The sequence below is a fragment of the Canis aureus genome, chromosome 17 (genome assembly GCF_053574225.1).
Source record: "Canis aureus isolate CA01 chromosome 17, VMU_Caureus_v.1.0, whole genome shotgun sequence".
Taxonomy (NCBI): Eukaryota; Metazoa; Chordata; class Mammalia; order Carnivora; family Canidae; genus Canis; species Canis aureus.
This window is the reverse complement of record NC_135627.1, coordinates 37,864,653-38,008,831: the sequence shown is the minus strand read 5'-3', so window position 1 is coordinate 38,008,831 and position 144,179 is coordinate 37,864,653. Positions and strand designations below refer to the sequence as shown.

Sequence of the window (144,179 nt, the reverse complement as noted above, 5' to 3'; positions counted from 1 at the left end):
TTCAGTTCCTTGGAACCATTGTTGTATTTCTGTTTATATGAGTTTGATTATTTTAGATACTTCATATAACTGAAATCATGAAGTATTTATACTGTGACTGGTTTATTTCACTTAGCAGAATATCCTCCAGGTTCATCCATGTCATCAGAAGTGGCAGAGTTTCTTTCTTCTTTTTTCTTAAGGTTGAATAATACTTTCTTTTATGTATATATACCACATTTTCTTTATCCATTCATCTGTTGATGGACCCTTGAGTGGTTTCCATATTTTGGCTATTATGAATAGTGGTGCAATGATCAGGATTTTGAAAAAACATATATTTTTTATTTATATCTCCAAGATTATCTATAGTACTGCTTAAGAAGTTCTCTACAAATGCTTGACTAGTAAGTGAAAGAGAGAGGGAGAGAGAGGTTAAGATAGGCATTTTCGTAAGACAAATCTGTTTTCTCTAACTTTTGATTCTTTTACCAAAAGAACCAGTTTTCTTTTCTAAAGAAAGAAATAAGAGTATTATGTGATCAAGTTGTGATGATAAATGATTTTAAAAATGCACATTATTTCTCATTCCTTAAAACCATACTGGATTTATATTGGATAGGAAAATATTTTTGATGCCACCATTCAATCTGTCTTCCTTGAAAGTGCAGGATTTACCACTGAGAATCATTTCTTGTCATATTGTGAGGTCAGTGTGGGATAGTAAAATTCCATTTAACACACAGGGGAACATATTATCCTCCTTTTACAGGGTAAAACTGGAATATCTGAGGGGAACCCTCTTATACTGTTGGTAGTAATGCAAACTGGTGCAGCCACTCTGGAAAACAAGATGGTGGATCCTCAAACACTTAAAAATAGGACTACCCTATGACCCAGCAATTGCACTACTAGGTATTTATCCAAAGGATACAAAAATACTGATTCAAAGGGATACATGCACCTTGATGTTTATAGCAGCATTATCAACAATAGCCAAATTTTAGAAAGACCCAAAATATCCATCTACTGATGATTGGATAAAGAAGATGTGTGTGTGTGTGTGTGTGTGTGTGTGTGTGTGTGTGTGTGTGTGAGAGAGAGAGAGAGAGAAAGAGAGAGAGAGAGAGATAAATGCAATATTTCTCTGCCATCAAAAGAATGAAATCTTGCCATTTGTAATGACACGGATAGAGCTAGAGTGTATTATGCTAAGTGAAATAAATCAGTCAGAGAAAAATACCATATGACTTCACTCATATGTAGAATTTAAGAGGCAAAGCAGATGACCATGGATATGGGGGAAGAGAGGGAGGCAAGCATAAGAGGTTCTCAACTATGAAGAACAAACTGAGGGTTGCTGGAGGGGAAGAGGGTGATGATGGGCTAAATGGGTGATGACAGTTAAAGAGGGGACTTGTGTTGAGCACTGAGTGTTATATGTAAGTGATGAATCACTAAATTCTACTCCTGAAACCAATATTACACTATGTGTTAACTACCTAGAATTTAATTTTAGCTACCTAGAATTTAATTTAATAAAACTTAAATTTAAAAAGTAGGTAGTTCTGTATTTGCAGTTTATCTCCATTATTGTCTTTCTATCTCTATATTAAATTTTTAAATCACTCCTTGACACTGTTCAATTTTATGATTAAGAAGCAGGATGTATTTTAAATTATTCACTTTAGATCTCAAAGAATTTAAAGTATTATTTATAAATGTGGCATTCATAAAGAATCAATAGGAAGAATTAATGTGGTTTTGGAGAAGTTGATAATTTGGACAGAGGAATATTTATTTATTCTGGTCTCTTATATGGCAACACAGTATGTTTTTCCCATTCTGTACTATACCATTTTTCACACATGAAATGTATGAATTAACATGCAAAGTAAAGTGTATTTGAATAAATTATTTTCTTTTGATAGAAGAATTCAGGTTAGTGTATAAATATTTGTTGCTTAAGTATGTTCTTGATGTTAAGTTCAAAATAGTACAGCATATGGTTCTCTACATGAACAAGAATTAAAGTGAAGATTATTTTGAATTATATCTCCACCTTACTTTTATAATTAAATCTTATGGTTACATGTTGAAGTATTATCTGAAGATAAATACTAAATATTAATGAAACAAACAAACAAACAAACAAAAACAGTGCCTCTTCTTACAAGGTCTATTTTAAAATCACCCAGGGCCTTAATGGCTTTTCTAATATCCCTATTTTGATTCGCTAATTATTAGACTGTGAAGGAAGTGCTGTCGACTTTTCCACTAGACCTAAACATACTAGTTTTGCTTGACCAACATGCGGATATTTGAGGAGTGACACTGGTGAATTCACAAGACATTTGCAATAAGACTATTCTTAGAGTGACAACCATGTTTTCTAGGGATGTCTCATGGTGAAGTGCATACCTATTATAATTTCAGCTGAATACTTTGAAGCAGTAATAAAGTCACTTATTCAGGCTCCTTGAGGGAAGCAATGAGGATTAACAGGGCTATTCAGGATTACTTTTCACACTTTAGTCTCTTCTAACACCCAAATACTAGGGCTTCTTATGAGAAATGTGTATTATGTAGACTTTGAGGGAATCTAGCATTGTTTAATAAAAACAGAAAATACATTTTCTTAACAAAGTAATTTTAAATAAGAAAAATAAGAAGAGCCTTGAAGTTCTCATTGGCAATCTCTCCTAAAGAGGTAGACATGTTACAGATTCTGTTTTGTGTTAGATGGGTCAATCTAGAGAAATTCTTAGAAATTGATGCAAAGTTGTCTCCATTCATTTAAGTACATTGTTTTGGTTGCATAACAAAACTTGAACTGGAATAGGGATGAAGCTAACTGGATCTTCAGTTACCCTAATAACTAGCAGCATTTCTTGGTTTTATGGAACCTAGCACTCACACAATTTAGTAGGCTTTCATAATCAAATAATACAAAATTATAACTGAGAAATTCCTAGGAATTCTCCCAAGGTCATAGTAGGAGTCTGCAAGTGATCAATTTTGAAAATTAGATTTCATTACTTATAGCCTTAGAGTTGCTTCTATTGCACAGACATGAAAGAAGACAAAGACATGCCTTCCATTCAAACAAACAAACAAACAAACAAACAAAAAGTCCAACAGGTCACAGGGAACTGTCTGCTATCCAGGTCAGGTCTGCATACATAGAAGAAATGTTACAAGCCCTTATTGGCAGTTCTTCACCATTTACTTTATATGTGGTTTAATTACTCCTTTAAAGACCATTTAATTCAATGTTCATCAGAAGCAGTACCACTATTGCCATCGTCTATGCATGCACCCACCCCAGATTCATAACTTCAGTAATGCTGGAAAGCTGATGTTTTAGATTGAACACATCAAATTATGCCGGGAATGATGACAGCTGCTGCCAGGTTGATATTAGTTCATAAGTCAGTTCTGGCAGTGGGATGATAATGAAGTTTTTCAACACTATATTCACTTAATGAAGACAAATCTTGCAGAGTGATGGTATTGTCTGCCACCACTGGGACAATCACAGGAGGTTATTGCAGTGGCCTGCTTGAATCTGTATGTCAAGGTCACAAGTGTCCTCCATCTTACTAGTTAAGATCTGTCATCTGCTTCCCAGAGGAGCCAGATGATCATTTTCCTAGAAGAATGAGCTTTAACCTAGAAAATTGAAAAGGAATTTACCATTTTCTTACTAAAGGTGACCCCTAAGAAAAGAAAAGATATCTACTACACAGGCTTAAAAACCATTGTGAGTGGGGTATAAGGAAGAATTGTAGAATCACTAGTAATAATAACAAAGTTAAGGTTATCCTTTCAGTATACATGGATATCAGATATTGTGAAATTAAAAAGGAAAAATCCAAAGTTGTGTCCATCCAATCAAACTTGCTAGTATCACATTTTAGCCAGGATCAGGGTGGAAAAGAAAGAAAAGGGAGAATATTGTTGGTGTTTAGATACTCTAAGTTTTTATTTTTATTTTTTATTTTCCATTCTCAAATTCTTGCATACCTATGAGCTTCACCAACTAGTAAGGCTCCTGCGGAGTATGTCTGCATTCATTTTGTAAGGGTTTTGTTGGAAAGTCTGGCTCCTTGGATTAGCCACCAATGTATTTAATGATACTTGTCATATGTGGATGTAATCATCATGGTGTATCTAGAAAATCCTATGTTGGGATTGACAGTACCTGGGAAGAGTCCAATTCTAGATTACATCAAATCTGTGTATACCACATGCAGCTCATGTAATAGAAGTTGTCATTTAGTGCCTCAATATCTGTGCAATTCACCCAGCTAAGATAACAGCACTTTCATATTCTGAAACCATTCTATAGAACCCATAATACCAGTGGTAGAGAGTTGAAAATATATCTATAAATTGTAAGATTTATATTATAGATTTATATGGTACTATGTCTAACTCACCTTGAGCTATATAATCATATATATGGCAAAAGGCAAAGTTCTACAATTGTCATTAGATCCTGCTCATATGTCCAGTAATTTTTTTCTGGATATCCAAGAATTTTGTTACTTTTGTAACCATACTGGTTTTATGCATTGACATTTGCATCATCATGACATGATGAGTGTGCAATCTTGAATGTATTCCAGATGCTATTTTCTATGCTGTAGTCCAGTATATATATACATATATACACTCTCTATATATGTGATATCAGTTCTAGTTTGTAATTTGATTACTGTACTTTCTTTCCTAAGGCATGAGCCATATGATAGTCCTTTTAACAATCCTATTTTGGATCACTTCAAGACTGATCACACTAGGCTATGGGCAATAGCTCATAAATAATATATAAATGAATTAATCTGGATGGCATGCTATAGCCAGAACTCAGCCTATTACATAGAAATAATCAATACAAAACACAAACAGTGCTGTACTATTATTTTGATGGAGTGTTAAAGCACTGTGTTTAATTTCTATTGAACAAGAAAAAAGGTACATTATTTTTCTTTTTTCAGATAGCAACTCTTGTAAGTAAGAACCTCTTTCCATTAGAATGCCTTTAAGTTTAAATGAAGAATTTAGCAGGGCCATAATATGGGTGAATCTATACATAGTATGGAGGCTAAAGTATCAGGAGGCAGACTTGTCTCATTGGTTGCAATGTTGTTTTTTTAATTTTTTAATAGGCTTTTCCAGGGTTTATCCAACCTAAGTGATTTTGCTTTGAAGAAGCATGCACTCTACATTCTTTTGTTAGATCCACGTTTTCATTTGTATTATTGTCCTGCTAAAAGAACATTTTTATAGTGCTGTTCTGCTGCAGATGAATTAGCTCTGTTATGTATACAATACATTTATTTCACCTTTGTTTTTTAAATTTTGGTTTATTTTAAAATCAAGAGTTTTATATGTATATTCATAGGTTATGCTGTTTATAGTGTATTCTATTTCTTAGAAACGTATGTTTATATTTTTCATTGAATTTGGAGAATTTTTAGTCATTATAACTTCACATATTTTTTTTCTGACTTCTTCCTGATTCCACTCCTGTTCTCATCTCCTGGGAATCCAGCTGCACGAATATAAAAGCACTTTACATTTTTCCACAGGAAAGTTTCCTCACATAAAGGGAAAAGATATTTGAGGGATGTAGGGTAATAGAGATATGAAGAGAAAGTTAATTGAAAACTAACTCAATGACTGATAGTATTAAGGTTTTTTCTGATTATGATATTTTTAAAGAGGTTTTATTTCTTTAAAGATAAATGTAAAATATGTATAGATGTAATAAGTAGATCTTGATTTTACTTCAAAATATTCTTCAGTGCAGGCATTGGTTGGGAATATAAAGGAAGTAAGATTCACTATGGTTTTGGCTATGGTTTGACAGCCATTAAAGCTGTTGTGTGAATTTATTATTCTACTCTGTATATTTGTGCATGTTTGATGTTTTCCTTAATGAAATAAAAAAGAATAAAGCCATGAAAAATTAACATGCTATTGTATTAGCCATGAATGTATTAATGCTTGAATAATAACTACAAAAATAAAGTCAAAAATAAAATCAGAATTTAAGAGTTGGAGATATGTGACATAATGGGAGGGGGAGACAAAACTTGAGGGAGGGAGTTTGCAAAAATTCTGTTACTTAACTGGCTGAAAACACCTGATTTTTATATTTTCTGTCTTTATGACACTTTTTTATTTTATTTTATTTTATTTATGATAGTCACAGAGAGAGAGAGAGAGAGACGCAGAGACAGAGGCAGAGGGAGAAGCAGGCTCCATGCACCGGGAGCCCGACGTGGGATTCGATCCCGGGTCTCCAGGATCACGCCCTGGGCCAAAGGCAGGCGCCAAACCGCTTCGCCACCCAGGGATCCCTATGACACTTTTTTTAAACTACTTTTTTTCAACTCTTCCATTGAAACTTTTGTCATAATTTTACTTTATTAACCCTAAACACACTAATTCTCATTAATCTTCTGCATACCAGTTATTCTGGATGTGTGGATAATTATTCTAAAAATTGTAGATTTTAGACAGTCAAATAAGCCTAAAGTTTTATACATTGCTTCTTCCATATCTTCTTTTCCACACCTATATTCCAATTAACTATATTATCTGTATACACCTGTATTATCTAATTTATTATATTAACTCCTAGTAATGACAAGCTTTGTGGCATTAGCACTATTTTAGTTTTCTTAACATTTGCATTTTAATATGGGTAAAATTTAGTTAATTTGTGATATAGCAGGAAACTATTAGCTTACTGTCTTCTGTGTGGTTTGCTCAACATTTAGTATAATTTATTGCACACATTCTTGATTTTCATTTGAATTGAAATAACTATTCTAAATTAAAATCTGATATACACTAAGACCTAGAACTGGGAATTTTTATTCTGTCTACTGGTTTGTCTATAGTATATAAAGCAATATTACTTTTTTAAAACAATGAGGCTTATATGATTTCTGCAATACTGTAAAATAACCTACTTCTCACTATTCTTTTGAGTATTTTCAAAATACTTTTGGGTGTTTATCCTCCTGCATAAACCATCAGAAAATTTTATACAATTACAATTCTCTTTATAAATAAATGGAATAGACAGGAGAAAAATACAAGATTCTAGAGAAATGTGAAGGTACCTCTAATATAATTCAGACTGCAATCTGTTTTTTTAGTTTGTTTTTGCAAAACCAATACCTAGAAGACAGTAAAGGAAATCATAAGACTTTTTGTGGGAAATAGACTGCTTCTCAAGTCTAAAATCCTACAAACAAATTTGGAGGATGGGAATGGTAGAAACATTCTTTTCCCCTAAATTGCCTGTCCTATATAAAGTCAGATTTGAGAGGGTGTTTAAGGTGTGGGATATAGTGTCTTGGTGAGAGCACCAATGCAACAGAGTGGGGGAAAATGGTGGATATCTTGTTTGTGAAGATGATAGAGAAATCTGTGTCTAACTGTGAATAACCAGAAAAGAAATGTAATCATAAATTACATAAGAAATTATATTAGAGCTTTCTAAAGTAACAAAGGGAAAAAACTGAATAGCTATTTCAACAAGTGAAAATGATGAAGAATGGAAACAATGACTAAAATGGTTTAAAAATATAACATTAGGAAAAAAAAGTGTAATTTTTAAATTACCAATCCTCATATCAGTCATGTGTTGAAATAGTTCTTAAAATATAGGGGCTGCAAAATTGTCCAAAAATAAAAAAAAATTATATGTATTTAACAAAATATACACATAAAATAGTCACTTAAAAAGTGTTTTAGGAGCACCTGGGTGGCTCAGTTGGTTAAGGATTTGCCTTCAACTCAAGCGTGATCCTTGGGTCCTAGGACAGATCCTCCAGAGCCCCTTGTCAGGCTCCCTGATCAGTGAGGAATCTGTTTGTCCCTCTTCCTCTGGCCCTCCCTCCTGCTCATGCTCTTGCTTTCTTTCTCTTTCTCTCAAACGAATACATAATATATTTTTTAAAAAGTGTTTTAAATAATAATTTGCGAAAATTGATGCCAGATAAATGAAAAAAGGGATAGTGACAGTGATAATATTAGAATATGGATTATGACTTAACCCTGACATTGAATTGAAAAGTATGTTGTTTAAGGCAGTTTCAATTTATAATAATGTTTTTATTTTTTTAATAATCTGTTTTTATGACAAAAATTTGATGTCAACTTTTTTCAAAAGCAGAAAAGATGAAACATTTATGATTGCAAGTTAATTGAATTTCTAAAAATATGAAATGTTTAATATAAAACTTTTAAAATTAAAGAGATGAATAATAGTCATTAATCTCCTAAGAATTACATGTTCAAATATATGTATGCATGTGTATTTATATATATGTGTTCATATTAGTATATGAAGTTAAAAATGGACTAAGTACTCAGTCACAAATACTATAATCTTTATCATATTAATTCATGATTTCCTAGGGGAAAAAATGAGTTACATAACTTGAGTGCTATCAAATGGAAACTAGAAGATCCTAATTAAAACAGACTGAGAGCTGATTATAAATGTACATGTAAAAATTTACCAGGACCAGATGGCTCACAGGTGACAGCCATGTAACTTTGAAAGTACTTATAAAACCAAAGCCATTTAAATTATTCCAAGCCTAATAGATGAAATTAGTGAGACTTCTTAAAAACAGTACAACATACTAAAACCTTATGTGTAATAAAAATCAAACTAAGAATCAAATTCTGCTATGAATACTGATGCAAAGTTCTAAATAAAATAAAATCTTTGTTAAAAATTCAGTGATAAAAATGTAGTCTAAGCAAGAATTTTTAGTATTGATGTTTTACCATTAAAAATTATCAAAACAACCTATCATATTAAAATTTAAGAGAATGGATCATATGCATCTATTGATAGATGCAAAAAAAGGCATGTAATAAGACCTACCATTTAAGGATAAATAAAACTAAGTAAAGTTAGGGTATTATAGAGGATAATAGCATCTAAGACAATCTACTAATGGGGAAAATAAAAGCAATTATCTAATTTATCAAATTATAAAAGTGATATCATCTGGAAACAAAAATGATATGGATAGGAGTTATGGCAAGAAATCTAGAAATCTGAAGATAAAAAAATGAAAATAACCAAAATACCTTAGCATGTAGTATATGATCCCCTTAGGCATCTGTCTGGCATGTGTATGTGTCTATACATATGCTATAAATATGTAACTAAAATCTTTCTGGATTTTTAAGAGTCTGTTTTAAGAGGGACAGCATTTGGTCTTCATGTTATAAGTAACCTGAAAGACAACCAGGTAAGGCCATTTATTCAACGTACTTTCAGAGTGATCTTGTGAATGACTTACTGTTCTGGATATAGGGATTACAATGATGATATCATGGAGCTCTTGTGTAGGAAAGAATTCAAGCATGTGAGAATAGATTAAGTGCTACCACACAAGAATACCAGTGACACCAAGTGTAGGGCCCTTTCACACCCAAATTTACTCATTGAAGGAAAAAGAATATTGAGCAAATAGGGTCAGATTTACGGAATGTAATTAGTAGGTGCATTTCCAAACCTGGAAGTTACTGTTTTTAGACCTCCCTGTTTTGCACAAGTGGTAGGTTTGGCTTTTCAGGAAGTGCTGAAGGGGTATGTGTCATTTCGTCTGACTTTACCCCAATTTTGTTGAGTGTTTTTTCTGTCAGACACAATGCTGAAAGTTACTGGTTAAAATGGAAGATTAATTACTCTCAATTTTTTTCCCTCTTAGTAATATAGTTTTCTACCAGAAAACAAACAAATAAGTAAGCAAAACATTGATGACACAAGCATTACTAATGATAAGAATAAAGACAATGGATATAGTATGGTGATAGATTTTTCTACCATGGGGAAATTTAAGCTGAGAAATAAAAGGTATTATGTAGCCAAGGTAGTTGAGCATGCTTAAAGGGATACATCAAGGAAGAGAGAGCACATGCTCTTGGGCAGGAAAGTGTTGTTCTTGATAAACTGAGAGACCAAGACATATTGACTATAGTAATTAAGAGAAAGAGGAAAAGATGAGGTAGGGGAGATAGGAAGGATCTTAACTTATGCATGGCCTAACAGGCCTTTCACAAAAGGGCTTAAGGATTCAAGTTTTCAAATTTAACACAATAAAAAATTAGATAGATTTATTAATTATATTTATAGGTATTTATTTTATTTCTGGTGAACTTTGACCATGTTAGACTTTCCAATTGTATGAGATTTCTTCATTTAAGTTAATAGAACAAACTGACCTAAAATTAAAATGTGTGGGTTTTATTTATTTATTTATTTTTTGAGATGCCTTTGAGTTATTCAGTAAGAAATTGATTATACTAGGTCAAGGTCATGAATATAACCTTATATAAAAGTGTAAAAATTAATTATACTATAAAATTTGATTTTTTTCCACCACTGGCTTTTAGCAATCCAGATACAGTAGAGCTAAGATAGAGAGTTGAGATGTGATTTATTCACATGGTTGATATAGAAAAATATTGTGGGGAATATGCTAAAACTGGCAAAATATTAGATGAGGTAATGGACCACATAAACATATAAACTAGAGTGAGAAGTCAGTGAGGAAAAAAATACAAGTTGCTGTGAGATGATATATAGATATAGTGAATACAAATAAGGGGAAAGGGATTCCTGGGTGACTCAGTGGTTGAGCATCTTCCTTTGGCTCAGGTGGTGATTCTGGGGTCCTGGGATCAAGTCCTGCATTGGGTTCACCATGGAAAGTCTGCTTCTCTCTCTGCCTGTGCCTCTGCCTCTCAATGTGTGTCTCTCATGAATAAATAAATAAAAATCTTTAAAAATAAGGGGAAAGATGGAACATGGGAGTATGTGCTGCAAACATGGGATATTCAATTTATAGTCAGCTTTTGAGCAGTCCAAATGGTGAGAAAATCTATCATAGGCCATGAGAGTGCATTGATAAAAAAAATAAAGATGGATTTTACCCAAGACGGGAGTACAGAGAATATTAAGATTGCAGTGTCTCCAACAATATCCTGAGGATTTGTGATAAGAAGAAAAACACTCATCCTAGTTATAGATAGCATAGAATAATAGTCTAAACCAGAGAATCTACATCCAGACAGCCTGGACTGTAAATCTTGACTTCAGAACATACTAGATTGGTACCCTTGGGAAAGTTACTTAACCCATTATGTGCCTTAATTTTTCTATTTGTAAAATAGAGATAACAATAGTATGTACTGCATACAGTTGCTCTGAGAATTATGGGCTAATGTAAGGCACCTACAAGAGTTCCCAGAGTACAAGAAACAATGTAAAGTGTTAGATAGATATATATTTTAAAAAAAAAAAAAAGCTTCAGTAAAAGAGTTTGGGAAGAGTGATTGGTCTGGCTGCACCACAGTGAATATGAGACCAGGTGTGCAATCTCTGAGTAGACTAGGAAATATAGAGACATATAGCACTGCAAGAAGCACCTGGATTTCTATTAAGAAGAATGGGAGAGAGCTAAAGAGAAAGAGCATGAAGAGGACAGAAAAGAAAATACAGTGTTATAAAGCCAAGGGAGAAGAGCTTTTCAAGGGGGTGGGCTTTGCTTTTCATTTCAGCTTTGCTGTGAGAAATCATAGAAGCAGCTGTTCCAAAACTTACTTGTCCCCTTTGTGGTTAGAAGCTGCTCTAAGATTTGATGCTGAGTGCTAAGGTTTTCAAGCTGAGGTGCTTCAGTGAGGTATTTACTCCATTAGCTGCATTGTTAAATCTAAAACAAAGTTGTGTTTGAGAATATGCTACTCTGAAATACAAGCTGTTATAATGTAAGTGAGCGTGTGTGTGTTTTATCAGCTACACTAGCTTCTCTGCTGACCCTCATCAAATAATACTGGACTTTCTTTTGTTACCTAGGCAATAGATGAAACTAGAAGTAACATCCAGATGGAATTCTAGTATTTTTAAAAATGTAGTGACTTTGTTCGAAGGCAAAAAATAAAACAGAAAACCAATTTTTGGCAATAGACTAGTGTGAGAATGAGGGAGACATGGAATTTAAAAAATAGATTTAGAGCTGTATCTTATGATATGAAATGATATCTAGGGGGTCTGTGCACTAGCAAGGTATAACAGAAGAGAAAACCATGGATAATTGAGGTATAGGTTTGGGAAATTTTTAGAAATTAACGCATTGGCAATACTAAGCTGAGTCACAAGAACCATTCCTATTTATTAGGAGAGGCCTATTAGTCTGTTAATGGCACTGTGCAGTAATGAGATCATTACTGTTGCACACAGAAGGCAATTTCAAGATGAATGGAACATTCTACTTTATCTAGTTCTACTTAAAATGTTGACTAAGATGAGATGGAAGAGTATCTATTGAAGTTTATAATACAGTAGAAACATCCTTGATATTAAATATTGATCTTCCTCAGTTTTTCAAAATGTGTTCATCTATAATTTTGAGACCATTGCTCATTTTAAGTCCTAGTATTTTCAAATGTGAAGGAACCACCTAAGGGTGAGGATCACTGAATATTGGGGATGAGTCCAGAGCTATCATTTATTCCTACCTGCTTAGATTCATTCAAGAATGAATATTAGTTCAGTCTAACTGACTAAACATATAGTTATTAGGGTTTTAGAGGCAGAAAGCATATAGGGAGAAGCTGAATTATTTTTTCTTCTAACTTGATTTAGTCATATCTTTCAAGTTTTACAGCAACTATTTCCTTTTCTCTCGGATGATAAACTTTGATTTTTTCTGTTCCATTTAAAATACAAATTAAACAAACAGTTTGTGCCATTCCACCATAGGAATAGACTGAGAATGACGTGTCTGAAATATGCAGGAGTATTTAATAGAGATCAATCAACTCAAACCCTTAAAAAATCTTCTATAGTACCTTTCAGCAATAAGATTTGTAAGAACTGATAAGTGTTACATAGATGAGCCTTGAAAATACTATGCTAAGTGCAGGAAGCCAGTCACAAAAATACCATGTACAGTAAGATTACATTTATATGAAATGTCTAGGATAGACTAATCCACAGATTCATGAAGGCCAGTGACTGGGATGAGGGGGAATTAGGAGAAACTGTTGATGGGTATGGTGTTTCCTTTTGCAATGAATGAAAATATCTTCAAATGGAAATGTTTGCACAAGTCTATGAAGATACTTAAAAAACTGATTTGTGTACTTTAAAAGGATGAATTTTATAGAAAGTGAACTATATATCAAGCTGTCATTAAAAATTAAAACCCCTAACCAAGATTGACCTTATTAATATCATATTTATATATTCATAACAAGTGTCCAAAATAACTTTGTGTTTGATTTTCTCTATTTTAAAAATATGTGCTGTCAGAGAAAAACTGCTCTGGATGGAGTAAATAGGCAAGGAGGCCTTTATTGAAGACATTTCAATAAGGAAGAGAATTTGAACTCAACTCTACTAGAACAAAAAGCAGGAGAGATTTTAAGGACTAGTGTGAGCTAGTCAAACTGTTAGAGGACGTTAGGGAGAAAAAGGCAGTGTGATGAGATCATGTGTGTTTGTACCAGTCATACTTAACTTTGTTGTTCTGTAAGTAAAGTTTATTTATTCTCTTGCTGCTTTTTTTTATTGTAAGTTTCAAAGTGTTATCACTTTTTTTTTTTTCAAATTTTTATGCTTGATCTTAGCCAAAAGGCCGAGAAGTGATTTCTTTTCAAATTTTTGTTTGAATTCTGGTTAGTTAACATAGAGTTTAATATTCCTTTCAGGAATAGAATTTAGTGATTCATCCCTTAAATATAACACCCAGTGCTCAACACAGCAAATGCCCTCTTTAGTACCCATCACCCATTTAGCCCACTCCCCACCCGCCTCCCCTGCAGAAACCCTCAGTTTGTTCTCTATCATTAACAGCCTCTTATGGGTTGCTTCCCTCTCTTTTTTCCCCTAGCCCCAATAGTCTTCTGTTTCAATCCTTAGATTCCACATATGAGTGAAGTCATATGGTACTTTTCTCTGACTGACTTGTTTTACTTAGTATATTACACTCAAACTCCATCCATGTCATGGCAAATAGCAAGATTCCATTCTTTTTGAGAGCTGAGTTATATTCCATTGTGCATATGCACTACCTCTTCTGTATCCATTCATCAGTTTATGGACATTTGGGCTCTTTCCATAATTGGGCTATTGTTGACAATGCTTCTATAAACATGGAATCAGTATTTTTGTATCCTTTGGGTAAAAACCTAGTAATGCAATTGCTAGGTCATAAAATAGTTCTGTTTTTTAACATTTTGAGGGATCTCCACACTGTTTTCCAGAGTAGCTGCACCAGTTTGCAGTCTCACCAACAGTGCAAGAAGATTCCTCTTTCTCTGCATTCTCACAAACACCTGTTGTTTCCTGTGGTGTTAATTTTAGTCATTTTGACAGGTGTGTAGTGGTATCTTATCATGGTTTTTATTTATATTTCCCTGATGATGAGTGATGTTGAGCATTTTTTCATGTGTCTGTTAGCTGTCTGGATGTCTTCTCTGGAAAAATGTTTGTTCATGTCTTCTGCCCATTTCTTAACTGGATTATTTGTTTTTTGGGGGTGTTGAGTTTGATATGTTCTTTATGGATTTTGGATACTAACCCTTATCAGATATGTTATTTGCAAATATCTTCTCCCATTTTTGTAGGTTGCCTTTGAGTTTTGTTGATTGTTCCCTTTGTTGTGCAGAAGGCTTTTTTCTTGAGGAAGTCTCAATAGATTATTTTTGCTTGTTTCCCTTGTCTCCAGAGTTCTGTGTAGTAAGAAGTTGGTACAGCTGAGGTCAAGAATTTGCTGTCTATGTTCTCCTCTAGGATTTTGATGGTTTCCTGTCTCAAATTTAGGCCTTTCATCCATTTTGAATTTATTTTAAGGTATGGTTTAAAAAAGTAGTCTAATTCCGTTCTTTTGTGTGTTGCTGTCCAGTTTTCCCAACACAATTTGTTGAAGATACTCTTTTCCAAAGGATATTCTTTCTTGATTTGTTGAAGATTAGTTGACCATATAGTTGTGGGTCCATGTCTTGGTTTTCTATTCTGTTCTATTGATCTATGTCTTTGTTTTTGCGCCAGTACCATATTGTCTTGGTCATTACAGCTTTGTAATATAACCTGAAGTCTGGAATTGTGATGCTTCCAGCTTTGCTTTTCCTTTTCAAGATTGCTTTGGCTGTCAGAGTCTTTTGTAGTTCCATACAAATTATAAGATTGTTTTTTCTAGCCTGTAAAAAATGCTGGTGATATTTTGATAAGGATTTCATTAAATGTGTAGATCGCTTTCGGTGGTATAGACATACTAACAATATTTGTTCTTCTAATCCACGAGTATGGAATGTTTTTCCATTTCTCTGTGTCATCTTCAATTTCTTTCATAAGTTTTCTATGGTTTTCAGAGTACAGATCTTTTAAACTCATTGGTTAGGTTTATTCCTTGGTATCTTACAGTTCTTTGGTGCAATTGTAAATGGGACGGATTCCTTGATTTCTCTTTCAGCTGCTTCATTATCTTGCTGTATGGAAATGTAATAGATTTTTGTATGTTGATTTGTATCCTACAACCTTACTGAATTCATGTATCAGTTTAGCAATTTTTTTGTGGAATCTTTGGGTTTTGTACATACTGTATATTGTGGTTTGTGAAAAGTGAAAGTTTGACTTCTTCCTTGCTTACTGGATGCCTTTTATTTCTTTTTGTTGTCTGATTGCTAGGGTGAGGACTTCCAGTACTATGTTAAATAACAATGATGAGAATGGATATCCCTGTCCTCTTCTTGACCATAGAGAAAGCTCTCAGCTGTGAGATTTCCATATGTGGCTTTTATGATGTTGAAGTATGTTCCCTCTATCCATACCTTGTTGAGGGTTTTCACCTAGAATGGGTGCTGTATTTTGTCAAATGCTTTTTCTGCATCTGTTGAGACGATCATATGGTTCTTATCATTTCTTTTATTAATGCGATATAACACATTGATTGATTTGCAAATGCTAAACCACTCTTTCAACCAAGGATAAATTCTACTTGATTGTGGTGAATAATTATTTTAATGTACTTTTGGGTTTGATCTGCTAGGATTTTGTTGAGAATTTTTGCATTCATGTTCATCAAGGATATTGGCCTGTAATTCTCCTTTTCAGTGGGGTTTTTGTCTGGGCTTTAATCAAGGTAATGCTGGCCTCATAGATTGAATTTGGAAGTTTTCTTTTCATTTGTATTTTTTGGAACAGTTTTAAAAGAATAAGTATTAACTCTTCTTTAAATTTTTGGTAGAATTCCCTTGGGAAGCTATCTGGCCCTGGACCTTTGTTTGTTTGGAGATTTTGGATTACTGGTTCAAATGTCTTTGCTGGTTCTGAGTCTGTTCAAATTTTCTATTTCTTTCTGTTTCCATTTTGGTAATTTATATGTTTCTAGGAATTCCATTTCTTTCAGATTGCTCAATGTGTTGGCATACAATTTTTCATAATATTCTCTTATAATTGTTTATATTTCTGTCTTGTTGGTTGTGAACTCTCCCCTTTCCTTCATTATTTTATTTTCTTGGGTCTTTTTTCTTTTTGATAGGTATAGCTAGGTGTTTATTAATTTTATTAATTCTTTCAAAGCACCAGCTCTTAATTTTGTTTACCTGCTCCACTGATTTTTGTTTGTTTGTTTCTATATAATTTGTTTCTACTCTAATCTTTATTATTTCCCTCTGGTGGCTTTATTTGCTGTTTATTTGCTTATTTGCTGTTCCTTTTCTAGCTCCTTTAGGTGTAAGGTTAGATTGTGTATTGAGACTTTTGTTGCTTCTTGAGGTAGGTCTGTATTGCTGTGTACTTCTCTCTTATGACCAATTTTGCTGCATCCCAAAGGTTCTGGACTGACATGTTTTCATTTTCATTTGCTTCTATGTATTTTTTTTCTTTCTTTAATTTCCTGGTTGACCCATTTATTCTTTAGTAAGATGTTCTTTAACCTCCATGTGTTTGTAGTCTTACCTAATTTTTTCTTGCGGTTTGACCTCAAGTTTCGTAGCCTTGTGGTATGAAAATATGGATGGTATGATCTTAATCTTTTTGTACTGATCAAGGCCTGATTTGTGACCCAATATGTGATCTATTCTGGAGAATGTTCCACATGTATTTGAAAAGAGTGTGTATTCTGCTGCTTTACGATGATATGTTCTGAATGTATCTGTTAAGTACATCTGGTCCAGTGTGTCATTCAAAGCCATTGTTTCTTTATTGATTTTCTGCTTAGATGATCTGTCCATAGCTTTAAGTGGGGTGTTGAAATCCCCTCCTATTATCATATTATTACCAATAAATTCTATAATGCTTGTTATTAGTTGTTTTATATCAGGTGTTCCCAAGTTGGGGGCATAAATATTCACAATTGTTAGATCTTCTTGTTGGCAGACTCCTTTATTATGATGTAGTGTCCTTCTTCATCTCTTATTACAGTATTTGGTTTAAAAATCTAGTTTTTTGATATAAGTATGGGTACTCTGGATTTCTTTTGATATTTATTAGCAGGGCAAATATTGTTCTGCTCCCTCACTTTCAATCTATAGGTGTATTTGGAGCTAAAATGAGTTTCTTGAAGGCAGCATATAATGCGTCTTGTTTTTTTTTTATCCACTCTGATACCAATATGTCTTTTGATTGGAGCATTCAGTCCATTTACAGTCAGAGTGATTATAGATAAAATTTAGTGCCATTTATTACCTGTAAAGTTGCTGTTTCTGGAGATTTTTTTCTGTTCCTTTCTAGTCTTTTTTTTTAAGATTTATTTATTTATTGATGAGAAATACAGAGGAGAGGCAGAGACATAGACAGGGGGAGAAGCAGGATCCCTCTGGGAAGTCTGATGCAGGACTCAATCCCAGGACCCCCAGGATCATTACCTGAGTCAAAGGCAGATGCTGAACCACTGAGCCACCCTGATGCCCCCTTTCTAGTCTTTGTTGCTTTTGGTCTTTCTTTCCCACTGAAAGGGTCCTTTTGAATATTTCTTTCAGGGCTGGTTTAGTGTTCACAAACTCTCTAAGTTTTTGTTTGTCTGGGAAACTCTTTATCTCTCCTTCCATAGTGAATGGAAGTCTTGCTGGATAAATTGAATTTAAATTGAATTCTTGGCTGCATATTTTTTCCTTTCATCATGTTGAACATATTATCCAACTTTCTTCTGGCTTGCCATGTATCTGTGGAGAGATCTGCTGCCTATCTCATATGTCTTCCCTTGTAGGTTAGAGATTTCTTTTTCTTTGCTATTTTCAGGGTTCTATCCTTATCTCTCTATTTTACAGTTACTAAGATATATCTTGGTGTTGGCCAGCTTTTGTTGATTTTGATGGGAGTTCTCTGTGTCTTTTGGATTTGAATGTCTGTTTCTTTCCCCAGATTAGGGAATTTTTCAGCTCTAATTTCCTCAAACAAACCTCTGCCCCCTTTTCATTCTCTTCTTTTTCATCATCTTATGGGTATCCTATGATATGAATGTGATGCTTTATGGGGTTACTGAGTTCCCTAAGTCTACATTCTTGATCCAATATTTGTCTTTCCCTCTTCTTTTCAGCTTTATTATTTTCTATAATTTTACCTTCTATATCACATATTCGTTCTTGTGCTTCTTCGTCTTTGTGGTCATTACCTGCATGTGTTTTGCGTCTCATCTATAGCCCAACTAATTTTTAGGTCTTTTACCTTTGTGGTCAGAGTCTCTCTGGTTTCTTCTAAACTTTTCTCAAGCCCAGCTAGTATATTTATGATTGTTGCTTTAAATTCTGGTTCAGTCATATTACTTACATCTATTTTGATTAGCTCCCTGGTTGTGACCTCTTCTTGTTCTTTCTTTTTGGGATTAATTCCTCCACCTTTGCATTTTGTCTAGGTATCTGAATTTGAGTGTTAGGAAAGTGTGTGTCTTGTCCTGTTCCTACTAGAGCTAAAGCTTTGCAGCACTATGATCAGAATACCTGGTCCATGCAGGGGGTTCATCCTTATCTGGGGACAGGGCCCTGCTGCTCTTCTAGCTATCAAACACACTTGACCTATTAAAAAAAGGCACCAGAAGAGCCCAAGTGGGTGAGACTTGGTGGAAGTGTCTAACCTCCATTGTGGGTACTGTGCCATTCACTAAAATTCAGCTGATGGGAGGGATGAAAAATTATGTTGGCCTGCTCTCATCCCCAAAAAGGGGAGTACATACCCACCATAATTCAGGGAGCCCTCACATAAGAGCAAACAATCTTCCCTCTTGTGTCCCAGGATGCTTGACAGATTCCTGCCTTTACCATGTCTGTGCCAGAATGATGTATGCACCCAGGAGCAGCATAGTGTCCCTGTGTTTTACCTCAGGCAAGTGGCTGGGTTTCAAAACTTCACATTTTATGGAGCTGGCATGGCATGGCCCCCTTCTAATCCTCTGGGGAGGGTCTTGCCATGCTGTGGCTGGTATCAGTTTGTCCCAGAAAAACAGTTGCACAACTGTACATGGGCTTGGATTTTATGGTAAAATGTAGCAAAAAGCTCTGGCTGCTTTTAAGATTACCTATTTAGAGCTGTGATGCCATGTTATTCCATGCTTCTTATGCTTGGGCATTAGTGCATTTTGGGAGGTCTATAGAGATAGAGATTCTATTTAGAAAAAAAGGCATTTAGCTTAGCATTGTCTTATAGCTCACTGGTACTCTGTTCTTTTTTGATATTGTTATTCTTACATATTTTGTATTATTTCTTTCTGTATTTTATTTTGTATAATCTTATTGTGATTTCTTTATGTTCACTAAACTGTTATGCATGTGTTGAGACCTTTCCTTCTGCCTTACTATTATTAATTTCCAGTTTGATTACATTACAAGCAGATAAACATACTGTATATGATTCCATTTCTTAAAAATGTCAAGGTTTGTTTTATGAATCAGGATAGGGTCTATTTTCATATATGTTCCATGGTAACTTGAAAAGTGTATTCTGCTATTGTTGGGTGGAGTGTTCTATAAATATCAGTACCTATTGATTGATGGTTTTGATGAGTTATAATATACTTTGCTGATTTCTATCTAGTTGTTCTGGCAGTTTCTGACAGATGGGTGCTGAAGTCTGCACATAATTGTGGATTTCTCCCATGAAAGCTATCAGTTTTGGGAAGCCTGGGTGACTCAGCAGTTAAGCGTCTGCCTTCAGCTCAGGGCATGATCCTGGAGTTCCAGGATTGAGTCCCACATCAGCCTCCCTGCATGGAGCCTACTTCTCCCTCTGCCTATGTCTCTGCCTCTCTCTCTGTGTTTCTCATGAATAAATATATAAAATCTTTTTTAAATAAGGTATCAGTTTTGATTCACGTATTTTGTTCGGTGCATAAAGTTTCGAGTTTGTTTTCTCTTTTTTGGCTATTGATCTATTTATTGTGATTCATTTTCCATTCTTTCTCTGGGATTTTTTTTTTTTTTTGGTCTGCAATTGGCTTTATCTGATATTAATATATCCACACCCTTGTTTATTTTGATCATATTTTACACAAAATTTTATGATTTGATAATATTTATACATTTTTCAATCTTTTAATTTCAATCTATTTACATATGAAATTGATTTATTATGGATATTATATTGTTGGGTCATTTTTAAAATCAATTCTATGTATCTCTGTCTTTATCTTTTGTTTAAATCTTCAGTTCAAATTCTAGTCAGTAAAGATACAGTGTGTAATATTAGTTTCAGGTGTAGAAGTCAGTGATTCATCACTTACCTACAATACCCAGTGCTCATCTCAACAAGTTCCCTCCTTAATACCCATGACCCGTCCCCCCAATTACCTGCCTTCCAGCAACTCTGTCTTTAAACTGGTGCTCATATTTCAGTTGATGGTTGTGAATGAGATATTTTGAAGTCTAATTTTTTTTAATTGGAAGTTTTGTTGTGTTGTGTTGTTTCCTAGGCTAATGTCTTTGAAATTCAGTACCAATTTACTAGTATAGACTTTAATTCTTTATGTTTGGTTCTTATCTATAAAAATTTTTAACTTAAATAAATATATTTGTTAAGTACCTTAAAAATGGTATTTTATCTATCTTTCAGTGTTTTATGCAGGACTAGAGTATTACCAATCTTTGTGTCATTTTAACTACATTACAACAACAGTGGTAAAGACAATTTAATTTGGAAAAAGAACAAGTATCTTTCCATTAGAATCAAATCAAATATATTTTTTATAAACATGGAATGCTAGTTTCCTTTTCTTTTTTGTTTTTTTTTAATATTTTATTTATTTATTTATTTATTTATTTATTTATTTATTTATTTATGAGAGAGGCAGAGAGGCAGAGACAGGCAGAAGGAGAAACAGGCTCCATGCAGGAACTCGATCCAGGGTTCACAGGATCATGCTCTGGGCTGAAGGCGGCGCCAAACCGCTGAGCCACCCAGGCTGCCCTCCTTTTCTTTTATATCAATTTATCATCATCATCATCATCATCATCATCTTTGGGTATAATTTCTCTTAATGTTAAAAATAAGCAAATTAAAACAAAACTTGTTTTGAATCCACGTTGCCTTCCAGAACATCTCTTTCTTCTGTTATCTTCAGAGCCAAAAATTGTGTGTGTGTGTATGTATAGCATTTACATATATTCTATATTGTGTCTTACCTTGTACTAGGTATTACTTTGTCTTTGTTAAAGTAGTCTCTTATTAACTTCTGAATAACTAATAATTTTAATTACTAATAATTCTGAGTCACCAATAATCCCAGCTTGGTAGACATCTCTTCTCAATATCCTTCTGAAGTACCTCTTATTCTAATTGACCTGCATTTTTTTCAAAGTGTAACATGCATTTTGTTCTATTATTATACCTCTCCCTAAATTAGGAAAGTTGAAATTTCATTTTCAAATATTTAGATTTTCTTTATCAACTCCTAAATATAAATCCTCATTTTCAAATTATATCTAAATTGACATATCCAAATAGGAACTCTGTTTCTTCCCTCAATTTGCATCCCCCAAGTTACTAACCAATCTCCATCACATTACATAGCCAGGTCACACACAGATTTTAAATTCTTTTTAATTCAGAAATATAAAAATTATTCTTGATTACTGATTTCATTCACTCTCCTCTTACATTCAATACAGCAGTATTACATATTGATTATTCATCGAAAAAATATTGATAATCCAACATCTTTTCATATGTTTATCTCCATCCCCTTAGGTCTGGTAATTATATATGTATTACTGGAATTTTAGGTTCATCTTTCCTTATATCTCTGCTTTTCTGTTGTCCCATCTCCAAAAGTATTCTTCCTATAGCATCAAAAATGCCCTTAATGGCATTGACTTCTGAAAATACTTATTAATTTTCTTGCACTTAGGAAAATAAATCTATACTCATTCTTAATTATCAATATATGCATCAGGTTTTGGGGGTAAGCAAAATAAGTGAAGATGGTCAAAAGGTACAAACTTCAGTTATATATAAGTCTGAGAATGTAATATACATACAGCATGGTGACTACAGTTAATAATACTGTATTGTATATTTGAAAGTTTCCAAAAGAATAGATCACTCCAGGAAAAAGAAATATAATTATGAATGTTGGCTAGACATTACGGTGATCATTTCACCATGTGTATATATATGAAATAATTATGTTCTACATCTGAAACCAGTATATTATATTTCAATTATATCTCAGTAAAACCCCCAAAGCCACTGCTCTCCAATTTTATAATACTACTGAGTTCATACTTAGAAAAATCTGTAATGATCAGGGCAAAAGTTCAAGGTGTACTTATCATACAGAATTTACTATAAAACTACATTTTCTATGATCCTAAATAGATAAGACTATGTATGTAAATATCAAGTGCTGGGGGATGATTGTGCTTTCTCTATGACTAAATGGACTAAGAATAATTTACATAGATGTCAGATTGTGTATTGACAAACCAAGAAAGCACAGGTTGGAGTGTCTGCTTAAATTGGAATTTCTAATACATTTTGAGGCTGTGCCAAAGAGGTCTGGGGAGCAGTTTTATAGCATTTGTAGAGTGCATTACACTGGTTGTTGTTTGTTTCTGATGCTAGTGCAAAAACTACAGTAAAATGTATATACATATCAGACACTTGTACAGATGTTAATTTTAATAATCAAATAGATATACTCCCTATCTAATGTAATTTTCAATAAAGAATGAAATACATGTACCAAAAATACTGTTTTCTCTTATTTAGCAATATTTATTGTAAAATTCACAATTGATTTAATGACAGAGAAAATAAAATACTATCTTAATTGCATTTCGCTTATTTTGTTGTTTTTAATCAAAATTATCAAAAAAAAAACAAAATTATCATATCCTCAAAATTGTCCTCAAAATTATGTATCATTCTTTTTTAAGTATCACAATTATATTTGATTTGAAGAGTTCTTAGCTTTCTTTATTACTTCATTTCCAAAGTCAAATAGGATCCATATGGAAATAATTTTATGCCTTTTATAATTCAATTCATAATTTTAATCACCTTAGAGTCTTTAGATTGACAATATTGAAGTCTGTCATTCTTCTTAAATTATTATGCATTTAAAATATTGTTATTGCTCTTCCCTAAATAATGAATTTATATTTAAACAAAGGCATTTAACAAACAGAATTTCTGACATATTGAAGATCTCTTGGTACCCAAAATATATTATTTCCCAATGTGTAAAGGATGCACACACAATGTTTAAGTATTTTTCACTTTATGCTATTCTCAATTAAATTTTCTTACATGACAATCCCCCTCCTATTGTAGTGCCAATTATTCTAAGAGAACATTGAGAAGATAATTTTTAAACTACTGAGCAGGGGCAGCCCTGGTGGTGCAGCGGTTTAGCGCCACCTGCAGCCTGGGATGTGATCCTGGAGACCTGGGATCAAGTCCCATGTCGGGCTCCCTGCATGGAGCCTGCTTCTCCCTCAGCCTGTGTCTCTGCCTCTCTCTCTCTGAATAAACAAATATTAAAAAAATAATAATAATAAACTGCTGAGCCGAATTTAGGACCCAAAATTAAATTGAAATTCCATTTTATGCTATATCAGAAAACCAAAATATAAGAAGATGAGATTTCCATGTATCAGTCGACTGAGTGTTCTTTGGTAGTCAACTCTGTCTTAACATACTCCTCCTCTGGGAAATAGTTGTTTTTCACAATTATCATTAAGTGCATTACACTTCAAAACTTTGAATTATGAAACAAGTCTAAATTATTATCAAGGACCTATTATAATTAAAATGTGACCAGTGTTGCTAAAGATGGATACAAGCAGCTATAGAAATGCATATTCAATACATTCAAATAAAATGATCTAAAGTCCATGTTGTCTACTCAATAGCATTAGAACTCAGAACCTTACAAAATTAAAGTTACAATTAAATAGAATTTTACTCTAGTTCCTTAACATGAAGTGAAACAATTATAAAACTAGTTAGAGGTTAGTATTATATTTCTTAACAAATGATACAAGTTAACACAAATAGCACATTCAAACATGTATACTCATAATGTACTCAAATAAATTATGTGTTGTAATTATGAGCCTATATCTAAAGTGTTTCTTATAAAAATAGAGATGTTTCTTTTGTTCTTTCTCACTATTATTATACTTGCTATGAATTATTTTGCATTTAGTAAGTTCCAAGTTCTATATGCATGTTCTTCATTCTAAAAAGAAAGGGTTGGTCAGCCCCGGTGGCTCAGCGGCTCAGCGGTTTAACTCCTGCCTTCGGCCCAGGGCGTTATCCTGGAGTCCCAGGATCTAGTACTGCTTCAGGCTCCCTGCATAGATCCAGCTTCTCCCTCTGCCTGTGTCTCTGCCCCTCTCTCTGTCTCATGAATAAATAAATAAAGTCTTTAAAAAAATAAAAATAAAGGGTGATCACAGGCTCATTTAACAGAAGGTGAATTAAGGATTAAAGTGGTTAAGTTCCTTCCTCAAAGGCACACTGCTAGAAATTGATCTGCTTAAGTTCAAGCACATCTCTGTTATCTATTTTCAAGTCAATATAGTTTTAATGATATGTCTGCAAGTTTGGCCCTGCACAACCCTTCTATGTGTATGATTAATATAGCAAAATATAAAAAATTTGGATTATTGATATATTTGTCAGTATTGTTAACTTATATAATATATTCCTGGACAATATGTTTTTTTTATAAAGATGAAACAAAATATTATTTACCAAATGTTTGAAATTTACCCCCCAAAATGTGAATGGATTTAATGTAACTTAATACATTAATATTATGTAGAAAGACATGCTAAATTTATTTGGACCTCAACTCTACCACACAAAGCTAAAGGATAATTTTTTTTAACCTTATATTGAGCCATTATGAACTATCTAGCTACAAAAATATAAATTGAAATATTATCTGAGATAATTTACATATTTAAGAAACATATTAAATGCGTGACTGTTATCGTTCCTCAGTCAGATCTGTATGATAAATCTAGTAGATACAGATTATCTAATTTAATTTCTGATACATCAAAACTTCTCAAAGCATGCTACAGTAATATCCCCTTCCTCTGAAGCGTTATATTTCATACCAAATACTTCTCACAAAACATAATAACCTATATGAAAATTATTTATCTTGTATCTTAACATCATTTACAAAAACTGTTACTATTGTTTTTATAAAGTGTTTATGAAGTGAGGTTCATACATAATACACGTAATTCCACTATAGATAGATAGATAATGATAGATGATAGATGATAGATAGATAGATAGTTAGATAGATAGATAGATATAGATATAGATATGATTGGATGGCATGGAAAGATTTTATCAATAATTTAACTTAAATTGTGTCAGTATAAATGCACAATAAAGTGTAGATATAGATTCAAATCACAAGAATGGACCATCCTGATTAATATGCTCATGGTAATTAATAAGACATTAGTAGTTATTGAAAATCTCTTATGACAAATAGTTTCAATGTTTTTTCCAATATTTTAACATATATTATTATAAACATAATATCTTTCCATTTTATATATTGCACAGTTTACTTATTAAACAATTTTGAAACGTTCTTTAAAGAAAATAGAAAATGAATTAAGCCTTACATAAAATTAAACTGGACTACTTTCTTACACCATACACAAAAATAAATTCAAGTGGATGAAAGACCTAAATATGAGACCTGAAACCCTAAAAATTGTAGAGAAGAACACAGGCCATAATCTCTTTGACATGGGCCATAGCAGCTTCTTTCTAGACATGTCTCCTGAGGCAAGAGAAACAAAAGCAAAAATAAATTATTGGGACTCCATCAAAATAAAAAGCTTTTGCACAACTATGGAGACAATCAACAAAACTAAACAGCAGCCTATAGAATGAGAGAAGACATTTGCAAATAAATATCTGATAACTGGTTAGTGTTCGAAATCTATTAAGAATTTGTCAAACTCAACACCCAAATTACAAATAATCCAGTTAAGAAATGGGCAGAAGGAATGAATAGACATTTTTCCAAAGAAAACATCCAGATGTCTAAAAGACACATGAAAGGAAGTTCATCATTCATCATAAGGGAAATACAAATCAAAACTACAGGGAAATATCACCTAACACCTGTCAGAATGGCTAAAATTAACAACACAGGAAACAACAACTGTTGGCAAGAATTCAGAGAGAGGGGAACCCTTTTGCACTCCTGATGGGAATACAAACTGGTATAGCCACTTTGGAAAACGTATGGAGGTTCCTCAAAAAGTTAAAAGCAGGGGCACTTGGATGGCTCAATTGGTTAAGCATCTGCCTTCAGCTCAGGTCATGATCTCAAGACTCTGGGATCAAGCACTGCATTTGACTCCCTGCTCAGCAGAGAGCCTGCTTCTCCCTCTCCCTCTGCTGCTCCTCTGCTTGTGCTCCACCACCCACCACCCCATCAAATAAATAAAATCTTTTTTAAAAAGTTAAGAAAGAACTACTCTATGACCCAGCAATTGCATTACTGGGTATTTACCCAAAAATACACAAAAATGTTAATTCAAAGGCATACTCCAGTGTTTATGGTGGCATTATAAACAATAGCCAAATTATGGAAAGGGCCCAAATGTCCATCAATGATGAACAGATAAAGAAGAGGTGATATATACATACATACAATACACATACACCTACATGGACATGTACACATGCATACAATAGAATATAAGATTTAATAAGAAAAGAATGAAAACTTGCCATTTGCAATGATGTGGGTGTCGCTAGAGAGTATTATGCTACGTGAAATAAGTCAGAGAAAGAAAATACTATATTATTTCATTCATATGTGAAATTTAAGAAACATACTAACAAAGGGGGAAAAAGGAGAGAGAGGCAAGCAAAGGAATAGATTCTTAACTATAGAGAACAAACTGATGGATAACAGAGGGGAGGTAGGTGTGGGGATGGGTTAAATAGGTGATGGGGGTTAAGGAGTATGCTTTTCTTGATGAGCAGAGGGTGTTGATTCAATTCCACACCTGAAACTAATATTACAGTTTATATTAACTAACTGGAATTAAAATAATAACCAGCATCCCCCAAAACGCAAACATTTTTCAAGTAGTACTTGAAGATAATTAACTAGTTAAGCTAAATATGACTTTCGAAGTATATTATTTCTTTTCCTAACATCATTAGAAATATTTATTTTACTAAAATAATTATTTGTACACTTTTGAATATGTACAATCTGTAATCATAATTTTCATATTCATATACATATATTTCATGATGTAAAATTTCAGGATGGGAGTATATTTCTGTTTTAGTTTCTCAGGGACTGAGTCATTTGTGTGTCCTTAAATGAATACAAGCTATTTTCTATTTTCTTCAATTATTGCTTGCTACTACTTAACCAATTAGAAAACAGTGAATCCAGGTGGTAATCAACCCAGTAGGAAATTACTTTCACAGTATAATTTCACTAGATGTTATGTGGTAATTACCACTGTAACATCAGCACTAATGGCAGGGATAATTTACTTTTCCTATTGGCCCTAAGTCAGGATGACCCCTTATAATACTTTCTTGTGTATGGAGAACGCTATTTTCATGATTTGACATTTATGCCAAATATAAGAAGTAAGCAGTTTAAAGTAGAAGGCAATTTAATTTCTACAAAATCACTGAGACTGGAATTACACTGACTTAGAGTCATTGATTGATAAACATAGCTTGGAAAGCACATGTTTTTTGAACAGGGATTTAACCTTCAATTTACAAAGCATGTAATTATAAATATACATTTTAATCTCAGATAGAAGGGACTAGAGTTACTGATAGACTATAGGTCTGTTATTTTAAATTCTAGCGACCATTTACAGCTTATAAGAAAGAAGAAATGTATCAACATTTCTTACTAAATCTGTTATATGACTCCAAGCCAATTTTTGAAGGAAATGTTTTTTAAAGATTTATTATTTATTTATTTATTTATTTATTTATTTATTTATTTATTTAAGAGAGAGAGCACTTAGAGGGGAGGGACAGAGTGAGAGAGAAACTTTTCTGATCCATCTGGATACTTTCCACCATTTGTGTTATATATCTATACCTTTGGAGCTGATTGGATGATTTACTCTATTTTTGCTATCTTTTTTTAGCCTGTGTCTTAATGTCCTTCCTCAGAGTTGCTAAGATCACTTTTCCATGTTTCACTAGTTGGTTCACCCACCTTCATCTCCAGTTAGCTTATATTTGTTCCATGTTAAGTCTTGTCTGATTATGTGTTCACTGTTTTTCCCAGTACTAATTAATATTGTCTGTACAATCATATATCTAAGCCAGGCTTTTCAAATGTTGACAATATTGACATTTTGGGTTTAATAACTCTTTTGGGGGTGCATGAAGGTGGGAACTACTGTCCCATGCATTATATTTAGCAGCATCCTCTGTCTCTACCCACTAGAAGGCATTAGTATTTCCAAACCACTGTGGCAAACAAAAATGTTTCCAGATGTTACTAAATGTCACAGAGGTGGGAGGCATCACCTCTAGTTGAGAACCTTAATTTATATGGTGATGTTCCTATCTTGAAGCTCTTCTAGATTCTCAATATTCACTCTATATAATATTTTTTAACTACTAGAATGCTTTAAAAAATAAGTCTGAAAATTCTGGTGTTACTTTATATATGTTTAAATTGTAGTATCCACCTAAAATATCTTAGTTAAAAGTTAAGTTAAAATAAATAACTCTATTTATGTAATAGGCAGTCGTCATGTGCCAAATACTTGAGGCATTTGTGTAAGATTTACTATGTCTCATCCATCATACTAGTCCAGATGCCACAGAGAAAAATAACACATATTAAACTAGAAGCATCTGGGATCCCTGGGTGGCGCAGCGGTTTGGCGCCTGCCTTTGGCCCAGGGCGCGATCCTGGAGACCCGGGATCGAATCCCACGTCGGGCTCCCGGTGCATGGAGCCTGCTTCTCCCTCGGCCTGTGTCTCTGCCTCTCTCTCTCTCTCTCTGTGACTATCATAAATAAATAAAAAAAATAAATAAATAAACTAGAAGCATCTAATGAAATAGAGCAACTGAGTGGTACTGATTACAATTTCATGAAAAAAATAATAATAAAGGTAATTAAGGGTATTTCTGTGATTTAGAAGATAAAAATGAGTTTCTTTTTTCCATTTTTGTTATTTCAGCAGATTAGGTTCACAAAATGACCACTCTGATCATCACAGATAAAATGTATGATATAGTATTTTAAAATATCCTTTAAAATTCAGTGGTGATTTTGCAGAAAAGTAAAGAAGTCACAGATATCAAAAGGAAATTGAAACCATGAGTCATCGGCAATAGCAGAGCAACCAGCACCAGGTTCTGCCCTGAGGATTTTTGTTCAGTGTTTGAGAACTGGAGCTGCTCTGACAATTGCACTAGCATCTAGCTTATGTGATAAAGCTATGGCCTAATCATAGGGATGGGATAGGAGATTAACACATAAAGCTGTGAATCTAATGCCTACAAACAATCTAATGAGGATAAGAAATAAACTGATACATGCTGGTTTCAAATTTAGAACCCTTGTGAAAGGAAACAAGATATATTAATCACAGAAGTTAACAATCCACCACAACAAAATTCAGAAGACTAATGTCTCCTCTCATTCCATTTATTGCCTGTTTCAGTTACTCAAGATCTAAACAAAAAGTTTTTGTATCAGGCCAGCAATAACAGCAACCTTGCTAACACTTCTTGACACAGCAGAAAAGGCAATGCTGTGGTGATGCCTCGACACTTAGTAATGGGACCACAGTTGGATCTAATTTGGCTCCATGGTTAAAAGGACCCACCCTGAGATAGCTTTAAGAAAACAAACTCAAATTTAATGATATCAGTGTTTTATTTTCCTTTAGTATTAGTGAGTTAAAGTCTGTGCATGGGTCCATTGGCTTAGGAGGAAGTAAACCTTCATGGGAAAAATATGACCTGTTGAGTTGTGGACTTTTATATTTCCCAACCCTTAAATCCTTTAAAATCTTCCCAGTGACGCTCCTAGCTTACTTCCTTGTCACATGTATTGTGAAACCTGTGTTACTTAAAGGACTCAGCTAAATCTTGAAGGTTGGTGGGTTGGCTATTTATTTATTTATTTGTTTGTTTATTTATTTATTAACACTGTCTTTTTGGTACACTCACTGGGTCTTGTAGAACTGAGGAGATTCACATTTAATTCTGATTATGAAAATACTTTTGTCTTTTTTGCACTTGGCACTTTAGACAGGGTCTGAATATGAGCAGAGAATGTTTTCTTTTTCTTTTTAAGTTGAAATTATAACCACTGGAAACGTATACCCATACTTTTTGAATATAAAGGGAGAACAATAACCAGACACCCAGGGGAGGAGACCACCTTAGATCTAGGGAAGTATGGGAGAGAGACAGGTTTAACAATCCTTGTTGACCAGGGGTTACAAACCTCTAGCTATAAATGAGTACATTTGGGGATCTAATGTATAGCTTGGTGGCAATAATTAACAATACTATATAATATCCCTGAAAGTTATTAAGAGAGTAGATCTTACAAGTTATCATCATATATGCAAAAAAAGGAAATTTTAGGAGGAGGTGGAAGTGTTAACTTCATTGTAGTAATCAGTTTTCAAAATATACATGTGTGAAATCATGTTTGTTATATCAATAACATTTTTATAAAGCTAAGAAAAACAAAACAAAAAAAATTGCTTTTTAGAATTGACTTTGGAGTATTCCTCCAAAAGGAAAGCAACCCAATGTGGCTATCCCAATCTTCCCTATATGTTGTTTGTAGATCACTACCAAGTCTGGCATTTTGATCATGAGACAGCAAGAAGTGACTGCACCTCCTTCCTCCTGCTGCTGCTGTTCCCACCAGTATCAGACTTTATTCTTGAGAGCAAATGAATGCCGCCAGGCTGGTAGTGTTGACAGGACAGATTGGACTGAGTGTCCTCCAATAGCCCTTCCCCAAACAAGAAAAGAATCAAATCCTTTGAATCACATCAAGAAATAATGAATTTAATGGTAACTACCATCACTTATAACAATACCTTTGTGGGGATTAAAAGAATTTGTGGAATTTGTAAAAATTCTTCTTTATTGGAATTATTTCCTAAAATATGATTTTATACCATGTAATAAGTGTTAAAGCACCAAAAACTCTTAAGTTTTTTTAATATTATTTTTCTGGTGTGAAGTGTAGAGAAAGCCACATTTAAACATAAGAGATGATATATTCTTGCATCTTCCTACCCCCTTTCCTTTTGAGCTGTTGGTTATAAAATTATACAATATTATCACAATATCAGTGTTTAAAAGTGTACAGTATCTTTATTCTCCTTGGTAGCCATTATTTTAATAGTTGATAAATTATAATTATAAATTTTTAAAAGTATTTATTTATTCCTGAGAGACACAGAGAGAGGGACAGAGACATAGGCAGAGGGAGAAGCAGGCTCCTTGCAGGGAGCCTAATGTGAGACTCAATCCTGGATTCCGGGATCACGTCCTGAGCTGAAGGCAGACACTCAATCACTGAGCCACCCAGGCATCCCTATAATTATAAATTTAAGTGGGTTAAGCATTTGCCACCTGTTTTCTATTTATTTTTTTATTGATTCACAAATTTGTTGATTATATTTTATCACCAAGTTATCTTTTTAAAGAATGTCTTAGAGTTTATATATTTCTAGGTATTATTGACCATAGGATTACTCTGTCATTAATCAGGAATTAATGGCTTTTCAAAAACATGTGAGGATGGTCTTCTTTTGCTGGTGGGACTGCTCCTTAAAGTATGAACAGATTTATGGATACAGCAAATGAAATGGAGATGCCAAAAAACCACTGGCAGGAAATTAAGAAGAAGACAGGAGGCTTAAGGTATAGGTAAGAATTTAGAGTGAATTGGTCCTGTAAGACTAGAAAACCAACCACCTGCCTATGTTCCCCAATAGAACCCTATGCACACTTCCTTAATTAATCAATAATGAATGTCATGATAAAGAAAAATTAATATGCTTAAGAGGCTCAACAGTGATTGTTCTGTGTGCTATGCAAGCATTAATAACCTCAAAGAAATATACAAATCTCTTTTCTATTTTTTCATTACCTAGTAAACATTTCATTAAGCAAATTTTGTACTAAGCACAAAATTTTGAGGTAAGTGATGCAAAAAAAGTGTAAAACACCTTGTGTACTATAAAGAAATTCATTGTCTTTCTTAAAAGAGACACACCTGTCTATTTTTTCATAACAATGCTTCAATAAGTACAAATAGTGAACTCATAAATATATGATTTATAGTCAAACTTTAATAAAATAATTATAACTATGTGTATAAAACCTGACGAACCATCAAATAACCTATACTTTTATGTTGTTATTCAAATTGTCATTATTATGAAGGCATCAGAGTGTAGGGGGAAACATAGACTTTTCTAGCCCCTAATTGATTGATTATTGATTGAAAGCCTAAAGTTTTCTGATTTTAGAACCCACAATCTCAAGCTTTAATATTCCTTAACTTATTCTGTGGAAGTGATGCTACAAGTAAGTGAAGGGGCAGCAGATACACGAGGATTATACCTGCTTTCCTGCATATATACATGGAATAAGAGTAGATGCTGTACAAACTAATAGCTTAATACATAATTGTTTAGTTAGAAATCATGTTGACCTGTATTTAATAAAAAGGATTATAAAATTTTTCCCTTTTAGTCCGGGTAATTGAGTATATTTTGCTCTTATTGGTAACCTTAGCAATACTTCAATTTTCAGGATGCCATTCTTTTTTTTTCCAACACCAAAAAGTGGTATTACACCTACTTACATGCTACTGTGATTCTTTGGAAAGAATGCTTTATTGGTGTTCTCTATGTAAAGAAAAGTGGTGTGACTTCTCATACTATGCAAATCTTTTAGGATGTTGAAATTTAGCATTCTTATATATAATCAAATTTAACAGATTCATACAATGACTTCAGTATGTAATTGAAGGTGTGAATTCATAGTTTGACATTTATATGATCAGTTGTTTTCATTTTTCACTCAACATATTTATTTTTTTTAATATTTCCACACTGGCTAAATGTATTCTTAAGCAGAGATAGAAGGGAAAAATGGAGTTTGAGTAAGAAAGAGTTTGAATCTTAACACTCATTTATATACTAGTTACATAGCCCTGAATAGGTTGTCAACGTTCTCTAACATTCAATTGTAATAGTTGAAATATGGAAATGATAATAGTACATAACTCAATAGTCGTTGTGATAATTATATAAAATGTGTGTACATATTACTCAGCTATTAGAAATGACAAATACCCACCATTTGCTTCAACGTGGATGGAACTGGAGGGTATTATGCTGAGTGAAGTAAGTCAGTCGGAGAAGGACAAACATTATATGTTCTCATTCATGTGGGGAATATAAATAATAGTGAAAGGGAATATAAGGGAAGGGAGAAGAAATGTGTGGGAAATATCAGAAAGGGAGACAGAACGTAAAGACTGCTAACTCTGGGAAACGAACTAGGGGTGGTAGAAGGGGAGGAGGGCGGGGGGTGGGAGTGATTGGGTGACGGGCACTGGGGGTTATTCTGTATGTTGGTAAATTCAACACTAATAAAAAAAAAAGGAAAAAAATCTGTCATCTAAATAAATAAATAAATAAATAAATAAATAAATAAATAAATAAATAAAAATGTGTGTACAATGTTATAGCAGTATTGGCAGAAATGGTTGCAATGTGTATGGCATTTGTCAAGAATATAAAAGAAAAACATATGTTCCATTTGGAGAAGATGATAATACAGAATGCAGAGAAAATTTTTAAAAATCTCCAAATGTGAGTGAAATTTTTGCAAAGTATTTTTATTAATAAATTTTCAAAATGTTAGAAATAACTTTGTATTACATAAAAATCACACAATGTTTCCAAGCAACTTCACCTTGTGGAGTACATACCATGTCAATAGTAATATGTATAATTGAACATGCAGTTGTGTTTTATTTTTATCAGCTTTACATCTGTTATCTTCTACTGCCTCCATTTCTTTTATATTTAGTATGTATCTTGTCCTTTTATTTATTTCTCTATTGGGTTCTATTTGTTTTGCCATCCTTCTTTCACATGGCATTATGATATCTTTTACAAATGATTTTGAAACCACCTTTTACTTTCCAGAACCCATTTTATTCTGTGAACCTAACTTAAAAATATTTTCTGGTGTAGTTGCTATGGAGAACATTGAGGCAGTTCTTAAAAAAATAAAAATAGAGTTAACATATGATTCAGCAATTCCACTTGTGGGTACTCCCAAAAGAGCCGAAAGCTGAGGCTTAAACAGGTTTTTGCACATTCATATTCATAGCAGCGTTGTTCAAAATAGCTCAAAGCTGGAACCAATGAAGTGTTCATTGATGGATAAATGGATAAACAAAATGTTATATACATACAATGGGATATTACTTTAAAAATATTAGTTTAAAAAAGAAAGGAAATTCTGACACATGCTACAACATGGATGAACCATGAGAACATTAAGGTAAGGGACATAAGCTAGTCACAAAAGGACAAATAGTATATGATTCCACTTATATGAGGTTCCTTGACTAGTTAAATTTAAGGAGACAGAGGGCAGATTGGTGGTTTCCCAGGACTGTGAGAGGAGGATAATGAATTATTGTTTAATGGGTACGGAGCTTCATTTGTGCAAGATGAAATAAATTCTGGAGATGGATAGTGGTGATGTTGGCACAACAATATGTATGCACTTTATGGCATTGAATTGAACACTTAAAATGGTTAAAATGACCTATTTTATTATGTATTTTACCATGATTACAAAGAGAATAGTATTTTTAAAAAATTTTAAAAAAGATTTTATTTATTTATTCATGAGAGATACAGGGGTGGGGGCAGAGACACAGGCAGAGGGATAAGCAGGCTCCATGAAGCGAGCCCAATGTGAGACTCGATCCCAGTACTCTGGGATCATGCCCTGAGCCAAAGGCAGATCCTCCACTGCTGATTGATCCAGGTGTCCCAATACTTTTTAAAATTAAAAAATATATATATTATTTGACCATTATTTTCATTGCTCCAGTTGTTACTTTACTGGTTAAGGAAACTGATAATGACATAGACTCTATTTTGCATACTAATTTATTATAAGGGTACCAAAACCACAAAACAAAGCTAGACTTTTTATTTTTAACATTAAATTATACAGTGAGCATATAATTTCACAATCTAAAATAAAATAGCATCTTCTTTCAAAAATAGTATTTTGTTTCAAGAATAGGGCAAGAAATATATAAATTGTAGATTCAAGATTCTATAAGGTGATGAAAAGTTTATAGAATTGCCTGGAAAATATATAAATACATTAGAGAATGTATACATGATAGTGTCTAGGAATCAGGAAGCTCACTTTACTTCCTCATTGTGCAGTGCATGACAATGAAGTATGATTAGAATTAATCTTCCAAAACCATGGATGACTGCCAGTAATTTTCCATGTACATTGGGCATTTAGCTGTTTTGTATAAAGTTAATGAAAATAACATCAAAGAACAAATGATTTAACTAGAATGTCAACAACTGAGGGAGGCTTGAAGAGTATAAAGTGAATAAACTATGTAGATTATAATTCTGTCCAAGAGGGATAAAATAAATATTAAATTGCTATCTAGCTAGTTGCCAAATAGATTTCTCCCCTGCTATAATTTTATGAGTTGTATATTTTGTAAAGGAAATATTTACTTTTATTTATAGATTTTTATTAAAAACATATTTAGACATTGAATTGTCTTATTTACTTTTATTTATAGATTTTTATTAGAAACATATTTAGACATTGAATTGTCTTATTTTAAAATACAATAAAAGAGAAAATTTCTTACTATTTTGGGTTCCAGGACCCAATTCCAATTGTATATGTGTAAGGGGGAATTTACCTACACCAACAAGCAATGCTGGCACACCAGCTGGGTGGTCTACAATTCAGATCAATTCTGATACTATCCACTCAGAGTTTTAATCAGATTTCACAGGTTAAAGTCTCAGTCTCATAAGGTTCCCCACTATCCCACTTTAAAGCTAGTCATGAGCCCAAGATATTATCTATGCTTCTGACCAACTGGCTACAAATTGAAAGTTAGGACAATCCACTCTAATTCAGGATGTCAATTGAAAGTCCAGGCTATCACTTGTACTTCTAACCTACTGCCTATAAATTTAAGGTTCCCACTATTCTCCTATAGTGGCTCACATAACTCAGAGAAAGATTTTACTTTTTAGACTATTGATTTATCATAAAATGATAAATGGAATAGCCACATGGAAGACATGCAAGGTACATGGGAATGGGCACAGAGCTTCCACACTTTCTCCAGGCATGCCACTTTCCACAAATCTCCATGTGCTCACCAAATAGAAGTCTCTTTGAATCTTGTCTTTCTGGGGTTTTGTGGAGGCTTTATTACAAAGGAATTATTGATTAAGTCATTGGCCATTGATGATTGAACTCAATCTCAAGCCCTTATCCCCTCTCTGGAGGCTGAGGAAAAGAATTGCATATTCTAACCCATAATCATATGATTGGCTCCACTGGCAACCAGCTAGTCACCATCCTTAGGCTTCTCTAGAGTTACCTCATTAGAATAATAAAAGAAGGGCACGTGGGGAGCTCAATCAGTTAAGCCTCCAACTCTTGGTTTCAGTTCAGGTCATAATCTCAAGGTTGTGAGATCAATCCCCACTTCAGGCTCCATGCTCAATGCAGATTCTGCTTGATATCCTCTCTCTCCCTCTCTCTCTGCCCCTCCTAAACCCCCTAAAATAAATAAATAAATATTTTTTAAAAAGACTATTAAAAGATACTTTTATAACTCTCCACACTTAGGAAATTCCAAGGGTTTTTAGAGCTGTGAGCCAGGAATTACATAGGAAGACCAAATAGATATTATCTGAATGACCAAATATGTTTTTCTTATCAGTCATGGTGTCAAACTTACAATATTGTTGTTTTACAGTATGCAAAACTATAATTAATTGAGGACTACTCATCTAAGATTGATTTTCTTTGGGTGAAAATATAATATCAGTGAACATTTATTTTTTCATTTATTCTAAAAATCTTATTTCAGAGAATTGAGGATTAAAATGGAGCTTATAAATTGTCCCATTCCTTTTACTTATAATTTGATTTTAAATAAATATAATACTTTGAAATGAGAACTTCATTAAACAAATGTTTACCTTATCTTAATGAAGTGACAGTTTTGTTTAAATTTAATATTTCTGAAAGGTTTCAGCTAAAAGACACTAGGTATAGAAGTCTTCTATTTTTCTAAAGAGTAGTCACTCTACAGTAATAAACTTTACCACATTTCCCACCAATGCCCTTTGTGTGAACTCATTTTTAGAAGATGATAGACCTTCACCTTTCCTGTGGGATTGCTAATGCTATCAAGAAGAACAAAGAATTTTTACCCTCTAGATCTCCTGGGGCTACTGCTCTCTCCTTGTTTCATCAGAGGTGAGGACTTGTCAGTAGGCACATTTAATCATAGGCCATATCAGAATATCTTCTGAGTCCAAAGTGAACCTAAAATCTCACTCTAAGCTCTAAAATAGGTTACTGGACTTTACTGGTTGCTGAAGAATTGTGACATTCCTTCTTATTGTGGGAGTATTGAGCCATAATACTCAATACAGTTATAAATACAGTTTTAAAATATAAGAGTATAAAAGAAAGGCTACTTTTTAAAAACTTAATATAAAAATAAATCAATTACCTAACAGTTAAGGCCATCTTATATTAATCATATAATATTTACATGCACTGTGTCATTTAATTATCATAATAGCCAATGAGGAAGATAAAAAAAAAATGAGACTTCATCAAGCTTAAAAGTTGTTTCCAACTTTTCAAAGAGAGTGAATAATCCAGAATTTAAGGCCAAGTCAGTTAAACTGGTCAATCATTAACTTTCTACTCTGCAGCATTGCCTTCTAATTCATAGATTTGGTGATAAATTTGAAAGTAATTCAGAAAGAAAATTAAATACAATTAATTAAACATCACTTTAAAATTTTAATTTTGATATGTTCAAAAGTAGTCATAAATAAGAAGTCTAATTGTTTCACCATGATTTTTTGTTACCTTGGATTTACCTTAATAAAAAGAGTGTGCCCTGAGGTTAATTTTGGTCCAAAATATTCTCAGATTATACCTAGTTGTACAATTTTTAAAGTCATTTAAAAGGATTCAAAGAAAGAAACTAGAATAGAATTCCACACATACACACAAGAAATCAAGAATTGTCGTGATGCCTGGGTGGCTCAATGGTTGAGCATCTGCCTTAGGCTCAGGGCATGATCCAGGGTCCTGGGATCAAGTCCCACATTTGGCTCCCATGGGGAGCCTACTTCACCCTCTGCCTCTCTCTCTGTGTCTCTCATGAATGAATAAATAAAAATCTTTTAAAAAATCAAGAATGGCTAATAATAAAACAAAAATTTTAAGACAAAAAATATAAGAAACAAAAAATGAGATTTTATACTAAGAAAATAATAAATTGATTTGAAATAAATTAGCTAAGAATGGATAAATATTTCTCTCCTTTGTGCCTAGCATTTTGTATAGAGGAATTATGTGTTCATTGTGAAATTCATGCCCTTATTTTTCCCTCTTGTTATAAATATTTTAAATAAAAACTGAACAAAAACTTTGTAAGTTCTGCACATCTTGATATTAACACACTTTGATCTCTTGATTTTTATTTCTTCTAGCCTGATTATGTGACAAATTGTTTATCTAGTTGTTGTTGCTTATAAATTATTATTCAAATATCTTCTATAAGATTGTTTATAAACTCTGTAGATTTTCTTTTCCCCCAGTTCATTGTGTGTATGTATGTGTATGTGTAATTTTTACAAACATCTTCCTCCTGGTTTGTTTAATTTTATTTTTTCATTTTCTATTCTATTTAAATCCCTAATTTGTTACAATGGTTTAAATGCTTAACTAATTTAAGTCCTAATTCAAGACTATCCAGAGCTAAGTAAAAGCCAGTCCATGATGATATGTGGTCTCATAATCTTTTTCCATTTACTTTTGCCCACATTCTTCAAGATTCCTTTGCATGTCTAACATAATTTTGACTGTATTCTTTGATTTTCTTATCTTCCCTTTTTGTTGTTATTTTCAGTATTCCCTTACTTTTCCTATACATTTCTTTCCTTTACGGTACTTTGCAACTTATGCTGTGACTTTTTTTTTATTATACTATATATTGTGAGTAACATCTAAATTCAAAAAGTGCAATAGCCACCTATTAGGTCCTTTGATTTCACAGGACACTTTGGCCACATTTTTACCAAACATATGGCCATTTTTAAAAATGGTAGCAGTTATTTAAGTCAATTTGTTAATTTCAGTTTGTTAATTTTCTTCATTTTACTTTTTTTTTAGCTCTCCTACCTTTTTAGTGCCAATAATTATTTATATTCCAAAGAGAAGACAAGTGAATTCTTTAAAATATGCAGATGACTTCCAGGAATGAAAGTATGTTTGTGAGTCTCTCTGTCTTTTTGTCTCCATCTTTCTTTCTTTCTTTCTTTCTTTCTTTCTTTCTTTCTTTCTTTCTTTCTTTCTTTCTTTCTTCTTTCTTTCTTTCTTTCTTTTCTTTCTTTCTTTTTCTTTTTTCTTTTCTTTCTCTCTATGTATCTGTATCCATATCTATATCTAACCTACATCTGTATCTAACTATATGCAGGTTTGTGTGTGTGTGTGTGTGTGTGTGTGTGTGTGTGTGTGTATTTAGCCTTTAGTTTCCGGTAATAACAAATGTCAGCAGGAGTTTACAACTCACAGTTAACCCTCTGCCCTGTCAAATGGAAAATCCTCCAGTTTTCTCTTCTATCAGCTGCTCCTTGGTATTCCATGGGTCAGATTCATTCATTATGATCTGTTTCTGTTGAAGTAATAGATATTTCATTTTTGTAAAGATGTCTACCTATTTTGGAAAATTCCCTACTCACTCAACATCATCTCATATTCTGTAATACATTTTTATTTCATTGAACTTGTCATATCTCTTCTTACTCTTATGTTCAGCACAAGAGCCCATCCTACTTTCCATTAAGATGGAATTGTGGTTTCATGTTCACCGCAGTTTCTCTAGATTCAAAAAGGAAGAGATAATAGAGTCTTAATGCCATTATTTTAAACAGAATTTTTTTGGGTGCTGTACACAACAGAACAGCTCTCTCAGTGTGATCTATTGAAAATCCTCAGTGCAAGGGTTTTTTGAAATAAAAAAAAAAAAGAAAAAGAAAGGAAGAAAAGAAAAATAAGAAGACTTTTTAATAGAACTTAATTATACCTTGGAATCTCAATTTGACAGTTTCTTTCCATATTTATTTATTTTATTTATTTTTTAAAGATTTCTTTCTTTATTTATTCATGATAGACACAGAGCGAGAGAGAGAGAGAGAGAGAGAGAGAGAGAGGCAGAGACACAGGAGGAGGGAGAAGCAGGCTCCACGCAGGGAGCCCGATGTGGGACTCCATTCCGGGTCTCCAGGATCGCGCCCTGGGGCCAAAAGCAGGCGCTAAACCGCTGAGCCACCCAGGGATCCCCTTTTTCCACATTTCAATATTTAAAATATATTGAACACCTTCATATAAGAAGTACTCTGCGATATTACTACTATTAACCGTAGTAGGATACAGTTCAATTTCTTAAGTTGCTCACAATTTACTTAGATCATATATACATCTAATCACAATACATGTCAGAACATGATAGGGTCTAAAATCATAACTGATTAAAATATAATGTGATTTGATAAAATAAAAAGATGACTGTTGAAAAGATCATATTTCTTTTCTGAGTTATGGAATTATGACAGCATACCATAAATATTCTTTTCAAGTTATCCTCATTAGGTCTTAAAATCTTTCACTTTAGATTTACAATGGTCTGGAAGAACTGCTGTTGTATCACTCTAAATACTGTAAGTTATTCATGAATCAGCATTTTTTATGTTAAACTGAAGTTGTGATGTTGTCTGAAATATGGCAATAATTAATCCCTTACAAGTCACAGGTCTTTCCCTCTAACCCTTTTAGTGTCATTTTGTTTGTGTCTCGGTCCCTTATTAATAAACCAGTATGTCATAGCTATGTTTTATGCAGGTAAAGGACCATGATCAATATTTGTTGACATTTTTGGCTTGTCATATAATCACTAAGTTATATTAATTTTAATGACTGAAAATTTAACACTCCATTTTGTGTTAATTATTTTTAAAGTATCTCTCAATCTGCTCTTCTTTACAATCTTCATGAGCAAATGTCTAGATGTGACTTTTGTTTATAGACTTACTCTTTCATATATTACTTCCAAAACATATTAAACAGTTTTCCCTGAGGACATATTATATTATATACAAAAATGTTGATGTTTTCTCTATTCAGCTAGTAAACATTTCTTTTTCTCACATAGCTTCATATTTCTAGTTAAAGTTCCATTTTTTTCCCCAGGCAGCATAGAAGATATAGTTTATGCTTTCTCAATTGCCCATCACTCACATCTAGAAATCACATACTTAATTTCCAAGATATTTTATACCACATATTTTATGTTAAGTAATACAAATGTGTTGTAAGTACATTATTCTAGAAAACAAAGACGATAAATTTAAGAAATTGTAATGCCAAAATTGAGGTAACTATAGAGAAAATAAATTTTATTTTAATAAATGTGGTTGCTGAAACCAGAGAGATAACTGAGATTAAATGAGTAAAGATGTGGAGATAGAAGGAAGCATTCTAGGCATATAACACATGGGGAGGTTGAGAACTGAATGAGAACATTAATTCAAAGATCAAAAAGAAACTTAAAGAGTGAAACATAAGTCAAAGAAGATGATTCTCACAAAATGAGCTTAGATAAGATAACCATGGCTATATTATGTGACACATATATTCATGATTTTGGACTCTACCTGAAGGATTTTAAGTTGGGGAGGGTAACATCTCAATATTCCTTTTAGGTACTGTATAGATTATAAATTAATAATTTGCTTGGCCATAGTGTGGGCAAACAGAAGGATACTAGGAAATAAAAATTTTTTTTTTTCTTTTCTTTCTTTTTTTTAGGAAGAATATTTCTAAAAGCTGATAGATGAGTATAAATTTAGAACGTTGGAAATTTTGAGATAAATTCCCTAGTTTCTGGCATTGTCAACTTGAAGGAATTGCTACTTTTTGCTCCACTGAAAAAAAATTTTCATTTTACAAAAAAGGTCTTGGATTTTTTTTAGAACATTGGTATTTTGAGGAACAAATAAAATGCTCAAGCAGAGATTTACTAAATAAAAATATTTATTGATTAGCCATTGAAGGTTGGAGTTGGAGATACATAAAATATACAAAATAGTTCTCATGGAGGTTATATTAAAGTGAAGGGAACAAACAATAAAAAGTGAAGAGTAGTAGGATATAAGTACTATAAAGAAAAATTAGATAAGAGACTCAAAGGAATAAAGGCTGAAGTAATAGCTGTTTTGGAAAAGGCATGCCAGAGAAGGCCTCTGAGCAGACAGCTCAGTGACAATCTGTGAGTGAGTGTAGGGGAGATGAGCATTCCAGGGATCAAAGCAAATGCCTTGACATGATGAGTTTGTGGATGGAAATAGCTGACTTCAGAATAAAGTTGATTTGAGAATTATTGGTTTATCTCTGATAAGCTGAGTCTTGGAATTAAATGATATGTTTCAAGTATTAAGCCTGGAAACTGAATTCTGACACATTTTCTTATTTAATATCATAATTAGTCTCAAAAAATGTTAAAGTTCGTCAAGATAAATATTATAGTCACTGCTTTATTTAAGATCCTGCAAAAAGGCAACTATCAGATACTCTGGAAAAAAAGAACAGCTTTTTAAAAAAATTACGGACTAGGTTATTAAAGCACACTCTTTATAAGCTGGGCCATGTAAGTTTGGTGTTAATTGATTTTTTTTTTCCATGATAGGACATGGTGCCCTGAGATGATCATGTGTTGGTTTAAGACATAGTTTCAGTCGAGATTCTAAACAGTTTTCAGGCATTAAGGTGGTGCTCCTATCCTCTGGCAAGGTGGTGGAGGCCATGTCTACATGTCCAAACGGTTCAGTTAATTTTAGATTTAAATTTCCTGAGCACATTCACTAGATATTGTCATTAAAAGTCTTATAGCCTCTATCTAGACATTAACTATTGAGGAAGAGGCTCCCTATACTGTCAGTTCAACATTTTCTGATGCCTGGTTTTCATATGGTTAGATTCTATTCCTGATCTTCATCACAGTGTGGATGTTTTATTGGTGCTGTAATTACTGTGTCCTTTATAATCAGTGCTTGTGTTTAGTTTCTAGCAATATCTGCTCTGAAACCCTAAGAAATCTAGGTCTCCTTCAAAACTGCCATAAAACAGATTTCTCTTTTTTTTTTTTTTAAACAGATTTCTTTGATTTTCTAGTTCTCTTATTAAAGAACCTGTAAAAGTGGTTCATGATTCTACTACCATGTCAAAATCCAGGTGCAGGATTCAACTGTAGGGGCATGATACAGAAAGAATAATTGACCCCTATGCTCATGCTCACTTCCCTTTCAAAGTCTTTATCTCATCCTAAACAGTTGGGGGGGGAGGTGTGCTTTCATTTTGATCCTGGTGGATTTTCTCAGGAAAAATTCAGGATATAACATCTATTTCTACTGTTTATTTTTTTTGAGAGGAAGGACAGAGGGAGAAGGAGAGAGAGAAAATCTTAAGCAGACTCCATGCCTACTATGGAGCCTAAAGTGGGGCTTGATCTCACAACCTTGAGAATATGACCTGATCAAAATCAAGAGTCAGACACTTAATCAACTGAGCCATTCAGGCACTCCTATGCCCTACATTTAAAACATTTCTCCTTAAACATTGGTCCTTGAAATTTAATTTTATATTAACACAAAGAAGAATATTGTGAAATAATTAAATGATATTTTCTTTATCTCTTTTTTTATCTTATTTCTCCCACTCTTTCTTCTGAACAAAGTTATTATAGATGTGAGACATGAGATTTCAGTTTTTCCTGGGGTAGTGTTGTCAGAAAAGACCAGCAAACAAATATAGGGCATATTTTAGCTTAAAAAGTCACCATCCAAAACAGAGATGGTTAAATATGCTTACAAAAAAGACACAATACAGTACTGTGTTTAGCATGGTTACAAAATAATATTCTCAAATTTTGGAGAACTAAATTAGTTTTCAGAGATAATAACAGTAAGATATGAACATGTAGGCATTAGTTCCTATTAATATTTAGCCTGAGTATGAGAGTCAGAGGCCCCTAAGGTGCCCTCCTACAGCCTATTACCTTAAGGGAAACAAAATATGCACCCTGATTCTAGGTAAGTCCCAAGTAATCAGCAGAAATTTAGCAAATTCTCCCTGGTTATCATGGTATCGCAACCTAGACCAATTGGGTTAAGTGTATTTTGAGGTGAGTTGTGAGGAAATTCTTATTCTCAAATTATACTTAAGTTCTGTCAAGCTCCAGGGTGGTATAGTAGTACATCCAGAAGTTTCTGTGGCCCCAACTGTAGTTAAAAATAATATAAAAGAAAATTAGAGAAGATGTGTTATTAAGCATGGTGGAGTTCCTTAAGATGGCAGTAGAGTGTGTGCCAAGGATAAAGACTTGTTTTCGGAGGATCCACAACATTACAAAGCTAGGGGAGTGCTGAGTACCTTTCTATGGATAGTCCAATTGCCATTTTATTTAGAATCATACTTACCTATGCTGAAGTGCAGACAGGATGGATTCCATCTGAAGTTAGGGTATAGAATAGCACTGGGACGAAATAGGACTGAAACAGAATCTTCCCGCTTCAGTCACTATTACAATGGAATCTACATAATACATCATTGTCTTTGGATATAGAAATGCACCCTTTATCTCAATCACTTCTGAGACATTCCTAACATAGACTATATGTTGTATTCGGTCACAAAATCTAGAATAATTTTTAAAAATTAGAAATTTATGAGACCTAATAAATTTGTAAAATATTAAACAGTTAAGGAACACTTATAGCAAAACACAAAAATGCAATATCTAAGAAGTTATAAAAATAATTTTATAGGTAGAGATATATAAACATATAACTTATCATGTATATGTATATATACTTTCATATATGTATATCTATCTATCTAGTCACAATATCCAAAATGAATCATCACATAATGTGTAGTCATAATTTTTATTAAAGATTATTTGGAAATAATTTTAACATTATGTATTGAAATCCATACTTTAAAAAATTTACTAGGAAATGACAAGAATTTTCTTTAATAATAACAAACATCAGTAATGTTGATGGTACTGATGATGCCTATCAATTAATCAACAGAAAAGACTGAGAAACATAGTAGCAAAATTATTCTTTAGGAAAAGAAAATACCTTGGATATTATTGATTACCTATAAAACATCCAGTCTTTACAAAAATAGCAGATGCTTCAGCTATCTTTCTCTTCTTTAAAGAGCTCGGTACTTCAAAAAAATTGACTTCACAACCAATTTTGGAGGAGGGGGAATTAACAGGAAGCATTTCCAATTCTTTTGTCACTTATTTGCTACAGAATGGATATGTACCAATTTTGGCCAACAAAATGCTAAGAAAAGCCATAGGAAAGCATGCAATTTTTTTTTCCAGAATGCCACTGATTCTGTCATTGTCTGCTTACAATGACAATTGTCCTTGTCATTTTTCAGTTATGTAGGCAATAAAGGGATTACTAATAATGGGAGGATGCAAAGAACTTGATTTCTTGATGGAATCTTTGAGCGAGTGAATCAATCAGCTTGAATGTCACTAATTATCTAAAATTCTTAAGGGATACAGTACATTTTCCTTAGAATCTAAAAAATTTTGAATCATATATTTTCAGCCAAAAATATTCTAATTATCATTAAAAAAAGTTAATAAAACGAAGGTAAAATTAGAGAACAGAAAAGTTATGAATGTGCACAACAGCCAGAGATGTGTAATAAACAATACAAATAAACAACTGATTAAAATAACATGAAAAGGAGAAAGATATTATTTAAATGCCTAAAATTGAGATGAAGGGAAGAAACAAAATTAGATACGCTAAGAATAAAATAAAGCTACTCTTGAGTGGATAAATAGGATAAATAATTAAACCCACAAAAGACGTCATGCCTTATGTTAAAGAACTACCCATCACAAAAGAACATGGTACATATTTTTTCAGCATAGTTGCCTTGAAAGTATCAAGTAATACAAAATGATGTTTTTTGAATTGTAGCAAGACATAAAAAATAAGTATTGTTTTCTGACCTTTTATTCAGAATACCATAGTGAACTTACTATTGTTTGAATCTTAAAAAATAATATCCGAGTTCATAAGAAAAAATACCTTACAAAAGTGGCAAAAGAGCAAGAAGAAATAAATTCACTATTTTCCAAGATTGGTATGATATGAAAGAATCAGCTATGTTCAATATAAGAAATATTGGAAAAACACTAGTTACAAGTACTCAAGTAAACAAAATTGCATCTTGATTGACACAAGGATTGTTTTGTCTTGGTTTTATTTTGATATTTTGAAATAAGATACACTGATCTGCAGAATGATGAGATTTAATTTAGAAAGTTAAGAGCCAATTATTGGAGTTTTTAGGCAAAAAAAAAAAAAATGTCTAACATCCATGACATGGATCTTACCTATGATAAAATGAGCTCCACAATCAAAAAAAGGCAGACAATGACTGAAGGTCATGTTGATCTCTATCTGTGACATTTGCTTTATCTGCTCTATGTTCGTTTTTACTTAAAAAACAAAAACACTTTTACTTACTAAAAGAGGACTTCTCATGCTTAGGACCACAATTCCACCAAATCTGAGGATGATGCAAATTGTGCCCTGAATGGTGCAGGCAGCTTGACAATTATGAATTAAGCTGCCATACACATCCATGTGCAGGTTTTTGTGTGGACAGATTTCAACTCCTTGGATAATACCAGAGTGTGGTTGCTGGCTCAAATTGAAAGAGTATGTTTAGTTCTATAAGAAAATGTTAAACTCTCTTGCAAAGTGACTGGAACATTCTATGTTCTCACCAGTAATGAATGAGAGTTCTTGTGCTCTACATTCTCACCAGCATTTGGTGTTGTCAGTGTTCTGAATTTTGGCTATTCTAATAGGTGCATAGTATATGTCATTATTTTAATTTACACTTCCCTAATGATGTATGATCTTCATGTGCTTATTTACCATCTGTTTATTTTTATTTATTTATTTTTTTTGAGATGTCTGTTAAGGTCTTTGTTCCATTGTTTACATGGGTTGTTTATTTTCTTCTTGGTGAGTTTTAAGAGTTTTTTTTACATTTTGGATAACGGTCTTTTATCAGATGTGTCTTTTGCAAAAAATTTTCCTCCCATTTTTGTACTTTGACTTTTCATTCTGTTAATGGTGTGTTTTACAAAGCAGACGGGTTTTTGTTTTGTTTTAATCAAATCCAGCTTTTCATTTCCTTCTTTCATGGATCATTTCGTTGGTGTTATATCACCATACCCAGAATCATCTAAGTTTTCTTCTACGTTATCTTCTAGAATTTTTATAGATTTACATTTTATACTTAGGTCTATTTTCCATTTTGACTTAATTTTTATATGTAAATATCTACTTTGTCCAGCATCATTTGTTGAAATATCTGCCTTTTCTGCATTGTATAGCCTTGATCCTTTATCAAACATCAGTTGACTATGTGGGTCTTTTTCCATATTTCTTATTCTGGTCCATTGTGTATTCTTTCACAACTATTTCTGCACACATGCCACGCTATCTCTGCAGCTTTATACTTAGTCTTGAAGTTGGGTAATATCAGTCCCCCAACTTTGTTCTTTAATTGATTTTGCCTTTGCCTTTAATTGATTTCAGAGTCTTTTGCCCCTTCACAAAAATGTTATAATTAGTTTGTTCATATCCACAAAATAACTTGCTGGAATTTTGATGAGATGAATCTATGTAATAATTTGGAAGGAAACGGCATCTTGACAGTAGGAAGCCTTGTTATCTATTTATTTTATTTTTTTTAAGATTTTATTTATTTGAGAGAGCACTAGAGAGAGAGAGAGAGAGAGAGCATGAGCAGGGGGAAGGGCAGAAAGAGAGGGAGAAGCAGAGTCCCCACTGAGCAGGAAGCCCAATGCAGGACTTCATTCTAGGACCCAGGGATCATGACCTGAACCCAAGGGAGATGCTTAACCTACTGAGCTACCCAGGTGCCCAAGTCTTGTTATCCATGAACATGGACTATATCTCCATCTATTTTCCTCTTTGATTTCATTCATCAGAGTTTTGTAGTCTTTTTATAATGTATCTTTTACATATTTTGTTAGATTTATAGCTAATTAGTTTAATTGTTGAGTGCTAATGTTAATGGTATTTTTAAAAAATTCAAATTCCATTTGTTTATTCTAGTATATAGGAAGGGTGACTTCTGCTTATTTTGTGTATTAACCTTGTATCTTTGTATCCTTCAACTTTGTAATAATTGCTTATTAGTTACAGGAATTATTTTTTTTTAATTTAAATTCAATTTGCCAACATATAGTATAACACCCAGTGCTCATCCCATAAAATGTCCACCTCAGTGCCTGTCACCCAGCTACTTCATCCCCCCACCCATCTCCCCTTCCATAACCCTTTGTTTGCTTCTCCAAGTTAGGAGTCTCTCATGGTTTGTCTACCTCTCTAATTTTTCTCACTCAATTCCCCTCCTTTCCCTTATAATCCCATTCACTATTTCTTATATTTCACATATGAGTGAAACCATATGATAATTGTCCTTCTCTGACTGACTCACTCAGCATAATATTCTCCAGTTCCATCCATGTCAAAGCAAATGTGGATATTCATCCTTTCTGATGGCTGAATAATATTCCATTGTGTATATATAATATATATATATATTATACACATATATGCATATGCACATATATACCACCTCTTTTTTATCCATTCATCTGTTGAAGGACATCGTGACTCCTTCCACAGTTTGTCTATTGTGGACATTGCTTCTATGAACATTGGGGTACAGGTGTAGGAATTGTTGATTCTTTTGGTTATTCTACAGAGAAAATCATGTCATCCATAAACAAAGACAATTTTGTTTCTTCCATCACTATTATCATATTTTTTAATTTTATTTTCTTGTCCTGTTGCATTAGCCAGTACTTCTATCATAATGTTGAAAAGGAGTGGTGAGAGGCAACAATCTAAAAATCTATAATCACTCTTCAAAAAGTAAAATAATCCACATTTCATGTTGAAATATTTTTTCTATATTGACTATTTAAATCAGATTATCATTAAAAGTTTATTAATTTTTAGATGTGCACTAATATTAAGACAGTTGAAGTAAACTAAGACACAATTTCATCTATATAGTAATTACTTAATAAAAGTGTACAGGCCTTATGAGGAAATCAAACTAAAAGATATATAGATATTCAGAAATTAGTATATTTACTACTTAATGATCTCTTTCTATTAAAAAATATTGTCTGTGAACTAGCATCTCAAATGTGACTTTTACTTGTCATTCTTTTGCTATTTGAAAGAATGCTTTGGTATTTCAATATACTTTTATGTTTTCTTATTTATTTAGCATAAGTTTGGTATTATAAAGACTTAAAACTTGGATATTAATTACTTTAATTTTCTCCATGATGATACACAAACAAAGGAGAATTAAGAGATTTAAAAATTCTTTAACATACATACATTTGGGTACATACAAAATTGTTGCCCTTTATTTTAAAAAGTGAGAAGACTTTTAGAAATTGACATTTTAACTAAAAAAGGAAAAATATTGTTAAAGACCATAGAACCTGAGGCTCTTACTCTGTATCTCAGGATATAAATTATTTTAAAGAATGAATCAATAATATCCACTAACAAATAAAAAATGAGTTTCAGTTGAAAGTATCCTAGAAAGAAAAATAATACTATATATCTGGCTGATTATAATGGCTGCAGTGGGATAATTTCAAGTGTTAAGAAATCAAGTTCTATAAAATTAAGTAAATAAAAGTTCAAAGAGTTACCTTCAAATCCCTATATTTGAAGCTATGGAAACCAGGTAAAATTTCACAAGAGCAGATTGTGTAAAAATATTTATTTATTTATTTATTTATTTATTTATTTACTTACTTACTTATTATAGTTGTTTTCAGAATTTCAATCTTTTATTAGGGAGGTTCAACACTATTTGCTGGTTTACATCAATGTAGGTACCCTGCTATATAAATCGATAATCACTAAAACTGAAAGAAAGCAGCATTCCTTTTAGGTTTTTAAAAGATTTTAAAAAGTCAATGTATGAATCTGAGAACATCATTCTTTAAAAGTAACAACAAAGTTATTAATATGGATTCCAAATATACTATTAATAAATTGTAGCTTGTCAATGTGATATTTAATGCCTGCAATTATGCATTTCATAATAAAGGAATGAACAATTTCCTAGAAAGGAATTAATATAAGGACTAATGTGAGTTCTTAATATAGATTTGACCCTGTGGTCTATGAGACAGAAGCCCTTGATTTTGAGAAACTTATATTTTATTTAGTTTTATTATTACATTTTTCTTCTTTTTCATAATTAGAGTTTTCTAAACATCATAGCACATATGAGACATCGGGTATATATTTGTTAAGCAAATTATTGAATCAACAAATATTTTAGTTATTTAGTAGTTTATAACAGAACAGTTCAGAAATGCCATTATCAGTTCATGATAGAATTTTCACCATTTAGAAAAAGATATTCAACTGAGTTTATACATACAAAGGATTTGCAATATTTTTTTCTAAAGTTATATTATATACATTGCTTATTTTTTTAAGATTTTATTTATTCATGAGAGAGACAGAGAGAAAGAGAGGCAGAGACACAGGCAGAGGGAGAAGCAGGCTCCATGCAGGGAGCCTGGTGTGGAACTCAATCCCGGGTCTTCAGGATCACGCCCTGGGCCAAAAGCAGGCGCCAAACCTCTGAGCCATACCGGCATCCCTACATTACTTATGTTAAGATTATTTTTTTCTCTTATGGGATAATGTGTAATGAAACTTATTTTTCCAACTTTTGTTTTATTTCACTATACAAGAGTATTATTTCCATACAGCATATATTTGGGAAATATTCTTATAAGTTCATGAAAAGTTAATAATTGTGCTGAGCAGTACAAGGAGATGACAACAAAGAGATGGCTACTGGATGATCTTGCAAACGTTTAGTGACAAAAATTAGAGCAGTTTCAGTGGAATTCTAGGGATGGATACTTAGAGTGGCTCTAAAAGTGGAGATGGACATGAGAGAACAGAAATAATAAATAACAGCTTCAACAAATTTTTCTCTAAACTGATAGCATCCAAGAATAATGTATCATTCATATATGTAAATCCAGGAATATTCCGTGTATTTTCTACATATTACGGCTTTTAAAAATATATTTGAAAATTACTGATTTATTAACATGTTGTGTTTTACATATCTAATTATTTTTAATTTATTTTGACTGTGTAATTATAGTCCTAATTATACTTATAATGTGGAATATTTATTTCTCTTTTTTGGTAATGGAGTTGGGGAATTTTATCAATGGATTGTTTACTTAATTTTCCATTTATTTCTTAAAATGCTTATTCCTGGAAAGGCATATTGTACATGTCTAGATATTCAAATTTATTCACTTATCATTATATTCATCTTCTTATACCTATTATCCTACATTTTTATTATATTACAGCTTTTTCTATTATTAAGTGTGTTATCTATAAACAGTGTTTATATATAAGCTCTATATATATGTGTGCCTTTTTAATATCCTGTGTACTTATTCTCTCTTATTAACTTTCCTAAGTTTGTCTCCACATTTTGGCTTCATTGTTCTGCACATTTTTTAGTATCATGCATTTAGATATAAAAGGAAAAACTAAAATTAAGGCTATCCATTCTTTCATAGTACATCTGGTAATATATTCCAACAATTCTTTTATGCAACATGACAGATAGTTCTACCCATGATAATAAGACTTATGTAGAATTTTTATCTAGTGTTTTGTTTATTTTAAAATCATTAATGATTTGTTATTAGTTCTTTTGCATTAAAATCAGGAAATGTATATTGTGAAATATCCATTCAGTATATTGAAAGTTTCATCATAGAAGTATACAACTTTTGTACATGTTCTATACACATGGCAGAAGATAGATAGAGCTAGAAATATCTCATATTTTACAATGTTCAATATAAAATAAATATTTTAAACCTTGATTTTATAATCCTGAACTTCAGAGACTTTTTATTTTACCAACAATGTGATACTATAAAGTGATCAGATAATACACTATTATCTAGAGTCCATAGAAAGATAACTAACTGCAAAATCTATGATACTTTCCAATAATATTCATACTTTATGAAGACTTGTAGTGCACTCGTATACTAGCTACAATGCCAGGGAATATGCTGAATTTAAATTGAAATAGTTATTTTTTTTGTCAGAATATCTACTATTTAGGTATCATGTGATATTATATTTGTGTTTTCAAGGTCGCAAGAACATGAACTTTAAGTACACACAGGAACATGAGCAAGGTAATAAAAATTGTTTTTTTGCTTTTTATTGACAGTGGTGAAGGACATCCAAGTGATAATTATTAAATATTTTTCCAACTACTAAAAGCCATTCCTCAACACCTTTTCTCCTGTCAGAAAAATTTAGTAATCAACAATGTGCCTTGACAACAAAATTAACTAGGAACGAACACATCAAGTTAATATTTACGTGCATTCACAACACATAATTCTATTAACATTTTCCAGGATATTTTAAATAATATTGATTTTTCCCTTGTTAAATCATATTATTAATTTTCATCAAAATAAAGAGACCGTATTGTAGCTGATAAGAACAGTAGTTGAATAAAAATAAGATGACAAACTTATTTCATTTATCAGAGAGGTCTTAGAATTTACATTTGACTGTGTTAAAAGACAACTGATGAGTCAAGTATGATAAGAACTGAGACTTGGCTATTGGTTTAACAGTAGTGATGTCACTGATGACCTAACTAAGCAGTCTTAGTGCAGTGATGAAGGGACCAGCCTCATTTGAATTGATTGAAAATAGAATAATAAGAGAAAAATAGAGGATATCGATTTTGGTAGCATCTATAAGAAGGTTTGTTTTTGGATAGAGATCAATGCAGCACAAAGAATGGCAAGGATTGGTCATGGGGTAGTTTGTTGTTGTTGTTTTAATTGTAAGACATATATACGATGGAATAATATTCAACCTTAAAAAAAGGGAAAGAAATGTCGCTGTTCATGACAACATGGAGGAAATTGAGGGACATTATGGTAAGTGAAATAAGCCAAACACAGAAAGAAAAACACTGCATTATGTCATTTATACATGGAATCTGAAAAAGTCAAACTGATATAACCAGAGTGGAGTGGTGGTTGCCAGGTGATGTAGGGTAGGGGAAATGGGGAGATGTTGGTGAAAAGGTAATAAAATATTCAGTTTTAATATGAATTAAGTTTGGGGTCTAATGTACAATGTAGTGATTATAGTTAATAATACTGTATTGTATACTGGAAATTTGCTAAGATAGTAGATCTTAAATGATCTTACCATACACACAAAAAGTAACTATGTGAAGTAATGTGTTAATTAAACTGGATTGTGGTAATAATTTCACAATATATGTATATGCATATAAATCATATTCCATACCTTAACAAATCCTGTTGTACAGACTAAGTATATACAATTTTTGTTAATCATTCCTCAAGAAAACTAGGAAAGAAATTTAAAAATAAATAACTTTTTATTAAATAATAGTGAGAAGTGCCAGTACAGTGAATAACACAATATTGTGGGAGACAAATTGGAGAATTGTCAACGTGAATTCTTGGAGTTTCATAATGCAATTTTAAGTACACATAATGGTAAGATATTTCCAGAAATACAGTTAATTTGGAGAAATACAGCAGCAGGAGAGACGTCACTGTGGGTTCACATGCAGATAGATGTAATGAACGAGGGCTGCAAATGTCTCCTGAGTGTTTCGTTCCTATGTAAAATAGGTGGCAAGGTCATCAGTAGAAAAAACCCAGCAGATATCTAAGAAAAGAAGATGACCCCTTAAAAATATCTAGGGACTGGGATAATAAAGAGAAGTAAGATAGTAAAGGGTCTGGGGAAATTCTAGTAAAACATCAGGACCCAACTTAATTTAGTTACTGTGAATTTAAAATTTGTCCATCAAGGGCACCTGAGTGGCTCAATCAGTTAAGTGACTGACTCTTGATTTGGGCTCAGGTCTTCATCTCAGTGTCTTGGAATCAAACACCACAATGAATCCACATGCAACTGCTCAGGACTCAGCAAGGAGTCTGCTTCTCTCCCTCTGTCCCTCCCCCTGTTCGAATGAGCTCTCTCTCTCTCTCTTTCAAATAAATAAATAAATAATTCTTTTTAAAAAAAATGTGTTCATAACTGTGGCTTTGAATTATACTCCAGCCATATTCACCTATAGGGTTAAGGCATGGAATAGTCTAATATCTAAAAAAAAAAAAAAAAAAAAAAAAAAAAAAAGGAATAGTCTAATATCTATTTTGATAAATCAAAATAGTAAAATGAAATAAAGGGGACATGATGCTTAAAATTGTATGAAAGTTTCTTATAGGGTTTTAGATTTTAGTGGTTGATATATCAGGATAAGTGAGTTTGAGCCATAAGATATAGTGTTCAGAAGTTGGAGTAACCAGAATGAAAATTATGAGAGATTGCTAACATCTAAGATGTAAACACAGACACCAATACCTGAGATAGTGTAAAAGATAATTACATAGGAGAAATACAAGTTCAAAGAACTGAGATGCCAACTGATATTATTACTACACAGAGAATTATAATAGGAATAGTATTGAAGAGAATGGGACTGGATCCAAGTTCAAATATTTTACTGTAATATCTATAAAGGAATAAACTAGTATTTTTTCCTATATTACTTTTTTGGAATTAGTATACTACAGTTTTGAAATACCGTATTAAATGTATTATGCTATGACTATTTTAGTGTAGTATTTACTGTTGGACTGAGTTGTCTTGTGATAATAAAGTGAGATAAAAGAAGGGGAAATGGTGATTTCTCCCTTATTCTTGGACCAGTTGCATCTCTTTTTCTGTGTCCTAAGTTCTGTGACTTCTCTTAAGGTTTTTGCCATTTTTCAGGTACTGACATCCTAGGAATATAGATCCTTAACTGGAGCTGTCATAGAAAAACTAGCAAATAAACACCAATCAAACCACAAAAAGAAACTCCTCCCTCATTCTTGCTGACAAGAGTCAATTTTTGCATTGCTCAAAACAGAGATGGTTTCTCCTGGATATTTTGCTGTCTATCCATGCTTGCTGACTAATTCCAGGACTCACCCATCATTGGGTCAAATGTGAAGGAAAACAGCAAGAAAAACAAAAAACAAAAACCCACTGCTTAACAGGACTCTTTTCAAGTCTCAACTTCATTTGCAATCTGCCTGAATTTATATACTTTTCACAGTTCCCATATAGTTGTTTGTTGTAGTCTCTCCCATGCTTTCAGTTGTAATCTATGGGGAAATGAGACTCTGGTAGGCTTACCTCATCTTCATCAGCACTCCAATTCTGGCATTGCATTATTTAATTGATAAAAGTAAACTTGTATCAGGATGCCTGGGTGGGTCAGTGGTTGAGCTTCTGGCTTTGGGTCAGGACCTGATCCTGAGGTCTTGGGATGGAGTCCCAAATTGTGATCCCTGCTTCTCCCTCTGCCTCTGTCTCTCTGTGTCTCTCATGAATAAATAAAAATCTTTAAAAAAATAAACTTGTATCATTCAAAGGAGAAAAAAATCCTAACCACTACTGGAAGGCCAATCTAGGTTTTTAGGAAACGAGTTTGCTGATAAATGAACCTACCTATGGTTAAAGAACTGGACTATGTTTCTAGTATACTTTCAGATTATATTATGAAGACTTAATTTCAATAAATTATCATAAACACAAAGAAACAATAGTATAATAAATATAATATTCTGACATTTAGACAAAGTTCTATTTGCGTTTGTTTTAGTATAACTGTATGTGAGATTGAATTATGCTTTTTCCCAAAAATATTTCATTAGATAGTAAATCCAAGTTTTCTTTTGCTCATTATATTTCAAAATACTAATAACTATAATAAAATAAAATGGAAATATCCCATAATTGTTCTGACAGAATAAAATATATAACATAAGAAAAGTATTTTACACTGTTGTGTGTAAAATTCAACAGCTTCAGAATGAAAGGGAAAATCATACCTTTTGTGAAGTGAAATCTGTTTTTTAGGGGCGTACCAGTATTTATTTGTTTCAATACCTGATAATGTTGTAATATATTTTCTACTTAAAATATGGTAGCTATCCAATTTTAGTAAAAACAGTCAACATTGCATACTAATCAGTTTCTATTTTAAAACCAAACCAGGAAAATGTGTGTTCAGTATGTGTGTATGTGTGTGAAAAGGGAATAATTTGATTTTGCAACAAAAATGTCCAAGTGCCCCAGGCCAAAGATAAACAATACAGTGGCAAGAGTTCTGTATCATTCAATGTCATATTTGCCTTGGCTGCAGTATCTCATTAAAAGTCATATAAATTATTGTCCAGTTTTACTTCAATGGTTGGAAATAAATTACTTGCACATCTCTTGTGGATTAAGTTATCTCTATGTATACATATAAATCATGGCGAAAGAAACCAAATTACTCCCTAAATGCTCATAGATCCATAGTCTTCATTCATAAAAATGTGCATTTCATCTATAGACATTTAATAGTGTAGTACAGTTAATATGTTTCAAAGATGACCCTATAACACTCAGAATTATTAACTACAACAAATCTGAACAGCTATTCAAGGTTGCCAGTTTCTTGGCAGTATAGTATATCATTTTAATACAAGATATACCTGATAAGTTTCAGCAGCTGTCTACTTTTAAAGGCAATTTCCTCTGTCCCCTTTCTTCAGGGCAGTAAAAGAAAGTCAGAATGTTAGGACAACTTTAGTTACTCTGGTACTATAGTGTTTAAACTTGTCTTGGTTCATCGTTAGCTACTTAAAGTTTCTCTTTTAGTAAAGTTTGAACTTCAAAACCCATAGAGTTAGTTTTGAAAAGGTATTAGAGCATAGATCTTTATTTGAAAGCTACCTCAAGCCATGATTTTATAATTGTGTTTCTTGCAGAACTGCCATCATTAAATTTAACGTTGCAGGAGGAAAATCTTAAAAACAGTCAAAAAACACTTTTGAATATGGTGCATTCATTTTAAGTTACATCAGAGGTCGGGAAATTAAATGCCCTTAAATATATTTTCATATTTCAAAATACCAAAAATAAAAATAAGGGAACTATGGAAGCTTGTATTTAGTGCTTATAGAATTGCTTATGTAGCAACAAAAGCTAAAATAATAAAAATCATAATAAATTTGATTTAATAGCCTCTAGGCTTCTATAGATAGCAGAGGATTTGTTGAAGGGAAGTCCTCCATTGTAACCCAAACATATCCTAAAATAATTAGATGGTTTTGAAAGTCATATGTAATTGGAAGAATTCATTATATGATGAGGAAAAGGATTGAGATGTCAGTTTAGACTCACGAATATCATAGATCTTACACAGATAAAATTTATTAATTCCCATTAGTACACATTGTTAAATGTTTTATGTTGTTATAAATGCTTTATACTATTGGAATGTTATAAACAATATACTATTTATAAATTCATCCCTATCCACTATTTTTTAAAGATTTATTTATTTATTTATTTATTTATTTATTTATTTATTTATTATAGACAGAGAGAGAGAGAGAGAGAGAGAGAGAGAGAGAGGCAGAGAAACAGGCAGAGGGAGAAGCAGGCTCCATGCCGGAAGCCCGATGCAGGACTCGATCCCGAGACTCCAGGATCACGCCCTGGGGCAAAGGCAGGCGCCAAACCGCTGAGCCACCCAGGGATCCCCCTATATATTATTTTTAAACATGTTTTAACTATAAAAATTATGCAAATTTCTACAGTGTGATAACTAGTTATACTGGTCATATATGAGATCATTTGATATATCTCGTATATATGCATATATATGTGCATATATTTTAACATTATTTTTTTAATTATATACACCCTATTTCACAGGTTCAGAAATTTATATTTTCATACTTTAATAATTATGAAAATTGTCAAGATTTAAATTTTTTTTAAAGATTTTTTAATTTATTTATCCATAGAGACACAGAGAGAGAGAGAGGCAGAGGCACAAGCAGGCTCCATGCAGGGAGCCCGACATGGGACTCGATCCAGGGTCCCCAGGATCAAACCCCGGGCTGCAGGCGGCGCTAAACCGCTGCGCCACTGGGGCTGCCCAAGATTTAAATATTGAATCAATTCCAGTCACTACAAAAAAAGAATTAGTTGTGAGGAGGATATAATCTTGTTGGGCTGGCAGGAGCAGTCTGCCCTCAAGTGTAAGTAATAATTATATATGTTGTATAGAGAGACTTTAAAATAATAATGATAAAAAGTAATAATGATAAAGACTAGGAGTGAGTCTTTTTGTTATCATCTTGTACTAGAAATTCTAAACAACTTCGTGAAATATCCCTCTATAACAAGACAGACCACTCCTGCCAAAAAAGTAAAAACATCTCCTTAAAGTTCCTTTGTGTTATTTACATAAATTTTATTTTATTTATTTGAGAATGATTGGCATATTGTTACAAATGTTTTAGGTGTACAACATAGTGATTTGACAAATGTGTATATTATGCCATGCTCACAAGTGTAACTCCCATTTGATCCCCTGCAACACTATTACAGTATCATAGACTGTGTTCCATATGCTGTCATTTTGTTCCTATGACTTATTCATACCATAACTAGAAACTTGTATCTCCCACTCCCCTTCACCCATTTTGCCCATCCCCTCAGATGAATTCTAAAGTAACATTTTTTTAAAGATTTTATGTATTTATTTGAGAGAGAGAGCACCAAGTGGGTAAGGGGCAGAAGGAGAAGCGACTATTCACTGAGCAGGGAGCCCACCATGGGGCTCTATCCCATGACCCTGGGACCATGATCTGAGCCAGAAGCAGATGCTTAAGCAACTGAGCCACCCAGGCACCCTTAAAATAATATCTGTGATCAATCAATTTAAATATGAGTGTGATAGTAACCAAACTGGAAGTGCAGATGAAATGCTGATATCCAAAGATGATTCTAACAACCATCAAGATTGTGAAGAGATCACTTTCCTAAGGCTCCATTTCTGAATGCCTTCACACTGAGGATTAAGTTTCAACATATCAATTTTGGGGGACACAAACATTTAGATCATATATATGAAGAAATAGTATTTTCAATATGAAAATATGATTAAATCATTTAGATATTTTAGATGCCTTAAATTTTAGATGCTAATAAATCTATTGCTATTTATAATTTATAAACTTGTTTTTTTGTATTCAGTAAACTTAAAGTCTAGATTAGCTCAAACATATTTTGGCTTTCCTTCATATTCATCTTATGGGGAATTTCTAACAATATTTTAAAAATGAATACAACCTGCAAATATAAAATTTATATTTTTTAAAAATCTGAGATTAGCATATTTTATATTTTTTATGTTAACTCATTTTCTATTCTAAAGTTTTTCTCTGAGAAATTTGGACTTATTCACATAGTTTCCTTTTAAATCAATGATATCCTTGCTAGGTTAGAAGGTTCCATGAAAAATAGCTGTCATTATGTGGTCTATGAAATATACATCTCACAGATGCTTGCATATTCTTTCCAAAGATGAGAGAAAATGTATCTACTAATAGGCAGGCATGCTGATTTTTCTTTGGTTCTGAAGAGTAATTGGAATGTCTTCTCAGAATACAAAAACGTGAGGGAAGAGGTGCCACTTACACAAGTTACTAATATAACTCCTACCAACTGCAGCAGTAAGAATTAGGGAAAAGTGGAGGAGATTGAGACTTGATAGACAGGCAAAGGGCCTTTTTCATAAAATAGAATAAAAGAGCATTTATTAAGTCATTCATGACATCATAGAATGTGTTGGGTTTTGGGTTTCAATGAAAGAACAAAGGGAATTAATTGACTCAGTTAAAACTACGAAGTGACATGATCATAGTTCTGTAAAAGCACTATGTTCCATGTAAAATTAAATGGATTGGTGCATTAAGAGACACGGGTACATCTGTTAGGAAGATTTTGTAATGTGGAGGATGGAGATAGAATGAAGTAGAGTGGTACTGGCAGGGATTCTCAATTTTAGGACTGTACAAATCAAGGTAAAATTCCTTTTTAATTTACGTTTTAAATGCACAAATATTACTGGCCAATAGCTATTATTTTGGTAACAAGAGGATGTTAAAATATATTATTTAGAAGTGCATTACAAATCATGACATAGAGGATTGCTTTGCCATGATCACTTTGAGTTTTTAAAGAGAATAAAAAAATACATATTTTAATATTCATGGTATTATAGTATTTTATTGTTTGTTTCCTCTTATGGAATATAGACAAATAAATCTCATGTTAGAAAGCCCCTGAAGCTATAACACAGTCATATAGATTAAAGAATCAGGTCAAATTGTGATAATACACTTCTCCTTACAAGAAAAAATTTCTTACTTTTTGATCCCAGCTTTATTAAGGTATAATTGACAAATAAAATTGTACACATTTAAAGTGTACAACCTGATTATTTAATATACATTATTAAATGATCATCATAATTAATATATCCATAAGAAAAAAAGTTGCAGTAATCTTTATCTCCAGAATTTATAATGGTAGCTAGAAACAAATATAGTAAAGAAAATTGACAAATCATTTTCCATGGTAAAAATGTATTACTGATGAGAGTATCATATCTGCCAATGATAGGTAAAAGGTACATATAATTCATAATTGTATGTTATTTGTCAGGGAATGTCAATTCTTTTGAACATTTAATTTATGTTAGTTTTATTTTAAATATGATATAACTACAAATGTTCAGTAGTCAAGTACAGTATTTCAGGTGCTACTTTATTTTTGAGATTCCAAAATGGATTTTCATGCAAAAACCAATGTTAAAATTACCATTAAAAAATGTTTCTTCTCCTTCACCTTGTCATGCTGAGAGCATAGAGAAGTTGGAAACAGATCAAAGACCAAGTGACTGTGTTCACAGATTGATTTTTCGTATCTCTAAAGTATAGCACCTTTCTTAAACATGTGAGTTTCTTTTTTCTCTGTACCAAAAATTTGGTTTATTTTTTATCATAAAACACAAAAGAACATATATTCCTAATATGTTCAACCTCTCCAACCCATTCTGAAAAGTTCTCCCACATAGAATCAGCAGCAGCATTCTTTACTTCTAATCCTATTAATGAAATTTTTAGAGTGATTGTTTAACTTTATTCTATTTTCTTCACCTTTGGAGAAAATAACTGAATTAATTTGATAAAATGAAGTATTATTGATATTAAAAGAGCATTTATTAAAATTATGGGATTTGAACAATTTCATATCATTGTCTATCAGCAGAGCATTCATGCTTCTTGAAGATGAAAAAAAAGTATATATTTTTAAAAGCACCATCAGCATAGCTGTAGGCTTACAGCGTATTTCATTATAATATTATTAATAAAAATAAAACATATTCATAAAGCATGGTTTATCTAGAATAAATATCAGAGTATATCCATAGGCTTTCTTTTGTTTGTATACCACAATTTATAATTCTGTTGCTTTGTTGGGCATATGTTCTTTTTCATAAAATAGAATATGTACTGCAGACTTAAGGCAGAAGACTCCTATTTATATTAATATTTATTTTCCATATATAGATGTGATAATTTATGGCAATTTTACATTAATGTCTTCTCTCCCATTAAAAATACAGGATTTAATGTCATTTGAATCTGATGATTTAGTATTACAAACTGCTGCCATGTGATAAATTTACTTTACAACTTTTTCCTTAAATTCACCAATACCTCACTTATTAGACAACTTCACTTCGTCTTAAAAAATATATATTAGTTTTACTTTCTTCTCTATTTTCTTTTTTTTCTTTAAAAATGGTTTTCTATATTTTAATGTAAGACATCAGTATTTCTTGAAGCACATAAGGGATATCCTTTTGATGTGAGGTACTAATACAACTTTAAATAATATATTGGAACCTACTTTTTACTCAACATGTCACTTTCCTCCTTTGAGATATTATAAAGTAACATCACTTATTTCACTATCATTAGTTAATGTGATTGAATGCATGGTGAAACGAGCAGATTTTATATCACAAAATCTATGTCACATTCTCCTCTTCAACTTTCTGCCTTACACTCCTGCTACCCCTTACCATGTTGTTTTTTGTTTTGTTTTGCTTTGTGTTTACTAGTAACACTTTGTTCCAAATTATAATTTTCTTATTTGCTGTAACTATAGCTTATTTTCTGCCTGTTACTAACAGGATTATAAACTTCATGAAAACAGTAACTTGATTGCTTTATTCATTTGCCTGACATGTATTTGTGCTCAATATTTACTGAATTAATGAAAGCATTAGTGCTCCTCAAATTTTAACAAGTACACTCCTGATGATCCACCATATAATGTGCCTGTCATGCCCATTCACACTGAACTAAAACATGGACAATGTTTAGACTCAAGATATGGCTTTTTATATATATTATTTAATTATAGATTAACCACCACATGCATTAATTCAATCAACTACATATAAAATTGAACTACTAATTCTTTTCAAGCATTTAGAAAGATGGCTGACATAGAAACATATAATAAGATGGAATAATGTCCTTGTATTTATGGAATTTATATCAAGTATGTGAACACATTAATGAAGCTAGTTACAATTAAAATGAGCTACAAAGACTTTAGATAGAGTAATATGATTAAGAAAGGGAGGGAGCCCACTAAGAGGGAAGGTGGAAACTGAAAGCATCTCTATAGACAGGGACATGTAATCAGAGAACTGAAGAGATAGAGTGAAACAATACACAGTTATACATACTTATAGAGCTAAATGTGTAAGATGAGCACTGTTGAGATACTAACACATAGTAATGGAGGCTGACCTGACCAAGAACAACTATTCAATCCATAATTTTTCAGAGCATGTTGCACATCCACACTTCAGGAAAGTACAAATAAGATAAATAAGAAAAACATAGTTGATGCTATTTCTATTAATTTAAATATTGCAAACTTTATGATATTCTACAATACTAAAGCATGTTGAAAATCAGGATGATGTGAGTCTTATCCAAAATATTTTTAGTCTGTTGCTATCCTTAGCTTAATGCAGTGAATGCTACTTTTAAAAGAGATTTATTTTTAAAAAGAGACCTCTATTCAGAGGACTGCATGGAAAATGTTCTCTTTAATACTCATCTGTTATTATTTTCTATGGTTATTTTTGTATCTGGCATTATTAACCATCTTCACTGTATAACAACAGGAGTTAAAGACTGTCATTTTACAGTAAAATATGACTTCACAAGGCCTGTGTTATTTAATAATTATTATTATGGTCAATGGAAAATAATCACACTATTAAAAACTAGCAGATAGAAAATAGATTTATGATAAATACTTCTTAAATTATTAACAGATATTATATATTAATCCATTTATTATGGAATTGCTTATATGATACTTAATCAGATAAACAGAGGTTTATGCCTTTGATGTCCAACAAGTTAATAAAGTTTCATAAATAATTAAGTCTCCCCATTAAATATATACTCTAGTTTTTTTAATGAAAATTTGCAAAGATACATAGCCAAAGTGACAGTCTTCCACTGATTTAGGTTGATATCAGAATAGATTATAGAAGACATGAGTCCATTTTTAGGAGAAATCAGTGGATGCAATTGAACTTTGTTGTGTGTCATTTTTGGTTTGGTTATCTTGAAGTACAGAAACTGTGAAGAAAATATTGGAATTTAAAAAAAACTATTGAAACCTTTGCTGCCTGTAACAGATGCTCTCAGGAATTGTATGAAAACAAGAAAAATATGTTTTATAAATATCAAATATCAAAATTGGCTTGTACTCTTAATATTAAATGTATTAGCAATAAAAAAATCCCTTTTATATAAAATATATTCTATTGTTGAGAACAGAAATAAGAGACTGTCTCATGTCTAGACCAATTATTATTATAAATTTCTATAAATTTTGAATATTGACTGTATGAAAGATTATTTGGGGATTTTGATGATTAAAATATTTCTGATTATCTATAATGATTTAATGTGATAGCAAATTAATACATATGTATACATATTTCCTTTTTAAAGTAGAAAATCAGTTGAAGATATTTTTATTAGTTAAAATGCATAAATACATGTATGTTCACATATCTGTCCTTATTCATACAGTCACATCTTCATTTCAGTCCAATTACCTTAATAAACAAATAAATATACCTGTATATCCATAATTTCATGAATAAAAATGAATAGGCATGAATAAAAATGTCCATTTATGTACAAATAAGCAAAAACAATGCATATATTCCCTATATAACACATACAACACACTCTTCCATATATAAAGTTGCATATATATGTATATATATGTATACACATGAGTGTATAGATATACACATACACATATAGTTCTTTATGTATATATGTGTATATATACTACTATTATTACTAGAGGGAAAATATAGCATAAATGATAAAAAAGCAAAGTGTGGTGTTTTATTTATATTTCTGTTATTTTCTGTGTGTTACTTGGCAAGATATGACATCTATGTATGCCTCAGTTTCCTCATCTAAAAAGATGCTGATGGTAATAATGACTAACCTCAGAGTTTGTCCTGAGAAGTAATTGAGCTAATCTCCATAAGTACTTAGTGCATTGTTTGTGAATCAAAAACTTATAGTACATATTATTTTTGTCTTTTTTGATATATTAATAATAATCAGTAATATTAACATTTATTTACATACATACATTCTGGATTCTTTTAACTAAGTTGCATTTATTGGGACATCCAGATGGCCAACAGACACAGGAAAGGATGCTCAACATCACTTATCACTGAGTAAATACAGATCCATACTCAATGAGATATCACCTTACATCTGTCGGAATGGCTAAAATTAACACAGAAAACAACAGATGTTGGCGGGGATTAGGAGAAAGGAGAACCCTCTTACACTGTTGGTAGGGATGTAAAATGGTGCAGCCACTCTGGAAAACAGTATGGGGGGTTCCTCAAAAACTTAAAAGAAAACTGCCCTATGATCCAACAATTGCACTATTAGGTGTTTACCCAAAAAGTACTAATTGGAAGGGATATGTGCACCCCAATGTTTATAGCAACATTATCTGTGGTAGCCAAACTGTGGAAAGAGCCCAAAAGTCCATCAGCTGATGAGTGGGAAAAGGAGAGGTGGAATATAATGAAAAATTACTCAGCCATAAAAAAGAATAAAATCTTACCATTTGCAACAAAAAAGATTGTATTATGCTGAGTGAAATATGTCAGTCAGAGCAAGACAAACACCATACGATTTCATTCATATGTGGAATTTAAGAAACAAAATGGATAAAGGAGGAAAGACAGAGGCAAACCAAGAACCAGACTCTCACTATCGAGAATAAACTGATGGTTACCAGAGTGGAGGTGGGTAGGGAGAAGGGTGAAATAGGTGATTGGGATTAAACAGTGCATTTGTGAGGAGTACCAGGTATTGTATGTAAGTGTTGAATCACTAAATTGTACACCTGGAATTAATATTACTCTGTAAGTTAACTAACTGGAATTAAAAAATTTTTTGAAAAGAATATTCTTTTGTGTGACCATTATATGAAATGATAAAGCTATGTATTTCTAGTTAGTTTTCATTTTAAAAATAAATAATTTAATATGTAGATAGTATTAGAAATGTCCTTCTTTTTTTAAATAGTACATTTACAAAATGTCCTGATAACAAGCTATTTATATTAGTGTTCTATTAATGCAGCTGTTATTGTTTAATATTTTATGTATGAAATATTTTACTTACATTTGTGGAACTGTATTTGTCTTTATTTCTTTGTCTCTGTTTTATTTCGGCTTCTTTGTTTTAAAACCAATGTGACTAGCATAAATACCTGAATCCTTTATAGCATATTTGATTACTGATCAGATTTATATATAATACTATTTACCTGTTATTTATCATAATAATAGATGACATCTCAGAGGGAAAGAAAAAAAATGACAACTAAGAATTAGACTTAACACACATTTAATTGAAGTGTTGAGATCTTTGTGATTTTCCTCCATAACTTCAGTGTATAAACTACAGCAAGTTTTCTCACATAGTGCAATGTGGCGGTAGAATTATAGAACTTTTCAAGTTGTAGACTCAATTTGAAATATCAGAACCAGTGTCCCTGTGGGCCTAATTTTCTTTTCTACGTTTCCCTTTTCCTACCTGCATACTTCCCCTCGACTATGACATTTACAAGACACTTGTGAAAAATAGCCAAAGAACACCACAAATATATCATACATAAGGAGCTACATATAAAGAGTTTGTGTTTGTTTTCAGGGTGTCATAAAGTTCAATAAATGTGGTCACATTGAAGAGAATATACCTAAGCCACTAGTTTATCTTCCTGCCTTGCAACAGGACTAGCATTTTAAAGGCCATTGTTTTCTTTAATTTAGATGAGTACTAATTGTTGGATATAAAGTCAAGAAATTGACCCTTGAAAATTATTAGTGAGAAAATATCACATTCTTCCTTATTCCTACTTTGATCTCTTTTCGCATGTTCAGTTTTTGAAGAAATTGACAAGAACCATTAATTTCAACACTACTGCAGGGCTTATAATTTAACATGCTTATTGATTACAGTCATGAATGTTGGCTACAAGACTAACATGTATGTTATTGTTCATAATGTGGAATCTTAATAGAGAACAAAGTAGTGGCTAATACTTTGAAAAGAACATAGTATTCTCCTCTTAATGTATTAGTGTGCTTGATCTTCCAGAACAAAGTACCAAATACTGGGTGGCTTACCCACAGAAATTTATTTTCTCACAATTCCAGAGGACAGAAGTTCAAGGTCAAGGTGTTGGCAGGTTTGGTTTCTTCTGAGGCCTCTCTGGTTGGCTTGCAGGTGGTAATTTTTCTCCATGTTTTTGTGTGATACTCCTCTGTGTATACCTGTGACTTAATCTCCTCTGTTTATAGAACATAGTCATATTGAATTAGGGCCCATCCTAATGACTTCATTTTAAACAAATTAGCTGCTTAAAGATCCTGTCTCTTAATTCTGTCACATTCTGAGGTAATGGGGCTTAGAACTTCAACATATGAATTTTGGTAATGGAGTGGCACAATTTAGCCCATAGTTTGAGCTTCTCATCCTGTATATATAGCCAATATTAAATTATCCACTGAGCTAAGATATTTCAACTTGGAGCAAAAAAAAAAATTAAAATCTCTTCACAGACAGCAATTTGTGAGTATAGGGAAAGGAAGAATGAGTTCAAGAAGTCGGAAAGGAAAACTTATTTTTGAATTTCAGGGAAGAAGGCAGAGAGTAAAAGTTCATTGGTGCTCCTTCTGTTTACAAAATATATATAAATTTTCACTACTGCTAAAAAGATTGTAGAGCCAATTTAAATTAGTGTAGATTTTCTAGTAAATTAAAACAGATGTTCAATTATTATGATACAGTAAATATAGCAATAATTGATAAAGTTAAAAATCATATCCCATAAGTTATAGTTCAAGATTTTCAAAGGATTGAACAGGATTTCTCTCAGGGTAAATATGGAATCAGGATTCAGAGGTTCTTTACAGAGGTTAAAAATACCACAGGGCACAGTGGCTCTGGCAATCGTGTTGAATGAAGAACACAAGGCTAGCTAGTTGATGTAATTGTTAGTTTATAAACTCCTCTCTGTTAAATCAAGAATAAGCTATCCTGGCATATTTATCTTTAAATCTCCTGTTGGAGAAGTGAAAGAAATATGAACATCTATAAGGAAATTTAAATATAGATAAAACAATTTTTTGAAAAGTAAATACACACAAGATTAATGAAACAATGAATGCTTTTTCATCCACCTATTTGTAATCAGTTAAAAAAAACTAAGGGATAAAAGTAATAGAATGTAAATATTTGAAATAAAAATGGTAGTTACTGCTAACGTCAATGTAATCAATACATATATATATATATATATATACACACACACACACATATCTATGATAATTCAATGAATATCTAGCTATGTTATACTGTCATACTCTATTACTATTCTCTTCTAGTGTTTTTCTAGATAGTAGCAAGAAGTAGGACTCCACAATTAGATTGACCATGGTTGAGCCTCCAGACTCTAGATAACCACTTAGGAGCTGTAAGACCTTGGACATGTTTCTCAACCTACTTGTACCTTATGTGGAAATGGAAGATATAAAGATGCATATTTTCAATTTCCTAGTGTTTTAGGAAGAGTGGCTCAGTGTTCTCAACCCATACTATCCAACAAGGCAGACTCCTTTATTTCTAAATTTAGCAATTTCATCCAGGAATATTTTTCTGACCAGAAATTTTTTGGTCAGAAAATTTGGTCAGAAAATCACTTACCCACCCCTATCTGTGCGGATAACCATTGCATTTATTTTATAAGGCACTTAACAGATTGCATTGTAATTATGTGTTAACATGTTCATTTTTCCTATTCCCACAAACTGAAAGGTTGAGGTTGGTAGTAGGCATTGTGCCTGTATAGATTGGCTTTGTATATCTAGTCATTTACACTCTGTCTACCATACCACATGGTGGGTTCTCAATAAATATGTGTTGAATAAACTCTTGAGTGTTTAAGGTGCATTATTAAATAATAACCTGGTAGCTTAAAGGAAGCAATTTATTTTCCAGAGTCTAGCAGTGTATTGCATAATGTATCTAAGGAGCAAGTTTCATTATTGTCTTTCCCTCAAGCTGGAGATATTCTTAATAAGCTATTTTATTACTCTACTGAATAGAAAACTTCATGATCAAGGAGAGTAAATATCATTACAGAATCTGGTTCACTGACTATGACTCAAAGATAATTAAATACTTGAAAAATCTTACCAATTTAATATACTGCAAAGAAATACAACTGTAATTATTTCCTAGAATTGTAATTGTCATTTGTATTTCTACATCAATGGTCTGATTTATTTTTTAAAAACCAGAAGAAACAAAAAACTAATAGATGAGGATTATTTAAAATAGAATTATCAAATGATACTAATCTTAATAATTATTTCAAATATTAACAAAATGATATTTTTTCACTTAATTAAAGTTTAAAGAACCCAGAATCATGAAACAAGAACCTGGGGTCTGATCCCTTGTCCACCACCAAGTGACTGGTATAGATGTTTGCCATGACACAACCACTCTGGACAACTGCTCCAAGCTTCTCAGATTCTTAGCACTGTTATGAGTCATAGCACCAGATCAGTAGTTTTTCAGTATTTCCACAGTGGAAACCATTTTTAAAAGATAATTTTAGAGAACTTTGATTTCTAAAGTAGATACAAGTGCTATTGTTCTTATTAAATAAGGTGGTAGGGGGAACCCTGGGTGGCTCAGCGGTTTGGCGCCTGCCTTCGGCCCAGGGCGTGATCCTGGAGTCCCAGGATCGGGTTCCACATCGTGTTCCCTGCATGGAGCCTGCTTCTCCCTCTGCCTGTGTCTCTGCCTCTCTATCATGAATAAATAAATAAATAAATAAATAAATACATAAATAAATAAATAAATAAATAAATCTTTAAATAAGGTGGTAGGGCCTTGAGTTTATCAAGTACTCATGTCCTCCAAAATGACATGTATGGTACCCCCAGGAAACTTCAAATGTCTTCAAGGCATGCTACTTGAAAACTAGTGTGATACCTTTCAGCATAAAATTCTATTATTTCATTCGCTCTGTATATGGGGCTATTTCTAATACCTTATAATAATTTAGACCAGATTCTGCTAAAAATGCGCTAAAAGTTTATGTTTTCTAATAAAGATACCATGTTGTAGTGTATGCATCATTATGAAAATATTTGATGGATAAATAAATTTATGTTTAATATATCATTGTGGAAACTTCTATAAACCTTTTGTGAGTAAGTAGTATGAGCCTATATATAGATAGAACATTTTAGAATTTAATGCGATATTTTTGAGCCTTATCTAACAGAGTGTTATTTAGAGCTTCATATGTTAGAATTTTAACAAAAAAGTCTAAACCAGATATCCATATATAATTATGTTCACATTTTGAAGAAAAGGTGTGAGATCAAGAATTATATGTCTTCTAGAATTCTTGGACCCAATCTAACACGGGAGGTAGCTTCTTCTCCTGCCAAACACCTTGGTGGTCTGAGAACTGCACGTAATTTTAGCATTCTGCACAGCAGCAGATTCCACAGTTTAAGGTTTCAGTCCTAAAAGACTGCCCCCAGCCCCCTCCCCCACTTCAGATGCCAGTCACAGGCCTCAGGCTCGTTCGTTCTTTCTTTCTTTCTTTCTTTCTTTCTTTCTTTCTTTCTTTCTTTCTCTCTTTCTTTCTTTCTTTCTCTCTTTCTTTCTCTCTCTCTTTCTTTCAAAAATTGTTGAACATGGAAAGAAACAGAAGGTTTGTAACATACTCAAGGTAAAAGCAGTTACAGCTAACAGAACTTGTCTTGGAGCAGGATAGGCATCTATTGCACTTAGAAAAGACTTTAAAACAACTATTATCAGGCAGCTCTGGTGGCCCAGCGGTTTAGCGCCACCTTCAGCCCAGGGTGTGATCCTGGAGACCTGGATCAAGTCCCATGTTGGGGCCCCTGCATGGAGCCTACTTCTCCCTCTGTTTGTGTGTGTCTCTGCCTCTGTCTTTCTCTCTGTGTCTGTTATGAATGAATAAAAGCTTAAAAAAAAAAAACTGTTATCAACATATACAAGGAAATAAAGGATATAATGGTTAAAATTAAAGAAAACATAATGACAATGAGAAATGAAATGAAAATCTCAAAGGAAACAAATTACTGAGCCAATGAAAATTATTTACTTTTAAAGGACCATAAGTGAAAAATGTTAAAAAGCATATTTAAAGGTGGCAGAAGAAATAATCAGTGAGCCTGATTGACAAACCAGTATAAGTTGCCCTATATGAACAGCAGAAAGATACAACAATGAATGAAAAGAGGTTAGAGAATTGAAAGTATCAAATACATCAACATATGAATAACAGGATACTCAGAATGAGAAAACTAAAAAGATAGGAAAAATAAAAAATATTTGAATAAATAATGTCTCAAAACTACTTAAATCTGATGAAAATCATTAACCTGCAGATCTAAGAAGCTTAAAACTCGGAGTGTAATAGAAAGTAATTCACATCTAGATAGTGCATAACCAAACTGTTGAAAACCCAAACCAAAAATAAAATCTTGAATAAGTCAAGATGAAAGTGACACATTCATTACAGAAACTTAATAAATGTTTAATAACTTGTTTTTTTTAGTTAAAAAGTAAGTGAAGACCAGAGCCACCCACGACATATTCAAACTGTGAGTGGAATAAATACCCTATCTGCAAGGGAGAGGGAACTGAACTAAATAAAAACAAAAACAGGCACAAGATCCAACTCTTTGAGTTCTACAAGAGACTGAATGTAGACTCAAAGACATAAAGAAATTGGAGGTTTCAGGATAGGAAAAGATGTAGTATGTAACAAACAATAGAAGAGCTGGAGTGGCTGTCCTACCATGAGACAAAATACATTTCAAGAGAAAAGCTATCAGAGACAAAAAATAACACTTTATAATGATAAAATGACAAATTCATCAGAAAGTTACAGCAATTCCAAACATGTTGTCAACTAACAAGAGAATTGCAAAATACAGGAGGCAAACACTGGAAAATTGAAGGGAGAAAGAGGCTATTTAGCAGTAATAGTTGGAGAAGTCAATATTACATTCTCAATTATGGATTAAACAAGTGTTCAGAAAGTCAGCAAGAGTATAGGAGACTTGAGCAGCACAATTAGCCAACTCAATCTAATTGATATGAACAGAATGCTGCACACATCAACAGCTCAGTGAACATTTTTCTGAAGGACTCAGGCAATAATCTTCATGATAACTAATAATACTGGGTCATAAAATAAGTCTCAATAAATTTTAAAATATTGAAATAACTCAGTATGTTTTCTGACCCTTATCACATTAGAAATCAGCATATGGAGGGCTATATTTGTAGGCATATCTACAAATACTTGTAAATTTAAAAAACATAAATAACCGAGGAATCAAAGAAGTCACAAAGGGAATTAGAAAGTATCTTGAAGTGAACGAAATTAAAAGCACAACACATCAAAATTTATGGGATGTAGCTAAAGCAATATTTAGAGGGACATTTATAACTGTAAAGGCTTATCCTAGAAAAGAAATAAAAATCATTAGCCCAAGTATCCAATTTTAGAAACTACAAAAAGAGCGACCTAACTACAAAATAAGCACAATCAAGAAAATAATAAAAATTAGAGCAGAAAGCAATGAAACAGCAGAAAATAAAAAGAGAAAACAGTGAATACAAATCTGATCATTGGAAAGATTTTTAAAAATCTGGCAAATTAGCTGGACTGATGATGTAGAAAAAGAGATAAGACAGAAATGACCAAAATGAAGAATATAGGTAGGGATGTAACTAATAATCTGACAAGAGTTAAAAAAAGATTATAAAGGAACACTGTTATTAACTTTGTGTCAACAAATTCTACAACTTACATGAAATCAACAAATCTCTACAAAAGAAAAAAATACCGAAACGCAAAAAATAGAAAATCTGAATAGACCTATACCAAGAGTTTGCATCATTAAAAACAAACAAACAAACAAACAAAATTTGTACAAAGGAAAAAGCCAGGTTTCACTGGAGAATTCTATCAAATATTTTTTAAAAGGAATAATACAAATCCTTCTTATACTATTTTAGTAAACAGATGAGGAAAGAATGTATTGCATCTTGTTCTAAGGAACCAATATTACCTTGATAGCAGATAAAGAAATAGGAAAGATTAAGCTAAAGATCGACTTCCCTCATAAATATAGATGAAAAGTATATAAGAAAATATCAAACTTTATCTAGCAATATATAAAATATATAAAAAGAATTATACACACTTTTTAGATATGTGACCATGTATACAAATGATCAAATGATGTTATCCCAGGAATGAAATGAAGATACCTTTAATGTTCAAAAAGTCAATTAATATAATACATTATATTAATAATACAAATGACAAAACATATGACCAGCTCAACAGGTGTACAAAAATCATATCACAAAATGCAAAATCTACTCATAGTAAAAATTTGCAACAAAGAATAGAAGGGAACTTTCTTTTTTTTTTTTTTTTGATAAAAAGTGGAATGGGAAAACCTATAATTAAGATTACTATTAAAAAAAAGAAAAGAAAAGATTACTATAGATGGTGAAAGAATGATTTACTCCTCTGAAATTGGGAATGAGGCAAGGATTTCACCCCTGTCACTTTTGATCAACTTTGCATTGTAGATTCTACTCAGTGAAATAAAGAAAAAAAAGAAGAAAAAAAAAGAAGTCAAGAAACAAAAATCTTTCAGAAAGAAAGAAATAAAGCTGGTTTTATTCACAAACAACATGACCCTAGATATCTAAAATTATAAAGTTGCCCCACTACCAGAACTGATAAATTCTTTGTATCAGCAAGGTCTCAGGATACAAATTGACATACAAAAATTAATCATATTTCTATATACTAGTAAAAAATGATGAAAAATGTAAAAGTAATGCCATTACAACAATATCAAATATAATAAAATATTTAACAGTAAATTTTATCAAATAGGGCAAGATTTGCACTCTGAAAACTGAATTTATTAGAAGAGGTTTTAATAAATAGCCACTCTGTGTCACTGGCTTGCAAAACCTGATGTTGCACATGCTTATGCAATAGTGAAGTTTGTAAATGTTATCAGTATTTACCATGGTGTTCTAGAGCTTGATTTTTCTATTAATATGATGTAATCATTTAAATATTAAAAATTAAGATCTGCATAATAGTGCATGTATGAAAAAATGTCAACTTTGTTTACTAGACTTTTATATTTATTTTATTAATTGGGTGCACTTCTGATTTTGTCTGCTTTTTTCTATGTGGACATCTATATGTGCATATATGTAGGTATATAATATTTCTATTGATATATATTGCATATATGAAGAAATACATAAATGTTGTCGATGACTTAACTATAGGTTAATGATGTAAACTCTTTTTTTTTTTAAATGATGTAAACTCTTGTTGTCAATTCTCTGCAACATTTTCCCCCAGAATGATTATTGCCTTTTGAAATATTTTTTACCTGAATATATTCTCAATATTCTTATGTATTCTATTTTATCAGTGTTTTGTCTTTGAAAATCCTGTTTTGTATATCATGTACTGAAAGGCCTTCCTAGCCCAAGATTGAAAGTGTATATATCATATTTCTTTTCCTCTGGCATCAATATGCTTGTATTTTGCACATTTAATATTTACTGTTCCTAGAAACTGCAGATATATTAAGATGTTCAAGATTTATTGCTTTCCTGTTGGTTTCCTTGCCTTGTTTGTTTTTTCCCTATTTTTAATTCCTAGTGTAATTTACTGATTGACTTTTAGCCAATTCACCTCTCTGCGTCTTCTAATAAAATACTTTAAAATAGTCAAATTATTACATTTATTTATGTGGGCAAATATAATACATCCTATAGTGTACATTTAAAATGTTGAGACACATTGAATTCAAATACATAGACTTATTCCCTCCTTAAATGCTTCTTCCATTTGTTTCATTTTCAAAATGATGTTCTGTATACAAGCGGTTATTTAATCTTCAAGGTTTTTATTAGAAATTAAACATGGATATGTAGATATTCAGATTGATATATTTTCATATAACAAATCATCTTTCTTATTTTTATCATCAACTCACACATAATTATAATCCACCACTAGAAAAATTATCATAAATTTACTAATCCAAACATAATTAAAGTCATTATGAGTGTTAGCAGTACCCTATACATGTAATAAGGAACAATTCTGGTTTTCTTTTGGTGACTAATGCTAATACTTCATTTATTTTTAATTTGTACGGCATTTCCCATTTGGCTTTGACATTTTTAGTTACTAATTAAGAATTAATGTAAGGTGTGGGGGGAATTAATAAATGCTTTCATGATGCTGATGAATACATATTTGTGAGGGAATTAGTTAATATATTCTAACCACTGCATGGATACATCCCGATCTGCACAATCCATAGATTGCCCTCATATAGGTACAATTCTAATATGTTTCCATTGTTTCTTTAAAACACAGTGCATTTATTAACAAATTTACTTTGATTTCAAATTAAACACAATAGGTAGCATACTTCAGATATTAAATAAATACGACCATTGGAGTTCAAGTATTTATTCTGATGGCAATACTTTTATTATTTTGTTCAAGATTTATTATATATTTTTCCAAATAGCATTTTATGACTAATATACTAAGCATAGACATTAACGTACAATGTATTTAAATGTGTGATTTACATGTAACTATATTTCTTCAACATTAATGTAATTTTCTTCTATTTTTATATAAATTGCTTCTTCTTAAAGTAGAACATCATATTACTTTGTTTTACAATTGAGATAAAAAATGTTCATATTTAATAAAATCTTTAAACACGTATAAGTAGTTTTATTGGGTAAATAAGTATTAATCTAATAAATAAACATTTGGAAAAATCAAGTTTCATATTTGTACTATATACATTTATAAATTCTCAGATTAAAATATAATATTGTTACATTAATCTTTTTTAAGGTTTTATTTAATTATTCATGAGAGACACAGAAGAGAGGCAGAGACGTAGGCAGAGGGAGAAGCAGGCTCCATGCAGGAAGCCCGATGTGGGACTCGATCCTGGGACTCAAGGATCATACAGTGAGATGAAGGCAGAGGCTTAACTGCTGAGCCACCCAGGCACCCTGTTACATTAATATAAAGTTTTAAATCATGAAAGACTATCTATATAGATTAAAGGATAAATTTATAACATATTGTATCATTGCCCTATTTCTTTTCCAATTAAAAAATAAAACATGACAGCTTGTCTCTATATAAGATTTGGATTTGTCATGATAGCATTAATATGTCTGACAAACAAAAACTAACCCCTAATTGTTAGGAAACAGGACAAGCATACTTAATTTAATTATTTTATTTGTAATATTATTTTAACAACTTTTGTTCACATAAAAATGAATCACTGTCATATAATTCAAAGATGTTAATATCCCGATCTGTTTTACATCAGTTTACATATATAAAAATAGATATGCACAAATATGCTTATATATGTGTGTTGTTTGCAAATGTGTAGTAAACTAGCTATAGCTGTATCTATGAAGCAAATCAGAAGACTTCTAAAAACAATACATAAATATTGGAAAACCTTTTTTTCTGCTCAAAAGCTTGAAAACCCTTGAAGAAAGGACAAAAGTCATTGGCAATTGTGCCCCAAACAGAACAATAATTAAAGCAAATTCACTGGAATGATATACTTTCTCACTTCCATTTAGAGTATTGCAGACTATTTGAAGTAGCTATCACATCCCATTTTATAGAATCTTGCATATGAAAGATGTGTTGAAAGATAAATTGAGGCACATTGCAGTTGTCAAGGGTTTATTTGAGCAAACATGGATTTTGAATGGGTGGCACCAAATCAAAAGTGGTTGGGACCACTCCACTGAAGAAGCTAGGGAAACTTTTTTATACAGAAGCGGAAGCAAAGCAAGGAATTTGATTGACTGTAGTTAAAAGACTACCGTATTTGGGAAAGCCTAATTGGCTGTTTGTGATTGATTGTTCTTAGGTTTGGATTTCAAAACCTTAAGGTATTTTTTTCATATTTATTCTGGTTAAAGTTTCAGTTTGCTTACTTAGGCTTTTGAAGGCATTAGAGACACTTCAGTCTAATGGTCTGCTCATTTAGTTGTCTAGGTGGGAGTCTCCTCATAGACTCCCATCTGCCTATGCACAGCAAAACCAATCACTGAGACATCAGCTATGTAGTGAGGAGAGGAGAGAGTAAGTTTCAAATACACCTCCCCAATGGAGGAGAGAACAAATTTTTATAATCATCAGATTGAGATGATATACATATTGATGAAAATGGTGGGGAAACTTATGATTAGTCATAAGGAAAGATGGAGCATGTGCATTGAGCAAACATATGTAATATATATACGGTGTTCACTTTGGGGTCGAGATTTAACATCAGAACAAGGCAAAATTCAGCCCCTAACCTCAGGAAGTTCTTTTAGGACAAGAATAAGGGGTTATTAGCATGCCCCTAAGGCTGGTATAAACTAAATGAGGTCTTGAGCTTGTTATCTTAGGTAAGGAATGGACCTTGCTTGTTCTTAGGCTGGAACTGTATCAGTTGACCTTGAGTTCAGGCTTTTGCAGAGACAGTTAATGTATTTGTTAGTGGGGTCTGAAAAGAGATAATAGCTGATTAGGGGGGATTCATTCTCTGAAAAACAAGCTTTAAATTTTATGTTAGTCTCAACCTCATTAACCCTATGGGGCACAGTTTCTCCATGATACACTCCAAATAAGATTATTGAGGTGGTGCAGTAAACACCATGATATATGTGACTTTGCTTTTTGGAATTTGTTTTTACATCTGACTTAAAATTACTTTAAAAGCCAATCTTTGAAAAACACAGAAGAAAAAAATAATTGTACAGTGAGTTCACACTGGGAATCCCACCACAAATCTCATTGACTAAGAAAAATGTATGAGAGAACATATAGACCTAGAAAGAAATTAGAACAGGCTCAGAAGTATAGGATGATCTTACTTCCTGATATTAATCTGTTGCTTTTACATTATTATTAAGAGTATTTGTCACTCTCAAATGTGTGTTGGTTTGAAAGATAAGTTCTAATTGTTATCGTCAATTTCTTAATAAGAAAAAATAGAAGCCTCAGAAGCCACTCTCTATACTATTATAGTGGTTTTCAGATATCTCAGAGATTGGATTCCATTTTGTATATTGATGTACAAAGGCTTTCTCAATACAAGGTTATAAAAACTTTCTCCTTATTGAAGGGTTTGTACTAAAGGAGGCTACAAAGAAGATTATAGGAGAGGCAAGAGTTAAATAAAAATAATTAATATAAATTACCTCTAGTTAAGGATGAGTTCAGGAGGAAGAAAAAAAAAGCAATCATTTTATGTAGCCTTTAAATTAACCTGGATAACTAGCCAGACTGAGGAGCGGTACATAAATAGTTGCAGAGATTTTCAAATAATGCTTAAGACATGACCTGAAATTACTCTGTATTAACAAGGAATACATTTAATATTGTTAAGGAAAACGCAAAAATCTGGAGCATGCAGTTTTCTTCAGGGACTAAGAAGCAAACATTATCTTATTAGAAATATATCAAGCAAAGGATATAGTTGGTAGTTAGGATTAAAATTGAGAGAGGGTAATAGAAGAGATTTGCACTGATCTATAACCTTCTGGGGAAAAAGAGTTAATAATAATAGGTGCAAACATTGCCCTGAAGCAGAAGGGACTTCCAGTAACACAGAGAAAAGGATACATAAAATGGATGTGGCTATATAAATTGTATAATTGCAATATAGCAAACATTAGGAGATTGCATAAGTAATATTCTTCATTTTGTTTATAAAATGAGAAGCTAGGTTCTCTTTATGAAAGGGATATAAATTTAACAGGATAGTGGCAAAAATAGGAATAATTATTCAAGGGTATAAAAGGGAATTGGCAATTAAGAATGAGTAAAACAATTAATGGGAGGATTGAAAGAACATCTTATGTTGGTTTTAGGCAATTATAGTAAATGTAAGCATGCATTAAGACTGGCTACTGAAAGTTGATTATTTTCTTAAAGAGAGACTTTTTTCTTTGGTCAGTCGATAGAAACTCATGTCTATGATGTGATATGTGAAAATTTGTATATCCATGCTAAGTTGACAATAGCACCAAAGTCATAAAAAGATTAATAATACATTTTTAAGTTATTTTTCTTTTTGTTGTTCTGGAATAATCCTACATAGTACTTTATAGATCATTAACACATGTATAAAACTTGTATAAATTTTAAAAATTAAAAAATTTAAAATAATTTCTAAAATTATTTACTCTTAGAATTAATATATCAGGTCCACCTTAAACTATATCTTTCTTTAAATACAGCTTCTTGAGATGAAAAGAATTTTCTTTTCCTGCTGTCATTTGGTATCAGGAAGGAAATTGTGTTAATTTAAGAGCAAATCCTTTGTTCTGTCCATTTCAAGCTTCACATCCAAAATCTCAACCTCTGGATTACAACAATTTTTCTCTCCCTGAGAATGTGTTTCTTATAATACAGAAAAAGAAATGAAAGAAATTCAAAATCTCCAGCTGTTTAAAACTGAAATAAAACATACACACATGCACACATAATTTGTTTCAGCTCAAAATGTATGTGTTGTCCTTGAGTGAAGATTAGGGCAATTAATTTTGGTTGTTTCCCTTACCTAAAAAATCAATCAGGCAGTGATGATATCATCAGACACATCAAAGGTTTTAAAGAAACAGTAAACAAGATTTAATTATTGCACTTACCACATAGTGGGCGCACTCTAGGAAACTAAACTGTAAGGCAGATTAATTTTCTTTTATTTTTCTTTCCCTGTAGTGATTGCTATAGCAACTAAACTGAATTGCATGTGAGGCCAACATCTACAAACTTTTAACGCAAACAGCTGCTACACTGTACTCCCAATCTTTAGCATGAAAGAAAGAACAGCCATCCAAAGTGTTGTTGAATGATTAATTCTACAAAAGGTCCTATTTAGTGTGTATTGAACAGATCTCTCATTGTTTTGAAAAAAATCTTAGAAACATCATCTTTGTTTATACGCATCATGCAAATCATTGCTAGGGACAGTCTTTCTTCTTCATAAAAAATACAATAAAACCTTCTTACAGAGTTAATTAGATTTAGTAGATAGGATTATTTGTATAAACAATGATCCTTTTATAAAAGGCCTACTCTAGCAAAATTAGAGTAAGTGAAATTACACTTTTTATTATATGGTGTCTTTCCTTTTTATTGTTTTCTATGTATACATTGAGGCAAAAATGTCTGAGATGAAATTCATTTTATTTGAAGTAGAACTGTGTATGAGAGACCGTGATAATGGTACAATGGAAATATGTTTGTGGAGATGAAGAAATTAATATAACTGCCATTTTTACCTAATACAATATGTTTATTTTTCGTACTCTTAACCATAATAGTTTTTAACATATAGCAAATATATGATTTTTATATAGATGCAATTTTTAAGTGAAAATACAACTTTTATAAGTAATAAGCAATCATCTGTGGGTCAAAACTCATGGGCTTTAGTTTTTAAAGATTTTATTTATTTATTTATTTATTTATTTATTTATTTATTTACTTATTTATTTATCAGAGAGTGCACAAGCAAGAGGAGTGACAAGCAGAGGGAGAGGGAGAAGCAGGGTCCCTTCCAATCAAGGAGCCTGAAGGGGGAGTCCATCCAAGGACCCTGGGATTGGGTTCTGAACCCAAGGCAGATGCTTAAACAACTGAGCCACCCAGATGCTCCAAAACTCATGGGCTTTTGAAACCAAATATATTTGAATGGTCACTATCCTAATGAAGTCTTTATTATTTTTTTTAGAAAAATAGATGGCTAAATATTAAAGGATTTTTAAGTATAATTAAGGATTTTTCATGTAGTATTTCATTAGCTAATTTATCAAATATTTACATAATTGCTTGTAGTTTGTTATAGGCAGCTTGATCTACCCGGGCTGGCTTTTTGACATTTATGTATTTACTTCTCTCCTACAGCCCTAGATTTTCTTTCTTTGAAGTAATACCCACATTGTCTAGCAGTCACATAGTTTAAATGAAATTCACCCCACTTCAGGTCTAAGAAAGGCCTCCATTAGCCTGTGGTTATATATTAATCCATATCCCTTGTCACCCAGTTAACCCAAGGTTCTCTCTTAAACATATGATTGGATTAGGGAAGGAAACCTGTCTTAATTTGGTCCCATCATAGTGAATCCCAGGTATAATACTATTATTATTATTACTATTATTATTTGGAGAGAATTCTTTTCTCTTCCCATACTTCTCTCTCCCTCCCTCCTCTTCTCTTTCCCTTTCTATCTTCACCTTTCTCTTGGATAAGCACGGAGGTAATGCCACTGCATTGGTTAGTATCTTGTGAAAAATAAGGGCCAGGTATTTGCTAAAGCTAACACTGGCAAAGTGCAAGAAGAAAGCCTGGGAGGCGAAAGCATTGAACCACTCAGCACAATCCAGAAGCCTGGAAAATTGTTGCCTTTCCAGGTGAAGGTCTTAATTCTAAATGTTTTAGTAACATGTGCCATTAAATGCTCTACTTATTTAATGTGCTTTGAGTTAGGTTTTATGTTAACTTAAAACATAAAATCCTCACTAATATACTTCCCTTCTTGACTGAGGCATGATGAAATTAATTCTCCAGTTTGAACTTCAAACATTTTTGACCGTTTTTATGCTGTATGTCATTATGACATGCTATATACAAAATAAAAAGAACATGGATATATAGAATTAAACACAAGAGTATTTTACCCTAATTACTCACTTTTATGAGTTTTTTATATCATAAAATTTAGATTATTTATTTAAAGAAAGCTACAGGCTCAGAAGTATTTATTCATTGAAAACTGGCATGGGGGATGCCTGAGTGGCTCAGCAGTTGAGTTCCTGCCTTAGGCTCAGGGCATGATCCTAGTCCTGGAATTGAGTCCCACATCGGGCTCTCTGTGGGGAGCCCGCTTCTCTGTCTGGTGTCTCTGCCTCTCTATGTGTCTCTTATGAATAAATAAGTAAAATCTTTTTTAAAAAAGAAAGAAAACTGTCATGGACACTCAGCAGTTCCAATGGTCTTAATAGGTTTAAACATTATTGCCAATGGTCTTAGTAGGTTTAAACATATGTATTAATTTACTTATAATATCAACTAATATTTAACAAAATTGCATTAAATAACAAAATATACTATTGTCTTTCCCAAAGAAACACAATATTAATACTTTGTTATAAAAGTAATCAAATGTTTAAAACGCATCTATTAATTACCTTGAATATTAAATACCCATTAAATGCAGATGATTTCAGGAATTTTGGCTAGAGTTATGGTAAAACAAGAATTTGTGATGCTAGTCTTATTGGAACTTACTGGACACTAATACTTCAGATATTTTAAAAATCTACAACATTGTCTGTAATCATATAATGACATCATGCTCTGAAGAAAGTAACTGGTAAACATGAAAGAACATAATTACTTCCCTGGGAGGTAGGAGTCAAGGCTCCTTCCAGAAGATACTATTTTGGTAGACATATTTGTGATGAATAACTGTTACATAGTTGAGGTTAGACGGTGATACAGGTCCTACAGGCAAAAGAACCAACATGATGAGGGCTTTGACATTGACAAAAAGAGAGCAAGAGCTCTTCTTAATTAGGAAAATGAAAGAAGGAAGTTCCAGAGCCTAGTAAGCAGTGACCAAGAGAGTTGTATCATGAAACCTGAGAAAATGACAAGAGCAAGATCAATAAGAGCTCATAGCTCCTTTAATTTGTGTGTATATTTAATTATAAATTCAAGTGCAAATTTGTTGAAAGACTATATACTGTCCTTTAGTATCCTATTAAAATATTCATTAGCCTATTGGTTAAAAAATAGATTTAAAGAGAATGAGAGATGAAACAAAAAAGATACAAAAGCCTGTTAGAAGTGACTAGGTAAAAGCTGCAGGTCATTAGGACTAAAATAAATACTGGTGATGGAAGAGAATTAAATATGTGTGTGTGTGTGTGTGTGTGTGCACCCAGGCACACCCATTCACACATTCCTGTGCCAATAATAAAGGTGGAGTCAGGGAGATCTGGTGTTTGATTTAAGGTGAGATGAGAGAGCTAGCTGCCAAAATGGATTTACTGTTTCTATAATGTTACTTTGGGTAGTGATATTGCTCTTTTCAGAATTGAAGAATGAAGGAAATTTATAAATGGGAAGTATAGTTTGAGGATTCAGAATTTATGTTTTATTTGAATAGATGTTGGAGCACCTCAGTCCCATAAGCCCTAGAGAGGTCAAACAGATAATTGGCTACTCATGAGTGAAATTCAGGAAAGTGAAATTCGGCTGAAATGTTAATTTGGAAATTGACAGTTTTTAGATCACTCATAATAAAATGGTAACATCACATCATGTGTAATTAATGTCATATTACTTTTTAAATTAACATGCAGTAAAATGGACTTTATAATTTGGTAGTTTTATGAATTTTAGACATGTGTGTATATTCACATAAACACCACGATAATCAAGATACAAAATAGTCCCACACCTTCAAAGGCTTCCTCCTGTTATCCCTCTGTAATCATTCACTTGCTCCACTGTTAATCTCTGGCAGGCATTGATCTATTATCTGCCATTAGGTTTTGTCTTTTGTGACAAACTTATGTAGCTGGAATCACACAGTAAGTGACTTTTGAGACTGAGTTCTTTCACTTAGTCTTTTTTTTTTTTTTTCACTTAGTCTTTAATATTCATACAAGTTGTGCACATCAGTAAAACCTACTATTGGGAGCCAAGTGACTCGGTGCATCTAAACGTAAGCATTCACTTTGATTACCCAGTATTATTCCATTGTATGGATGTACTGCATTTTGTTTTTCCATTCCATTCACAATTTGAAGTACATTTGGGTTGTTTCCAATTTTCTTTTCTTATAAATAGAACTTCTTTCAACATTTGCTTCTTTGTTTTTATATGAGTATAACTTTTCACTATTCTAGGTTAAATCTTGATAAATAGGATTGCAGATTCATACGGAATGTATATGGGTATTTTTGTGAAAGAAATTGCCAAGCTATTTCCAGATTGGTTGTATAATTTTTCACTTCGGTGGACTATGTGTATGATTTCTGTATGCTCTACATCTCCACTAAGACTTGATATTGCCATAGTTCCTATTCTTTTTAAGATTTTATTTATTTATTTATTTATTTATTTAGAGAGAAAGGGTGCACCTGAGCAGGGGCAGAGAGAGAGAGAGAGAATCGCAAACAGACTCCACGCTCAGTGTGAGCCCCAAAACAGGACTCAGTCCCATGACCCTGAGATCATTACCTAAGCCAAAATCAAGAATCAGGCATTTAACCATCTAAGCCACCCAGGCACCTCATCTAATAAATTGTTTTTAGTATCTTCATTGTCATTGACTCTTGCCTTGTCATCTCAATACATATATTGCTTTGCTGGCATTTTTAACTTCGTTCAGCAGTCTTCCTCAATGACTATTGGAGCATTTTACAAATAGCTATTTTTAAAGTATTTTTCAAAGAATTTCCTCAATGATATTACTTGCCATTGGTATCTCTTGATTGTGTCTTTCCTGATATTTATAGAGATTTTCCTGGTTTTTCTCTTGGTGATAAGTTTTGGTTATACCATGGAATTTTGTGATATGACACACTGAGTCTTATCTAATTTCTGTGGATTTTTTTTTTGTTTCTAAGCTGGCAATCGACGTGGCTGAATTTGACTGACACATTATTTTTAGGCTCCAGTGGATTTTGGTGTTAATGTTAGTTCAATTTGCAAAGAGTTTGCAGTGCTATTCTGACCTGCTCCATATGTGTACCAGCCAGTAGCCACTTTTGGGAACTTAGCAGCAATTTATCTCTTTGTTTATGATTTAAAATATTTTCATGCTATTTTAGAATTAGATTCATACATACTTCATTAGGGATGAACCAAGAGTTTCAACTCCCTTCCTGTCATCTTCTGGGTGCTAGCTAGTTCCCCTATTAGTGCTTTGTCTAAAAACATTGAACACTATTTACCCCCTTCCCCCACCAGTGTGCAATTCTTTGGTTTTACCTCCATTCTGGCCCAGGTGCGGAAAGACAGAGGTAGAGAAACATTAATGGGACTTGTCCTAGTGTCTAGTTATATCATTTTTTTTTTAATTGAAGAGTATTTTCCCCTCATACAGAGTTTTAGGTGCTACAAGTCCTGGCTATCACTACTGTCCTTGCCAGAAGAATCCTTTCCTACACACTAAGCCTGAACTGGAGGCTTTTCCTGGCATTCTCTGTGACTGTGTGATGTCCAAGTCTAGTTTTTGAATTGCCTTGAGACCAGGCTGAGAAAAACAGGAAAATAATAATTCAATGACATTGAAATTCTCATCTTCTCAATATGCCTGCTACTGTTTATTTTTCAGAGTTCTCACCTAGTTCCCCCATATGCTCTGTTTAGATTGTATAACTAAATTCATTTGGAGAGAAAGAGTGTATTGTGCTTGCTTGACTTTCCAGGCTCTGGAACGAGGAACCTGCCTAATTATTTTATTTTTACAACATGGCTAAGCACACTTGTCTGATATGGGACTTTCTGTGTCAGGGATTAAAACAAATCAGCCTTAATTACAAATATGCAAACCTATAGACTTATCCTACCTAATACAAGGCCCTAAAGACAATTGAGTACTTGCTTTGAGAGAATATGAGCTTAATGGAGGTCTGAACAATGCAGCATCCTCATTCACTCAGGTATGTCCGAGCATCATCAATTTGGAATTATTTGGAAAATGAGTTTTTAATAGCAGCTATTTCTAACCCTAAATATATGTACCATTTAAGGATTCAGCTTGAACATCACTCCCCAAACAAATCTGAACCTTATCAGCATGCAATTCATGGAAAACAGAGCAGCCAGGACTGATAATTCAGGCTCGTAGAATACCCCTGTACTGCTCAGTCTATGAAATGCATAGCAGTCATAGCAAGACTAAAGAGTTTAGGAACCATTCTAAACTGTTTTAACAGCTAGAATTCTCCAAAGTGGGAATTTAAAACTTTTTAAAACTTAAAATTTAATAGTATTAAAATACTATACTAATAATATATTTAAAAAAGAAATGATGAGGGCTGTTTGTCATAATATAACCACATCCCTAAGGCAGTAAGAGATACTAAACTTAACCAAGTATCTGTAATTCCCAAGAGTAGTTATTATCTTATGACAACTATGCACTAGATTCACTTTGCTTCTATAATAAATGTCTGTATTGTGATAGAAAATGTAGCATAATTTTCTAGAAGATAAAATAGGTTTGACAGTAGTCTCAGTTTGTTTCACATGAAGTAATCCAACATGTAAAATATTTTCTAACCAAGTAAGGTACCTCTTTTAACTTCTCTCATTTAGAAGTCGGCGTCACTTTGAAGACATAGAGACCTGCCAGTGAGCTTAATCCATGGGGTTCTCTGAACTATCAACCCGTAGTTGACAAGACATTCACATTAATGCTGTATAATATGTATCGTTTCACAAAATTTTAGAGTACAATGTGAAGCTAGAATAAGAAGAGCATCAATTAGCATTTGTCTTTGGAAAATAAAATAGGTCTTTCATTCTAAAGGTCATACAATTTTGCTTTTATAGTAATATTCTACAAAGTTTTTCATTATTTTTGGATTATGTGAGGATTTCTATTTCTAATTTTTTTTATTAAGTTTGAGGGAATGTGCATTTGGTTTAGGAAAACAGACTGCTTCAGGTATTTTAAACTGCCAGGGACGTAATATGGGGAATTAGAGTCTTAAAATAATATCAGAAATGTTGAGGTGAGAAGGTCAAAGAGTCCATAAATCCCGTGTAAGAAATCAGGAAATGCAGATATCACTAGGAGCCTCTGCAGATAAGATGAGCTGCCTGCAGCATCCAGCTGGGGGATTTGAAGAGGATGCTCCCAACCTACCAGCAAAACCTTACATCTATCATCTGCCAAAGCCAATGCTTAGTTACCACTGCTGCAGGGGCAAACCTGGCTTCTCTTTCACTTTCCAAATCTGCACAAATGTCTTTTAATGGAAAAATTTAAAGTGGAAACTTTCAGGCCAGCAAGCTCTCCATCAAGTGTAGCATGGACAAAAGCTTATTAAGGCAGGAATTGTGATTACTATCAACAGGCAATGACTCGCTACTTAGCATTCTTGAATATCTTCCTACTCATAATTAAAAGAAAAATGCTATAGTATCACACTTTTGCTTATTGTGCTAGTTTCTTAGGATTCCTATAACAAAGCCCTGTGTAGCTTATTCAACAGAAATCCATTGTCTCACTGTTCTGGAGGCCAGAAGTCCAAAATCAAGGTTCATCAGGGTTGGTTCACTCCTTCTGAGAGTAATGAGGGAGAATCTGTTCCATGCCTCACTCCTATGGTCACTATATAAAAAAAAAAAAAAAATCACTAAATCAACAGATGGCATAGCTATGAGGGCATTTTGGCAAAGAATACACATTTATGTTCAATTGAAGTACCTTTTCACGAGAGCCATCTATTGCTTCCCTGGGAGATGATATCATTTTGATTTCTCAGCTGATCTCTGCTTTTGGATAGTGGCGTCAGTTCAACCTTGGAGAGAAAAACTTCATCTAGTTGAATCTTGGCAAGTACCTCCATACTTTCCACCATACTTTGTTCATGAGCTCATTGAGCATAAGCTAGGATAGGTGAGACAGAGGCTGACTGACTGTCATTAAATAAGTCATCTTTCCCACCTAAGTATTAAGGACCTCATCAGTATGGAGTGAACTTCAAATGGAATGCAAATCTCTTTATATGCTATATACCCTTTCTAACAGATCCTTCACATGTATTTTCTAAGTCCTATACTTATGCAATCCTCTGATTTTTTTTCCCTTATCATTCAACCAAGTTATTAGCCCCTCCATATCAAGCAGTATACATCCATATATTTGACCATTTCCTTTTTAGGCAAAATGTACACCAGATATATGTCTCAGGTCTTTTTAAAAAAATTTATTTATTCATGAGAGACACAGACAGAGACAGAGACAGAGACATAGGCAGAGGGAGAATCAAGCTCCTTGCAGGAAGCCCAATGCAGTACCCAATCCCCGGATGGGGATCATGCCTTGAGTCAAAGGCAGATGCTCAACTGCTGAGCCACCCAGGTATCCGTATATCTCAGATCTTATATTTTGGGAGGATTTTCTTTTTCATTGTATTTTACATACACTCTACACTGAGGACATTTTAAAGTAGTGTAGCAATTCACTTGTAGATGACGCTAACATTTCAACTGGATTCCAGATATTTTCCTCAACACATGAAAATAAAAGTGTTTCTCAAGATTTCAGATAAACGTATGAATGTCTTCTATCACAGGTATATGCTTACATATTTCTCTTTTCTTTTCCTGAGTTTTCTGATTCATAGAAATTGTTATGGAATAGATGCAGAGATATACTAAAAACTGCTGTAATTTTGGCAGTCTTTTGCATCATGAAGTGTTCTTTTTTGTCTCATGTAATGATTTTTAATTTTTTTAAAAGATTTTATTATTTATTCATGAGAGACACAGAGAGAGAGAGAGGCAGAGACACAGGCAGAGGAAGAAGCAGGCTCCATGCAGGGAGCCCGATGCGGGACTCGATCCCGGGTCCCCAGGATCACACCTTGGGTCGAAGGGAGGTGCTAAACTGCTACGCCACCCGGGCTGCCCTCATGTAATGATTTTTAGTCCAAAATCTACCTTATGTGATATTAAAACCATGATCCAAACTTTTAATATCTATTTACCTTTATATGTTTTGTATATATATTTTAATCCTTATGAATAAATCCATTTTATGTGGTTTTCTTCCCAAAACATCAAAATACATTTTTGCTATATTATTGATATATTTCTTAAATAGATATATTTACTTTCATTTATTTTTATCTGTATGTTTGAGCTCAGTGGTAAATATTTTTATGTGTTGCTTTTAGATTTATAGTTTTATTCTGTTGATATTTTATATTTTTTTAGTTTTATTGATATATTCTATTGGGGTTTGTCATGGGAATGCAAAGTTTATATAACATTTGAAAATAAGTAAGTGCAATTTTCCATATTATCAGACTAAAAAATAAACACAAAATAAAGAAAAACATGATATTTTAAAATATGTGCCATTATAGTTTTGGGTACAATTTAACATCCATTCATGATAATAACTGATACCAAACCTGGTACATGAACAGCACCCCTCAAAAAACTTAGATATACCATCATATTTAATGGTGAAGACTAAATGTTTCCACTCTAAGCTGAACACTAGTCTAAAATGTCCATTGTGATCATTTCAATGTTGTACTAAAGAGTCTAGCAAGAATAGAGCAAAATGCAAGGATAAACTTCTGGTTTCCAATTCAGCATATAAAAAGCTTGGAAGTTGCCACTAACAAGAAAAAGCTGAACAAACTAAAAAATCAACAACTCTTCTAAAATCTGTAAGAAAAGTGAGGTCACAGGGTAAACCAAAGTTGGAGTCATGGCTTAATTGGGTAGACTCGTGAATGATCCACCCTTGAATCACCTGCAAAGCTAGGAAAAACTGAGCTATAATTGAGGAATTGTTGGAGGCTTAGTGTGGACATCTCTGAGAGTTAAAAACTCCAGGAGGACCTTATTATACCAATTCATCAACAATTTTGTGAAATTTATCTCAAGGAGTTCTAATAGATTCTCTTAGTAAATATCAGAAAAAAAATTCCTTCTTGGTTTCATAGGGAGAATGTTAAGGGAACCATTTTAAATATTCTAAGATACTCTATTCTTTTTTTTTTTTGAGACTTTATTTATTCATGAGAGACACAGAGAGAGAGGCAGAGACATAGGCAGAGGGAGAAGCAGGCTCCCTCTGGGGAGCCAGATGTGGGACTCAATTATAGGACCCCGGGATCACACCTTATGCCAAAGGTAGCTGCTCAACCACTGAGCCTCCCAGGTGCTCCAGGGGTACTTTATTCTTGCCCTTAGGAGAAACTAGGTAATTAGATCTTGCTACTGTGTTATCAGAGTGTAACTTACCAGAGGAAGAGAAATACCCAACTCTGACTTACTCTAGCCACTTTTTCGCATCTGAAGGGAAAGGAAAAGAAATATATATATATATATATATATATATATATATATATATATATACATATATATATACACACACACACACACACACATACATAAGCAAATATATAATGGGCATCAGTTATACAAGGGACAAGAGGGAGGAATTAGGATTATTTTGTTATTATAAAGTACTCATACTACCCATGAAGTAATAGAGTGTCATTTGAAACTGGGCTTGAATTTGTTTCCAATATTCTTGCCTTATAGGGCAACCACTAAGGAAGGTTGGGGGGTGGGGTATAACTTATATGCTAAGAAAGAAGAGAAAAGGGAGTCATATAAAATTCTTGGTTAAATCACAAAGGCATATTAAGAGTGGAAGACAGAAATACGAACAAAAAATAAGGGCAAAAGAAATGAGTAACAAATATGGTTGATACAGTCTAACTATATCTTATAATCACTTTGAATGTCAATGGTCTAAATGTACCAATTAAAAGAGATTGTTAGAGTGGATCGAAAAACAAGACCCAATTATATTTTGTCTGCAAAAAACCCACTTAAGATATGAAGACAAATATAGATTAAAAGTAAATGGATGGAGAAAAATATACCATGCTAGCACTAATCAAGGAAACCAGGAGTAGCTGTATTATTTTCACACAGAACAGAGGAACATCATCAGGGATGAAGATGGGCACTATATCATAATATAGGGGTGAATTCTCCAAGAAAGTATAACAATCTTTAATGTACATGCGCCCAAACACAGTGCCACACTATGTGAGGCAAAAACCAATAAAACAACAGAGGTATAGATAAATCTGTTATCACAGCTGGAGACTTCAATTCAGAAATGGACAGATCCAGCAGTAAGAAAAGCAGTAAGAATATAGTTAAATTTCTCAACACCAGCAATCAAATAAACATAAAAGACAGCTTTATATTACTACATTCACCAACAGTAGAATGCAAATCATTCTCACATAGAACATTCACCAAACATTTTATGGCCCATATTCTGGGCCATAAAACACAACTTAAAAAATTAAAAGAATTAAATTAAATTAAATTTAAATTTAAATTTAAAAAACTAAAGAATAGAAATCATACAATTCTTGACCTCAGACCAAAATGAAATTAATCTAGAAATCAAAAACAGAAAGAGTGCTGGCAAAAGACCTGGAATAACCCACATGGTATTGGTGGAGAAGAGTAAAACTGGAGAACTGGCACTACCTGACTGACTCCAAGACTTACTATAAAGCAACCATAATCAAGATAAGGTGGTATTGAGGAAAGAACAGATAAATATATCAATGGAACAGAATAGAGATCACAGAAAGAAACTTCTAAAATTATATCAACTAACTTTGGCAAAGGAACAAAGGTTAATGGGACAAAGATTGTCTTTTCAACAAATGATGCCAGGGCAATTGTACAGCCACTTGCAAAAAAGAAAAAAATAATCTAGACATGGATTTTACACCTTCACAAAAAATAACCTTAAATAGATCACAGACCTAAATGTGAAAAGTGAAATTATAAAATCCTAGAAGATTATATAGGAGAAAATCCAGATGACTTTAAGCATGGCAGTGACTTTTGGATTGCACACCAAAGGCATGGTGCATGAAAGAAATAATTCATTAGCTGTTTGTTTTTTATTCTGTTGACTTTTCCTTTTCTGTACAGAAGCTTTTTAGTTTGATATAGTGTATGTAGTGGTCTCTCTATATATATGCACACATACATACAGCGCACTCTTACCCTTAAATAGAAAGGAATGTTACACCATTTGTAACAACATGCATGACCACAAAGGACATTAACTAAGTGAAATAAGCTAGACACGGAAGGACAAATATCTTATGATACCAGTTACATGAGAATTGAGGTAGTCAAACTCATAGCAAAGGAGAGTAGAGTAATAGTTGTAAGGGGTTGAGAGGAGGGGAGAGTGACAAGGTATCAGTCAAAGGTATAAGCTTCAGTTTTGCAAGATGAGTAAATCCTAGAGATCTACTATACAACCTGATGCCTATGGTTAACAATATTGTATTGCATACTTTAAAAAGTGCTGGGAGAGTTGATCTTATGTTAAGTGTTCCTATCACAAAATAATAATAATAATAATAATAATAATAATAATAAATAGCTATAAGAGGGCAGGAGAATTGTTTGGAGGTAATGGCTATGTTTATGACATAGATTTTAGTAATGATTTCATATACATATATTTACTTTCCAATTATTTAAGTATTCCAACTCTACACCAAGTAATTACAGCTTATTATATGTTAATCTCAATCAAAGGGTTTACAAAGGAAAAAAGGAAATAAATATATGGTTATGTACATATACTTTCACAAAATATTCAAAATATATACATAAATAAAAAATAAACTTATTGGCAAAAATATTTTAGATCAATAATGAATTATTACAAAAAGATAAAAGGAAAATTTCATCAAAAGACACAGATATCCCCAAACTCAATACAATCAATAATATTTTCTCACAATGTATAGACTAAAAATGTCAGAATTTGAACAATAAATTGATAAATCTATACTATGACCATAACAAGAAAATGTATCACACAATTTTAGAAATTCAAATAGCAAACAGATAAAAAGGATAGCCCTTAGATGATTTGAACAATATAATTAAAAATTCATTCCCATGAATTTTTAGAACCCCCGCACTGGGTAATAAAAATCAGAGACAAATTTCCTCTATAATTTTTATTGAATTGTACACAGTATTTGGAAAATAATAGTATCGTATTTTTAGTACATACATAAATAAAATCTATTAAGGCATAAATTAAGTAATTGCTCATGACAAGGTTGTTTACTGTTGTTCTGGAACCCAGGAAATAACTCTATAGTGAAAGAAACTGCACACAGGAGGGATTATTATTTTGTTGTTATTTTTTGTCTCATGTACACCATTTACAAAAATTTCATGACCTTTTAGAACTCAGATGGATATGTTATTAAGTTTTTCTGCGGGCAGCCTGGGTGGCTCAGCAGTTTAGTGTCGTCTTGGCCTAGAGCGTGATCCTGGATACCGGGGATCGAGTTACACATCAGGCTCCCTGCATGGAGCCTGCTTCTCCCTCTGCCTTTTTCTCTGCCTCTCTCTCTTTCTGTGTCTCTCATGAATAAGTAAATAAAAATTAAAAAAAAGAAAAAGTTTTTCTGCTTCACATGTGTATATCATTCTGATCTTAAACTGAACCTAGAATTGATAAATTACTTGAAATAAGACTCAAAGTTAAATTTGCTCAAATATATCCCTTTTATTAGACTATAATCCTTTAATTTATTTGCTGAAATATATAAAGAAATATAAATATAATTAAGCTTATCCAACCAGGCTAGCTTACCATTGTCAAACTCATCCCACTTTGTTTGCACTTCCATTTATTAACTGTAAAATCTTTAGAAAATGTGGACTAATAATTTATATTATGTGTCATATCTTAATTTCCTTTTTTTTTGGCTGCATTTATTTTCCCAAGTTGATTGACATTTATTCTTAGAAGACAAATGTGTTTGCTAAAATCAAATATATTATGAAAGTGAGTTTTAAAAAATCTCAAAGTCAACTACTAAATAAAGTATTAATTAATTCTTCATTCTCTAAAGTCACAAAAGAGTTAATTTGGTTTGTCCAAGTCCTTTGATATCTTTGGGGAGTATTTTATTGGCTGAAAAGACTTTCCTAAATGTATCACAACTGTTTTATTTGCACATTTTCTCTAAAATTCAATTCTAAATCAATTTCCTTCCTTTTCTTTCAGCAGCTTGAAAAAAGGTGATCTCAAGTGAATGCAAGCAGATGTTCCCATTTTAAAAACTGTCAAAAATTTGACATCTCTAATTCTAAAACTTATTTGTATTACTTATAAAATATATTTTAATTAAAATATTTTTTAAGTCAAATAAGTTCTATCAAATCCTAGTGGTGGCTTTATCATTTGTTTAATTTCTTATTTTTTGAGAAGCTATGTGGGCTGATATATATACATAAATATATGGCTTAACTCAGATTAATTACTCATTTATTAATAGTTCATCATGCCTTTACGTTTTGGCACTGTGGCTTTATCGTGTATAATTTTTTCTTTATGACTATTTGGTCTAGAATCAAACATTCTCCTTATAAAATTATTTGCCTTTTGTTTCACTGGATTTTTCTTTATGACTATTTGGTCTAGAGTCAAACATTCTCCTTATAAAAATATTTGCCTTTTGTTTCACTGGAGTATAAAATGTGCACTCACTGTGAACTTAGTTACACTTTGTATCTGCAATTTAATATTGCCAACAAAAGTTATTAGAAATCATATTTTAATGTAAAATAAAATAGATAAAAATGTCTTAATATGAAAAGTCAAGACATTTGAAACATGGCTTAGAAACTCAGCAATTATCTATTATTAGTTAAGTATTTGAACCCAGATAAACCATTTAGTATTTTGGGACCAAAATATATCATCTTCAAAATTAGGGAATTGCACCTTATTTCCCATAAAACAGTAAATTAATATTATTCTATAATGTGTGAAGTTATGAAAATTTCTTTTCACTGTACTCCTTTCATCTTAAAAATAAACATTACAATTTTATTGATTGTTAATATCTTCTTTTGTGCAAGTTGATTATCCTGTGAGATAAGTAAAACTGTCTCTTTCAAGTATTACTATTAATCTCTTAAAATAGAAGCAACTTAATTCAGTCATTATTAGTATAAAATACAGTATAAGATACTATTATGAGACTTTTGATAGATTTCTCATTTATATTCTCTAATTATCTTCATTCTTCAGTTTCCATATTATGAAGACTGAATACTTGTACAACTGAATTAATGTACATCATGTTTTAGACTATTTTCTTTCAAATACACTGACTCATTAAAAATTAATGTGAAGGAATGTTTTCTTGAATAACAAGCAAATTATTTATTATAATATGTACATATTTGTCAGTCAGTTTTGTGATTTTCTTTTTCTTGTATATATATATGAAAAATTAAAATTCCTAGAAAATTAAAGATATATGATTTTTAATCATGTGGTTCTACAAAATAAATGATCAAAAAAGAGCCTAGCAACAAGTTGGGTTACATTTTATGTATATATTTAGATAATGATGTAGATAGATTAACAAGTTAGAGATACACACTCACATATACATTGTAGATACAGGCATAGATTGTGTGTACTTATAGTGATTAGGTATGAAATAATAGAGAATTCCATTGGTAGGGATAAAAAGCACACACTTTTTCTTATTACTGTAGAAAATTTTAAATTAAAAAAAAAAGAGCATGGGAAGCAGTGCAGCTTACTCGGGAGAAACCATCTCATCTTGAGGGAGGTCTTTGTCTCGATGGTCAAGGCAGACACCTTGAAATGAAATCATCATCCACATACCTGGTTGATTGTTGTTGATACCTATAGTTGTCACGCTGGGATGCTAGATGAGGAAACTGACATTTACCACAGAGCATCAAAAAGGACTACTATGAGAATCCATGAATAATAACTCTCTAGAGGTTCTCAAACATTATTCAGAAATAATTTGAAGAGACTGAAGTGCAAGCATTGCCCCCAGAGGTGAATTTAATAAATATTTTAGTGCTATTTTGACATCATTATTACATAAAGATGGGTATGGTCTAGGGAAACACATTGTAATAAGATACAAGTTAATAGATTTTTTAAATAGCTAATATCTGTATAATAATGTAATTTTAAATTATGCTTCCAATTATGATCTAATTTCAATAGTAAATTATGGTGATTTGTAAATATTTGTATTTTTATAAGTATTAATTATGAGTAATAAATTAAGGTGGCATAAACAGATTTTATTTTATACCAGCTGCTGAGAATACCAAGGGAAGAGAACTATGGGAACAAATCAGATTTCCCAAAAGTATACAAATAATGAATCTTTTTGTTAAGAATGTCAAGTTTAATTTAACATTGCTGTTTCAGTGTACTACTCTTCAACGTGTATTTATTTGGGGCCTAGTGCCAGCTACCTGGATCAACTCCAGAGCCTACTGAGCTAAAATCTGGCTTGCCTAAGGAATGATTCCAATGTATTCAAATTTGATACACAACATAAACATCCTTCTGAATAGTTAAGTTGTTGAGAGCTATTTGAATGATGATCTTTGTTTCAATTCCTAAGAAGTATTCATGTGATTTGGAGTCTATTATACTATTTCAAGTTTCTCTTTCCTCTTCACTGAACCTCCTTCCTCTTTATTAAATATATTTTCATTCAGTCTACAGAAATAACAAACAATGTTTGAAACATCTGGAGCTGTACTACCTGATAAAGTACCTAGAATCATCACAAATTGATTTATTTTCCTTTGTATATATTTGGTACTGCTACAATTAAAGGGAAAAAGTTTGTTGCATTTAATAGAAGAAAATATGAACATAAGCCAATTAGTAAACTAATGGAACTCCTCAGAATAGCTGGGAGGGGGGGGGGTTTATAGATCTTATATGCTATTGTAGTGTAAGTACAAATAAATAATAAGGGATCAATAATCCAAAATTACAGACACTGAAATTTGTAACATCAAAATATTCATAATTTTCAGCACAATTCTAAAACTTTTCTAATCTTAAAATTGCTAGAGACTGTTTTGGAAAAAGGAAATGGGACTTGCTACAGGATATATATTTAAAATTATGCATTCATCTATGTATGATGTGATAATAACCCTCTCACAAAACAAACAAACCTCTTAAAGTCTGAAATCTAGATTCATTCTGTTCCAGTCCAACTAGAGAATATAAATTGGAAGAAATATTTAGCATTTTTATTTTTAAATTTTTATTTATTTATGATAGTCACACACACAGAAAGGCAGAGACATAGGCAGAGGGAGAAGCAGGCTCCATGCACCGGGAGCCTGATGTGGGATTCGATCCCGGGTCTCCAGGATCGCGCCCTGGGCCAAAGGCAGGCGCCAAACCGCTGCGCCACCCAGGGATCCCTATTTAGCATTTTTAAAATGTACTTTCACCCCTTGTTGGACTATGTCTCAATTCTGGCTCAATGTAGTCACAGAGATCTTGAGATTCACAAACAAAGTTGACTCCAGGTTACTCCAAAGCCTTCACACAATATGAGAAATGCCAGTACACTGTTTCTGGGAAAGACACTGAAATCAAGTGTAATATTTGAGCAACAAGATGTTATTCACTCAGCTTCCTTTCAGAGTGTCAAAGAAGCAGAAATATAGAGAGAGGATTCTTAGGCTTTAAGCATATGCCATAACCATTGTACTTCCCAGTCAAAATATTAGGATTCTTAAACTTTAACAATCCTCCATTGAGCTTTACAAATTAGGACATATATTATAAATAATGATCTTTGTAGTGTGATATTATGGATAGAGGAAAACCACTCAATGTCAAATATCTCCTTGATTTTATTGAAATTGTATCAAAAATGAGGTCATTTTATTAAAAATTCATACAAAAGATTTCTTAGTTCAGCTTTAATAATGCCAAATAGGCTAGAAACTACAATAGCACCGGATGCTAAGGGTCAGAAAAGATGTGCATAAAAATAGAATAAACAATAAAACTATTAAAGGTAAACTATTGAAAACATTTTTACTTCTTTCACTGTTTGCACTAGACTGACCTACATTCAAATAATAGATATTATCGACAAATTTGTATATAAAAAAGTATATATTCAGGCTGATATATACTTCACAGCATATCCTTACAAAAATATCAAATCAACTATTTTAAGCCACAGTATTATGAGAAAATAATAGTTCTGTATTTTGCCTGGCAAAATTATGTTACGATAAACACTTATGCGTTTGATGCCCTGGATTCTGAAATAACTTTATTTCCTGCTGTGAAACTGAGAAAATGTGGTTGATAATATCAGGTTTAAGGCTCACATTTTATATTGATTTGTCAGAATGAGAAGCAGTAACTACAGGCCTGGGAAACCATGCTGCTCTGCCCTTCTGGCTTCAAATAAGCCCTAAGATGAGGAGTAAATAGTAATATGAAAAAGCAAAAGACTCAAGGATTATTATATGAGACATTTACTAGATCTTCTTTAGTCTAGACACATGACTGTCTTTGGAATATTTAAGAATAAAGAGTATGTAAATGAATTTGAATTTACTGAATATATTTTTCAGTATTAGATATTCTGATACTGGTAATGAAAGTCTACAACAAATAAAACCTTTCTCCCTGCTATGCCTCATGCCTTGAGAAATGTAATTTCCTGAATAAGTAATCTTAATCCAATGAAGATTTAATTTGGTCTTTTTACTTTACAAATGTAATTCACTTATTCAATAAAAGTTTGCTTGGTTTAAACAGCAAGGGATATATCAAATACATATTAAAATGTCCTAAATAAGTCTATTTTTTGATGCTGCATTATGAAACATTTTCCAAGTCATAAAGCTAATCTGTATAACCCCATAACTGCATAAAATGTACAGATAATGGATTCTTCTATGGTTATTCCATTACTCTAATGACCTCAATAAATCAATAGCATGCCTCCAAATATTCCCCTCCCTCCAAGAAACACTACACTTCACATCATAAAAATAATTTCTCTTAATTTGTATAAAACTACTATATTTCATCTATTCTTACAAATAAAGTTTGGAGAGTTCATGACAATTATTGGGGAAGATATTTAAATAATAACAACAAATCATGGGTGGGAAAGACAAAATTACTGAATAAAGGTGCCTGATGTGATTGATTGGTACTTCCAAACCAGTGTTCTCTGATCCTTAGTGAAAGAACAGGAAAAGGTAACTAAAAAAATGGAAATTTCAAAATTCACTACACTTTGACAGAACCAGCTGCTGAGTATAACATGGTCAGGCAGAGAGACTATATCTAATTCATCTTTGAATTGAAATATTTTCAGTGGTTAGGACAGAATCCTATCCTTGTCAAAAATCTGTATTTAAAAAGATATATTCTAAGACGTTCATAAGTGAATATGGGGAATGTTTTAAATTGTTACCATATTTACAATAACTCTGGGAAACGAACTAGGGGTGGTGGAAGGGGAGGGGGGGGTGGGAGTGAATGGGTGACGGGCACTGGGGGTTATTCTGTATGTTGGTAAATTGAACACCAATAAAAAATAAATTAAATAAATATCTCTCAACAGATAATTAACAACAATTCGGACTTTTTGAAGAATTTTTTTCATTTTTAAAACAAAACAGTACTAATTATTTTTTGATATATAGGAAATACTGTTAATCTTTCACCTTAGAATATATTACAAGTACAAAATGAAAACAATTAGCCAAACTTGCTCTAAATAGCTTCAATGACACCATACATAAATTGCTACAAATCTGCTTTTGAGTCAGTAACGTACTTGAACATCTGCATTTAATTCTCTAGTTGAGGATGTTGAGTACCCACCATTCACTTCGATGTGACTGGACCTGGAGGGTATTGTACTGAGTGAAGTAAGTCAATTGAAGAAGGACAGTCATTATATGGTTTCACTCATACGGGGAATATAAGAAATACTGAAAGGGATTATAGGGGAAAGGAGGGAAAATGAGTGGGAAAAATTAGACAGGGTGACAAAACATGAGAGACTCCTAATTTTGGGAAATGAACAAAGGGCTGTGGAAGGGGAGGTGGGCAGGGGGATGGGGTAACTGGGTGACGGGCACTGAGGGGGGCACGTGGTGGGATTAGCACTAGGTGTTATACTATATGTTGGCAAATTGAACTTCAATAAAAATATATATAAAACGTCAATAAAAATATATATAAATATAAAGGACATATATATATGTATATACACATATATAAATGCTATATAGTTAACTGTGAGAAAAAAAAACAACAACAACAACAACAACAGTAAATCTTAGCTTAGTCTCCAGACCAAAATTATTATGTGGTAAAGAGTTCTCATTCAGAGTAAAAGATCTACATACTTGACTCCCAACTTCCACCTCATTCACACACAAAGGGCAAATCACAATTAAAATTTTAGGTATCATCTGCTCCACAAGTCTATTATTAATCAGAGTCACATAGCCAGGCTAAGTTCATGTCTGCCTCTATGAACTCAGAAAAATGTGCATGCCACAAATGCCCATGGATAAACTAGAATGGTCACTGGAGACATGCCTAACGAAGAGTAGACAATGAATTCCTTCAGGTCCTGGACTGTCTTTGCTCTCTACAGTCTGATAACTTAGCCCATTGGTTTTCACTAAATGTTTATTAAACAAATGTGTTGTCTCTTCATGTGCTATTTCAGGCAAGTTTGCTGTTTTCCTTTTTTTTTTTTTTTTTTTTTTTGAAGCAGAGTTAGTTCTTTGAATTGAGACCCAGGCAGAGGAGAAGCAGACTCCGTGCAAGGAGCCCGGTGTGGAACTCGATCCCGGGACTCCAGGATCCTGGGCCAAAGGTAGGTGCTAAACTGCTGAGTCACCCAAGGACCCGCATGAATTGAATAATTGTTAATTCCTATTTTAAAATATATCCTTTTTGTACATTTAAAGCTAATTTTAAATTGATGATGTTTTAAATTTAAAGCTTCCTGAAGGCATATAAAAAAGTAAAGGTTTTCATTAGATTCATGTTTTACTACTGAGAACTAGTTTTGTGAGAGATCCTCTAAAGGAAAAATGTTTCATAAGGATATGTTTTATAGCATGTTTTCTTTTTTAAAAACTACCAAAAAATACATGGTACCCTAAATATTCTGATAATATCTACAGTTAAGAGATTTGATTACCCTGCTCAGTCATGAATTTCCCAAGCTAATATGGACTTTGAATCTTTTTATAATTCCCATTAACAACTTTGCATCTTCACATTTTGGAAAATATATTCTGAAAAAAAAAGCTTCATTATTATCAAATCAAAATTTTAATATCTATTAAGATTAGCGATAATGTTATAGAAACAGTTGAGGAGTAACAGTATCTTAAAAAGAGTTATTCCATAGTGAGAGAGTAGAACAAATGAAAGCAAAATAAGTCATCCAACAGATAATTAAGTAAAGTCAACAGAATATGTACAACATTTTCCAGATTCAAAGAAACCATCAGTGAGTGATATAAAAATTTTTGAAATAGATATATAAGAAGTTACACATCCACTGGGCATCAGAAGAATGAAATAAAAGGAATTTATGCAAACTTCTGGTAAGAAGTATATAACCATAACAAATATTTTCACATAAAGAATAAAATAACAGAAGCTCATGGATCTTCGTGCCAGTGACAGTGGAAGCTATGAGACGCTGGAACATTCCCCACAAGGAAATGTTTTTCCCACATAAAATTTTACACCCAGTCTTACTATCAGTTTAATGTGGGAAATGTATTTTTATAAAGTTTTAAACTTTACTGTACCACCCTGTCTTAGTTTGCTCAGTTTGCCAAAACGGAGTACCCTAAGACTGGTTGGTTTAAACAATGGAAATTTATTTCTTGCAGTTCTGGAAGATTGCAGAGGTCTTAGAAGTTCAAGATCAAAGTATGAGCAGAGTCAGGGTCTGGTGAGAGTTCTCTGGATTGCAGGTGGCTACCACCTTGCTGCATTCTCACATGGCCTTTCAGCTGGTTTCTTTTATAAGGCCTCTAATTCCATAATGAGGGTCTCACCTTCGTGACCTAATCCAATTTTAAGTCTCTCAAAGGTCCCATCTCTGAATATCTTCATATTGGTGATTAGGGCATCAACATATGAATTGGAGGGGGACCCAAGCATTGAGTATATAAGCACACACCTCCTTCATTTTCATTGGGTTATTAGAAAATGCACTGAAACAAAATGAGGATCATCAAGCATGAACCCTATCTGTTCCACAAATCTGTAAACCTCAGTTGCCAGTAGATAATTGATTCTGTTTGGTATCCTACTGTGTTTTACACTTAATTTATTCCTGAAAGGCACTTCAAAATGCCTGCTATTGGAGAATAATTGACTTTATGTTCTTTAGGAAGTGTCAGTTTCTATGTTATAACATGTGTTCATTAATTATTTTTTTCCTGTGTAAACATTCAATTTTCTTGGCTGCTATATGTCATGAGTGGTATACACCTACAATCTTTGCAGTTTAAAAATTCATCAGGAAAAATAAAGGTTATAGGATTTTTATTTCCTTTTCTATTTTCCAATATGCTCCATTAAAGAGAAAGTGCAATTGTTTTAATAAATGGAACAATATACCTTACATCTTTTTATTAAATGGATGTCAGACTGTGGCAGAAGATAATTCTCTTAAGGTGGGTATATAAAAAGAGAATTGTGAGTCCTTCCAAATCTTATTTAACATTCTCATTTTCTTTTATCTTTATCCTGTGCTTCCATCTGTTTTTGTTGATAACATGCTATGTGGATATGTCAATGCACATCTGATAGGCAAAGAGAAGTAATCTGTGGAAGGAAACAATACAAAAATGGAGTGGGGGGCGGCCCAGGTGGCTCAGCGGTTTAGCGCCGCCTGCAGCCCAGGGCGTGATCCTGGAGACCTGGGATCGTGTCCCCATTGGGCTCCCTGCATGGAGCCTGCTTCTTTCTCTGCCTCTCTCTCTCTCTCTCTCTCTGTCTCTCATGAATAAATTAATAAAATCTTTTAAAAAATTGAGTGAGAAGGGTGTTAGAAGCAGACAAAGAAATATCTTTTGCTGTACAGATGAAAGGCTGAAGAAACTTTTTTGGGTCTGATCATAGAATTCCAGGTAGAAAATTCATTATAATTAATTTAATATCTCCTTAGATAAGTCCTAAATACAGCGGGAAGTTTGGGAATGTCTATGGAACACATAGTATAGCCCTTTCTATTCTGCTCTCTGCTTAAAGAATATAACAACAAGTTAAATAGATGTTTGCGTTTAAATCAATATGGTTGCTTACCCTGAATAAGGCAATTTGTAAGCACGCAAGACCATTACATGGGTTTAAAACCCAGCTGTATCACCCATTAGCTGTGTTACATTGATCAGGCTATTTAAACTCCATAGGCCATGGTTTCCTCACCTGTATAAAGTGATAATAGTAGCAGTTACTTAATAGGGAGATATACAGAGCAATTTAGCACAGTGCCTAAAACATAGTAATCAAAGTTGATTTATTCAAAGTTGGTTTATTATAATGACCATAATAGTATTTATATAAAGAAAATGTAGTACAATAAATTGCCAATACTTACAAAATAAATAAGATTAGAATGTGTAAATCAGGGATGCCTGGGTAGCTCAGTGGTTGTGCTTCTGCCTTTGGCTCAGGGAGTGATCCCAGAGTCCCGGGATTGAATCCCATATCCTGCTCCCAAGGAGCCTGCTTGTCCTTCTGCCTATGTCTCTGTCTCTTTCTCTGTGTGTCTCTCATGAATAAATAAAATCTTTAAAAATATGTAAATCATTATATAATTCTGATATTTCCAACAATGGATTTACATGAAAATAACAGTCATATTTAGGTTTCTTATTTTTTTTTATTATTTATGATAGTCACACAGAAAGATAGAGAGAGAGGCAGAGACATAGGCAGAGGGAGAAGCAGGCTCCATGTACCGGGATCCCGACGTGGGATTCGATCCTGGGTCTCCAGGATCACGCCCTGGGCCAAAGGCAGGTGCTAAACCACTGCGCCACCCAGGGATCCCTAGGTTTCTTATTTTTTAAGCAAACAAGGAAATAGCTTTAATGGGATGATGTACCACACATTTTTCTTATGTTGTCTTGTGTCATCATGTTATTTTTATTACCTATATAAAATACAAAGACTTTCATTGGGTGTTCTGAAAGGATATTAGGTTTAAGCTGAAGATATCCTAAAGCCTGTTGGGCAACATTCCAACTGACATTTAAAACACACTTTTGGGGACCCCTGGGTGGCGCAGTGGTTTGGCGCCTGCCTTTGGCCCAGGGCGCGATCCTGGAGACCCGGGATCGAGTCCCACGTCGGGCTCCCAGTGCATGGAGCCTGCTTCTCCCTCTGCCTGTGTCTCTGCCTCTCTCTCTCTCTGTGACTATCATAAATAAATAATTAAAAAATAAAATAAAATAAAATAAAATAAAACACACTTTTGCGGGATCCCTGGGTGGCGCAGCGGTTTGGCACCTGCCTTTGGCCCAGGGCGTGATCCTGGAGACCCGGAATCGAATCCCACGTCGGGCTCCCGGTGCATGGAGCCTGCTTCTCCCTCTGCCTATGTCTCTGCCCCTCTCTCTCTCTCTCTCTCTCTCTCTCTCTGTGACTATCATAAATAAATAAAAATTAAAAAAAAAACACACTTTTGCAGGTAAAACTAGATGGACAACTGATTCTTTTGCATGTTTTCAAGTGGTAAAAGTACTTTGGGGATATAAAAACTCTTTCCAGGCTCTGAAATTCTACTAAAAAGAAATACGCAAACACTAATACAAATGGAGATATGCTCTTGAACCTGCCATGCTGCTAGAATACTGGAATATGGGCAAAATTCTCTAAGCAAACTTGTTTTATCTTTAACCATAATAAAGATTAGTATCTTGAGTTACCTTGATCTTCTTTCATGTCACTAAAAACTTGAAAAGATTTGTAGATAGGGATATTATTGAAATTGAGCCTTAATTAGAGCTTAATCTCCATAATTATGCATAATTGCCTGTGTTTATTACTCCTACAATAAGGACACATTTTTCTTTAGCTCCCAGGAAGCATGTGTTAAAGCATCACAAACAGCATTAGATAATATGATTGTATACACTTCACTGACTTTATTTGGTTATACAATATTATTATTCAAAGAGAGACACAAAGAACTTACAGAACAACAGCCTCTGACTTTGCTAAGTAACTTCACTGAAATCAAAGATAAAACTTCAAAAATATTATCCTTTAAATATATTGATAGATGGGTAGAATTAATTTAGATTAAAACTCGGTAATATAGTGAATACTTCTAGAAGTCTCAGTTCTGAAATGTTCAGTAATACAGGTGTTTCAGAAATAAGGGATCAAGTGTTCATTACATTTTTACTAAATCAAATAAACTTATTTAAGATATTAACTTCTGGGAAATATCTGGAGTACAAGCAGAATGAATGATTAATTTGAAAAATGCTCAAAATTTATGACTGACAGTGATGTCTCTCATTATTGAGATAACAATTTAAAATGATCAATAGGTGCTTATATATCTTTTTTTTTCTCTTTATGATAGACCATTCTTTCAATTATGATTCCAGATCTTGTTATCAGTAGCTATGATGTACTACTACATGCTGGTAGTAGTACATATCCTAGCAATTGTTAGAACTAAGGGTAAATCTAAGCAGTTTGGGTAAAAATTTAAATGAAAGAATATGAAGAACAATTTTCAAATGGCCCATGGATAGGCAACTTAAAGATCCTTAAAGCTTCAATTAGTAAAGAAATCACTGTATGTCTTCTTTGATATTTTATCAAATAGCTAGGACAAGGCAGATTTACTTTCTATCCCAATTCTCAAAATAATTAGCATGCCTAAATCTGAAATAGAATTTTCTTAAGTATTATTCCTTACAAATCTCAAATGAATGTGTGAACACTTTTTTGAATGCTAAATATTACTTATTTGGCTTCTTCTTTTACTAGGTACATTTTATTAAGAGAAAGCCTAGTTTTGTAAATATGTACTTTGGCTAGTGCTGATATATTTAGTAACTTTTTTTTTTTTTTGTATATATGCAACAGAACCCCTGTTTTTGAAAACTGTAGTCTGTGAAATTACCTATCTAGGCCCAGTCTCAATGAATAAAGTTTCCGCAGGATCTTTTTGAAACATAACAAAATACTGATGTCATACTTTTTCTTATAAGATTCTAATTTCTGATGTGGGAATACTTTTCAGATCATTGTAATAGGGTCTGATAGTTATGAATTACACCAGTAGACTGTGAGCTTATTGTGAGCAGGAATTTTTTACTTATCCAAGTGGGCACCAAAATATAGATCAGACCCTATAACAACGAATTTATTTTATTGTATAAATAGATTTTTTAAGTTCTGAGAAAAAAATCTGTTGGCAGAGACCTTCTAGAAGACGCTGACCAATCTGAGGTTCACATTTGTCACTCATTGGACTTCAGTTGTGAGAAACTGAATGTGCAGCTATTTTCACCAGATACATAGAGAGAAGTCACTTTTGTTACTGATGATGTTAGAAACAGCTAGAATTTGAAGTATGTGGAATATTTTTATTTTTTTTCATAGATATTATGGATTATTCACTCTTATCAGCTCCCGAATTTTGGAAAGAATCATAAGTGGTCTTTGAAATACAAGTAGTTAAAATGCATTGTATACTACATAATAAACTCATCACTGCTCAAATTGTGTACTTAGTACTTGGATGAACCCTAAAAAGTGGGCAGTTTTGCTAAAAAAGGAAACTGTGGTCTAGATCCATGTTATAATTGCTTTGACCTTACATAATGACAAGTAATAGAATTAAAATTCAAAATGGGATTAGTTAGAACTCTTAACAGTGATAATTGCCTAGTGTGCTTGCTGATAAATTTATAAAACTCCTCTAATAAAAAAGTTAGTCATGTTCTCCTGCAAGTCTCTGTAAACTGTGATATATTTAGAAACATAGCGGAAGTTTTGTTTAGAGTAAAAGGTGTTGCCATTTTAGAACCCCTGAAAGTCTGACTTTCTTGGGATCCTGGGACCCACTTCTTTGAAATGTAATCATGAAGGAAGATGCCTTCATCTTCCATTTTTGTAGGAGAGCAGAAGCCTAATTTTGGCAAGTGCCTTGCTCCAATTTTAAAAATAACTTCTGTCACAGAGATATGACAAAGCTTACTTTTTCTTTGTGCAAAGCCAATTAGCAAACAGAAATGTCCGACAGCCTCCCTGCATCAGCTCTTAAAAACTTTTCAGTCCTTCATTTCAAAGCAAAAGCCTTGAATAAAGTGGGTTTTTTTGTGTCTATTTAAATTTGCCCAGTGCATTTTTCCTTTAACATTATTTTCACATTTTCATTTTTGTTAACTTAAATATATACATATACATATATATACATACACACACATACACATGCTCACATACTGTTCTTGAATAAGAAAAGTAGAAACAAAAAAACTATTCAGGAGTGTATGTATTACTTTTTATGGCCTTGTTTTCCAGTAAAACCATATAAGACATTATCTGGATTATGACTATGATAACAATAACCATAATAAAAATAGTATTTTAACAATCGAGTTTTAATCTATGAAATCAGACTATATTTTCATTCTGCTAAACTAGGAATTAGGAACCTAGAATTACATTTTAGCTTTGACATTACTTTTTAAGTATCAATACATCCCATTACCTTAATAAATCTGGGTATTTGGGGAAATTTTGCATTTATTTTAGACATAGAGTCTCAGCCATTAGAAACAACAAATACCCAGCATTCGCTTCAACGTGGATGGAACTGGAGGGTATTATGCTGAGTGAAGTAAGTCAATCGGAGAAGGACAAACATTATATGTTCTCATTCATTTGGGGAATATAAATAATAGTGAAAGGGAATAGAAGGGAAGGGAGAAGAAATGGGTAGGAAATATCAGAACGGGAGACAGAACATGAAGACTCCTAACTCTGGGAAATGAACTAGGGGTGGTGGAAGGGGAGGAGGGCGGGGGGGTGGGGGTGAATGGGTGATGGGCACTGAGGGGGGCACTTGACGGGATGAGCACTGGGTGTTATTCTGTATGTTGCTAAATTGAACACCAATAAAAAATAAATTTATTTAAAAAAAGAAATAGAGTCTATAAATTATTTCATTTAGAAAATGTGTGTGATTATATTGCTTAAAGAAAAGTATTAGGTGCAAAAAATACAGATTAAAAAACAATATATTAAATACATGGATCCCACATTCCGTCATTTCTGCTTTTGCCCATTAGATTTTCCTCCCTAATAGAATTAAGGCTGGAAACTTACTTTTATTAACAATAGCATCATGTCGCTTCTCTCCCTTAGATTCCTGAAGTATAGATACTTCAAAATGCATATGAAAAACCGAAAAAAAACATTTTCCTTTATTTTCATCATGCTTGCACCAACGTCCTCATATTTTTATACAGGTTGGTTAAACTGTTATAAATAAATAGGTTGTTCTTTTCTTGCCATAAGCATAAAATTTTAAATGTACTACAGCTTTTATCCTTATCCATGTCTCAGGTCTTTCCTCTGTCTGGTATATGTTGTCAAATAACAAGTGATTGGTAGGAAGAGGACTGCTATCAGTTCCTACCTGCTGCTCCTCTGATTGAATTACAGAAGGGAAAGTACAAATTCTTCTCTCTTTGATGTCAGTATTGTTTTTGTTGCACATGATTGGTTCTCAACAAGTGTGGTCACTGTATGACACTCCGAATGTCTAGGCTTCAGTAATATGCCTATATCTAGATCTAGGTGCAGATAACTAGATGTTTACACATCAACTTTGAGTTAAAGGACAGTTGACAAGAGAAAATTTAGGCATATTTACCCAGAACACTCTCAGTTTTCTTAATAATTCATTAAATAAAGAGCAGCTCATCCACATTATACAAAGGCTAAATGAGTCAGATAGTTGAGTAAAAAAGTAAGTTGTAGATGGCAGTTGCATTATACTATCACACAGTTGAAAAAATACAAAGTGTAGAGTTTGTGTGTACTGCAATGAGGATAGTGTTTACATCTATGAAGGTGGAATGAATTCTGGGTGGTAGTCAGTGGAGATATTAGTATACTTTTATTTTAAGGACCAGTTTATTGAAATTAATTTAACATCCTAATATATTCATTAAAACAGCAACTAAAAGTGTAAATTTATTATTAAATGAACAGACTATATACTATGAAATCAATGACATTTTTACTAAAATATACAAAAGAAACCATGAATCAATAAATACATGACATAGTTGTGTTTTGAATGAGTCACTATAGTAGAATTGACATTTCTTTCTAAATTAGCATATAAACTCCTTCATTTTCTGTTGAAATTCCACTATTTTTGTAAGTTATTTTTAAATTGCATCTAGAAGATAATCTTTAATAAACCATTCTAATTTTATTAATGGAAAGAGAGAGAGAGAGAAAGAAAGATATTGAGAATAATGAATGACTTGAACAGCTAGGCATCAAGATTAAAGAAATTAAAACTGTACATAAATGACATCAATAAACATATCAATGAAATAAATAATGCAGAAATAGGCCAATTTATAGATGGAATTTTAGTTTTGATAAAAGGGAACTTTTAGATCTTTGGTAGAAGGATGGATAATTCAAACAGTGTTTGAATTGAAAGGGAATTGAAAGTCTTTTAAAATGTAAGCATAACTTCAGAGTTCTTAAACTGCACACAGATATCCAAATAATAAAAATATGAATATGGGAAGATGAGGACTCTGAGGAATAAATCCTGTGACAAAAGGTAGTAAGTAGAGAAAATCTGACACCAAAGTGTGACCTCAGACTCTACATAAAACAATTGTACTTGAAAATGCATTAATAGTGAAAGGGAATATAAGCGAAGGGAGAAGAAATGTGTGGGAAATATCAGAAAGGGAGACAGAACGTAAAGACTGCTAACTCTGGGAAACTAACTAGGGGTGGTAGAAGGGGAGGAGGGCGGGGGGGGTGGTGGGAGTGAATGGGTGACGGGCACTGGGGGTTATTCTGTATGTTGGTAAATTGAACACCAATATAAAATAAATTAAAAAAAAATAAAAAAATAAAATCCAAAAAAATAAACTAAAATAAAATAAAAGGGAAACCCAAAAATAAAAAAATAAAAAAATAAATATTCTATTTAAAAAAAAAGAAATTGTTAATTTTTATAAGTTGACTGTGGGGAAATACAAATCCATAAGATAAGACTGAAATGTTTGAATGTGTTAAAATTTAGCAAATTTATATGGCAAAATAAATACCTTAAAGGAAATGATAAGATAATGTTAGGAAGAAAGTATCCACAACATAAATTAGAGAAAATGGTTAATATCTACCATGTGTTTTAAAAAATATTTTAAAGTAGAATAAAATACACATGAAAAATTGAAATATTTCCCCTGAAAGATTCCATATTAGAGCATTCATTAACTGTTCAGAATATACCTTTTGAGGGACTACTATGTGGATGCAATGATGGGCAAGCAAATGCACAGGTTTTATCATGAGAGATAGTATAGTCTACTAATCTGTTACCAAAAAACACAGTAGTGAAAACATTTGGCTTAAGTACAAATGGGTAGCTCTTAGGGATTAATTGTACATTTTCTTTCTTTCTTTCTTTCTTTCTTTTTTTTTTTTTTTTTTTTGGAAAAGACTTTTTTTTGTGAGAGAGAAAGCATGAGTTGGGGATAGAAGCAGGAGAGGAACAAGCAGACTCTGTTTTGAGCACAGAACCAGATATGAGGCTGGATCTTAGAACCCTGAGATCATGATCTGAGCCAAAACTAAGAGTTGGATGCTTAACCAACCGAGCCACCCAGGTTCCCGGTTACTGTACATTTTCTAAGTGACCTCTTAAAAATGATGTACACCATAAATAAATGTTTTTAATAAGAACATAACATATAGTTTGTTTAAAAGAAAACAACTGGGTAAATTTTATTGGCTTTATTCAATAGTTCATGAACCAGTCTAGCAGATAGAAAGGAGCTCTGAGGAGCTGCACAAAATGAAACACTTTTATAGGTAGAAGGAAATTTTAGTATGCAAGTAGTTATTTTCCTTTAGGGGATATTAAGGTCTATCCAGTAGGTTACCTAATTGATGATGATCAGGGAATTCCTGATTGACTAGTGTAAAATTCCATTTTGGGAAGAGCCAAAACTGTAATTAAATATCAATTTGGTATCATGGGGTTTAGCATAAGTGACTCCATTTTGTATCTGTTGTTTTTAACAGGTTACCTATTTTAAATTATTACAATTTTTCTCATTTAATTCATGCATCATTTACATTCAGAATCATTATGCTTCCTTATTGCTTCAATAGGACCAAGAATAATGATAGCATAGAAAATATATACAATTTTTTTCTTCCACCAGACTCTTCTCTTATACTTCATGTTATTCTAGGCACAGACATTCTCCCAACTAAGAAGAAAGAGGACAATTAGAAAACAAAAACAAAACCTTTTGAAGAAAATCTAATACCCCCTACCAAGCTAAAGAATTGTTCAGTTATCTTTAAATTTAATGGGGTGCTGAATTGTAGTGGAAAGAAAATGGATCTCAATGTTATTAGACATGCTTCAGAATGTTTGCCCTTGACATTATTACATAGAATAACAATGCAGAAATCCAAGTACATTTATGATCAGCAAATAAAAATTGTTGCCAGAGATTGAAATGCCCTGAGGAGGACTGTTTGACCTTCTCTTAGAACTGAAGCATATCAGTAAACAGCAATGATAAATTAAGATAAACAGTATTGCGAATGAATATAAGGAATGTGAATTTAAATGTATCTCTTTCCAATGAGTCTGTGCAATTAAATATCAACATATAATACAATTAAATACTATTATTGCTAAAAATAGCTATTATTTCAGTAGGCTTGCAAAATTACTTGGCCATTTATGTCTTAGTGACATAGTGTGACAGCAGGCTTTTTCTATTTTATAATAACATGATGTCTCCTAACATGTTAATCCAGCATAGATACAATGATCTGGATATTATTCCCACTGAGGAGCATTATTTTCATGTTTTTGGAATCAGTATTATAAAGTGTTCATAGTTATTGCAATTATCTAGGCAATATAACAAAAGGACTCTATGAAATTGAATCACTAAACAGTTTGTTTTAACAACACAGGATTGTCTTCCGTGTAATTTACTTTGCTGACAGGGAACATTTCTCCAAATTAAGGGAATGCTCTTTATACCTGCTTTACATTTGGCATTAATTTAATATAACCAGATTATTACATTTTTATAAAGTTTACTCTATAAGATGCTAAGGGAGGTAAATGAAGAAAAATAGTTTCTTGAAAAAAAGTTGGTTAAGTGCATTATTACTTGGATTGATCCTGGAAGAGAAAACAAAGGTGGGGGGACCATTAGTAGAAAAACTGGTGAGATCTGAATTAAGCCTGGAATTTAGTTGAAAATAGCCTTGTACCAGTATTGATTTCTTAATATTTTAAGTGTACAATGGTATGCAAGATGTTAAGAATTAAGGGCAACTGGGTGTAAGATGTACAGAAACTTTCTGTACCATCTTTGCAACCTTGCTGTAAAGCTAAAATTATTCAAAAATTTTAAAAAATATACTTTGAAAAGTTGAGAAAAGGAACTTTATTTTAAAATTAAGGGTTAAAAAAATAAAAAAAAATTAAGGGTTAGATGACACTCAACATATGGATAATATATTTAATATGTTTTCTTTTTTATTTTTTAGTCTTGCCATTTGTTGTTTTCACTATAGTAAATGTACTCTTTAATTACCATTCCCTCTATTCCCTAACCAGCGACCTCCTGTCTGGTAACCACCAGTTTGTTCTCCAGAGTTAAGAGAGTGTTTCTTGATTTGTCTCTTTATCTTATTTTTTTCCCCCTTTGCTCATTTGTTTGTTTCTTAAACTCCACATATGAATGAGATCATAGGGTATTTATCTTTCTCTGATTGACTTATTCTACTTAGCATTATGCTCTTTAGCTCTATCCATGTTGTTACAATGACAAGGTATATATATATATAATATTAATATATATATTAATGTATATGTAAGATTTTTATTATATATGTTATATATACATAAATCACATCTTCTTTATCCATTTATCTATCAATGGGCTGCTTTCATAGTTGGCTATTGTAAATAATGCTGCAATTAACATAGGGGTTAATGTATTTCTTTGATTTGTGTTTTTTTTTTTATTTTTGAGGTAAATACACAGTAGTGAAATTACTAGATCATAGGGTGGTTGTATTTTTAACTTCATGAGGAACTCCCATACTGTTTTCCACAGTGGCTGCACCAGTTTGCATGCCCACCAACAGTGCAGGAGGGTTACCTTTTCTCCACATCCTTGTCAACACTTGCTGTTTCTTGTTTTTGATTTTAGCCATATTTATATATTTTCAAAAATAAAGTATTGGAAAGTACATTGTAGATATATTGTCAAATGAGATCATGAATAAGGGGATGTCAATCCAATCTGCTTCTCTTTGGTGTACAGATGAGAGATATTATGGGTAACAAGGATAAGACACAAGCCTCCAAAAAGTAAATGTATTTTTTGACAAAGATATTCATTACAAGTTGGAAGCCCTCTGTTTTTGTCTAAAGTTTCTATGGGTAAAAAAATTAATTGTGATAATACACAAATTTGTCATATATTAGTATTGACATAAATAAGCCACCTGGATAGAGTAAGGGAAATTGAATCATAGAAAAAAGAAAATGGGGATCCCTGGGTGGCGCAGCGGTTTGGCGCCTTTGGCCCAGGGCTCAATCCTGGAGACGTGGGATCGAATCCCACATCAGGCTCCCGGGATGGAGCCTGCTTCTCCCTCTGCCTATGTCTCTGCCTTTCTCTCTCTCTGTGTGTGTGACTATCATAAATAAATAAAAAATTAAAAAAAAAAAAAGAAAATGTAAACATATGGTACACATACCAAGAATTAGAAATTAAAAGTTTTATGGCTTACATTCTCATCATCTTACTGTTGGAAAGATCTTCATATAAAATTTGAGAAGCTATTTTACCCTGGCATTCTTGCATATATTTTTCTTTCTCCCATAGAATTTTTTTTAACTTTTCCACTCTTACTTGACTTGAATGGTAGTTTTAAGAACAATGCACTGGCTAAGAATATTCAATAATCTAGAGCTTCCTTAGGAAGCAAAAAACATAATGAAGCATAAAAGCAGAGACTCAGGAAAGGCCACCAAGCTATGATATTCCCATGATGCAAAAACATGCAAAGAAGGTGGATGAAGGATCTAGAAAGGGAGATTTCCTGTCGCTTTCCTCAACTGATTTAACTGTATACCCCAAAAATTGTATCAAATATCACTCTGGTGGCAGTGGATACTTAACTTTTATGGATAACTTGATTTTCAATAATTTCATCATACATATCTAAGCTTCTTCTGTTTTGAAAAGCAAAATAAAGCCAAGGGTAATGGCATTAGTTATTGCAGAGTTAAGGGAGAAGTTAAGTTATCCATAGAAGGGAATTCAAATTAGCTAAACAAATGAGAAACTAATACTACATAATATGTATTATTATACTAATCACTGATCAAAATTATAATTACACTTCCTATAATGAATCCAGCACTAGTTTATCTTCCATTTCGGAGAGACAGACATTTTAAACAAGTTGCTGATATATTGATTATGAAATGATGTGATTAATATTTTGACTGAGAAGACTATATAAAAGGATAAATTTCTAACCTACCACACATGAAAATAGGTAATAAAGGTGCCCCCCAAAATTAAAGATGGAAGGAGATAATAAAGAATACAAATGAATAGCCTGAGAAGATAATTGGGGTAATAATTAATTCAGCTTATCAACATTTAAAAGAAAAATTGGTTCTATAAATGGTATGACCCAAGAGGTACCACAGAGAGAACTCATTAAAGGGGAATAAAGAGGGGCACCTTGGTAGCTCAGTTCATTGGGCATCCAACTCTTAATTTGGGCTAAGATCACAGTCTTGTTGTCCTGAGATCAAGCTCCATGTCAGGTTCCTTGCTGAGTGTAGAGCCTGCTTCAGATTCTCTCTCTCTCCATCTGCCCCTCATCTTGCTTAATCTCTTTCTCTCCCCCTCCCTCCCTCCCTCTCTCAAATAGATAAATATTTTTTTAAAAAGGAAGAAAGAGTTAAGTACACATGTTTTATCCAATAATAATATGACCAATGCTTCTAGACTAGAGTAACTGATACAGTATGGGGATTCCCTATTAGAAGAACCAGCCCAGTCATTATTTCATGTGACTTCAGAGAATAGGAACTACAACGAAAAGCAAGTGAACACTGTGGACATAATAAACACTTATTTTTAAGCTGTGCAGTAGAAGCAGGTAAGGAAGAAAGGTATCTTTCCTCTCAGAAATGCTCTGGGAGTGAGGACAGTGCCTTAGGAACATTATACATTTTATGAGAATAGAGTAAATCATCCTACAACTGAAGCAGCAAAAAGCATTGAAGGGCATCATGCTTTGATGGTTTTATGGAAACATCTCAGTAGCTAATGAGTGGCTAGCATATTTTGACAAGATTGGATATTTCAGCACAGAATTTTTGGGTAAGATTAGTCATCTCAACTGCACTAGGAAAAAAATAAAATTGAGTATCTCCTTAAATGAGCTAAGAACATAAGGTCACAAGCACACAAGAGCAATTCCTGAGAACAGCAAAAATTGTTTAAAATTTTTTATTTTTTAAGGATTTTATTTATTTATCCATGACAGACACACAAAGAGAGAGACACAGACATAGGCAGAGGGAGAAGCAGGCTTCTCAAGGGGAGTCTGATGTGGGACTCAATCCCAGGACTGCAGGACCATGCCCTGAGCTGAAGACAGATGCTCAACTGCTGAGCCACCCAGGCATCCCTGTTTAGAAAATTTTAAGAAAGATGGAGGTCATGCAGTACGAGAAGCAGTGAAGTTATCATGATACTTATTTTTCTACCAGTATTGTGATTCAACCTATATTTGTGGGCTCCTATATTCTGGAATACTGGGTATTATTTGTAATGGTGCTAGAAATGTTTTATAAGAGATCATACTGTATTTTACAAAGGTTAATTCCTAGAGTCTTGGAAAGTATAATATGCTAAAAAATATGTATTACTATTCTCAAGGAAGTCACCTGAAGATTTTTTTTAAGTGGAAGTCCATGGCACAATAATTACAATTTCCTTCATAAAAGAAAATTTATTGAATCATTAAAATTCCTATTTTTTTCATTTTAGAAATGAAATCTACAGGTTTCATTTTATAAATTACATATATTTCATTTTATAAATTTCATTTATAAATTCATTTCATTTCATAGATTGAAATGATTAGATAGATTTAATTTTATAAATTACATATATTTCAAAAGAAGTCATACAAAAATAAAGGAGATAAACCAAAATCATCATTAAAAGAGTGAGAAATCTGACAACTGATTTAAATTTTTTCTTTTTTTTTAAGATTTTATTTATTTATTCATGAGAGACACAGAGAGAGAGAGAGAGAGAGAGGTAGAGACACAGGCAGAGGGAGAAGCAGGCTCCACGCAGGGAGCCCGATGCAGGACTTGATCCCCGGACTCCAGGATCACACTCTGGGCTGAAGGCAGGTGCCAAACTGCTGAGCCACCCAGGGATCCCCCTGATTTAAATTTTCAGTGAACAGTTGAATACATGCAGGTAGGAATAGCAAACAAGGTCATATTATGCATGCTATTTAAAAATATATTTAATTAACTTTTAATTAAATGCAAGGAAAAAAAAGAAAAATTAGAATACTGAATCAGAAATAAGTTATTTTTAACACAAAATACATTCATTAATAAATAATCTCTAAAAGTATCAAGAAATATCATGAAAATATGATCATGAGTTGTGATGATATTTTGAAACTAATATCCAAATATATGAACTGATTGCTTTTCTTTTTCTTTTTTTAATTTTTATTTATTTATGATAGTCACAGAGAGAGAAAGAGAGAGAGGCAGAGACATAGGCAGGGGGAGAAGCAGGCTCCATGCACCGGGAGCCCGACGTGGGATTCGATCCCGGGTCTCCAGGATCGTGCCCTGGGCCAAAGGCAGGCGCCAAACTGCTGTGCCACGCAGGGATCCCACTGATTGCTTTTCTTAAAGTGAGTTTATTAATGCAGATACTCTTATATATGGCACAGTTCCCCAAAATAATGAATGACAATATCACCATACTTAGGATTTTCACATTCAATGTAAAACATTAAAATCTATATGTGGAAAGAAAGATATAGTGGTGAGAGAATAGTGACTGTCATGGGTTACATTGTGTCCCTTTACAATTCCTATTTTGAAGTCTTCTCAGTGCCTCAAAATGTAAACTATATTTGGAGACACAGCCTTTAAATGATGATTAATGTTAAATGGGGTAATTAAGGTGGTCCCTATTTCTGTAAAATGGATGTCCTTATGAGAGAGATTAGGACGCAGATACAGATGAGAAGACTCTGAGAGGGGAAGGAAGAAGACATTTTTCTACAAGTCTTGGAGAAAGGCCTCACAAGAAACCAAACTTGATGGCACTATTGTCTTGAATCTTTAGGTTCCAGAACTGTAAAGAAATAAATATATGATGCTGAAGCTAGCAAGTCTGTGGTACTTTGTTGTAGTAGCCCTAATAAATTGGTGTAGTAATATTACATCTTTTAGTGGTGGTATGCAAAAACTCAAACTATCACAACAATGATGGAATTTCACATCCTTTGTGTATTATAATTGACAGAAATAGTGGATCATGTGCCTCAGACTGATTAAAAATACATTTTGTGAAAGTGCTCCAACAGTTTAGACTTAAATCCATTTTTAACAGTAAATGGATGTTTCATCCTTACATTATCAAATTCAATTCCTCTTGTCTTTTTGAAATTTCTAGAAGAAATTGTTATTTTAAACCTGTATCCATTCATTCTTTCCATCTTTCAGCCTATTATTACTTTTACTCTCAATTTTTCTAGAGTCTCCCATATTTTTCAAAAATACTTCAGACAAACCAAAACTATTATGTTCTCTCTGGGAGACTTAGAAGAACAATCTTTCTTGCACATTGCTTAAAATGCCTCCAGAGTACCCAAAAGTAACTTACCTGATTAATAAAATTAAATCTTATCTTATAGCTACTGTTTCCATTTGGAAAATTCCAAACATAAACATAATTCTGGTAAATATGTGTATTATGTTTGTGTTATATTTTTCATGAAGTAAGCATGGTAAGAATTACTTAATTTCAAGTTGCTAAATATTCATACAAGAAATGTCTTAGCAAGCCATAGAATGAATTATAACTAAATTGAAAATAATATTAATTCATTGGTTATTAATTGTTATATACACAAGTGAGTTTACTTCTTATGATAACACTAGTAAAATCTGAAAGATAATGTTGCTGGGATGATGAATATAAAAGGAAGAGTGAACAAAACTATATCAAGTACATTACTAAGCATTATTTCATTTAAATTCCCTAGCAACCGTTAAAGTTAAGCATTGCTATTGCTTTTGGTATGTAAAGAAAATTGGTCTCCTAAGTGAGGGACTACTTTTTCAAGATTAAATAGTACCTGGTGATGCTGAGTCTCAAACTCAGTTTTGTCTAACTGCAAGTCTTTATTCTTTTTTTTTTTAATTTTTGTTTATTTATGATAATCACAGAGAGAGAAAGAGAGAGAGGCAGAGACACAGGCAGAGGGAGAAGCAGGCTCCATGCACCAGAAGCCTGACGTGGGATTCGATCCCGGGTCTCCAGGATCACGCCCTGGGCCAAAGGCAGGCGCCAAACCGCTGTGCCACCCAGGGATCCCGTCTTTATTCTTTCTATTACAATATATATCCATTCAAAGATATTTTCTGCGTGACTATTATGTGTCTGTTATTTTTCTAGGTGTTGGGTTATTCAAGATTGAATAAAGGAGACAAAATTGCCATCTTTCTGTTATTCATATACTATTGGAGGATATATATAATTAAAAATTTTTAAAGGAAATGTGTAGTAAAGTAGATAGCGATACATAATACAAAAATTAAAACAGGAAAGTAAAATAGGAAACAACGTTAGTGAAGGGTTCAATTTTTACTATGGTGAATGGAAAAAAGACTCACCAACAAGGAGATTTAGAACAAAGACTTGAAAGTGTTCATGTGAAACTCAGAGTGTAATGCTTACAACTAGAGAAAATGTTAAATGTAAAGACAAGTGTGCCTGGAGTGTGAGGAAAACCAAGGTGCTCACTCCTGACAGTGATTAGAAGAATGGTAGGATGTGTGATCAGAAAGGTAGATGCTATAGAACTAACTTGCAAGGGGTGTCTGGGTGGCTCAGTTGTTTGAGCCTCTGACTTGGTTTTGGGCTGGGGACATGGTCTCATAGATTCTGAGATTGAGCCCTGAGACGGGCTTCGCCCTGGGCAGGAAGATTACTTGAGATTCTCTCTCTCTCTGTCTCTGCTTCTGTGCCGTCCCTTGCTCATGTGCACTCTCTCTGAAATAAAAATAAGTAAACCTTTCAAAAGGAAAAGTGCCTTGCTAAAAACTTAGGTAAATGCAATTATTTATGGAATTTCCCAAATAACGCAAAAGTACAAAAGTAGAAAGTGCATAATGTACCTATAATCCAATCTTTCACCCATAAAGTTAAGTATGTAGTATGCATGTTGGTAGGTATGTATGTTTCTATAGGTTTATTTAGTTTTTTATTGCTTTGATCAAGTAGTTTAAAGCAAATCCAAATTTCATTCACCCATAAATACTTCAGTATGTCATGTTACAAAATTTCAAAAACTACTTTTTTACATGACTGCAATGTCATGAAAAATGCTAATAAATATAACAGTAATTCCATAACATCATCTCTGTTCATAAAAAAAAAATTTCCCTCGTTGTCTTGAAACTGTCATTTTACAGTGTGCTTTTTTCTATCAGAATCAAAAAAAGGGCATAGTTTTGTCATGCATTTTTGGCCTACTTTATAATCATCCCCACCACCATATGCACACAAACACTTTTCTTCAGTCAACGTTTGTCATTGTTGAAAAAATAAGGATATGTCTACATCAAATCAGAAGGACAAATGAACAAATACCCCATTATGAAAGTTAATCTGCTGATAAAGACATGGTCATTCTGAAATGTGAGGGTTCATGTATCCTTAGGCATATTGAGTACAATTCAATCAGCCTGTTTTTGAAAGATTGCAGTTAATACTTCATTGAAATATACTTAACTCATCCTCTTATAGAATCCTTACTTCTTTACTCAGCTTTTTAATTTCTAACAATACTATGATTTTATAAAATTCATGTTTCATGTCAACTTTTTATTAACACATTACATACTTATAGCCTTATGTACAATCTTAAGTATGCAGCTCAGTTGGTTTTCACAAAGTGAGCAGACCTGTCTGAATAGCATCCAGATCTAGAAACACAAAAATAACAGAGCCCCGAAAGCCCTTTAATGCTCATAATAGCAACTATTATCCTAACTTCTAAAAGAATAATTTTGTTAATCTTTTAGTTTTGACCTTTATATTATATTAAAATAGTTTATATTAATGGGATTATTCAGAATACACTCATTTATGTCTAATTTTTTTCACTGAACATAATGTTTGTGAAATTAAGTATACATATACTTGCTTGTAGTTTTAATCCTTTATATGGTATGATATTGTGTGAATATGCCAATTTGTTGGTTCCTTGTAGTGCTGATGGATTATAGTTTTGAAACAGGTATAATAAGTAAAAATAATTTATCACATAAAATAATATGTAAAATAAATATATGTAATAATAATAAAATAAGTAGTTATAAAATGTAGGTTAATTGATTAAAATCTCTTAAAGTTTGGGTGAAAAGGAAAACCGATATAAAACCTTAGTATTCATTTTCTGAGCATTTATGTTTTGTCACTGAGCATCTTTATACATTGTCTTATATAATTCAGTCCTTGAGGTAATGGTGAAAGCAGCTTTCATCATAATATCCATTTTTGGGGTCATGAACTATGGCTTGGGAATTTTAATAATTTTTCATGGAAAATAAATGGTAGAGATAGTATTCAAGCTAGATTCCCTTATATTGCAGACTGCACCCTTATCAACAAAGTATATTACTTGATGGCTCAGACACCCTTTGCTTTTTTGCAGCACTTTGAGTACCCTATGACATTTTGCAAGTCCTATTGCTTTATTCATTCTTTCTTCATTGAAAATTAGAGCCTGTGCTTATTCCCTCAGGTAATTATGATGCAAAAACCATAGTCTCTGAATTATAGGAGCTCCTAATAAATTAAAGAGGACATATTAACATCCATTTAATTGTATGTAAATAGTATTTAAGTATAGACACTAGTATACCCAAATCAATTTTTATCAAATCCTATACTGATGGACTAATTCTTGCCTGATCTTTCCTAGGTCAACCACCTCAGCATTCACTTTTGTAACATCACTTTGAGTCTTTCCTATATCTTCCTCTACATCTCTTCAGAAACGTTAGCTAAATCTATATTTTAAGTTACTCATTGTTGAGAGTTTAGCAAAACTACTCCATAATATTGCTGCCTTGGCATCCATTTTGTGTGGCTAAACAGCCTGCAGGGGACTTGAACTGACATTAGTGCCTCCTGCCAGCAGTACATGCCCTAGGTAAGGGTCACAGGTAAATATAAGTTCCTAACAAGACTCCAACAGCCCTGGTGATGAGCATTCTATTCTCCTCCGCCTCCCAGGGCCTTCCCTCTGTGTGCCTTTTAGGTTAAGAGCCCTGTACCAAAACTCTACTATCTTTGGTTTGAATTGACCAATCCAGCCTTAGCCCAGGAGACCCAAAGCACTCTGCCAGCACCGGGCTTTGACATTTCTACATGGCTGCTAGAGGGTTGTCTTGCACCACTTCCAGGACCTGTGAGTAACAAACCTCTATTTCACGCTGCCTTTTGTTGAACAGTGGCTCACCACTGGACATCTCAGGGCTCTACTTAACGGGTGTTAATTTAACAAAATCACAACACTTGTGAACATTGTTCATTCTTCCATCCCCACTTATACTGCCAAATTTAATACCTTATATTCTCCTATCTAATATTTTTGCATTTTCACTGGCAATAGAAATCTATGACCAAACATAGAGACAGAATTAAAAGTAGGGGTTGCACAAAGAATAGATACTGTGCTAAATCACTAACTTCAGACATCGTGTTTGTTAACTTATCCTAATAGGAGGTCTTATCTCTGGGTTCCTTTCCTCCCTTTCCTCTCCCCTCTCCCAACAGAACAAAGAACAATATAAATTCCATCACACTAAACTCCTTGGTACTCCTTACACAGGCATCTTAGTATGCTGCTTTATATTGTTAAACTATTCATAATCTTCTCTTATTCCATAAAGGCAATGACTTTCTGGGGAAAAAAGATAAATCAATTTTAATAAGGATTATCATGTGGAATTTAAAAAATACTGGCCCTTTGTTGCTAACTTTCATTTTATAGGGAACAGGGGCAGATATATATTCTATTGCCTATGGGTTTTGTTTCTCTGGAGAAGTCGGCTCATACAGTATGAATATAAAATGGCATAACAGAGGTCAATTAAGAGGTTACTAGACTGTCCTCAAAAGTAGACCAGTAAAAAAAAATGAAAGAAAAAAGAGTATCTGTTATTCTTAATTTATAGTAAAGCCTAGGAATGGAATTTAACTACATTGCTAATAATATGATGATAAGTTATTTTTTCAAATATATCATTTTACAATGATGTATTTGCACTTATGAATGTTAAAAAAACACATTAACAGCATCAGAAATAAATAAAAATATTTGGAAAAGAAAACCACAGCTGATAGTTTTATTATTAAGTGGTAATTTGTATGTTGTTTTTATTTATAATTTTAACAATATTTAATATCTTTGCTAAATTGTGATTTTTAATAATACTGGAAGTAAAAAGTATTTGGAATTAATACATTTTAGAATTACTTTTACATTAAAGTATCAGTACTTGTCCTAAATGCTTTACATAGATAACTAGTTTACTATTCACATCAATCCCATGACATAGGGTATGTCATTTTCTCATCTTCATGATACAGGAGAGCTTGGTTCTTGTCTCATGGAATTTAAGAATGAATCTTGCAGACAACAGAGAGTAAGTAAAGCGATAGAAGTTTATTAAGCAGAGATACACAGACAGCTCTCAGAAGTGAGAGGGGTCCTGACAGGGTTGCACTGAGGACTTTTTGGCTGGCCTTTTATTAAGAACCTAGCCAGGGAGCCCATAGTTGAGATTCTTGTGCTGTCTTGGTTTGAGCAGAGACTATTGATAACACCTTAATGACATATTTCTTTGTGGTCTGTTGAGTTTCTGTGATTACTTAGTAGCCATTGAAGGGGGATACTCTCTAACCTTTTGGAGTTAGGAAGCCAAGTTTATTATTTTTCCCTGTTTTTACTGTCTTACATCTGTTTTCTTGGGATGCATTGTAGCCTGATTCTGGGCCTTTCCCCTGTCTTTCCCTGCCTAGCCCCATCTGCCCCTAACTCGTTCCTACATCATTAAGGTGGAAAAACTGTGACACAGAATGCTTATGAACCTTGGCATAATGTTTGCAAATGATCAAGCCAAGGTCTGAGCCAGCCATCATCACTCAGACTCTTATACATACTTAGTTTCTATTTCACCAAAGGACTTTGCAAGTTTCTGTGTATGTTGGAAACATATTTGAGCTGTTTCCCTTCAGTAGATCCTATTCATGGGTTGCTATTATTTCAGGATTAGAACAACTTCATTTTGTTTCACATTTAACTATTTTTAAGCCATATTGCTTGCTATGTGATATTGAATGCATTTTGTTTTAAAAATCCAAGATGTGACTGCACAATCACTGTATTAAATGACAAAGTTACATTTGAAAAGAAGAGAAAGATACTGTTGCAATTTTTAGAAATGGGCTCTGGATTGAAAAATCCTATGGATCCTAATTTCCCCCTGCAGAAGTTTTACCCACAAGAGATTAAATCTAAAGTTTAACTATAGATCTTTTTCAAAAAAAATAAAAAATAAAAAAATAAAAAATAACTATATATCTTTTTCATTGATCACTATGTTATACAAGTAAAAGTAAAATATTTTATCAATTTCTGTAGAAGGATTAGTCAATTTCTATACAATAAAAGGGAGCAGTCCTCTACAAATGAATCACATCCATCACTTAGCCATCTGGCTAAGAAAAAAAAAAAAAAGTAGACAGAGAAGCTGAAAACAAATGGAAAATGTTTACTTTTTTCCTCCTTACATTATACCAGTCAGTGTGTGCTTGTTATCTGGCGTCTAACATATAAGAACTTAAAGCTCTGTTGGGGGATTCTCCATTTCAGGGGTTAATTGTGATTTTATGTTTATCATAATTGAGCTCTTGATGGGCAATCACCCCATGAGTTTATATTCACCAACAACAGGTTCTGTACATTTGTGTTAATTTCCTAAGGCTGCCTTAAAAAGGACCACAGACTGGGTGGCTTAAAACAGCAGAAATATATTGTCTCACAATTCTGGAGTCCAGAAGTGTGAAATCAAGATGTTGGCAGCGTTGGTCCCTTCTTAGGTTCTCAGAGGGAGAATGTGTCTTATTACCTCTTTCTTAGCCTCTGATAATTACTAGCAATCCTTGGTGTTCTTTGGCTTGTGGACAGATAACTCCAACCTTCCTTTGCTGTCACATGGTATTCTCCTTCTTTATAGATGTCTCTTCTATTCTTATAAGGATACCAGTATATTAGATTAGGTTCCACCCTAATGCAGGATAACCTCATCTTAACATGATTACATTTTCAAAATAACCTATTTTCAAATAAGATCACATTCATTTGTACTGAAGTGTATAACTTCAACATACTTGTGTGGGGGGAAAACAATTCAATCCATATTCATATGCCCTCTGGCTGTCCAAAATCCATGCCTTTCCCACATGCAAAATACATTTACTGCATCCCAGTTTCCCCAAAAGTCTTAATCACTATAAGCAGTTATATCATCCACTCTGCATCTAAAATCTCATATAAATATAATCAACTCAAAAAATCCCAAATGTCATCTTCAAAGTCATTAAAATCAAGTGTGGGTGAGACTCTGAATATGTTCCATCTGGGACAAATTTTTTCTGCATATACAGACCTGCAAGACTTAGAAAACAAGTTATCTGCTTCCAAAATACCATGGTGGAGCAGGCACCAATTAGGCATTCCCAATTCAGAATGGAGGAATTCAAAGGGAAGAGAGGAGATACAGGTCCATAGCAAGTTGAAATCCAGCAAGGGAAATTCCACTAGATGTTAGGCTGAGATTTTTTTTACTCTGAAAATAAGCTCTATGGTTCAGTTTTCTGTCCTCTGGGCTGAGTTGGCAGCAGACCCATTTTCTCAGCCCTTGGTGGTGAGCTTGCCTTCTAGGCAACCTCACTGGCAGCAGTAGCAACCCTGAGTCCTCTGAACCACCCTCAAAGTCATTCTCTCCTTTTCTTGAAGTACAGCACATGTTCACAAGCTGAGGAGTTCTATTAGACCATTTTCAACTTGTAGAATCCCAGAAGTCTAACAGCTTTCCTTCATTCTTGTCCTATTTCTTCCTCCTTCAGTCCACTCTAGCAATATTTCTGCCAAGGTCATTGATTGGGTCCTTGAATTACAGTCTTAGTCTCTCCATCATAAGTTTACCCAGCGACACACTGATGTTCTCTCCAGAGCAAGTTTTAGTTCTTTCTTTACTTTTTCTTTCTTTTTTTCCCCCTCAATTCAGATAGGATAAGAATTTTCCAAATCATCAAGTCCTGATTCCTTTTTGTTTAATAATTTATTCCTCAACTTACCTATTTTCTCTCACATGTTACTATAAGCAAGCAGTAAGGGAAAACCAGGCCACGTCTTTAACTCCCTGCTTAGAAATATCCTCAGCTAACAATCTATGCACATTGCTTACAAGTTTTGCTTTTCATCCAACAGTACAACACAATTCAGCAAAGCCTCAGGCTACTTTATAACAAAGATCATCCTCTTCCAGTTTCCAGTAACATGTTCTTATTTTCATTTGAGACCTCACCAAAAGCACCTGTGACACTCTTATTTCTATCAAGATTCTATTTATGACAATACATGTACTTCCTAAGAAGATGAAAACTTTGCCATTTCTTCACTTAGTTCTGATCTCTCACCAGAACTGCACTTAACATCTATCTACAAGTCTTCACTTCAGAGCAATTTAGAATTATTCTATCATGTTCCTCAAAATTATTCCAGACTCTACCCATACTGAATTCCAAAGCCACTTCCACAGTATTTTTTTTTTTTTTTAGATTCTATTTATTTACTCATGATAGACACACACAGAGAGAGAGAGAGCGAGAGAGAGAGGCAGAGGGAGAAGCAGGCTCCATGCAGGGAGTCCGACGTGGGACTCAATCCCAGGACTCCAGGATCATGCCCTGGGCCAAAAGCAGGTGCTAAACCATTGAGCCACCCAGGGATCCCCACTTCCACAGTTTTTGATCTTTGTTACAGCAAAACCCCATTTCTGTTAATACTAAACTCTGTATTTGTTTCCTAAGGCTACTCTAACAAACTACCATAAACTGGGTGTCTAAAAACTACAGATATTTATTTATTCATAATTCTGGAGCCAGAATCTGAAACCAAGGTATAAAGTAGAGTTTATTTTTTTCCTGGAGGCTCAGAAGGGTGAATCAGTCTAATGCCTTTCTGATAGTTGAAGGCACTTCTTGCCATTTGGCTTATGGCAGCATAACTCCAATCTCTATCTCTGTCATCATATGACATTCTCTCTTCTTAACTGTGTCTCTTCTCCTCTTCTTCTCAAGGCACCAGTCATACTGGATTAGGGACCATACTAGCCCACCATGGTCTTGTTATAACTAGGTCTTGCACATATAACTAGCTATATGTGCAAAGAACCTATTTCCAGATAAGATCATATTTACAAGTACTAAGGGTTAGAACTTAAAATATGTTTTTGGGGACACACAATTCAATCCTAACAGGATCTTACATTTTAAGGAAAATCCACATGTTTTCATTGTTTGCTTTTAAGAGAAAAGGATTTGGAGTAAATATCAAAATGTAGGTATTTCTATGGCTTAATCCTCCAGTATTAAGGTCTCACCTAAGCTTCTTTCAATCAACTCTTCTAACACAACTCAGAGATTTATGTCCCATTTGTATTTCTCTTTCCAGATAAATCCCTGTCACAGGTCCAAATTCTACATAAAGAAATAGTGGGATAGTGGAAAATCAAACTCTTACTGTTCAGCTATATATTGTAGACTTTAGGTTTAAAGTATGTTCAATACCAAATAATGAAAATTTGTGACTCGTGCAATTTGCATTTTACCAGCAGATGCAACAAAAATTCTGGCAATTGATCCAGACCTTTACCTGGCTGATTTACTTAATTAAATTAAATTTTTTTGAGCTTTAAAACATCATGTAAATGCAACTTAACGATATCATGAAAAAATATAAAAAGAAAATATCACACAACTATTCATGTCACAAAACACTTTCAGTGTTTTAAGATGAACATTAGGAAAGAAAGTATTTTACAGAATGCAAAATGGCTTACTCAAATCTGTCTCCAAACAGAATCACTGTTTTCTATTTTTGAAGTAAGAAAGTTTATATTGCCTATCTGCCAGGTACTTTTTATGTGTGTTTGTACACATCTGTATATAGTATATATAAGATTCTAACATATGTTTTATGGATTACTGGTCAATAACTCTTTAAAAATATTTTATTTATTTATTTATGAGAGACACGGAGAGAGACAGAGATATAGGCAGAGGGAAAAGTATGCTCCTTGTGGGGACTTGATCCCAGGACCCCAGGATCATGACCTGAGCCAAAGGCAGATGCTCAACAACTGCCACCCAGGGGCCCTCAATCACTCTTTTTTTTCTTTTTAATCTAAGTATAATCTCATAAATTTTAATCTAATTAAAAATTCTATGCAATATTATATGGGAAAATCTTTATATATTTAATATGTAAAATAACATAATCCATATTTGAAGTTTGGTGAGAGTTAGATACCCAAAATGTATATAAAGACTTATTTCTGTTGTTTTTTTTTTAAACTCTCAATGAACTATATCTTACTGTGAATTCTTTTGATATCTGACTCAAAATAAGTTTAGCTTTTTCAATTCAGAGTCCAATAATAATATTTCAAGACATAGTTATTAGAAACAAGAGTTTTAATTTACATAGTAAAGTATTTTGTGACTAGATAGATAGATGGAATATATATATATTCCATTCTTGGAAAATATGGAATCCAAATTTGGAAAGCAAACAAAGATTGAATGGTCATAGATTTCTAAAACTATCATAGTTTGTTGTTTAGTGCTCACAAGGTATCAGAAATTGAGATAAATAATTTATATGCATTAACATATTTAATCCATAAAGCAACACTATATGGTCAGTACTGTTAATCTCTGACTTTAGAAATTAAAAAAAAAATAAAAAGAGAGAAAGCACAGGACATTATATAATTTACCCAAGGTCACAAGTTAGCAAATGCCAGAACTGAGATTTTTAAAAAGGAGGTCAGGCTTAAAAGCAAATATCTTCAGCCATCAAACAATCAAATTATGGTGCTTTCTGCTAAATTACAATACAATTAAAGTTAACATTTATTTTTATCTCTAACTTTTGGCTAGTTGTCTCTGATTCTGCTCCTCTTCATTTTCCAACAAAAGACATTCAGAATAAGCAAGCTAGAATGTATGCCATTTGAGAACAGATAGTGTTTTAATTGTCGAATCCCTAGTACTGAAAGCAATTCCTAGTTCACTTTAGGCTCTCTATAAATATTTGAAGAAATAAACAAATGGATGGGTGATTTTGCTCTTCCCAATATTACTTTGCTATATTCATAGAAGCAAGACAAAATTAAATGGAAAAAATTAGAACATATTTGGCAACACGAATTTTGGTCAATTATCTAATAAGTTGTCAGTGGAAGTGTTAGCATCTATAGCAAGAGTCAGCAAACTATGGCCCACTAACCAAATCCTGCTCACTGCTGTTTTTTTGTTTTGTTTTGTTTTGTTTTTAATTAAGTTGCTTTGGAACAGAGCCACACTCATGCTTTTATATATAATCTGTAGCTGTTTTTTGCTTCAAGGCAGGGTTGAGTGCTTATGACAGATGACTGTCCTGCAAAGTCCTAAGTATTTACTATCTGGCCTTTTACATAGGGAGTTTGCTGACCCCAGATTTAAAATACAGATGAAACTCTGAGGTACAACTCAGAATTTAGTTGAAACAATTTTATTCTTTTCTTGTTATCCTTGGTCTTGTCAAATAAATAGAGAAAAGTGACCACCTTGATGCAGAAAAGCCAGAACCATATCTTTGTAATGTCACTTAATGTAACTTCTTTGACTGCTTCCAAGAAAAAAAAAGAGAGAGATTGAGAGAAATTTAAAATACAATGAGGGATGCCTGGGTGGCTTAGTGGTTGAGCATCTGCCTTTGGCTCAGGGCATGATCCTGGGATCCCAGTCAATTCCCACAGTGGGCTTCCTGCAGGGAGCCTGCTTCTCCCTGTGCCTGTGTCTCTGCCTCTCTCTCTCTCTCTGCCTCTCATGAATGAATAAATAAATCTTTAAAAAAATACAATGAAAATGGGTATCAAAGTGTATTGAATTATGATGTCAGCAGTAAAATAGGGCTTAAAATGAATAACGACAAATAAACACGGGAATGGCACATCATGGAGGTTAAGGTTAGCATTTTACTTTTTGCAGTAAGGAATGCAAAAAAAAAAAAAAAAAAAAAACCTTCATGTGCCTGGGTGGCTCAGTTGGTTAAGTGTCTGACTTTAGCTCCGGTCATGATCTCAGGGTCCTGGGGTCAGTCTCTGTGCTCAGTGCGAAGTCAGCTTCTCCCTCTCCCCTCTGCCTCTCCTCCTGTCCGTGCTCTTCCTCTTAATGAGGCAGCAGAATGAGAAGGTCTTCCTATTGCCATCTGGTTATACTAAAAAATACTACAAAATAGTAATAATAACTTAAGGTAAATCACATAGCAATCATCAAGAAGGTAAGGAGAAATTCTGTGAATCTGCACTGATACCAAAGGCCTAAAAGCAGTTCTTATCAGGAGATTGTTGTAACCATCCTCTAAGATATTGCACAGTGAGGCCTGTATCTTGATTTTCACAAGCTTGGGTGGTCCATCACCCTTCACACTGTACCAGGGTGTGTCTGAGGGTCAGTGGAATACCAGAGAAATGATGGTATGTCACACAGAAAGAAACTGAGGTACCTCCCTCAGTTTGAATTCCCAGAAGTCTATGCAGTAAAGAGGGGGTCAGTCTGAGAATCTTTCCTCCACCAGAAACTGAGCTCTAAACCACTATGATATCAACCTAAAACAAAGCCATTAATAGTTTTTACAATGTTGAATACAGTAGAAAGACTGACTTCAATAATTATTGAAACTTAACATTACAATTGTTAAAATCGATTGCTTTGGTCACTGCAACTCCACAGATGTTTAATTTCACAACACATCTATCTGTGAAACTACAGCAAAGTGAATTCTAAAATGAACAAATCAGTTTTCTTGTTGTTTTCTTTTAATATAGTCCATTAACTATAAATTGTTAAATTATCTTTTTGCTAAACGTGAGGGCATAATTATAAAAAAAATAGTATTTTATATATGTATTATGGGCAATTCAGAATAAATGTAGGGAAATGAAGTCCTGACAGATTGGTAATACTCAGAGACTAGTTCACACAATTTACCATTTCGCTCATAATCATGCTGCCCATCATAATTGGGCTTCAAGTTTGACTTGCTACAGTAACGGTTATATTAAAGATGTTGCCTTATTCCTTTGAAAAAGTAGAAACAAATTTATTAACTGGAAAATGTCAACAATGAAAAAGGTTGGTATATGAACATTGGAAGAATGGGAATGTAAAATCATTCTCAAGAAATCCCATCTAAGGAATGAAAGTTATAACACAAATATGGGAACAGGGTGCTAATCTTCAGCAAATAATTTACATAAGCTCTGATAATATTTGCAAGTTGCTGAAATATTTAAAATGTGTAGCAAATCAGTTAAAAAAATAGGAATCTAATTTTGCAAGAAGCAGGATCACAGAATAAGTGAATGGAAATGTCTTGATGGCTTGGGTTTATAAGAATGCATGCATTAAAGTAAAATATTCATACAGATTTACGATGAAACAAATGACTGTTACTACAGAACTAAATCTAGCTCAGAGTAAAGACGTTTCTTTATTATAATGTCATTCTTTGGCCCAAAGGTCATGTCATAAATTAAAGCTGAAATTAGTCCAGCAGGGTCCCATTATTTTTTCTCAGCATGAAACTTTAATAATATGACTTAAACTGACCTTATTTTACTATTGTTTCAAGACATCTTGTTAATATTCCTCTATTGCATTATCACCTTCTCTTTAACATATACTTTTTTTCCTCCAAAAAATATATTTTCGCTCCAGCTGCACCTTACTCAGCTTGCCATCTGTTGAACATTTGGATTCAGCTGTAAATGCTGGCATATCTGCTCTGCAGGGATATTTTGCCAAATGACCATTCTTTCTCCATACAGTCATTCCTAACACCACTGTCCTTGCATGTGTTCTAACTCTTGGTAAAACAAATCTCCTATATTCAGGAAACAATGATTTCCACAAGTACCTTACAACAGTTAATATTCAATCTTGCCATGCACAAAGTATGTGTTGATACTAATACAATTGTAGTTTGTGTTTATTGTAACTGAAATCAGAAATACAATATTAATAAAATTCCTGAAAGCATCAGTTTATCCACAAGACATTCATTTTAGTGATTTTTAAAACTAAATCGAACAAATGCAGTTGTATGATCATTCTGTATCTACCCAATATACCTGTTTAATCATGTGAATCTACGATTGCTAACAATAATTTTTTTTTGCGTGAAATGGAAAGGTTTCAGTGTATGTGCCACACTTTCCTAAACATCTGCATATAATCCATGTGCTGAATTCTATCTAATAACCTCTAATTGTATAGTAGAATTTAAGAGGTTTGTTTTTTAGATTTGAATAGCCCAGAAACACAGATGCTCCTTCTGATTTTTGTTCTTCGCCCCACCTGGGCTGTGCTAATAACTACCTCTGTGATATTCATGGAGGCAAAGCACTAGATCAGCAGTGAGTTTCATCAACTTTAGAAGTCAAAGGAATTCTTATGAAAATGAATCTTTATATAAAATTTGTGATAGTTGGTTTGTTTTACTTTTCAGTAAAAACAGATGGTTTATAGTTTAACAACCTATTTGTCACATAGAGATTATAAAATATTGAGCATTCTTTATTTTTTTTTTATTTTTCATTTTCCTAATTATTTGCCATCATCTCAGGGAGAACTTGACTACAGCGCAATAGGTACTGAGACATTCAGAATTAGAAACCTAGAAACATACCCTGTAAAGTCCATTTTCACTCTTTTTCCAGAAAAATAAAATTCCTTATGATACTTGTGAGTAACATTTATTGCTCTTTTGGAATCCAGTGGAAATTAATAGTTGTGTTAAGCAGGAAATCAGCGGGGCAAAATGAGTCCTTACCTGCTAAAAGCATCAATTAAAAAGTCAGGGAAGTGATGGACTTAGCTATTAAATGCTGACAAGCACATCATTTAAAAGCTGAAAGTTCAAAGAGGATTTCTAAAATCTGTGAAATTGAGACCATTCTGGCCAATGAAAATTGGAATGAATTGCCAGGGAGAAATATTTTAAAGATGAAACTGAACACCTGTGAATTTGGGACCAGTTGGTAAACATATTAAAGGACATTGAATTCACATCTATAAAATTGATAAGAGTTTGAGAAATGAAATGTGCTTTTCCCAGGTTCAGAAATTCTGCCAACTATATATTGTTCCATACATTTTTACATATCAAAGATTGACTTATGGACAAGAAGATAGACATATTTATTATGGACAAGAAGATAGACATATTTATCCCATTTTTCTTTACATGGGAAATTAAAATACAAACACAAACCCACGGAAGTAAAATATATGAGCAGATGGTCTATCAGGCAGGATTTTTTTCTTTCTCCTTTCACCATGCTGTATAATAGCCCATCTATGTGTACTTTTATTTAAACATTGGAGAGAACATAAATATTTTATTTTCTAACTAAAAGAATTTGTCAATGCAAAAGCACAACACTTACAAAATCATAAAATACTCATTTTTGGTTTATTTTATTAAGCTTAATAGATCAAGAATAATCAAAATATCTTTGAGTTTATATTTGGCTGCACCTTTTTAGAAGAACAAAATGAAAGTACAGGACATACTTGCTGAGAAGAAAAAGACAATTAAGTTTCATTTAAGATTTAAATAGTAGGAAAATAAGCATTCATTTTTTATAAATTAGTTTATGATTGCTGATAAAGAGATTTTGTGATCACATTGTTTCAAATATTAACCACATGACTATTATTGACTGAAACTACTTGGCCTTAGAAGATCAGACTATTTTATGTATACACTTTTCAAAAACTATATTGTGTTAACTACAATCTGGAAACCAAGAATACCAAATATATTTTAGAAAAATATTTAAAGTTTTTTTAATAATTAAGATAAATTGTTAAGTAATTGGGAGTTTACTCTTTTACAGGACTTTATCTTTACATAAATCTCAGTGACTATTTGTACAAGGATAGCAAAGAGTGTAACTCCTCATTATTTAAAAGAGAAAAAAATAAATTAATCATGCCTTAACATTTAAAATAGGAATATAAAAACAGAATACCTTTACTAAAAAGCAACCCATGAATTTTTATGCTATCTATATATTTTAGAGAGTGAAATATGTATGCAGATTTGAAAGCAAATAATTGCACAGTATGTTAGAAATTGATCCTAGCTGAGCACACATTTCAACTTATTTACATATATCTGTTCATATGTATATGAAAACTGATATTAACATCCCTATTCTTATGAAATTTGCTTTGAAATATATGTGTAATTTATATATGTGCATATATGTATATATAGTTGATGTGCGTATATACACATCTATACATACACATATATACATGCATATATGCCAATGTGAGGGAAAATTATTTTAAATTACATATAATCAGCTGCAAGCTAGTAAATAACATTAATAACAAACAGCTCAAAGGGAAGGAACCAAAACAATTTGTACCATTTGCCAGTCATCAAGCCAATCACCATTGCTGATACTAAGCTACCAGTGTGATGTTAGCTGACTTACAAGATTTGTGAACTTTTAACAGCCAGTTTTTGCAAGGCAGTAAGAGCTAGTTCCAGGACACCACCCTAGGTAGTACACAGTAAGAATGCATGGGGGAATTTTTTTAAAATATTTTTTTAATTTATTTATTCAGAGAGAGAGAGAGAAGCAGAGACACAGGCAGAGGGAGAAGCAGGCTCCATGCAGGGAGCCTGACATGGGACTCGATCTGGGGTCTCCAGGATCACACCTTGGGCTGCTGGTGGTGCTAAACCACTGTGCCACCAGGGCTGCCCGCATGGGGGAATTTAGCTATTGCTTGTCAACTTTATTTAAAACATTTATTACTAATATTGGCACATACAAATAATAACACCAAGCAAAACACACACTTTTATTCAGCACAAAAATGTGAACAGTTCTCACAACAAAATGAAGTCTTGTTCTGACTCCATGTTGCTTTATTACTTTTGATGTATATGTCCTTTTAAATTGTAATTTTCCATATTTTTCATGTGTTTTGTTTTCATTTCCACTTTTTCCTATATTATATTTTCTTCTGTTCATTTATTTATATTATTTAAAAATTTATTTATTTATTTTAAGAGAAAGAGAGCACAAGTGGGGGAAGGCTACAAGCAGACTCCCCTCACTGGGGACCTGGATGCAAGGCTCTTAAGACCCTGAGATCTGCCCTGAGCCAAAATCAAGAGCTGGGAGCTCAACTGACTGAGCCACCCAGGTTCCCCCGTCTCCACATTTTAAAAATAAAACAACTTTGAATAAAAACACTATGAGGACTCAAATCTGCTGAAAATACAACAAACAAACAAACAAACAAAAAAACCCGCTTAACCCCAAAACAACAAAACTTCATCTTAGCAGTTTCTCTTAGTGGCCTCATGAAAACCATTTCCTAAAACACTGAAATTAGTTTTACATGATATAAAAGCAGTATTTTCTTATTTTTCAAAATTTCCGTATTGTCAGAACATTAATCAAATAGATTTTATCACATAATTTTTTCCTACACCTGACCCATTCTACAGTATGTTATAAAATTTCACATAAATATCTTATATCTCTCATTTTGAAATTTCCCATTCATTTTCTAATTACTATGCTTCAAAATAACTGTGATTTCTGGGCCCTATGTTAAAAAATAAAAGTGAAAATTATGTCCTTAAACAATCATGTGATATTTCATATTCACTAATATCTACCACCTTACATATAGGTAGCAAAAGACAGAAGATAAATAATGGGTTAGTTAAATAATTTATTGCATTTTTTTTTCATTCCTGCAGTCCTTCAATGTATTTGATTCCCGCAAAGAAGTGAAATTCTTCCTTCCATATCTTAAGGTAGTCACTATGGCTCTGGATTATTCACAAAGTGGATTTTGTCTCAGAATTCTGCTTATACTGGGCAGCCCTGGTGGCTTAGCACCTGCAGCCTGAGGTGTGATCCTGGAGACCAGGGATCAAGTCCCACGTCCGGCTCCCTGCATGGAACCTGCTTCTCCCTCTGTCTCTGTCTCTGCCTCTCTCTCCTTTTGTGTCTCTCATGAATACATAAATAAAATCTTAAAAAAAAAAGAATTCTGCTTATACAAATAGTGCTTGACTTACAATGGTTTGACTTAAGATTTTTTGACTTTATGAGGGTGCAAAAACAATACACACACTCAGTAGAAACAAAACTCTGAATTTTGAATTGTGATATTTTCCTAAATGATTTGCAGTAGGATACTCTCTGGTGATGCCGTGCAGCCACGGGACAGCCACTGCTCCAGTCAGCCATGGTCACAAGGGTAAACTGTTCTGCACCCATACAACTATCCACTTCCAGGGTAGTATTCAGTAAATTACATGAGATAGTCAACATTTTATTATAAAATAGGGTTTGTGTTAAATGATTTTGCCCAACTAACTTCAGGCTAGAGTAAGTATTCTCAACATTTTTAAGGTGGGCTAGACTAAACTATGATATTCAGTAAGACAAGTATATTAAATGTATTTGACTTACGATATTTTCAATTTGCAAAGAAATTTATTGGGATGTGACCTCATCATAAGTTTAGGAAGATCTGTACATCTTAATGGAAATAACCTAAATATAGTTACACACAATACAACACCGTGTAGCACATACAAAAATGAGTATTCACATGGTGTCAACTTTATACATAAAAAGTTATAAAAGAAATAGACTCTTAACTATAGAGAACAAGCTGATGGTTACCAGAAGGGAGGAGAGTTGGGGGATGGGTTAGATAGATGATGAGGGTTAGGGAGTACACTTATGATGAGTACCAGGTGTTGAATAGAAGTGTTGAATCACGATATTGTACCCCTGAAGGTAATATTACACATAAGTTAACTAACTGGAATTTATTTATTTTTTTAAGATTTATTTATTTATTTATTTATTTATTTATTTATTTATTTATTTATGATAGACATAGAGAGAGAGAGAGGCAGAGACACAGGAGGAGGGAGAAGCAGGCTCCATGCCGGGAGCCTGATGTGGGACTCGATCCCGGGACTCCAGGATCACGCACTGGGCCAAAGGCAGGCGCCAAACTGCTGAGCCACCCAGGGATCCCCACTAACTGGAATTTAAATAACATCTCAAAAAAATAATTTAAAAAACATATATAATTTTAAAATAACTAATATGTAAATGAGGAAACTCAATTCAGAAGAATTAAGTAACTTTTCCAAAGTTATGCTAACAGAAGTGACTTGCATTCTAGTAATCTGCTTGAGTTAGAATTGTCAATATCCTACCATACAAGAGGAATTTTGCATAGTTATAGTAGTATAAAGATAAGAGCATGCTGTTTGCTTTCTGGATCTAAGATTCAGGTAAAGGAGACTTGTAATTGTAATACGTTTAAATTGGATAAGTACTGTCATTGAGAATTGTGCAATATATTTTTTGAACACATGAGAGAAATTAAATCTTCATAAAAGTAAGGTTTAGAATGGAAAAAACCTTAGTGAAGGATATTATATTTTATCTATGTATTTAATATTTTAATAATGTCTACAAAAGTCACATTTTAAAGGCAAAATATATAGAATTAAATGAAATGAGAATACACCATATTAGATTTGTAAGGCCATGCTAAACCAGTGCTGAGATAAAAATCAGTGTTCTACCAACACTGTTTACCTTAGAAAACAGGAAAATTTTTAGATCAATAATTTGAGCTCCCTCTCAAGAAATTAGAAAAACAACAGCAAAATAAATCCAAAGCCAGCAGAAAGAAGCAAATAATAGACAAGAGAGAAAAAGAAACACATTTAAATTGAAAATAAGAATACAGAAGAATTAATGAAACATAGCTGTTTCCTTAAAAACAAAAACAACAAAAAGTTAAAAAAACATTTAGCAATACTGACAATATATAAATAAATGTGTTTATGGATATTTGTGTACACATGTGTACATATATGTATATGTGTGTATAGATATGAAATGTCCATGTTGAATGCCACTGGCATCTTTTTGATTGCCACTGTTCTTATGAAAATATTCAGTAGGGACATTTCACAATGAACATACAATTACTATTTAATATTTCACTAAATCTTCTTGACATCCTTAAGAAATCCAACATTTCATGATTATAGATATCAAACCAGGAATAAAGTATTCATATAATATAAATGTGTGTTACTGATTATAAACTATCTCCATCTAATTAATCAAAATTCCCATTTTATGATTCATTTACTTATAACGTTTCTGAAATGCAATACTCTAAATCTTACCCTAATGTGAAAGTATAACAAATAATATTTCATTTTTCTCTTATTATTGTATATTTGGTAATAATTGGACCTATTATTTTAAATTCAGTGTTCACCAGATAGCTCCATATGAAATTGCCAGAAACTCTAATGGTTCCAGAATATACTTTAGGGATCTGTGTTATTTAATTTTTTTTAAATTTATAATTGTGATGTCTTACAAGTACATGCATCTTATAAGGCACAATGTTATATTTTATGAATTACTATTAGTTTTTCTAAAATTTATATTTCAGGGTCTAAGTCTTCCAGAAAACAATGACATTCTAATGCAACAAAAAGGTTCCCAGAGTGGAGGAATCGTTCTGATAAGAAATAATCAGCCTTAATAGAGATACATTGCCTCAGTTTTAATATTAAGTGGCATATTTTGGATAGCCATAGAGAATTATATTGAGTTCTAAGATTAAATATTGAAGATATTTTACCATTAACCATTTTCCTAAAGACATATAGGGTATATAGGGTTCTCAGCAAGTACCAGATGAACCACTTTTTTGGTTTTCCCACACCGACAATTTTTTTTCTTCTTTCAAATTTGTGCACATTTGTCAAAAATTTTCAAACTGTGCACTTAAAAATCTCATCATTTTATGTAAGTAAATCAAACTTTGGTCAGATTTGTTATTAAATGTAAAACAAATCCAAAGGCAAATTGAAGATTTCATTTAGACCAAATGGATATGTAATTTGTAATTTTACATGTGTGTTCGTGTGTGTGTGTTGAACTAAAACTAGCTAAAAGACCAATTTGTCAAATCAAACCCACAGGAATCCCTCTTACCCAAATTAAATTTTACTAATAACTTCAAAGTTTCTATCAGTAAGTAGACACAGGTGAAGCAGAGGTGTGTGGCACATCTTAGAAGGCCCTTTCCTTTCTACAACTGGACACACACTCCCTGGTAAAGAGCAGTAAGTGAATGAGGTCCTAAATGAAGTATAGTATCACCTTACACAGCAAGAAGCATTCATTTTATGAAACATCTCCATCTTTTTACCACATAAAGTTGACTACTCTACTTACCTAACATTTGGTGTGGAGCTAGGCATCATAAATCCATAGATTGCAGGAATATTTACACAAAACAATCATAAACTAGTAACATACTATTAAGAGTATTTCGAAGGTCAATACTCTCCCTTAGCAAATACTGTTTACCTTGAGGTCTGGTTAGCTTGCTTACGATGATATTAGATTGGAACATTTGTATTTTCTCCCCTGTCAGTGCCTGATTATGTAACTACAGATAAATGGATCACAGACCAGCTACTTTATCCCCTTCCTCTTCACTTTTTATACGAAAAGAAGCCATTTAATAATGTGCACTCCATTGTATTCCATTTTTAATTTAGGTTGGAATCAACTTACAAAGCAATGCTTATTTATCTTTACTCAATTTTAATGCTGGACAAATCCTCCACAATAGCTAGAAAGAGATCCCTGAATAAATGCTAACAAGCAGCATATACAGTCTTCAGATAAGCTTGCAATGAAATTCTAAAATTGTTGAGATTGCACATATAGCATTTCCTTGGGCCTTAAAGTGACACTCAATAATATCTATTCTTATTTCTAAATAGGCATTAAAAAGAATACATTTTAATACACCAAAAATATGTATATATAATTCTGAAAAATGATTAAATTTAATCACGTGTTATTTTACTATGTTTTATTTAAATATTAGCTTCACAGTTCTATTATGCTTTATATATAGCACTTTATGTTTGGAAACCTTTACTTCCAATTATTTTGATAACATTTTCAATTGGACATCCGATTAAAATCATAACCATGAAAATGCAATACTATAAAACCCTTTTGATTGCAGCAATGATATTGATAAAATATCTCACAAAGTAAAGAATGCTGGAAGTTATACTTCCTAATTATATTTTAGGCTGTTTATTCAACCATGGATTTATTGACCTATATCTACTACTCTTAATCCCAGCTATTCTTTATTCAGTTCTCCAAACATTCTATTTCAGAAAGTTTGGAAATGGCATTCCTTAGTATTTACCCTTCAGGTCACAACTTTAGTGACACTTCTCCAAGCATAATTGCCCAGGAACCTCAACTAGGTGATAATTCCCACTTCGGCACTTTGCTAGTACCCGTACTTCTTCATTAGCATTTGTGGTGTTTTAGTAATGTATTTGTGTAATTACACAATATCTATCACAGCTCCTAGAGTACAAGCTCCATGAAGGCTGTGGATGTATTTCATTACTTCACATTTTTATTCTTAGCATCTAACACAGACCTAGTTCACTGAAGGTATTCAGGATGCCCTTGCTTATAGAGATAGAGATAAAAGAAAGAGAAAGAGAGAGAGAGAGAGGGAGGGAAGGAGGGAGAGGGAAGAAGGGAGGGAGGGAACAGGAGAGAGGAAGGAAGCAAGGAAGAAAAGAAGGAGGAAAGGAGGGAGGGGAGGAAGGAAGGAACTTAAATGTGTCCACTTTATTAAGTATCAAAGGACATGAGGGCGTAATTGCCCTCTGTGAGCTTGGGCATTCACTAAAACTTAACTCCTAATATGGAGGAGAAAAAATGCATTTCTCCAAAATTTTTCACTTTACACATTCTTACATAGGATTAACTAAGGATTATCCAGATTTACTGTTATGGGTTGAATTGTGTCCTCCTAAAGTTTACATATGGAAGTCCTAACCTCCACTACCTTAAAATATAATCATATTTGGAGATAAAATCTCTCTTTCTTTTTAGTATTTTTAATGACTGAGACAAAAAAGATCTAACTTTTTTGTTCCACAGCTTCTAGAAGAATCATTTGTTCTTATCAGTCATACCTCTCCTCCAACTTGACCCTGGCATCTCCTTGGGCCTCATATTTAAGAGCTGTGTCTCTGAAGACATTCTTGTTGACAACACTTTTTTGCAAAGGGATATCCATAGTACCTTTGTGGTAATGAGATGATTATAGTTATAAACTTTTGCAAAAGACTTGATTTTTGACCTCTTGGCAATTTTCTTCTCACCCGTGGCAGCTGTCACTTTGTGGGGATGGTGGTCAGTTCCAGCCACTGGAATTGTAGGGATGGCCTGAGGTGCCATGATCAATGTTTTTCATGATGACAGCTTTGCATCCAGAGCAGTGTTGGGCCAGGACCAGCACCAACTTCCCAGGTTTCATAAACAGCCACTTGAGCCTGTAGCAAAAAGAAGAAACAGCACTTCCACTCAAGATAAAGTCTTTAAATGGGTGATTAATTTAAAATTAGGTCTTTAAGGTAGCCTATAATCCAATATGACTGATGCCCTTATAGGAAGAAGAAATATGGAAAGTGCCAGAAACGTGTGTGCACAGAGGACAGACCATGTAAGGACACAGTGAGTGTGTGGTGGCCAACTGCAACACAAAGAGAGAGGCCTCAGAAAAAACTAAACCTACCAAGATATTGAATTGTGAGAAATGAATTCCTGTGGTTTAAGTCATCCAGTCTGTGGTACTTTGTTATGGCAGCCCTAGAAAACTAATTCATTCACTCAATCTACTTTAGTAGTCAACATGATAAGATGTACTGATTGTAATTTTTATATGGGCCACAGAAACAAACAAAAATAATGTTTAAATTCATATTTAAATGGAATTTCACATATAGTTACTGGGAAAAAATTTGTATCCTTAAAATTTTTCTTTCTATTTGTGTATATGTGTGTGTGTGTTTTTTAAAGATTTTATTAATTTATTCGTGAGAGATGGGGGGGGCAGGGACACAGGCAGAGGGAGAAGCAGGCTCCATGCAAGGAGCCCAATGTGGGACTCGATCCCAGGACTCCAGGATCACACCCTACGTGGAAGGCAGGCACCAAACTGCTGAGCCATGCAGGGATCCCCTATGTGTGTGTTTTAGATTAAGTATGTTTGTATATGTTTGGGTGTTGGGGAAGGAGAAAAATAACTTTGGATAAGGAGCATTTTAATGCCAAATAAAATAGAAGTGTATATTTGCACCTAAAATGCTATATCTTAAACATTAATAAATCCTATAATTCTCAGTGTGAAACATACATTAAGTGCCAAAAATCAATATTCTAATAGGCATAAACAAAAAAAAGGAAATAAATAATTAATAGTTTGTATGTCTTCCACCTCTAATTCAAAAATCGGTCAGATTGTTTATTATTTCATTAAATTTTCACTTCAGTGAGACATCAAAGCCTTGCACTCTGTTTTGAAGTATATATTTGTTTACAAATAAAAAATGAGAATACAGCTTGACATCTTAGATTTTCTTGCAAAACCAGTAAATGAAGGGTCATGCCACTAGTATGATCCTACCTAATGGCTTAAAATAATGTGGAATCATAAGATTATGATTTTAAATAACAATTCATTTCTAAATATCTCTTTTCAGAAAATGAATTTAAAAGAGATAATATCAATTCTTTAATTTTGACTTGTAACAACTATGATAATTTTTAAGATAGCACTATATATCTCTATCATGCACAGCTGTCAGAAGAATATAGCAAACACAAGTAAATAGCAGTTCAGAGAACTTACTAGACTTTTCTGGGACACAGAAATGTGAAAGAAATCAGATATGCCATAGGGATACATCACACTTTAAAATAAATTCTATTTAAGGAAGCCAACCTATATAGCAGTTTTCTGTTCTTTTTCTTTCTTTTCTTTACTTTTTAAAAAAAGTAATTTCTCACAAAGCCCTAGCATCTCAACATACTCTCAGACAAGATTTATTAGCACAGGATTTTAGTTGTCTAAACTTCAAAATTCTATTTTGTAGGATACTAGAGGCTATTCATTAGCATACTGTGAAGCATGTCATAAATAATTTAAACTATAGTTGTCAAGATAAATGAAAAAAATCAATTTATGCTGCACTACCCTTAATTTTTTATTGTGCATGGATTTGCTTGCTTACTAATCTACAAAATCTAGTAAATCACAGTCCCTGTCATTTCAGTGAATTAATCTGCATCTTTTTAACTTGACTGATTATGTCAAAGGAACCATCAAGAATCTTAAGCTATTACTTAGATATTGTTTCTAAAATAATATAAATACCTTTTGAAATGATGTTCAAGAACTTCCAGGAAGTAATAAAGGAAAAACATTCAAACAGATTAGTAAAAGTGATTTTCCACCATTCAGGAAATTTTAGAACAACATATTTAGGACAAGAAATGAAAAAGAGAACATCAAATTGACTCAAAATATATTAACAGGAAAAAAAAAAAGTAAGCCATCTATTTTTACTGTTAAGGATTAGCAAGTAGCAGAGATAATCTAGACTCCAAAAATACAAATTAGAT

The 144,179-nt window shown here is 32.9% G+C and overlaps 1 pseudogene; it reads right to left on the bottom strand.

Annotated features, from left to right (window-relative positions):
- Nucleotides 1–138,389: 138,389 nt before the first annotated feature.
- LOC144287631 (large ribosomal subunit protein eL27 pseudogene) lies at nucleotides 138,390–142,042 on the bottom strand (annotated as a pseudogene).
- Between the last annotated feature and the right edge of the window lie 2,137 nt (nucleotides 142,043–144,179).